General features: G+C 47.5%; 4 protein-coding genes and 2 non-coding genes across 14 annotated transcripts; 1 reads left to right on the top strand and 5 right to left on the bottom strand.

The window, feature by feature from the left end:
* Positions 1-1,092: 1,092 nt before the first annotated feature.
* On the bottom strand, positions 1,093-23,723 carry CCNB1IP1 (cyclin B1 interacting protein 1). Of its 8 annotated transcripts, none has more exons than XM_062205545.1 (8): positions 23,703-23,723; positions 18,584-18,756; positions 15,135-15,212; positions 13,457-13,563; positions 11,728-11,948; positions 8,165-8,486; positions 5,198-5,531; positions 1,093-1,864 (listed from the first exon to the last, which is right to left on the bottom strand). In XM_062205545.1, exons 6-8 carry the CDS (start codon positions 8,459-8,461, stop codon positions 1,662-1,664), a joined length of 834 nt encoding a protein of 277 aa, XP_062061529.1. In that variant the 5' UTR covers positions 8,462-8,486; positions 11,728-11,948; positions 13,457-13,563; positions 15,135-15,212; positions 18,584-18,756; positions 23,703-23,723; the 3' UTR covers positions 1,093-1,661. The 8 variants fall into 8 exon arrangements, with proteins under 8 accessions (XP_062061529.1, XP_062061528.1, XP_062061526.1 ...); XM_062205544.1 differs by lacking the exon at positions 23,703-23,723 and adding an exon at positions 23,597-23,696 and having other exon boundaries at positions 13,457-13,583; XM_062205542.1 differs by lacking the exon at positions 23,703-23,723 and adding an exon at positions 23,597-23,696.
* On the bottom strand, positions 12,222-12,368 carry LOC133770840 (small nucleolar RNA SNORA79). The gene has a single exon (XR_009867521.1). It is a non-coding gene; the product is annotated as a small nucleolar RNA SNORA79 (small nucleolar RNA).
* On the bottom strand, positions 14,911-14,987 carry LOC133770845 (small nucleolar RNA SNORD126). Its single transcript, XR_009867526.1, has one exon. It is a non-coding gene; the product is annotated as a small nucleolar RNA SNORD126 (small nucleolar RNA).
* A 1,654-nt stretch (positions 23,724-25,377) lies between the features above and the next one.
* Positions 25,378-37,135, top strand: PARP2 (poly(ADP-ribose) polymerase 2). Of its 2 annotated transcripts, none has more exons than XM_062205541.1 (16): positions 25,378-25,463; positions 26,523-26,684; positions 27,620-27,690; positions 28,299-28,349; positions 30,676-30,772; positions 31,192-31,267; positions 31,915-32,017; positions 32,691-32,850; positions 33,107-33,245; positions 34,675-34,738; positions 34,820-34,954; positions 35,197-35,324; positions 35,478-35,577; positions 36,263-36,361; positions 36,610-36,734; positions 36,850-37,135. In XM_062205541.1, the coding sequence occupies exons 1-16, from the start codon at positions 25,418-25,420 to the stop codon at positions 37,007-37,009; spliced, it is 1,716 nt and encodes a 571-aa protein (XP_062061525.1). In that variant the 5' UTR covers positions 25,378-25,417; the 3' UTR covers positions 37,010-37,135. The 2 variants fall into 2 exon arrangements, with proteins under 2 accessions (XP_062061525.1, XP_062061524.1); XM_062205540.1 differs by having other exon boundaries at positions 26,523-26,687.
* Positions 37,136-39,639: 2,504 nt separating this feature from the next.
* Positions 39,640-86,574, bottom strand: TEP1 (telomerase associated protein 1). The gene is made up of 55 exons (XM_062205539.1): positions 86,446-86,574; positions 81,231-81,731; positions 79,999-80,184; positions 79,597-79,731; positions 78,151-78,312; positions 77,564-77,725; positions 77,201-77,278; positions 74,915-75,039; positions 74,552-74,709; positions 72,544-72,653; positions 71,230-71,320; positions 70,823-71,015; positions 67,199-67,367; positions 66,590-66,748; positions 66,374-66,451; positions 65,125-65,255; positions 64,763-64,822; positions 62,089-62,247; positions 61,147-61,323; positions 60,801-60,921; positions 59,806-59,930; positions 59,448-59,561; positions 59,239-59,356; positions 58,920-59,114; positions 58,629-58,804; positions 58,377-58,533; positions 58,074-58,253; positions 57,564-57,656; positions 56,458-56,590; positions 56,151-56,301; positions 55,916-56,049; positions 55,664-55,752; positions 55,303-55,417; positions 54,672-54,912; positions 54,268-54,391; positions 51,494-51,618; positions 51,264-51,363; positions 50,930-51,085; positions 50,602-50,814; positions 50,194-50,347; positions 49,888-50,100; positions 49,326-49,486; positions 48,991-49,104; positions 47,759-47,866; positions 47,291-47,423; positions 47,128-47,204; positions 46,881-47,013; positions 46,637-46,773; positions 46,355-46,479; positions 44,525-44,668; positions 44,284-44,380; positions 42,394-42,499; positions 42,075-42,298; positions 41,845-41,949; positions 39,640-41,585 (listed from the first exon to the last, which is right to left on the bottom strand). Exons 2-55 carry the CDS (start codon positions 81,705-81,707, stop codon positions 41,463-41,465), a joined length of 7,824 nt encoding a protein of 2,607 aa, XP_062061523.1. The 5' UTR covers positions 81,708-81,731; positions 86,446-86,574; the 3' UTR covers positions 39,640-41,462.
* A 10,220-nt stretch (positions 86,575-96,794) lies between these two features.
* Positions 96,795-104,551, bottom strand: KLHL33 (kelch like family member 33). The gene is made up of 4 exons (XM_062204682.1): positions 103,792-104,551; positions 97,771-98,695; positions 97,449-97,616; positions 96,795-97,347 (listed from the first exon to the last, which is right to left on the bottom strand). The coding sequence occupies exons 1-4, from the start codon at positions 104,549-104,551 to the stop codon at positions 96,795-96,797; spliced, it is 2,406 nt and encodes an 801-aa protein (XP_062060666.1).
* Between the last annotated feature and the right edge of the window lie 10,756 nt (positions 104,552-115,307).

The following is a 115,307-nucleotide window of genomic DNA, read 5'->3' as shown; positions in this document are numbered from 1 at the left end:
CTTACAAAAAGGAAGTAAAATGTTCAAGGCAGAAATCACGAATAAAAATCATAAAATCATTTCTTGAAATCATTCTGAAAAGGGAAGAGAAATACTTGGTACTGAAATCTAGAAAATCTGCCTAATTAGCTACGACATTTTGAGATTTTTATACTCTATACATCTAATCTGTCAAGCACATTTACTTGCCTTTCTATGACTAAATATAAAATATCCTTAGATCATTTCAGTGTGACTTTTATTATTAAAAAGGAGGGGCCGGCACTGTGGCGTAGCGGATAAAGCTGCCGCCTAGAATGCCAGCATCCCATATGGGGGCCAGTTTGAGTCCTGGCTGCTCCACTTCTGATCTAGCTCTGTTATGGCCTGAGAAAGCAGAAGTTGGCCCAAGTCCTTAGGTCCCTGCACCTGGGAGACCCGGAAGAAGCTCCTGGCTCCCGGCCTTGGATTGGCACAGCTCCGTTGTGGCCATCTGGGGAGTGAACCAGCAAACAGAAAACCTCTCTCTCTGCCTCTCCTCTCTCTCTGTACCTCTTTCAAATAAATAAATCTTTATTTTAAAAAAAAGCAAAGGGATTTGGTATGTAGGGTAATTTCATTGTAATTCATCCCAAATAAGAATCAATCATAAAATCTAAGATTAAATTAAGGATGACTTAATTTGTGTGCTTACTTCGTAGATACAGAAACTAAGGCCCAAAGTTGAAACTCGACTCACACAATCATACATACGAAAAAACCATCATTAGAACCCACACACTATGCCTCTTCAACCAGTATGCTTTCAAGTATTACCTTTAACAATATAGTTACCAAGAGTGCCCTTCATGTTTCTTTCTTGGCTCAATGTCTTAAATAATTAAAGATAGCAATTAAATATAATTTCTGTACTAGTAGTCAAAAATGCTATTTAATAAAAGGAAACAAGGGATCTCTTTTAAATTAATACAATCTTGAAATCAAAAACATTGGTAAATTTTCTGTAGCAGAAGTGCGTGTCTAAATAAGTAAATCCAAGACAAGAGTTTACATAAAAGAAATAGCTTTATTTTAAAATAAATGTCAAAAAAAAATCAACTTTACAGAATAACATTATCAATGGGAGTTATTTTTAAATGCAAATAGGGACTGAACATAAATGCATCAAATTGCACTCATTCATTGACATGAATACAAACAAGTTAATATGAGGTGAAATATATAAATAACAAGCTGCAGATAACCCACTATTTTCTGAGACCAAAATTTTTACATAAATATATTGGTAAATTCAGGAAATTAGTGTAAATGAACACTATACATATTCACAGTTGTAAATGCACAAATACCAGAATCCAGAGTGACACAGACATAACGAAAGTGCTTATATTCAAAAACACACAGTACTGTAACAGTTGTCTACAAAACACAATAATGTCACGTCTTTTCACTAACAATGAAAATTCAACAGTTCACATAGAAACTGAGATTAATAAAATGCTCAAACTTCAAATAGTAGAAACAAAGCCACTCTAAAGCCACTTCCCACAGTTACTGAGTTTCTTATAAACTGAAAATGGAAAGACAACTTCAAAGACTTAATTAATAGCACAGGAAGATCAGTGACTCCTTGTCTAGAATAAAGATAATTTGCATAACAAAATCACTGAAAGTGAAGAGATCTAAATCCTTTTTACTTTGAAGGCCCTGCTAGAGATTTGCTGTTGCTCTAACTCATGGCTTGGAGAGGCAAAATTGAAAAAGGTGTTGCTGGGTTCAGGTGCTGTGGGAGAACCCACAAAGAATGGTCTAAACTGAAAATCTCCATCTCCACCACCCTGATTTCGAAGTGGTGTATTGTTCGTAGGAAATTTGGAGCTGTTTCCTAAGGAGAAAAAAAAAAAAAAGGAAAGAATTTTAGCATCTACTTCCTCACAAATCTTCAAGATAAAGAAGTCATTCAATATATATTTTAGCAGAACTCAATTCCTATGAGACAGATAAACTATAGACCATTAGGATACTGGATAAAGCAAAAATTCATGATTATCCCCCATGCCTCCACCTGACCACATATATTGTACCTTCTTTTGAGGTTTCCAATGATAGTCATGACCTCATCACCAAAATACGTTCACACAACGAAATACATATTTAGTAGAACCAAAAAAATATATATATAAGACCAGCGTTGTGGTATAGCAGGTTAACCTGCCACCTGTGACACTAGCATCCCGTAAGGGAACCAGAATGAATCCCAGCTGCTCCACTTCTGATCCAGCTTCCTGCTAATATGCCGATAGAAGATCTGTCTCCATCTCTCTCTAATTCTGACTACTTTCAAATAAATAAATAAATTTTTAAAAAATTAAATAATTCTATTCATTTATAATCTACTCCAGAGGAATTATCTGTTTTATATATACACAGGCACACAAGAATACTTCAATATTCATGGAGGGACCAGCATTGTGCAGTTAAGCTGCTACCTGAAATGCCAGTATTCCATATTGGAGCTCCAGTCCTGGCTGCTGGGCTTCAGGTCCAGCCTCCTGGTGAGAGGCCTAGAAAGGCAGCAGACAGCTCAAGTGTCTGGGCCACTATCAGCCATGTAGATACCAGGATGGAGTTCCTGCTCCTGGTTTTAGCTTGGCCCAGACCTGGCTATTGCAACCATTTGGGGAGTAAATCAGCAGATAGAAGATCTGTGTGTGTGTGTGTGTGTGGCTCCCTCTCTGATGCTTTCAATTCCCTTAATTCATGGAAATGGATTGAAACATTAAACTTAATTTGGTGTCCAATAATTTCAAAATCTAGCATGTTCTCAAACTTTTGAAGACTTCTTAAATGCATGGATTTTAAAACTTTTTGCACTAAAATAAACTTGCTTTTTAATTCCACAAAACACTGTTTTTTATTGTTATTATTTCTTTTCATTTATTTGAAAGGCAGAGACAGAGATAGATATGGAGACAGAGAAAGAGTTTCTATCTGGTGGTTCACTCCCCAGTGTCCCAGTAGCCAAACCAGATCCAGTTAAAAAGCCAGGAGCTTGGAATTCAGCTATGGTCTTCCACATGGGTGTCAGGGGCCCAAGTACTTGAGTCATCGTCTGCTGCCTCCCAGGATACACATTAGCAGGAAGCTGGATCAGAACCACAAGACTGGGACTTGAACTCAGGCATGCTGATATGAGATGTGACTGAACCATACACCTGTACCTCTCTAAAGGGCCGGCGCTGTGGCGCAGTGGGTAAAGCTGATGTCTGCAGTGCCAGCATCCCATATGAGCACCGGTTCTAGTCCTGGCTACTCCTCTTCCGATCCAGCTCTCTGCTATGGCCTGGGATAGCAGTGGAAGATGGCCCAAGTCCTTGGGCCCCTGCACCCGTGTGGGAGACCTGGAAGAAGCTCCTGGCTCCTGGCTTCATATCGGCACAGCTCCGGTCACTGCAGCCAATGGAGACTGAACCAGCAAATGAATAGACCTCTCTGTCTCTCCTTGTTTCTGTGTAACTCTTTCAAATAAATAAATCTCAATCGTATCTGGATAATCTTTAAATCTAAATTGCTTGAGATCATGCCTAACAGCCTGGCACATAAAATATTTTTAATAATAATCTGATAGACAAATGAATAAACAAAAGAACAAACCAACCAACCAACTAACATTTCTGAAGTTATCAGAACTGTGAATCAGTATTGGAGTATGAAAGAAAACAAAATATGGCTTTCTTGAATAGTAAATGGTTAAAAAGGTAAGCTCTGGGGCCGGCACTATGGGGCAGAGGGTTAAAGCCCTGGCCTGAAGCACCAGAATCCCATATGGGCGCTGGTTCTAGTCCCGGATGCTCCACTTCCGATCCAGCTCTCTGCTATGGCCTGGGAAAGCAGTGGAAGATGGCCCAAGTCCTTGGGCCCCTGCACCCATGTGTGAGACCCGGAAGAAGTTCCTGGCTCCTGGTTCAGTTCGGCACAGCTCCGGCCGTTGCAGCCATCTGGGGAGTGAACCAGCAGATGGAAGACCTCTCTCTCTGTCTCTATCTCTCTCTGTAACTCTGTCTTTCAAATAAATAAAATAAAATGGTGAGTTCTGAAAATAGGTCTGTGATCTTGACCCAAGTCTTAACTTTCTGTGCCTCAGATTTTTCATCTGTCAAATACCTACCTCAGTTTTGTTAAATTACATTAATACACGTAAAACACTTATAGTAGTAACTAACTCTTAGTAAGCAGTCAATAAATGGCAACTATCATTACTATTACTATAGCTTAGTAGCTTTTAATTTGATGAAGTATCATCCACAACTCTATTTTGCAGAGATTACCTCTGCAAAAATTTAAATATTTAATTGAAATGTACGCAAATACAACAGATAAAAGCAATAATGTACAGTTGAGAAATAGATGAATTATTTATGGCCTACCACAACCCTAGGCCCTTGGAACTCCCAGTGACGACTTGAAACAAAGCACAATGAAATATCACTGCTTTAAAGGGTAGATAGTGACGTGAGCATTGGGTACAGCAGTTAGGACATTGCTTGAGGTGCACACATCCCATATTGAAGTACCTGGCTATTCCACTTCCAATCCAGCTTCTTGCCCATGCACACCCTGGGAAGCAGATGATGGCTCAATTACTTGGGTCCCTGACACCCACATGGGAAAGCCAGGTGGAGTTCCAGGTTTCTGGCTTTGTCCTGAGCCAGCCCTGCTGCAGGCCGTTTGGAAGTGAACCAACAATCTCTTTCGCTGACTGGCTGGTTGGCTAGCTGGTTCATTCTTTCTGTCTCTCTTGGTACCGGTTCAAGTACCAGCTGCTCCAGTTCCTAACAAGCTCCCTGCTAATGTGCTTGGGAAAGCAGCAAAAGACAGTCCAAGTCTTGGTACCCTGTACCCATGTGGGAGACCAAGAAGAAGCTCTTGGCTTCTGGCTTCAGATCCGCCCAGCTCTGGCTATAGCAGCCATTTGGGGAGTGAACCAAATCGGCTCAGCTCTGGCCATTGCAACCATGTAGGGAATGAACCGGCGGATAGAAGACCTCTCTCTCTCTGTCTCTCTCTCTGTCTCTGTCTCTCTCTCTCTCTCTCTCTGTCTGTCTCTACCTCTCTTTGTAACTTTTAAGTAAATAAAATAAATCTTTAAACAAACAGAAGAAAAACTATTTTAAAAAAAATAAGGAATAGATGTTGGAAATCGCATGCCCTTTCTTACCTAATGGGAAGCCAAAAATACCAGATTGTGTAATTAAAGATGGCTCAAGGGTGCCTTCTTGATTAGCAATGGTGATGTTTCGTAGCCTGAGGCTATCATAGAGGCCTTGGAGCTTCTGATACTGGCGATTGCGCTCCATAAGTTTCTCTGAGATATCACTGAACTTTTTCTTGTATTCTTCTAGCACTTTCTTCATGGAGGTGACCTCCCCTTTCATAGAGGTCAATTCTACATCCTTGCTCTGTATTTGCTGGGTGTAAATCTTCTCCATCTGTTTCAGATGGCCCTCGGCCTTGCTGAAATTGTATTCTTGATAGAGGCGCTCCTGATGTACCTTTCCCAAGGACAAAAGATTTTTAAGATAATGAGTAAAAATTTCTACACTGTAAAATGTCACACAAAAGGAAAAAAGATGCTTAAATAGGGATGTTATCACTTTAATCGAAGCAGATTAAGAAATAACCAGGATATACAATGAGGTGATTGTAAATTATGTCACTAAATGCATAGAAAAGAATCTGGAGGAATACTCTCAAACTGCTACCATTATAGCACTAAAATAAATTATCTGTATTACTTTAACAAGTGGCATGAATTCCAAAGGCTTTTAAGAAACATGATACCATTTTTCAAATAATCCAGAGCATGAAGAACACTCTAAAACAATCCCAAATTATGCTTGCCTCCTATTACTTATCCCACGTGTAACTCTCTCCCCTTGAGTCTGGGCATGACCTAGGACTAGAACACAGCACAAGTGATAGGCTGTTGCTTCAAGAGTATATTACCAGGGCCGGCTTGTGGCACAGGGGATTAAACCACCAAAGCCTGTAACCCATCAGAGCACCAGTTGTGGGAAGGCAGCAGGAGACGGCCCAAGTACTTAGCCCTTTCAACCACGTGGAAGACATAGATGGAGTTGCAGACTCCTGACTCCTGCCTTCTGGCTTCAGCCTGGCCCACCCCTAGCTGTTCCTTCCTTTTAGGGAGTGAATATAAACTCCACCTTTCAAAACAAACAAACAAAAAAAATCTTTAAAAAAAAGAGAAACACAAATCGATATACTCTATTGGAGGTCAATTTAAAAATCCTATAATTTTTAAAAAATCTTTCAAATGTATTTATCTACTTTCAGGAATTAAATCTTAGCAAACAGCACGGTATGTGAATGTGATAAGAATGCACATAACAGCACTGTTTCAATAACTTAGAAACAAATTATGGCATAATGCAGCCCTTAAAATTATCATTATAGAATAGTTAAGGGGCCAGCATGGTGTCATAGTAGGCTAAGCATCTGCCTGTTGCACCAGCATCCCCAATGGGTACCAGTTTGTGTACCAGCTGCTCCACTTCTGATCCAGCACTCTGCTATGGCCTGGGAAAGCAGTAGAATATGGCGCAAGTTGGGTTCCCAAACCCATGTGGGAGACCCGAAAGAAGCTCCTGGCTCCTGATCAGCACAGCTCCAGCAGTTGCAGCATTTTGGGAGTGAACCAGATCGAACCTTCTCTGTCTCTCCCTCTCTGTCTGTAGCTCTATCTCTCAAATAAATAAATAAATCTTAAAAAAAAAAAAAAGTTAACTAAAAAATACTAATAAATATTCTTAACAGGGTTGGTATGGTGGTACAGTAGATTAAGCCACTGCATCCCATGTCAGAGTACCAGTTCAAATCCTGCCTCCTCCTCTTCCAATTCAGCATCCTGATAATGTGCCTGGGAAGGCACTGGAAGATGGTCCAAGTACTTGGTCCCCTTTCACCCATGTGGGAGATCAGGATGGAGTTCCTGGGGTCCAGACTTAGCTACTTTGGCAATTGAGAGTGACTCAGAGGATGAAAGATTTCTCTCTCTGCTTCTCCCTCTCTGTTGCTCTGCTTTTAAATTAGTAAGTAAGTAATTAAAAAAAAAAAAAAAGTAATAGACTTTGTCAACTTTAACTGACTAGAAAGCACTATGTGTATCACTTCTTGGCCCTTTGACTAAGATCAAGTGAAAGTACAATGTGGGGACCAGTGCTGTGGCATAGGGGTAAAAGTCGCTGCCTGCAGTGTCGGCATCTCATATGGTCGCCGGTTCGAGTCCCGGCTGCACCACTTTCGATTCAGCTCTCTGTTGTGGCCTGGGAAAGCAGTACAAGATGGCCCAAGTCCTTGGGCCCCTGCACCCACATGGGAGACCCAGAAGAAGCTCCTGGTTCCTGGTTCAGATTGGCGCAGCTCCGACCGTTGCAGCCATCTGGGGAGTGAACCAGCAGATGGAAGACCTCTCTCTCTGCCTCCCCTTCTCTTTCTGTGTAACTCTTGACTTTCAAATAAATAAAGAAATCTTAAAAAATAAAAAAAAAAGCACTATGTGTGGCATTACCCTATTTTAGTATAGGGAAAAAATTATATCTGCATAAAAATATTAACAATTATTTCTGTGTGACCCAGTTGTAGGGTTCCTTATTTTTTTCCTTTTGCAACAAATACAAAAGTAATAAACATTATTTTAAAAAATGAAAATAATTTATTTAAAAAAGGTTTTCATTCATTCACAAAAAATAATGAAGAGAAAACATCATGCGCTCCCACATACGTTTCAAACAATACTATCAAGAGAAACTAGGCAGGGTTGGCGCCATGACGCAGCAAGTTAACCCTCCACCTGCAGTGCCAGTATCCAACATGGGTGCTGGTTCTAGTCCCTGCTGCTCCTCTTCCAATCCAGCTCTCTGCTATGGTCTGGGATAGCAGTGGATTACACTGGTCTCCCGCACGGGAGACCAGGAGGAAGCACCTGGCTCCTGGCTTCGGATCAGTGCAGCTCCGGCCGTTGTGACCATCTGGGGAGTGAACCAACAGAAGGAAGACCTCTCTCTCTGTCTCTCCCTCTCACTGTGTAAACTCTACCTCTCAAATAAATAAATAAAATCTTTAAAAGAAAAAAAAGAGAGAGAGAGAAACTAGGTCAAGCACTAACCTGATATGTCCAGAAGGCCAGTGCTCGGGAACTAATGTCCAACACAATCTCTGGTCGCAGTCCTGCCAACACCATAGCTTTATACTCCTCTGATGGACTGAGCTCTGTGCGGACAATATCTAGCTTTCCAGAGAGGGTACTGTTACAGGCAGGGCAGATCGCTGGTGAACGGCTGAATTCACCGCTGCCATGCTGGTCACAGAAGATATGAGAGCAGGCAGTGACCCACGCGTAACCAGAGAGTTTGATGCGACACTTTCGGTAATTACAAAGCAGCATATCTTCGCACAAGGACATAATAGGATAGTGATTTCTTCAGATGCTGAAAAGAATCATAAGGGATAAATGATGAAAAGGTTAAATTCCTACGAAAACTGCATAACATGAAATGTGCACATTTTCATTTTCACAGTAAAATACATATTATGTTTTTAATATAATCAACCCATTAAACTGATTTCAATTTCTCAACATTAATTGCACACTTTCTTTGAACAAAGGCCATGAAAAAAATTTTAAATAAAAAGTTAAAGATGCAGGTGGTTCCAAATCTTATTAAGGCCAAAGATAATATGCACATGGGAAAAATGTCTGGGAACATTCACAAAGCACAAACAAGTAAAAATTAAATTAAGTGCTTTTCTCATTCTTCTTTTTTTTTTTTTTTTTTTTTTTTTTTTTTTTTTTGACAGGCAGAGTGGATAGTGAGAGAGAGAGAGAGAGAGAGAGAAAGGTCTTCCTTTTTGCCGTTGGTTCACCCTCCAATGGCCACTGCGGCCGGCGCATCGCGCTGATCCAAAGCCAGGAGCCAGGTGCTTCTCCTGGTCTCCCATGGGGTGCAGGGCCCAAGCACTTGGGCCATCCTCCACTGCCTTCCCAAGCCATAGCAGAAAGCTGGCCTGGAAGAGGGGCAACCGGGACAGAATCCGGCACCCCAACCAGGACTAGAACCCGGTGTGCTGGCGCCGCAAGGCAGAGGATTAGCCTGTTGAGCCACGGCACCGGCTGCTTTTCTCATTCTTTAATAACAAAATTCCAAATTTTATTAGCCATTCATTCTTCGCTTGAATATTTTAGTGCCACATGTCACACTTGGCAAACAAAGTCCAGGTAGTGATTTCAGTTATTTTTGCATGCAAAGTATTTTAATTTTTTTCATTTATGCTGTTTTCTAGGTTCTTAACCCATTTTGTCTTGAAACAGTAGCAACCTGCTAGCGTATTTTGGAAAGCAACCTAATTCATCCAAGTAAACCTACTACCATGAAACCTAGAAATCTGCATAAAAACTTTAATGTAGATTTATCAAACAATTTGTAAAGTAAATGTAACATAATTCTTCAAAGCTAAGGTACTATTTAAAACACTTGTAAAATAAAAACCTAAAAGTTTGTAACTTTTTCATATAGCGTCCAATTTTGCTTGAGTCGTAGTGACCAAAAATTGGGCAGCACTATTCTGAAACACAGGCACGCACCAACTACACAGCCAGGCAAAATGCTCACACTGAGTCTGTCCAGACACTGCCTCGGCCCCAGGGCTTGGCAGGGCACGCAGTCTCCACAGACAAACGGCACCTGGCAGCCGAAATTCAGAGGTCTATGTTACTGCGGCGGGTAACAGGCTTCGGAAAGCAGAAGAGCTAGTTTCGAGGCTGAAGCTCTCCTCAGGCAAAGGTATAACCAGTTCCAAACTTTACACAAGCCGGCAGAGTCGATTTAGCTGCCCCGTTGGCAAGTTTTAGAAACAGACTCACAGAAATCCAACTCTAGAATTTTTGGCCTGTCTTCCATTCTGGACAGAGAAAAGGGTGATAACAAAAACACAAATAAAATACTTAATCTGAATACTTAACCTGAGAAGCAAAAAAGCGCGGGAAAACGCTGTTGCCTGCGCCACTCCAGTGAGGGTTCGGCACGTCGCGCCGCTTCCTCACAGCGCATGCGCGGAGTCGCCCAGTGGCCTGATGGGTAGCAGGGGCGGGACTCGGCTGCTGAGGCTCTTGGGAAAGCAAGCCCGTGGCCCTGGCGAGAGAGCTGGTTTCTTGGAGCTCTGTTAACTCCCTTTAAATGGCACAAGAATTACACCCCTCTATGGATGTATCTTTTAAGGCGAGGGCGGAACCGCGTGGCTGACAAGGAAGCAGGGCCGCCCCTGGGTGCAGGAAGGTGCCTGTCCTAGGGAGTTGTGCCCCGCTCCGCCCGCTCAGCACACACTTTCTCACTATCAGGGAAGACGCTCAGGAATTGTGAGGCCTGGAATTGGACAACAGTCACCACCATGCTGAAGTACACCCTGTCCTGTCCTTTTTATTCATCGTCCCACCCTTTGCGCATCCTCAACATACATTTAAAGAAATTCCAACTTTCCCTGAGCTAGCATTACAAACATTCCTAAGGGCACTTGAAATTAAGTGATAGGATTGGATGTCACTGAAGTATCTCCCTGGATACTGGAATTGCTGATACTGTTGAAATGTTTGTACCTGTTTTACTGTGTTACCTATAGTATAGCAACTCCGCATTAATCCATAAAGGCCTGTTAGAAACTAGCTTAAAAATGAAGCTGATGGGCTGGGTCAGCATAAAACTGCTTGGGACACCCACATCCCATTTCAGAGCGCCTGGCTTCAGGTCCTGGCTCCATTGCAAATCCAGCGGCCTGCTAATGTGCACCTGGGAGGCAGCAGGAGACGACTCTAGAGCTTGCCAGCCATGAGGGAGACCTGGGCTGAGTTGCCCACTCTGGCCTTGCCCAGTCCCAGCCATTGTGAGAATATCAGTACACTTTTTTAAAAGATCTATTCACTTATCTATCTCAAAGATAGAAACAGAGAAAGAAATCTTCCATCCACTGGTTCATTCCCCAAATGGCCACAACAGCCAAGTCTAGGCCAGGCCAAAGCCAAGAGCCAACAATTCTATCCTGATCTCTAAAGTGAGTAGCAGGAGTCATCTGCTGCTGCCTTCTCAAGCACATCAGCAGGAAGCTGGATCAGAAGCAGAGCAGCTGAGATGCCAGTGTCACAGAGGCTCAACTAGCTGCACAATGCCAGCCCTACCAGTAACCTTTTATGTATCTATTCCTCACATATTTAGATTGTTTTGGGCAGTTATTCTTCATTGTCTCTTAAAGGGTCAGGCATCATAATCAGGTAATAGAAATTTTATGTAAACACGTGGGTAGTCAGTGGGGGCCAGCGCTGTGGAGTAGAGGGTAAAGCCACTGCCAGCAGTGTCAGCATCCCACATGGGCGCCGGTTTGAGTCTCCACTGCTCCACTTCCAATCCAGCTCTCTGTTATGGCCTGGGAAAGCAGTTCAAGATGGCCCAAATCCTTGGGGCCCCTGTACCTGCGTGGGAGACCCAGAAGAGGCTCCTGGCTTCTGATCAGCACAGCTCTAGCCATTGCAGCCAACTGAGGAGTGAACCAGCAGATGAAGATCGATCTCTCTCTCTCTCTCTCTCTCTGCCTCTCCTTCTCTCTCTGTGTAACTCTTTCAAATAAATAAATAAATCTTTAAAAATGAATAATTAAATCAATGAAGATTTCAATTCAATTTACCTCAAATATTTTGAGTATCTACTCTGGGCTAGACATCAGAAAAAGTGCCTTCATGTGCCTTCATGGAGCTTACAATCCAGCAAAAGATTCAGGAACGGTAGAAGAAAATATTTTACACTTTTTTCAGTCACTTCTTATATGTTTCCAAGGTCATTCTATAAATCCATTTCTTGTGAGAAGTCAGCTTCAATCTTTAATTTGAAGTATCATCTACCTTCATGCTGCAAAGAAACAGGTATTTTTTAAATTGCCCTGAAATGTGTGTAAGCCACTCTAGAAAACTGAGTAAACCATTTAAAATTTAAAAATGAATTATTTCAGTGTATAATGTTTTTTGCAACTTCCAGAATCACCTACAGCTCTTTATCATAGCCCTAGATAAGCACTACCCAAATACTATCACAAAGAGTACCTATAAACCATATCCCCATGTTTTGAAATTATCTTTTTTTAAATAAGTACATTTCTTAATCTAGAATCACTACTTGCTTTGTAATTGTTTGACTCCGCAAAAATCAGACGGCACTAATGGACAGCCAACCCATCCCATGGTGCCCTGAGTGAAGACAAGCCAGCTTTGCTATATGATGGACCAAAACCCCACTGCTCAAGGCTTGAAGCAGTGAGAGGAACAGCCATCAAAGTTTTTACTCCAGCCACATTATTTTAAGAAACATAAAAAATTAAGAAATCAAGAGCATCATTATATCTAAGTAAGAACGAGAAGAGACCATTAAGGATCAACTGACCCAGCTAAATAAAATAATTACAAATAAATTAGTGCCAAAACCAAGATCAATCAACAAATTGGACCAATTATGAGGATACACATGATAACCCTGTTACCATATTATGTCTAATTCTAGAACTAAATTAGACTCAGGGATGCTAAAGTACTGAGGGATAGGTCAATCAGAAAAAGACACATAAGCAATGAGAATGAAGAATTTCTGACAATTATGCAGACATCAGAAACTGACAGTACAAAGTCTAAGATATGTATACATATGGACTCAGATAATAAAACAGCTAATATCTATTAAGCATTTACCATTTGATTTACATCTTGCTATGCCCCACACATTTATCTAATTAAATCTCAAAGTAGCCAAACTTTGAGTCAGGTACTGTTTATCACTAAAACATAAAGAAACTAAGACACTGAGATGTTAGGAAACTTGCCAAGGTTATAGAACTGTTAAGTAGCACATACATTGAACCAAATTTAATTCCAGACCCTGTGTGTAATTACTATTCTCTGCTATCTCTCAACATCTTTAATCGACTTTTTAAAAAACCAAATTGCTAGGCCGGCGCCGTGGCTTAACAGGCTAATCCTCCACCTTGCGGCGCTGGCACACCGGGTTCTAGTCCCGGTTGGGGCGCCGGATTCTATCCCAGTTGCCCCCCTTCTAGGCCAGCTCTCTGCTATGGCCCGGGAGTGCAGTGGAGGATGGCCCAAGTCCTTGGGCCCTGCACCCGCATGGGAGACCAGGAGAAGCACCTGGCTCCTGCCATCGGATCAGCGCAGTGCGCTGGCCACAGCGGCCATTGGAGGGTGAACCAACGGCAAAAAGGAAGACCTTTCTCTCTGTCTTTCTCTCTCACTATCCACTCTGCCTGTCAAAAAAAAACCAAATTGCTAGCAGCTTAGTCATCATGTCACAAAGCTAAAATTTCAAAGATTCATATGTATGTCACAGCTTCTCAATCTCAACATAAGCCTTACCATGAAAGCGAAGTGCAGTCATCACCTATTATACATCCGGGCACTGAAGAAGTCCAGCTTGGTAAAGTAAGATGCATATCTGGTTTTGATGTCTTGAAATTTCACTTCTACAAGAGACAACCAAACACTAAAAAATTATTTCAAGTGCTGATATTACTTTGAATTATTTTTGCTTCCTGTATTTTTACCCTCACAACTTCATTCTCTGCTGAAAATGCAGGCCCAGGTGAGGAATACAAGGCTGTCCTAAGGTGCTTAAAATAACTTTTTAATTATGTAACACATGAATGTAATAAAATTAGAAAATACAAAAATAACAAGATCACACATAGAACCCAATTCTAAAAATAACCCCTAATATTTGAGCAAATGTATGTGTATATGTATGTATGTATGTATGTATGTGTGTGTGTTTCTTAAGCGAACATAAACATAAAAATGTTTAGGCAGGAAGGCACAACAGGTTAAGCCACCACCGAGGATACCTGCATCCCATATTAGGTTGTCATTTCAAGTCCCCAGCTACTCCACTTCCAATCCTTCCAGCTAACATGCCAGGAAAGACAGTGGACAATGGCCTAAGTACTCAGGTCCCTGCCACCCACTTGAGACCCAAATAGAATTCCAGGATCCTGGTTTCAGCCTAACCTACACTGGCTGCGGTAGGCATGTTAGGAGTGAAGGACTGAAGATCTGTCTCTCTCTTAAAAAAAAAAGTTTAGGGGCCCGTGCTGTGGCAGCATCCCATATGGGTTCCGGTTTGAGACTCAGCTGTTCCTCTTCCAATCCAGCTCTCTGCTATGGCCTGGGAAAGCAGTACAAGATGGCCCCAAGTCCTTGGGCCTCTGCACCCACGTGGGAGACCTGAAAGAAGCTCCTGGCTCCTGGCTTCAGTTCGCTGCAGCTCCAGCCACTACGGCCATCTGGGGAGTGAACCAGCAGATGGAAGATCTCTCTCTCTCTCTGCCTCTCCTCTCTCTGTGTAACTACGACTTTCAAGTAAAATAAAGTAAATCTTTAAAAAAAAGGTTAGGCAGAAAAAATTATAACCTGTTTTTAACTTAATGTGCCATGACCACTCTTCCATTTCAAGAAACACAAACCTGTATCATAACTTTTAAGTGAGGATATAATGTTACACTATATGTCTTCATAAAACTGATTTAACCAACTCTGGAATTCTCCTAATGTTATATAGATTAATAAAGTGGTAATTACTTTAAAACTGCCAAGCTAAGCACCCAATACAATTAGACCAGTTACCAGTGTTTTTTCTGTAGTGTCTGAATTTTTAGATTCTTGACCCTAGTTCTATCTCAAAGAGATGTCACCAAAGTTTGAAGCATAACAAAATGTTGGCAGTAGCATAAGATTCATAATTTAAAGATATCAGAATTACCTAAGATTAAGGGGCTAAATCCCAGGAAGAACCCCAAGTGTTTGCCCCTAGCTTTAGTCTGCTCAGAGCATGCGTTTAATCAGGGTCATCAGCTGAAACACGGACTTAACATGCATTTCATCATGGCAAACTGTAGGTGACTGGTGAAGGGCAAACCATCGCTGGCTCCTCATCCCTACGCCTGGAAAACTCTCTGCAGGCTAGAACTAAGACCTTTACAGCTACCAGATTTCAGCCACTGAAATCTTGCAAAGTAAAAGATTTTTCTCTTATACTTACCTCTGGTTTCAGATAAATCCAGCTTCTATTTAGGAATCAAGGCAAACTACAAGACTGATCAACTACCTAGTAACATCTCTGGAAAATAAAATAATAAATAAACACACAACGGTCAGGATTATACTCCAACTCACACCAGCATTCTTCATATAAAGTTACAAGAAAAAATTAGAGTATTGTTCATTCATTATTTGAATCTCCATTCAGAAATAAATTATTCAGTAATAAATTATCTGGAGACTATAATCAAATGCCCAAGCTAAATTATCACATTAGGGCAGGACTTCTATGCAAGGTCAACTTTGTACAAATTTAAAGTTTGGCTAAGTTGCACACTAATCTAACCAACTTCCGAAGGACTGTAAAAGTCTATAGTCTCATAATAAGACATAATATGCAAAGGAAAGAGTCAAAAATCCATAAGATTCAGATAATAAAAGCTAATATAAAACAATAAGTTTTTTCAAAGCATATTTTCAGTTCATTTGAGTCAACGCCAGATGGATTTAACCATTACTCTTGGTCTTCTTCAGTCTCTTTGGTCACAATATATTGATAAAGGACAATTAAGATAGCAGCACTTGGCACAGTGGTGTAGCAGGTTAAAGCCCTGGCCTGCAGCACCGGCATCCCATACGGGCACCGGTTCTAGTCTCGGCTGCTCCTCTTCCAATCCAGCTCTCTGCTATGACCTGGGATAGCAGTAGAAGATGGCCTACATGGCAGACCCTGAAGAAGCTCCTGGCTCCTGGGTTGGCACAGCTCCGGCCGTTGTGGCCATCTGGGGAGTGAACCAGCAGATGGGAGACCTCTCTCTCCTCTATATAACTGTCTTTTAAATAAATAAGATAAATCTTAAAAAAAAAAAAAAAAAAAGGCATCACTTGGAACCCAAATCTACCACAAGATGGCAATGTAAGAGCTTTTAACTTCCTCTTCAGAACCTGGGGATGACCTAAAATTTCAGATTAAGTAGACTGAACATGCAGTCACTACCACAGGAAATCATCAAACTATTCTCTATTCTTGGCACCTTAAAGTTGCATCCCAATAAGTAATCCCTCACCATAAATGGCTGGCCACCTAATTAAAAGAGCAGAATTCTCAGGGACAGCGCTATGGCATAGTAGGTTAAGCCACTGCCTGCAGCAAGGAGAGACAGAGAAGAGGTCTTCCATCCACTGGTTCATTCCCCAGGAGCCAGAAGCTTCTTTCTGGTCTCTCTCACATTTGTGCAGGGGCCCAAGCACTTGTGCCATCTTCCACTGTTTTCCCAGGTGCATTAGCACAGAGCTGGATCGGAAGTGAAGCAACTGAACTTGAACCAGTCCTTGGGCCCTCCATCTATGTGGGGGACCCAGATGGACTTCCAGGCGAGCTCCTGACTTGACTTGGCCCAGTCCTGACTGTTGTGGCCATCTGGGGAGTCAACCAGTAAATGAAAGATAAAGATCTTTCTGTCTCTCCTTCTCTCTGTAACTCTGCCTCTCAAATAAATAAGTAAACTTTTGCCGCAGCTCTACCTGCCATGCCATAGCACCAGCCTCAAAGTTTTCCTCAGGTAGTTTTAAGCTCACCAGGCCAGTTGTTAATGAGTGTTAATGAGTGACTTCCTTGAAGGTTTATTCATCTTTGTAGAGTATTTGAACCAAGATCAAGGACTTGTTAACTGTCGAAGTAGGGCTGCTTGATAGAAAAACTATTTTAAATAATGGAATTGAATTCTATGAAAATTCTCTGTGGGGTCAACTCATCTACAAGGCATGGACAAAAAAAAATTCTTAAATATACATTCCTGTAGGTAACTGGGACCATGTCAAAATTCACCCTTGCTGTCACCATGAGAGGGACAAAGAAAGCAGAACTGTACACATCACCTTTCTCACACTCCTGTTATCTATCTGAAAAGTTTCAAGGCAGGGGCTGTGGCGCAGTGGGTTGACGCCCTGACCCGAGGCAACGGCATCCCAGATGTTCTAGTCCCGGCTGCTCCTCTTCCCATCCAGCTCTCTGCTGTGGCCTGGGAAAGCAGTGGAGGATGGCCCAAGTCCTTAGGTCCCTGCACCCGCGCGGGAGACCCAGAGGAGGCTCCTGGCTCCTGGCTTTGGATCAGCGCAGCTCTGGCCATTGTGGCCAATTGGGGAGTGAACCAGCGGATGGAAGACCTCTCTCACTCTCTCTCTCTCTCTCTCTCTCTCTCTCCCTCTCCCTCTCCCTCTCTCTCTCTCTCTCCCCCTTCTCTGTAACTGTCTTTCAAATAAATAAAAAATAAATCTTATAGAAAATTTTAAAAATACAAAAAAGAAAAGTTTCACCAGTTCTTTCAAGCACCAGACCTTATATTCATCAACATCTTGAACTTCACTGAACTGAGTCGCACCACAGGCAAAAAGGGGCGAAACTGAAGTGTTTTAAGTAACTCAAAGTGTTATTATTGTACTCCTTCCTTGTCCTATACTGGAATAACACTTTAACTTACAAAATGTTTTCAGATCCGCGACATGCAAAATTTACTCAAGGAACACAGACAAGTGGCAAGACATGGTGTCAGGTTCCTGCAGTTTTCACAATGTCTAGCTCAAGGGGTATCTTCTCAATTTATCTCACCTCACTAACAAAACCCAGAATGCAAAGGGCCTGGTCTTTGTGTCCACATAGCACATAGCACAAAGCCTAGCACTGAAGTTCTAATCTTAAATATGTGAGGCCTTTCCCAGTGTGTGAAGCTCTCAGCAGGATTATAGTCACACTTCAGCAAGTATCAGTGTACACCCAAGGCCATTTCATATTCACTAAGTATTTGTGAATACCCCATAATCTATCAATGACCCATTCATTTTGTTGACTGTGAGCATAAGTACTTCAAAGCACTGATGTTCGTGGCCGAAAGGTAAACTCTGTGTGTACGAACAGCTATTTCATTAAGGTCTGATACAAAGTACAAATTTTTAATACTAAATCAGATACTTCTATTTTAAGATTGTATGACTGGGTGCTGGTGCTGTGGCGCAGTGGGTTAATGCCCTGGCCTGAAGCCCCAGCATCCCATATACATGTCAGTCCAAGACCTAGCTGCTCCACTTCTGATCTCGCTCTCTGCTATGGCCTGGGAAAGCAGTAGAAGATGGCCCAAGTCCTTGGGCCCCTGTGCCCACGTCGGAGACCCAGAAGAAGCTCCTGGCTCCTGGCTTCGGAACAGCCTAGCCATTGCGGCCATTTGGGAAGTGAACCAACAGATGGAAGACTCCGCTTTCAAATAAACAAATACATCTCTTTTTAAATATTGTATGACAACTCAATTTTCATCACTTCCATTCCAATTTACCCTGTGCCTGGCATTATGAGATACAGTGACCATTCAAAGAACATCTGACCTTTTAGACAAAAAAGACACATAGATGTAATGCAGAAACCCTAAGGAAGCATATCTTGTTCAAAAATTCACATACCTGCCTTATGGCCCATCAGCCATTAGCCTTTCCTCTTAGCAATGTCCACATCCAAGCACAGGTGCTGCATAGTGTCTGCAGATGTCATGGAGGCCTTCGCAGGGCCACTTCTGCACTGGCATACAGAACTCTGAAGACCACACTTTCCTTCCTCAGTAGACTTCATCTTGAACCTAAAACAAAAGGAAAACCATACGGAACTTTGTATATGGGAGGAAAATGCTAGGCTAATCATTTGGCCTAGTTTCTCTTTAGGAATTGTTCTACAGGGCACAGTTCTCAGAACAGACTCCAAGTTTTCTTAATTCCCACCCACTAACAGTTGTTTAAGCTAGGACTTGTTAGGAAAAAGAGTTGCAGATTAGAGCCTCCTCACACGGGGCACCAAGATGTTAGGAAAAGAGTCACAGAATAGAAAGGAGGCAGTGTACGAATTTACAGCCAGACCGAATTTATTCAGAGGAAATAAATCCGCAGAGGTGGGTGACCAACTGCCTGCGTGTACACGATGGAGTACAATGCAGAAGGCCCGGACTCCTGGGGGCTGGGCCTTTTTAAGGAAGGCTAGGGCTGGGGCGGAGGTAGGGGGCAGCAGGGAGGGGAATTCCAGGAACTGGGCAAGGCCTTGGGAACCTGGAAAAGAATGCAGGGTGGGGTATGAAGGCAATAGGGTGTGAGACCCAATTGAGCAAGGAATACATTCCAAAGTTTCTCTCTTTTGGGCAGAGGGAGAATGGCTGAGCCTTATGTCCTTGTTCCATCAGGACTATTGATTGTTTTCATCTCCAAGTACAGGAGTAACCCACTCAGAGCATATATGAACTAAAGTGGTGAGGCCAGAAGCCGGAGCTAACCATGCAGCTCATCCTAAGCTCATTCCATCACTTCACCCAAGCACACACAGGCCATGGCTGATGAAACAAAAAAAGTAAGGGACAGACGTTTGGCATCCCGTATGGGAGTGCCTGAGCTTGAGTCCAGCTCTGCTTACCAGCTGCTAATGGGCAGCTTGCGCCGCCGTGGCAATGGCTCACCCACGTTGGAGACCAGGATTGAGTTCCAAGCTCCTGGCTTCAGTCTAGCCCAGCCCTGGCTATTGCTGGCATTTGGGGAGTGAACCAACAGATAGGAGATACTGTCTGTATCTCTCTGCCTTTCAAATAAAAATTTGACAATTTAATGCTTAAAAAGTCATTTTATATCATGTAGGATCTCTGTCCTTAATGTGCTGTACATTGTGATTTAATGCTATAACTACTAGTACTCCAACAGTATGTTTCACTTGGTGTTGCTATGTGAGGGCAAACTGTTGAAATCTTTACTTAATATATACTAAACTGATTTTCTGTATATAAAGAGAATTGAAAATGAATCTTGATGTGAATGGAAGGGGAGAGGGAGTGGGAATGGGGAGGGTTGCGGGTGGGAGGGAAGTTATGGGGGGGGGGGAGCCATTGTAATCCATAAGCTGTACTTTGGAAATTTATATTCATTAAATAAAAGTTTTTTAAAAAAGTCATTTAAAAAAAAAACATAGTACCTGAGAAATTTGGGTCAAGATAAGGAGTAACTTGAAATCAGGATACAACAGGCAGTAAAAGCTTCCCTAGTCTGCTATCTTGCATTTTACCTATTTGATAATATTTTGCCTATGTTAAGATTTGCAAAGAAGCACTTTGCATACATTATACATTACTTCATTTTGCAAGTACAATATCATCTCCATTTTAAAGCCACGAATGCAATGTTTAGAGATTAAAGGGTGGATAGCTTAGTTCAGTAGCAAGGAAGATGTAATTTTTATATTTTATTTTTTCCTAACTTGAAGACATAATTAACAAAATCATCTACATATATATAAATGGAATGTTTTGATGTATGCATACCTATTACCTCGTTTATTCTTGTTTATGTGGTGAGAACACTTAAGACCTATTCAGCAATTTTCAACCATACAAAACACACTATTATTAAAATAGTCAACATGCAATACAATAAATCTCAAACTTATTCCTCCCTCCCAACTGAAACATGATAGCCTTTGACCAGTATCTTCCCATTCCCTCCCCTCCCTACTCCCAGGCCCTGACAACCACCATTCTTCTCTACGCTTCCATGATGCAGTATCTGTCCTGTGTTTGGCTTCTTTCACTTAGCAAAATGTCCTCCAGCTTAGCTTCCTCCATGTGTCACAAATGACAGAGTTTTCTTCTAAGAGCTAATATTGGGGCTGGCGCTGTGGCACAGCAGGTAAATCCGCTGCCTGCATTGCCGACATCCAATATGGGCGCAGGTTCAAGTCCCGGCTGCTCCGCTCCTGATCCAGCTCTCTGCTGTGGCCTGGGATAGCTGTGGAGGATGGCACAAGTCCTTGGGCCCCTGCACTCACGTGGGAAACCCAGAAGATGCTCCAGCCTCCTGGCTTCAGATGGGTGAAGCTCCAGCTGTTGCAGCCAACTGGGGAGTGATCCAGCAGATGGATGACCTCTCTGTCTCTGCCTTTGAAATAAATAAATCTTAAAAATTTGGCATACTGATATTCAATCTTTAGGTAAGTAGGATTGCCGGCTGTTACAGCAGTTCTGTTTTTAGTTATACAGCTTCTCTAGGTCTCAGTTTTCCTCTCTATAAAATGAGGACAAGTTACCACCTACCTCTTGGAACTTCTATGAAGATTAAATGAGGTAATATTTTGCACTGTGGCTGTCATGGAGACAAATGTTGTTTTTATTAGTTGCAAAAGTTCGACCAGCTAATGGGTAGGAATGCAGATACCTAAAAATCTTACATTTTTTCCAATGACCTTGAAGCCAAACATCACTCATAAGAGCCCTTCCAACTCCAAAATACTGGGTCTTTTTTTCTTAACATTTACTTATTTATCTACTTTATTTGAAAGGCAAAGCAACAGAGAAAGAGAGAGAGAGAGAGATCTTCCATCCACTGCTTCTCTCCTCAAATGGCACTAACAGCCAGAGCCAGGCTGAAGCCAGGAGCCAGGAACTTCATCTCCCACATGGGTGGCAGGGACTTGGGCCATCTTTCACTGCTTTTCCCCGGCCAATAGCAAGGAGCTGGATTAGAAGTGGAACATTATATAGGGTGCTGGCACTGCAGGCAGCAGCCTTACCCACCATGCCACAATGCCAGCTCCTAAAGTTACTTCTTAACAACAAAAAGCATGCTTCCACTGGAAAGAACCTTTTTTTCCCCAATTAGCAAAACATCCTAAATGAAAAATTAAATGTTCCATGAACTATGCTGTTTAAGACAAATAGCTCTGGAGATATTACAAAAGGCTTTCTGTTTTACATGTTTACATCCTAAAACAATTTGAGCTTTCCCCAAGTTAATGGTACAATATGAGTGCACTCATCCGACAACCATAATTTCAGGAAGAGTGAAAGCTCACATTTTCTAAGTAAACACTCAAAGCCTGTCCCTTCTGCCCTTGAGAATACAAGGACCACATGGTTATTCTGGGTCCTCTGGGCTATTCTTTCCCAACATTAAATTTGTGTTCATAACGAGATAAACCTTCCTCTACTCAAACCAAAGTATGCAGAGATATATTCACATAATGGTCACCAGCATAGTTTTGCTTTTGGTAGAAAATTCTTTACTGCCCAATCAAAATATTTAGGGTGCTGAATGTTTTCTAATCATCACTAAGTGCACACACACAAAAAAATACAAACAGGAAGCACTATAAAATACCTAGAGTCTTTTACAATGAGAATACATCAAAACCCAACTAAAATGGCACATGTTTCAACTGACATATATGTTACCCATTTTCAAGAAACATCAACATTGTAAACTACTTAAATATCTACCATTAGAGCTAAATAAATCCTAGCATGTACATACATTAAAGTACTATGGAATCATAAGAAAAGGATGTGTACTCTATTTACTCGTAAGAAACTGCTAACTGGGAAAAGTCAGGTATACAGCAGAGTACCATAGAAAGAAGACAATATTTGTTTACATGTGTATTACATACCTCTGAAGAATATACAAGAAATTTAACATTGTTATTAGGGAGAGGAATTAGGTAACTTGGGAACAAGGACAAGAGACTTTTTTCCATGTTTACATTTTGAGCCCCTTTAAATGTTGAACCATGTGCTATTACCTATTCAAAAAGTAAAATATAAGCATAATGCTTGAGAGTTAAAAGCATTATGGGAGGCCTACAAATGCCTGCTACTACATTCAATTAACTGTGTTATTATGTCTTTTTTACACTTCCTACCAGTAAGGATAGCCATCACATACATTATATTCAAATGAATAAGAGAATAGGAATTTCAATGAAATTATACTCAAGGTCACTAGGCAAATCTTTTAAGAGAAAACAGGCATCCACAATATTTACTGTAAATAAACGTAATGCACTTTTAGAAGGTACCTAACATTCATCATACACTGGTTATATTTTATATTTTCCTTGATCTTCACAAGCTGAGTCTCAGAGCTCACTGCCTCTCCCAAGGTCACCAGAGCAGTAAACTGTGGCGCTGGAATTTGAACAAAGTATATCTTAAGCTTTTTAGGACACCCTCACCACAGCGGCAGCATTAAAATTAGAAGTTCCTTTTAAGGCGCACTAAAATCTTGCGACTTCAGCCTTTGCTGCCTAGTCTCATCAAGACAGCCAGAATGCTCTGTGCAAAATCAGGGCAAAGACGATGTCCACGGCAGTTTCCACAGACCCTGTAAGGATCTGGGCCCTTAAGACGTTTGCAGGTGAATGAAAATGTAGTGGGCTGAATTCAGTTTCCAAGGTCCACCCTAGCTCAGGGAGGATACAAATCAAAACAGCACCGGGCTAATAACAATCCTCTTTCCCACCAAACAACGGAGCCGATGCACTCTGTACCTAAGGCAGAGTGACCAGGTCTCAGCGGAAAACCCACTCCTGCAGAGGCCCACGTGGAAACAAGCCAGGCTCAGCATTTCACTACCTGCCCCCAACCTCCATACGGCCGAGACAGCCTTGCTACTTACATACATTCCAACGCTGGTTTGAAATAAAGGCCTGAAACCTGGGGAGATGGTTCACATGGAAGAGAAACTCGGAACAATTAGAGAGCAGAATTAAGTGCACACTCACCAGCCCACCACAACGGAGGAAAGAAAGTAGAGAGACAGGAAGGGGGCCTTGGGAAGTGGCCTCAGAAGCTGATTGGCTATTGAGTTCCAAGAGGCTACCCTCCTCCTTTACCTTAAAAGGTGCTGAAATGACGCAGCGGCCTCCTTTACCCTCCTGTCTCCCTAAGGACCAATGATGCTTCCAGAACTGTTTTTAGATTGACCTTCAAAAACCAAGTTTCTTTCTGGGTTAATATACTTAGCACAAGCAAACACAGGCTAATGTAAGCGATCTGTACAGGCTCTTGCTTAGATAGGCCTACTACATTCTATTCCAAAGAGTTTTAATCCCTTTATGATAACGCCCTGTGTTTTGTAATCGGAACATGGTGAGTTATGTTAGATAACGGCTTCCATTATAAAGATTCTAGATCCATTCAAGTTAGAACTAGGCTTCAGAGCAATCTTCAGGCTAAGAGGCTCAGTGCATAAAAGATGGATAATTAACCGTTTAGCCTTTAAAGTAAAATTTAGCTGATTTTGAATCTGAGCCTTGTGATTTCCTGACAAACATCTGTTTCCTCAACTATAAAAAGAGGCATCGTCCTCCTGTGCTTGTTGTGAAGATTAAGTAAAATAATTTATATAATGTGCCCAGTTTAATGCCTGCCACACAGTACTCAACATGTCACCTATTTTTATTGTTTTTACATAATTTCAGATTTCACTCCCGAAGTAAACTATAAATTACTGAAGGGCAAAGTGTATCTTACACATCGCTGGATCCAAAACAGTGACGTTTAGTGCTCAGGACATGATTAATGGATCATTTTGACTCCTCACACCCCCTTTGGTTAAATTACATGAGGGAGCTTCACGAAGTTTATGGGCAAAGCTTGGGATCTAAAGAGAATGTGAATTTTCCGTGAATTTTTGAAGCTTCCTCGTATGTTAGGATTGCTTTTTAAGTCATAACTCGAGAACTCACTGGCACAATATTCATTATGATTTTTAAAAACACAATTAAAACATAAAACACAGAATGCATATACAAATACATATAAAGTACTCGAGGTATTTTTCTTCATATAGAAGGAAAAATTGTAGGAATTTACAGTTCTCACTTTTTTAGTAATATCTTCCAATTACAATCCACTTCACTTATTGAATATCCCAATTACAGAAAAGGGAAAAGCAGGGCGGGGGAGAGTAGTCTGAATTGGGTTATGAGGCCCCCTCCAGCGGGGCACCTCACCTCAGCCATTGAACTCACTTCGCTGGCCGTGAGTCTGTTCCAAGCTCCGGCTAAGGAGGCATCCGCCGGGACCCGGGGGCCCGCGGCATCTCCTGCCCAGTCTGCCCTCGCGCGGAGCCCCGTTCTCTGGGAACTCACCTCCCCGGGACTCAGGGAGAGCCCTGTTAGGGCCGCAATTGGCCCTAGTCTCAGACCTTCCCAAGGGACATGGGGTAGAGTGACGTGACGCACTCAGCTCGTGGCCCCACTGATGAGCTTCCTCCGCCCTATGGGGAGTGGTGGATCCAAGCAGACTTTATAAAGCTCCGAAGGTCCAAGGCATCTTTCCCTTACGGTGGCTTCCCACAAGACATAGCGATATGCAAATTTATCAATACGTGCTTCAGACGCGCTTCTCGCCGCAGCGCAAGCGCGCTGTTTGCTGACGCGGGGGACGGGCCAGTGCGCGATTCCCGGGAGCGGGTTGATGACGTTAGATCTCCATGGCGGCGCGGCGGCGGCGGGCGGCTTCTAGCCGCGGCGCTCGAGGTTCGGAGAGCATGCTGGCGGGCGGGAAGTCGGAAGAGGAGCGTGCTCGCTGCTCCGGTCCCTCTCCCCTAGATCTGCACGTGCTCCTGAACTTCTAAGGCTTGATTTTTAGAGTTCAGAAAGGCTTGTGGACCTGTGACAGCTGATGTAGTGACAGCGCTACGAATTAATACCTAACAATCTAATTTTAAAAACCAGTTGTAGCATGCATCATTTGATTTTATGTTCCACTAAAGAAAGGATAAGCGCTTCCAATTAAATCCTGATTCAGTATATGTCATTCGTCGTCAGACACCTCCCAATTTTAGAGTCAAATACGAGTCTTAGGACTGTTGAAATATAGTACTCTATTATGGGTTTTTAAAAGTCTATTTACTTATTTGAAAGGCAGAGTGACGGAAGTAGAGACAGAGAGCTCTTCCATCCCCACCTCCCCAGATGCCTGCAGTAGCCCTGGCGGAAGCCAGGAGCCGGGAACTCCATCTGGTTTACCCAGTGAGAGACAGGAACCCAAGTACTTAGGCCATGGGCTGCTGCCTCCCAGGCCTCAAAGCAGGCACTCGGCTACGGGATGGGTAGACCCCAAGCGGAGTTTAACTCACCTCTGTATCAAGAGCTTAAATGCATAAGTCTACCCTGTTGTCATCTTCTGGATCTTATGGTTGGGCCAACGGAGGTCAAAGTAGGTCGTGTACCTTCTCTAAGGTTTCCAGCTAGAAGAAGCAGAACTGGGATCCTAGCTAGGCAGAGTGCCTAGAGCAGTCTGCTGTTGCCTCAGGTAGTTTGGGTAGGTGTTTGTGGGCGCTGAGGCTGGAGCAAAAGTCAGTAGGCTGAGACTCATGCCTTAGGCTGTGGACTTACAGGTGCCTTGGGGCTTCCTTTTGTTAGGCTGAAATAGCAGTTTATGAAAGACTACTCAGCCTGTTATGGAGAAGCGTAGCGTGGCAGTTGTATCTGTTTCTTACAAACTTTGTAAACTGACAATGCCTTCTTCAAATCATTTCTTTAAAAGTTTTTTTTGTTCACACAGGATCTTTATTTGTTCACTCTTGTTCTTAGCTTCTGTAGCAGTAAGTGAAACCAAAAAAGTTAATAATGGCAATTCAGACACCGAAGACTCTCCCCCTGCCAAGAAAACTCGAAGATGCCAGAAACTAGGGATTAAAAAGGAGCCTTCGGCTGGAAGAAAGGTTGATAAGGAGGGGACAGAAGACAAGCAAGGTGGTAAGGCAGACAAGGGCTAGCAAGAATTTCTCTGGGGGAAGTGGGAAGGGTTGTGCGATAATTTGTTCTTTCAACTATTATTTCTTCCTTTCTTGAGAATATAATTAATTTCCCTAGCCTCAGCACACACTATAGCACTTTCCTTAGCTTAGTATAGAAATAAAAAGCCAGGAAACAATTTGTAAAGAAGCAGAAATTTTTATTAGACAGAAAAGAAGCTTTTATTTGTTTGGCAAGCAGCAGAGAGTGTCTGGTCCGAGAGGGGAGCAGGCAGAGTGCCCAAGCGGGACACTGGCTTTAAGGAAGTGTCCCGGGTTTTTAAGGCATTGCTGTCTGTTCATTGGGACATTCTGTGGGGTGCCCATTGGACGGGGTTTCACAAATGTATGTTGATTGGTTTAGTGGGGGTCTCCTGGAGACTGTCCATCGTCTCCTTAGGGGCTCAGCCCCTTCCCCTGCCAGCTCTGGGTGAAAGATTGCCCCCACCCTGAAGATGTGATTCAAAGCTGCAAGGTCACACATGCCCCACAAGAAGCTGTTAGTGGAGGAGATGCCAGTTGGTCTGGAGACAGGCTTTCCAGCCACAGCTGACAGCTTGCTTGTAAAGGACATTCCACCTACGTCTGAGGGGCCCACAGACCCCAGCCCCACTGCCCGGCCTCAGGACTCATCTATGTTTTAGCTTAATTTTTTGAGATAATATCTTTAATTTACAGTGTAGTCAAAGGCTTAATGCTCTACTAAATAAAGAATTCAGCAAATAAAAAGTAAAAATCTGCTGTCTTGAGTCTTCATTTTCATGTATTTGAAATGGATTGGAACCTAGGCAGAAGACTAGAAGTGGCTGGGAAGGGCAAAGTTAATGCTGACCGATTTCTGCCCAACAGTGACAGCTACTTTTGATTCCCATACACATACATGTCTTTCCTCAGAATCTGTGAAGGCCTTGCTGATAAAGGGCAAAGCTCCTGTGGACCTGGAGTGCACAGCCAAAGTGGGAAAGGTAACTGGAACCAATCCCCAGTCAATGGAGCTCTTAGAAAGTAGTGTTCCTTTGTTAGAATTCCTGCCTGGGATGTATTCGTTTTAGGAATCCCAGATTTCACTAGTGATAACTTTCTCCAGGGCTGAAAGATAGAAGTGGTAGGGTTTGGGATTAATAACATGAGAGTTTTAACACGGTTACCTTTTGGAGTAGCCATTCGCCTTTCATACCTCATCATCTTCTACCAGAAAATGGTATCGTTATTAAGAGAGAACCATCTTCGTGTTCAAATGAGAAACTGTCCTGTAATGGCATGAGTTACTGATGAATGGGGAAAGAAGTTTATTTTGATAGAAAAAGACTTTGAAATCCATTCATAATTTTTTCATAATATGCACTTTTCATGAACTTTTTGAAGACCCTTCATATACCCTTAGCTTTCAAAATAAACTTAATTTTGAATTCCATTTTCCACTAGCTTTTTGAAGTACCCTCATATATTTGCCTTTCTTTCCCTGGAAGGTAGGTTCCATGGAAAGTGACACCTGGAGGCACAAGAAAAACACTGCGCCTCACTTTGAATGTCAGGGCTGAGACGATACTGATCCCATCTTTTTCCTTTCCAGGCTCACGTGTATAGTGAAGGAAATGAGGTCTATGATGTCATGCTGAATCAGGTATGAGGGAGCCATTCTGTTGACCACCAGAGTTTCTTGATGTTTACTGCTGCTAGTATCTTAATGCCCATCATTTAATCATTTAATTAAGGCCTTTAATTAAGTCCATTATATTAGCCACTACAGGCTAAATTCCTAAGTACTCAGCCCTGGCATACATACTGTACCTGCTCTGTGAGAAGCAAACTCATGTCTTTTATTGAGCTTGTGAACTCTCTATGTTCTTCTTTTTTTTTTTTTTAATTTATTTAAGAGGTAGGGTTATAGACAGTGAGAGAGGGACAGAGAGAAAGGTCTTCCTTCTGTTGGTTCACTCCCCAAATGGCCTCAACGGCCGGCGCACTGCGCTGATCCGAAGCCAGGAGCCAGGTGCTTCCTCCTGGTCTCCTATGCAGGTGCAGGGACCCAAGCACTTGGGCCATCTTCCACTGCCTTCCCGGGCCACAGCAGAAAGCTGGACTGGAAGAGGAGCAACCGGGACTAGAACCCGGCACCCGGCGCCGCAGGCGGAGGATTAACCAAGTGAGCCACAGTGCCGGCTCCTCTATTTATATTCTTTTGTACATTTTCTAATAGGTTATTGATCTTTTTCTTACTGGCTTTGAGAAATTTCATCTAACATGGACAATAGCTTTTTGTCTATAATGTAAATTGCTTATATGTTTTCCATACTTGTCATTTGCTTTTGTATTTTCTTTGTGGTATATTTTGTGCCCATGTTGAAGGTTTATATTTATATGTAGTTAAACTTATTTTCTTTTTAGTTAACCTTTTTTAGCTTATTTTTTGTGGATTTAAATAGATAATTTGTACATTTGCTTGCTGAACATATTTCCTAGATATCATGATATGTTTAAATGTATTGACCTAATATACATATTTTTTTAACAACCAACTAGTATTCCTTTATTACTACTTTTTCCACTTAACATATCATGAATGGATAGAAAATATATTAAGGCCTCTTTTTGTTCTAATATCCAGTGACTTTATAATGTGAATGGGAGGGAGTTGGCCTTCACCAAGGCTCAGCCTTCCAGTACTAGCTGTTGTGCTTGCTTTATTTAAAGAGGGAGGGAGGAAGGAATGAGTTACAGAGGCAGAAAAAGAGAGAGAGAGGTGTGAAGCCAGGAGCGTGGAGCTTCTTCCAGGTCTCCCACATGGGTACAAAAGTCCAAAGACTTGAGCCATCCTTCACTGCTTTCCCAGGCACATTAGCAGGGAGCTGGATCAGAAGTGAAGCAGCCAGGACTTGAACAAGTGCCCTAATGGATTGCCAGATTGCAGCCAGTGACTTAACCTGTTATGGTGCATGCCAGCCCCTGCTGCCATGCTTTATTATGGACTCCTCTCTCTCATCCCTCAGAGACTTACAGATACCTCTTTAATTTAGATGCTAGTCATACTCATATTCGCTCTGAATGTCTCCAAGTTGAATCAGATTAGAGATGGGACAGATGTGGCAATGTTTTCTACAAATTCTTTGTTCTTCCCCTCCACAAATTCACATTGTCCTGCTGTCAGCTCATTGTCAAACTTCTGCAGCAGACAAATCAAAAATGTAAGTAGAGTGATCAAAGAAGAAGACATCATCTAAACAAACAAGCAAATGGTTATAGACCTAGGGAGCACCTATAGTATTTTCATTTGGGAAATAGAAATAATCACTGGGAATGAATTGAGAATTAGAAAACACAGATGGTGGGGCCGGTGCTGTGGAGTAGTGGGCAAGGCCACTGCGTGCAGTGCTCACCTCCCATATGGGTGCCAGTTAGAGTCCTCGCTGCTCCACTTCTAATCCAACTCCCCTCTAACGTGCCTGGGAAAGCAGTGGAACATGGTGCAAGTCCTTGTGCCCCTGCACCAACGTGGGAGGCCTGGAAGAAGCTCCTGGCTCCTGGCTTCCCAGACTGAGCCATTATAGCCATTTGGGGAGTGAACCAGCAGATGGAAGATAGATATCTCTCTCTCTCTCTCTCTCTCTCTCTCTCTGTGCCTCTCTGTAATTCTGCCTTTCAAATAAATAAACCTTTAAAAAAAAAAAAAAAACACAGAAGGCTTAGGGAAAAAAATCAATGGAGGGAGCTGAGGCAGAAAAAAAACAGGAGGAGATGGTTAATTGGTTGATACTGGATATTCGAGGTTAGGTAGAGGGTTTAATGAAGATTCCAGGTTCCTACTTTAATTCCTAAGAATCCCAAGCTTAATACACTATTTATTCTTTATGTCTATCTTTTCCCTTGTAAAAATTAGCAAGAAACAGTCTGGTTTGTGTGACTTCCATTTGCAAAACTGTCTCCTTTCATATTTGTTTTTCTCATTGTAGACCAATCTCCAATTCAACAACAACAAGTACTATCTGATTCAGCTATTAGAAGATGATGCCCAGAGGAACTTCAGTGTTTGGATGAGATGGGGCCGAGGTAATGATTTTATTCTAGATTTTATGAGTTGTCATTCAGAAAGCCAGAAATAACTTAGTGAATGGCCAAGAATTCCTATGGGTTTAAATTGGTTACATGCAGGCTCTGAAGTCTAGGAGGTGCTTAGAAATCAAATTGAGCTTCTTGAAATTGGGGGATGCTCCCATTAGAAAAACCGAGAGCAGCCCATTGAAGCTGAAAACTTGCAGTAGGACTGCTAGTGCTGCTCCTGGAGGACGACAGTGAGCAGGTAACAAATCAGCGTGATCCGTTCCCTTAGCCCTCTCACCCTTCCCTTCTCCCTTTCTGCCTATACGTCAGATGGTAGGAGAGAGGCCTTACAGAGCTGGCTCATTAGGATTAGGGAATTAAGGATTGGAGGACAAGGAACCATCTTAAGTGTGGCATTTCCTTTGCAGTTGGGAAAATGGGGCAACACAGCTTGGTGGCTTGTTCAGGTGACCTCAGCAAGGCCAAGGAAATCTTTCAGAAGAAGTAAGTGCTAAGAAATTGATACCAAAAAAATCTTCATTTTCATGGATGTATCTTTAAGAATTTTATTAAAAAATGTGATTTAGCTTAAATGTTAATATCTTTACATCCTGACATTCTGTAATTAGAGCACCACACTGCATCCTTAATTAGAAATTGACCCAGAACCTTGAAATTGACTAGAAATAAGAGAATGTAATATATTTGACACACAACTAACAAATTTAGGCTACTTGGGGAAAGTGGAGACTACTAAGGGGTTGAGAATATCCAACTAGGGTTTTGAAAATGTTTCCTGTGATATGGATGCAGAACTTTCTAGTCTCTAGGGAATGTTTCTTTTGGTGGAAAGGATTAGATAGATAGCTATTGTTTTGAATATCAGTTACTTTTGTGGAGTTTGAGGGCCTTTGGGAATACTTGAGATCTTTTTTCCCCATTTTTAAATTACCTTTGTCACCAAAGCTTTCTCCTTTAGGTGTCCTGATTTAGAATTCAGATTTATGGAAAGTTGGTATATAAAGGGGCTGGGGACTCTAGGGGGAACTAATAAATTTCATGGAGGTTTTCTGTCTAAGAAATTAGTTCTGAGTTAATCCCCAGTAGTAGACCTTTATTTGTAAGGTTCCTTACTTCCTTGGGCTCTACAGATTCTTTGACAAAACCAAAAATAATTGGGAGGACCGCGAGAAGTTTGAGAAGGTACCTGGAAAATATGATATGCTACAGATGGACTATGCCGCCAGTACTCAGGTAAACTCTCAGCATACGTCTGGGGCGAAAGCTGTTAATCTTCACCTCTTAATCAGGGTGAAGCCTAACATGATGGCCCTAATCAGTCCTAGACCAAATAGGCCAGAGTACCTTGGGTTATCACTCTTTCCCACCTCATGGGTGAACTCTCACCTTTACAGTCTGGAAGGGGTAGAAAATGAAGATAGAATGTACGTTTCTTGTCTCTGTTTTGTTATGTCCTAAAGTTCTTTAAAATCTTGGGCCCTGCTTGCAGAAGTTTAGTGTTGTGGAATAATAAACTGATAAAAAAAATCCAAAGTTGTCTTCACTTTTTTTAACCATAACAAAAAGATGAATTTTGACAAACTGGAACACCAGCATGCTGAACTGTCCAGAAAAGCTGCTGCTTATCTGAAAAATGGAGAAATCCTAAGATGAGAAGATTTGAGACCTAACAGCTATCTTTACATACTTAACATCATTGGGGAGGGCCTTTTACATTTATTCTGAGCGTTTGACTATGGGAGGCAGAACTATATTGGAAGGTGGAAGTTACATTGGGTGCTCTGATGCGGTTCATAAGGAGCTGTGCCTGATGGACGGCCATTATGCAGACCCTGTCTACAGGGCTTTAAAACAGATCCTTTCAGACTTTACAGGTTGATTGGCTGGTTGGTTGGTTTCACTGCAGGGTGAAGATGAAACAAAAAAAGAGGAAGCTCTTAAATCTTTGAAACCAGAGTCACGGCTGGATATTCGGGTACAGGAGCTGATCCAGCTGATCTGTAACGTCCAGGCCATGGAAGAGACAATGATAGAAATGAAGTATGATACCAAGAAAGCCCCCCTTGGTAGGACTTCAGATTCTTTCCTACATCCTCTTTTCATACTTCCTGGCTCCTTTAGTGGGATATTTCATCATTATCATGAGTTAAAGCTTGCTGAGAATATTGAATGAAAACAGGATTTGAGATTAGAGGTTGGGTGGTGAGGAGCAGAGCTATTTTGAAAGTTGAAAGGTGAGAGTCTTTACTGGGATGCAGGGGTGTACATATAGTTTCCAGGATGGGACACTGGTTTGGATCTGATCTCTCTCTGGGTTTGCAGGGAAACTGACAGTGGCACAAATCAAGGCAGGTTACCAGTCTCTTAAGAAGATTGAGGATTGTATTCGGGCTGGCCAGCATGGGCGAGTTCTCTTGGAAGCTTGCAATGAATTCTATACCAGGATCCCACATGACTTTGGGTAAAACATGTGCTATTACTTCACTTTGTTCTTTTCATCCATATCCTAAATCTGTCACCAGCAGTTATAATCTTTTAAATCTTTTATTCCCAAGGAAATTAGCATCCTAAATAGATTCAGAGCCAAAATATTTTATAGATAGCCTATTTATGCAGCTTACATATATGGGGTACAGTCTCCTGGCCTGATTTCAACCATGTTTGCTGGTTGAAAAGAAATTACCAACTCTAGAGAATGGGTACAGCTATCTGGCCATTAAGTAAAATTACTTCAGGAATATCACTCCCTTTATTTATTTATTTAAATTTATTGATTTACTTGAGAGGCAGAATTACAGAGAGGTTTTCCATCTGCTGGTTCACTTCCCAAATGTCCACAAATGACAGGAGCTGGGCTGATCCGAAACCAAGAGCCTGGAGCTTCTTCCAGGTCTCCCACCTAGGTGGGGAGGCCAAGTGCTTGGGCCATTCTCTACTGCCTTCTTAGGCCATCAGCAGTGAGCTGGATCAGAAGTGGTGAAGCCAGGACTTGAACCAGCACCCACACGGAATGCTGATGCCATAGGCAGATGCACCAGCCCCCTTTTTTTATTCTTTAAAGAGGCTATTCACACACCATCACTGTTCTGTAAATTGAAATTATTAAATATATGAAAAATATCTTATCCTTGTTGATTCTGTGTCCTGGATTTATTCTATTCCTATGCCTTCTATTCCTTTTTTTAAAAAAAAGATTTATTTATTTATTTGAAAGAGTTACACAGAGAGGACAGGCAGAGAGAGAGAGGTCTTCCATCCAATGGTTCACTCCCCAATTGGCTGCAATGGCCAGCGCTGCGCTGATCCGAAGCCAGGAGCCAGGAGCTTCCTCCGGGTCTCCCATGCATGTGCAGGGGCCCAAGGACTTGGACCATCTTCTGCTGCTTTCCCAGGCCATAGCAGAGAGCTGGATAGGAAGGAAGTGGAGCAGCAGGTCTCGAATTAGTGCCCATAGGGGCTGCCGGTGCTTCAGGCCAGGGCGTTAACCCTCTGCACCACAGTGCCGCCCCCCGCCCTTTTTTTTCCCCCCTTCTATTCCTTTAGAGAGCCTAGAAATAACCCTGAGGAGTCAGCAAGTCTTCCTCAGCTTCTAGATGGGACTATATCCAAACTAGTCTTTATTGCTGTTATACAGGTTATTTTTAAGTTTCCCTCCAAAGAGAATTTCAACTCTAGTCCCAACCCAAATGTCAAAATCTACATAGTTTGTTTTCTCTTACTCAGAATATACATTTAACATCCCTTTATAAATTCAGAAGTTAGTCTCTTTACAGATGTCCATCTTTCAAATGGAAGATCCATTTATTATACCCATTTTCTGAAAGACCTATCTGAAGTGTGTTGTTCTTAGCCACACATTAGCTCATTATAGATTATTTTTCTGTCCTTAGACTCCGTACCCCTCCATTAATCCGGACAGAGAAAGAATTATCAGATAAAGTACAGCTACTAGAGGTAAGATATGTATGAATTGGGAAGTATTAAGTTTCTTATCCCAGGTTCCTCCCAAATCAATTCTGTGTCTCATCTTCTTAGACTTTGGGAGACATTGAAATTGCCATTAAACTGGTGAAGACAGAGCTACAAAGCCCAGAACACCCATTGGACCAACACTATAGAAACCTACACTGTTCCTTGCACCCTCTAGACCATGAAAGTTATGAGTTCAAGGTGAGTTTTTGTTTTTGAACTCTTATACCCTCCTCTCATTATTCTCTGACTACTTCCAGTTAAGAGTGTGCTGTCAAGCAGGGAAGACTTTCTATTTATTAGGAAGTTGGGGAGGTAGAGGTCTTTCAGACTTCCTCATTTGGGAACAGAAAAGTATACCAAGTTAGACCAGAACCTTGAGGTTTCAGTTCAACCAATACCTTGTACAGTCTACTTTGGCCATTTCTTCTGTTTTTCCACAGGTGATTTCTCAGTACCTACAGTCTACCCATGCTCCTACACACAATGACTATACCATGACCTTGCTGGATGTTTTTGAAGTAGAGAAGGAGGGTGAGAAAGAAGCCTTCAGAGAGGACCTTCATAACAGGTACGCATCTAGCTTTAGGCTTCCGAAGAAATTCCCTTGCCGAAACTATAGTTATAGAATTTAAAAGAGTGGCAGGGACAGTGTTTGATTTTATGTGCATGTCCTATGCTTACAGAATTGCAACAGAATATAATAATAATAGCTTTTCCTTAGGATGCTGCTGTGGCATGGATCCAGGCTGAGTAACTGGGTAGGAATCCTGAGCCATGGGCTTCGAATTGCCCCTCCTGAAGCTCCCATCACAGGTTACATGGTGAGTAGAAACTGTCTTGTAGGGCAGCACAAAAGGAAAATGAGACAATAACCTTCTCATTCCATTTTTCCTAGATTAGATTAGATGGTACCCCCCCCCCCCTTTAAACCATTTTACTGATAACCCTGTAATTTCTTACTATGTCCTTTCTTTCTTTAAATGCCTAAAGATACCTCTCCATTCCCCCCAGAAAACAGTGATTCACAGATACTTCTGCCCTCTCTGGAACAGAATTTGTAGGGAGGGACCATTGTTATGGCAGTGGGTTAAGCTACCACTGGCAATGCCAGCATCCTGTATCGAAGTGCTGCTTTAAGCCCCGACTGCTCCACTTCCAATTCAGCTTCCTGCTAATGTGCCTGGCTGGAAAGAAGCAGATGATGACCCAAGTACTTGGCCCCTGCCACCCACATGGGAGACCAGAATGGAGTTCTTGGCTCTTGGCTTCAGCCTGGCCCATCCCTGGTTGTTGCAGCCATTTGGGGAGTGAACTAGCAAATGGAAGATCTCTTTGTCTCTCCCTTTCAAAAAATACATTTTAAACACACACACACACACACAGAATTGTGAAGAGAAATGGAAAATGATGTATGTTATTTTGTAGAAAATGGAAAAACTGGGTCATCAATATAAGCCTTCTGTATAATACAATGAATTAAGCAGGTGACCTTTGTGTTTATTTCAGTTTGGAAAAGGAATCTACTTTGCTGACATGTCTTCCAAAAGTGCCAATTACTGCTTTGCCTCTCGCCTAAAGGATATAGGACTGCTGCTCTTATCAGAGGTAAGGCAGGAACACATCTATGATCTCTAGTTTTTTTATGCCCATTTTTCCCAATGAGAAAAGCTTGCTCCCAGAACCATGAAGTTCATATGGGATAACTTGAAATGGGAGCCAAGTGCAGTTTATATCACATGGAGTTCCACTGTTTTGGTATAAGGTAATAAAGTACTGATAGAGTTTTCTGTTTGGCTCTGGAGCCATCTAATTCTCAGTAGGATGAGGGCATTCAACGATATTTTGCTTTGCAGGTAGCTCTCGGGCACTGTAATGAATTACTAGAGGCCAATCCTAAAGCAGAAGGATTACTTCAGGGCAAACACAGCACCAAGGGACTAGGCAAGATGGCTCCCAGTCCCACCTCCTCCATCACCCTGTAAGTCCTCAAAACTGGGAGGACAAGAAGATTCCTTTGGGCCAATAAAATTATTTTCTGCATTCCAACTTCTGAATCAAGGGCTGTTGTTGACATACTTTCTTCCACTCCACAGGAATGGGAGTACAGTGCCATTAGGACCAGCAAGTGACACAGGAATTCTGAATCCAGAGGGTTATACTCTCAACTACAATGAGTTTATTGTCTATAATCCCAACCAGGTCCGTATGCGATACCTTCTAAAGGTTCAGTTTAATTTCCTACAGCTCTGGTGAATGTTGATATTTTTTAAAAAACAGGGAAAACAAGATGTACTTTTCAAACAAAAAAATAAGTAGTGTTGTGCTTCTGATTTCTTTATGTACAAATATATTTTGTGTAATAAAAATGATACAAATCCACCACTGGCTTCTTTGGGCTTTCCTTTTCTAAATCCTTATTTCTTGTGATGTATGTCTTCATTTCCAACACAGACATTACCCTATTGGTCTGTAATTCTCACATCTAGCTGTAGATTTCTCTGGATTCTTTTTCTTCACAGCAGAATAACCTCTGTGTACTGGAGGACACTAATGGGGCTAATGCTTCTCCCCGTCGAATTCAGTCTTCCTGTGAACTAGAGTTTTCCAGGCATTATTATAGGAAAGGTTACAGCAGCAAAGGCTGAATTGTCCCCTTTTTTCTCATCAAATCTTCTCATTTAGCTTTTTCTATTAATCGTGGACCAGGTCTCCCCACCTTTTTGGGAAGTCATTGGAAGGAGTGTCACTAATCCTAAATACATCTCGGGGAAGAGAGAAGTACAATGAGTTTTTACATACCCTGTTTCATCAGAGAAATATGGAAGTCCAGGTCAAATCCAAAGACTTTAACATATACAGCCACTTTCTTAAATAATAATGAAACTTGCTTAAATGCAAACAGTAGTCTGTAACTTTTTAAAAACCAAATTACCAATATCTATCAAAATTTAAGATACAAATCTTTTGTCCAAAAACTTAAAGTAATACGTTTATGTAGATAATGTCACTGCAGCATTGAAGTACACAAAAAGATCCCTAAGTAAGGAACTAGTCAAATGATACAGATCTACTCATTAAAGTATTACATCACGTTAAAACTGAAGTAGATTTCACCTACTATTCCAAGAAAGAGGAATACTTTGTAAATCATTCTATAAAGTAATTTAAGACAAAAAAAGGTAAGTATATTAAAAAAAAGAATATCAATACCCTTTAAGAATATAACAGCAATAATAACATAATACCAAGTCTTATCCAGCAATATATGCTTCTATACAAGTGTGCTTTGCCACAGGAATGCAACAGCCAGACCAGATGTCCACTCAAATTCCTTTTAGCATTGTGCTAGAAGTTCTAGCCATGGTAATTAGGTAGCAAAAAGGGTGGGGAGGGAGAGCATGCAGATTGAAAAAGAGGTAGAATTGTACATACTTCCAAATTATATGGTCTTATATGTAGATACCACTAAAGAATCCACATGCCAAAAAAATCCTAGAGCCAAGAAGTACAGCAAAATTGCAGGATACAAGATCAGTATGCAAAAATTAATTGTGTTACTTATACATAGTGATGAATGGAAAAGGAAATTAAGATAATTCCATTTACAATAGCATTAGAGTAAAATAGATTAGGAATAGATTTAATCAACAAAGCGTAAAACTTACACACTGAAAACTACAAAGCATTGAGAAAAAAATCTTAAGGCCTAAATAAATGAAAAGGGATCCTGTGTTTATCAATTGGAAAATTGAATATTAAAATGTCAATGTTGCCTAAAGCAATCTATAGATTAAATATAATTCCTACTAAAATTCTAGCCTTTTTTTGGTAGAAATAGACAAGACAAACCTAAAAGTCATACAGATCCCATATAGCCAAAGCAATCTTGAAAAAAAGTTACAGGACTCACACTTCCTGATTTCCAAACTTAACTACAAAACTAGAATAATCAAAACAATGTGATACTGGTATAGGGTAGATATATATAAATGGGTAGGCAGATCAATGAGATAGATTTGAGTCCAGAAATAAATCCATGCATATTTGGCCAGTTAGTTTTCAGCAAGGATGCCAAGACTGTTCAGTGGGAGAAAGAAAAGTTTTTTGAATAAATAGTACTGGGACAACTTGGATATCTACATACAAAGTAATAAATTAGGAATACTACTTCACAGTAACTCAAAATGTATCAAAGACCTAAATGTAAGAGCTAAAACTATTAGAAAACATAAAGACAAATTATTGTGTCCAAAGTATGATACTACCACAAACAGGCAAAGAAAAAATAGATATCAAAATTTAAAGCTTGTCCATTAAAGTACACTGCCAAGAAAGTGAGGGAAACCCACAGAATGGGAAGAAATGTTTGCAATATCAAAATCTGATAATGATCTTACAGTTCAACAATATGAAGGCAATCTAAAAACAAACAATGGATTTGAATAGACATTTCCCTAAAGAGGAAATACAAATGGCCAATAAACACGTGATATATCATTAATCAGGGAAGTACAAAACCACAGTAAGATACCAATTCATATCCACTACCATGGCTATACTAAAAAAATAAAATAAAAAATAACAAGTTTTGACAAAAGATGTGACCAAATTAGAACCTTTGTAAATTGTTGGTGAGAATGTGAAGTGGACCAACTGGCAGTTCACAGTCCCTAGCAATTCATTCCAAGAGAATGGAAAAGAAATGCTCAACAAAAATAAAAACATGAATGTTGACAATAGCACTACTTACAATAGCTAACAAGTGGAAACAACCCAAATATCATCAATTGAAAACTAAGAAATAAAATGTATATCCATATAATTGAATATTATCCAGCCATAAAATGGAATGAAATACTGATACATGTTATAACATGGATGAGCCTTAAAAACATTACATTGGGTGGAAGAAACCACCAAAAAGCTATGTTATGATTCTATTTACTTGAAATGTCCAAAATAGGCAATATATAGACAAATATTAGACAAAGGAGTGATTTATGTCTCAGGCAAGATGCAGCACAAGCTTATACCATACTACCCAGAAGAGCATGAAATGGAAAACTTACTGGGGTTTTCGTTTTGTTTCGACTTTTCCACTTAATTTTTTTGGATCACAGTTTACTTTGATGAACTGAAACCACAGAACGTAAAACCATGGTTAAAGAGGAAGTACTGTATTTACTTTTACCCAGAAACTATTTCTGTCTTCACTTACAGCAAATATATCATGACCTCACTATAGTTTACTATTATCTCATTGTGTATCTCCAAGATTAGTCAGAAAAGAACCTTCAAGTGGATCTGGCCAACAGGCCAGTCTAAGTCTATTGAACAAGTTAGCCTTTGTTTAGTTTTGCCTATCCCCATGCCTCCAGCCTTACTGGATTTTTTTTTTTAAATAGAGCTTTCAGAGCATGGAAGATACACATCTAGAACATCCTCCTGCCCTTTTGTCTTGCTTTTACAGGAGCAAAAGGCAAAAGATTGGAATTAGTCACCTTTAGGATAATGCCGTGCTATGGTTCTCTGCAGGATTTCTGGGTAAGACTATGAATCCTAAATTTCAAATTACCTTAGCTAGGACTTCTAGTCACAAGGTACATGTGGAAGTGGTAGTCCAGAAGGTATATTTAGCACCCTTGCAAGAAGTACATGAGAAGAGACAGACACGTAATATCTCAAGACCTCTCAGCTAAAGTCCTGCTCTGATTGGGAAAGACTGTGGGACTTTGGGCAGAAATAAGATAAAGTCCTCTGGTAATTTCTCCATGTAAAACCTGGAGTCAGCACAAAGTGAAATCAAACATAGCACCCCTCAACTCCCTGAATCCTCAGAATTCATTTCTATACCAACCGCAGTGGCGTTTCTCTGCACTGCAGAGAACCCTACCAACCCAGGACAAAATGCCTGTCATTGCCCTGACTTGTCTCATACAAATCCTTGAATTCTTGGACACAGAAGACATTTCCTTTTTCCCCAACCCTTAGAAATAAAAGGCCTGAGGGAACTTCCTCTCCCATAGGGTAGAACTGTAAGAAAATAAGAAGATTCTAGAATTTATACTTAAGAGAATCAGGATCCATGGGTATGAAGGCTTCCCCTTTCAGCTCAGTTTACTCTTGGTGAACTCTGATGTGAGACAGACGCACTTCTGTGATGTCTAAACATTCCGCCCTGGCACAAGTCTTGAAAGCTAGAAGATTCGTTCTGTATGCAGCCTCTTGGCTTCTCAGCTCTCATATGGACTGTTCATTCTAAGGAGAGGGCTGTTTCCATGGGAGGAACCTAGTCTTATCCTCTTTCTAAATGCTGATACACTATTGACCTACCCTACCTTCTCCCCTTCTATCCTAACTAAGTGAGAAGTCTTCAGTTCTCTATTCAAACTAAATGCTGATCAACATCACTCTCATTCCTCCATATAGCCCAGGGTCCTGAGGCCAACAAGGGCACAAGAATTCTAAAGCTTAGTTTCAAAGCATACCTGCTGAAGAGCTAATTCATTTTCTCACAGTTCCAGTAAGGAATGATGATAAACCAGAAAAGAAACACAGAGCAAACACCCACATTATTCCCTCTTGGTCCAAATCCACATGGAAACACAGACATGTCCGCAATTGAGATTCTCTGACACTTTATTTTAATCATCTTCTCAAGAAAGTAACCGTTGGGGTCTTCATCTTTCTCCCTGAGGAAGCATCTTCACTCCCAGGACAGAAAGTATACATTGCCCTGTGTGTCTCCCACAGCGAGCTTCAGGGTGGAGTTAGGACCTAGCCAGGGCTCCAAGCAGCACACCGCCCCTTCGCACCGGAACAGTCCCAACTAAAACAGAAACAAAGTGGGGGAATGAGGGCTACAAGCCTGAGGCCTCCTCACTTATTTTTCTCTCACGCGAATGCCTGTTATTTAGAAAGAAGTTAGTCACATAATATTGCAACGGGGGTCCAAAAAAGCAGAATTTTGATCCTTTGCCATTTCTGACCCCTTTATCCTTTTGTAGATTCCTTTCAGACCTCCTCCCCTCCAACACACATGCACAGGCCATACGTGCATACACACACACACACACACACACACTCACCAGTTGCATGCTGGCTCTCTCCCACAGCTTAACATCTCTGTCCTTTGAAGCTGTCACCAGCAACTCCGGCAGCACGTGGAGGGCTGTGACAGAGCCCGAGTGGATCTCAGGGAGGAAGGCAAAGCAGTATGTGAGTTCTCAGAAGGCTTCCTTAACCAAGAAAGCATCAAACCGCTGTGTCAGATCCATGGCCACCCGCTCTCGGTATGGGACCCTTCTCTCAAACTCACCTTTCTGCGCAGCCGTGTCTTTAGCTGTGTGAATCCTGGCCAGCTCTCCACGTTGTTTTCTGCTTCAGAGTCAGACAGCATAGCCGGGGCTGCCCCTGGAGTCTGGATTTCAGGAAGTTTTGCTTTCTTCTGCCAAATGTTATCTGTGGTCCATTCTCCTTCAGGGGTGCTTTTGGCCAGGTTCCACAGCATCCCATCGGAGCTCGCACACAAAAAGGAGGACTCTGCCATGGTAAGGACGGAGTTAGGGTCTGATCTCAGCCATCCTCAACCAAGGCATCTCGGGGTCCCTTGGGTCCTCCCATTACTACTTACTCACCAGTCTCAGGTTTGGCCTGCGTTATTGATATTGGGGTGTCACCAGGATTCTCAAGGTCCAGTTTAAAGTCCAGACTCCCTGCAAACTCTCCAGATTCATTTTGCTTCTGTGAAATCACATGTAATTTTGTTGAGCCCACTCATACACCTCAACTACTCAACTCTGACAGAGCAATCCCTTTCTGCTCTGGGCTACTCAGGACCTTTTTTAAAACTATAATTTAGATACATAAAACGTACAAATCTTAAATACACATCATTGGGGGCTGGCACTGTGGTGCAGCTGGTTAAAGCCCTGGCCTGAAGGGTCAGCATCCCATATGGGTGCTGGTTCTAATCCCAGCTGCTCCTCTTCTGATCCAGCTCTCTGCTATGGCCTAGGATAGCAGTGGAAGATAGCCCAAGTCCTTGGACCCCTGCACTCGCTTAGGAGACCCGGAAGAAGCTCCTGGCTTCAGATCAGCACAGCTCTGGCCATTGTGGCCATCTGGGGAGTGAACCCACAGATGGAAGACCTTTCTCTCTGTCTCTACCTCTTTCTGTAACTCTGTATTTCAAATAAATAAAATAAATCTTAAAAAACACACACACAGGCCAGCGCCGTGGCTCAACAGGCTAATCCTCCGCCTAGCGGCACCGGCACACCAGGTTCTAGTCCCGGTCAGGGCGCCGGATTCTGTCCTGGTTGTCCCTCTTCCAGGCCAGCTCTATGCTATGGCCCGGGAGTGCAGTGGAGGATGGCCCAAGTGCTTGGGCCCTGCACCCCATGGGAGACCAGGAGAAGCACCTGGCTCCTGGCTTCAGATCAGCGTGATGTGCCAGCCGCAGCGCGCCGGCCGCGGCGGCCGTTGGAGGGTGAACCAATGGCAAAGGAAGACCTTTCTCTCTGTCTCTCTCTCTCTCTCACTGTCCACTCTGCCTGTCAAAAATAAAAAAACCACACACACACACACACACATCATGATGAATTTTTACATATGCATACACCCATACAATCACCCCCAGAAGCAAGATGCAGAACATTTTTATCACCCAGAAATTTGCCTTCAAGCTCCTTCCCAGTCATTATCAAACCACCAACCACGAAGCTAATAATATTCTGACTTCTGCTGCGACCGTTTGGCTTGTTCTTAAACTTCATTTCAGTGAAAGCCTGTGCTATGTACTCATTTGTGTCTGGCCTCTTCTGCCCAGCATAATATGCATGACACATGTCTGCGTTGTTCCATGCATTAGCATTTAGTATGATAGTTTTTTCAAACCACATAGCATTCCATTGTAAACTGTATCACAAATTATTTATCCTTTTCCTATTGATAGACATTTGGGTGCCTTGGCCATTATGAAAAACCGATGCTATGGACATTCACGTACCAGTCTTTAGAGAACATATACAGTCATTTCTCTTGGGTATAAATTTAAGAGTGAAATCAGGAGTCATTGATAAGCTTTAGTAGGTAACTTTAGTAAGCAGCAAGCCAGAATTGAATAACATTTACAGGTACAAGGTTGCTTCCGGAAGCTGCTAGCTCTGGCACACCCATACCAATAAGGATTGAATGTCTATTAGCTAATTGCTAATTACCTAATAGGAGATAGGCAAGATGAAGTCCTTGCTCCCAAAATGCTATTAAGGACAGTGGAAAGACAACACAGATGTGAAGAAATGCAATTAACTCCTAGATTTTGTGGTTTGTCATGATTCTTTAAGCAGGAAATTTTTACAAGGACATGCAATAGACAATGCTCTAAAGTAGAGCTGCTCCAGTTGAAGAAGAATAAGGTGATTTGGAATCCACAACCTTTGCCTCCCTTCCCCTGTCCCTCCATAACAGGCCCCAAAGCTTTAAACACAAATATTGGTTTTAACACACTCTCAGACAAGACTTACAAATAAAAAGAGAAATGAAGAGTCCATTGATGGCAGAACAAACACACCATACTCTTTGTGGGTGGACATCACCACAGGATGGTCTGTAAAGCTGCTCCTGGTTCGTAAGAAAGAGAGAGGCTGAGCCTAAGAACACCTCCATCATCCCGTGTTTTGTCCTATGCCAGACTCAGCTTCAGGGTAGCCACTAACCCACTTTTCCTTTCTCCGGCTCAGGAAAAAACAGCATTTTGGATCTTACCAGATTACAGAGGGAGCATCCCCTGGCTTCATGTGCAGTAATTCCAGATCCACTTTGGCCAAGATGAGGGACTGACCATCAGGGGCCAGGCTCAGACCTGTCAGGATCCCTAAGTCCTCCTGCAGAGCTCGCTTCAGCTGAAGACTATAGTTCAAAAAAGGTACACGGACAGAAAAAGATCCTGCTTTAGTTAACATCCTTCCCCCGGAGTCTCTCAGGCTGGAGTCTTTTTAAAAGGGGAAGCACTACGCTCCCCACATTCTCTTCCTTTTTCTTTCTTTCTTTTGCTTACATCAGTAATAATCATCCCCATCTCCTTCCTTGCATGTTTGAACATTCTTGTCTCACTACCTCCTAGTGATCAATAAGTCCCATGGATTCTACCTGCAACATGTGCCACCTGATCTGTATCTTTCCACTGCCCAGAGCCATGCCCATATTCCATCTTCCCCAGGCAATAGCAACATTGTTGCAGTGGTCTCCCTGCCCTTAGTACCTCCCCTATCCATCCTCCATATTGCCACCAAACTCTCCTTCTAAAATTCAAATCATTATTGTACTCAAAATTCTTAGGACCATGTCCTCTACAATTTCCTTTTTCTTTTTTTATTTTTTTATTTTTATTTTTTGACAGGCAGAGTGGATAGTGAGAGAGAGAGAGACAGAGAGAAAGGTCTTCCTTTTTGCCGTTGGTTCACCCTCCAGTGGCCGCTGCGGCCGGCTCATCGTGCTGATCCGAAGCCAGGAGCCAGGTGCTTCTCCTGGTCTCCCTTGCGGGTGCAGGGCCCAAGTACTTGGGCCATCCCCCACTGCCTTCCCGGGCCATAGCAGAGGGCTGGCCTGGAAGAGGGGCAACCGGGATAGAATCCGGCGCCCCAACTGGGACTAGAACCCGGTGTGCCGGCACCGCAAGGCGGAGGATTAGCCTGTTAAGCCACGGCGCCAGCACAATTTCCTTTTTCAATCCAACTCCCACACCACCGCCACTCCAACCAAGAACCCAAGGATTTGGAAACGTCATGCATCTTTGTGCCTCCATGCATTTGGTTAATGATATTTCCTCTTCCTAAAATCATTCCCTCCCCTTACTGATCCAGCAAAATCCTATTCATTTTCTTTAAGCTCAACCTCAAATGTCAATGCTTTCCTACAATTTCTCAAATTCTGCTGCCCTGGGAACAGACACGTGTGAATGTGTGTATCCTCATGGTAGCACTAATCACTATGAATACTATTGGTAGTTAAACTACATGTGAGCTTCTTTAATCAAGAAATTCAATTCATTGGCTCAACAGGCTAATCCTCCTCCTAGCGGCGCCGGCACACCGGGTTCTAGTTCCGGTCGGGGCACCGGATTCTGTCCCGGTTGCCCCTCTTCCAGGCCAACTCTATGCTATGGCCCGGGAGTGCAGTGGAGGATGGCCCAAATGCTAGGGCCCTGCACCCTTGGGAGACCAGGAGAAGCACCTGGCTCCTGCCATCGGATCAGCATGGTGCGCCGGCCGCAGCGCGCCAGCTGTGGCGGCCATTGGAGAGTGAACCAACGGCAAAAGGAAGACCTTTCTCTCTGTCTCTCTCTCACTGTCCACTCTGCCTGTCAAAAAAAAAAAAAAAAAAAGAAAGAAAGAAATACAATTCATGTGTATCTGGTTCAAACTGCCTAGCCCAGAGCTTGGCATAATTGGGCACTTGAGAATGATTGATTTAAATTGAATTAGACAGGATATCCTATTGAGCTAGCTCAGAAGCAGAAATGGAGTGCTTTGAGTAAAACCCCAGGCCTGAGGAGACGACGACTCCTGTCACTTTAACCCAGCTGCCTCATCTCACCTGAAACATCCCGGTGTCGAGTCTTTCTGCAGTTCCACCTGCCACTCACTGAGTTTTTCGTCGTCACTGAGAACAAAGAAGGTGTGCGCCGAGAACCAGACCAGAGCACTGATGCGGCCTGGAGTCTGGTGGACACAACAAGTTCAGTTCAGTATTTCTGAGGAGCCAGGATTACCAACCCCTTCCCTCTCCGGGATACAGGCAACCTCTAACCATGGCACATACCATTAAATACCTCGTTGGGACAGAATTCACACTAAGAACTGAGTTGGCTCAACTCACCTGTGCTGTGGCCACTGCCTTAGTTTCCTGCCACAAGATTAGCTCCCCAACTGCATTTCCAGACACTGCCATGGAGCCATCTGGGGCCCAGGCCACGGCAGTAATGGGTGCAGAACTCCTGGATATACTTGTGTCATCTAGAGAAGAAAGGCAGGGACTCATTAGGAGCTGAGCTACTGCTGCAGTAGAAAATGAGGCAGCGGGCTACCCTTGACCTTCTTTATCCCGGTAACAGAATCCTCACCTGCTTCCTTGGGTACCTGCCACAGTCGTATGGAACCATCTTCTGCTGTGGTCAACAGGAGGCCTGAGGTCTCTGACACAGCAGCTGCACTGATGGAGCCACTGTGTCCCAGGAGGGTGTGTGTCTGGCAGACCTAAGAAGGGTGCAGACAGGCTGGTAGGGAGCTGACACAACAGAAGTTTGTCCCACATATGGTCTCCACTCCCCCCAGCCACCACCACCACCAAAGTTCCTGCAGGCAGCTCACCAAGAGTGGATGCCACAACCGTGTGGCACCATCCAGTCCAGCCGTCACCACAAGAAGCTCTGACCCAGGCTGTCCAGCTGATAGGATGACACTGAGTCAGCCAAAGGGAAGGCAGGGGAGAGGGAGGAGGCAGCAGGGAAGGGGGGGTGATGGATTTCGCTACCTGCACGGGGCTGCAGGGCAGCTGCACAGTGGCTGATGGGTTCTGAGTGAGCAGGGATGCTGGTCAGCTCCACACCCTGAGGGTTCCACACTTTCAAGGTCCCATCCCGGCCCACAGACACCACGTGCTCCTCCTGCCACAAGAGCACAGGATCAGAGCGGGGTCATGCTGAGCAGGATACAGGAAGCAGGGCTCCCTCCCCAGAGGACTGACAGAGCCTTGGAGGCTTGCAGGAGGTCAGAGTGAGGATAGCTCAGGATCCAAGGGGTGGGATAGCTCAGGACTGCAATCCGGACTCTGAGATGCTCCCCCCTCTTCCTCACACCAATCATCAGCATCAACACCATCAGCCAGTACCAAGCTTCTGTCTATGTTCCCTCTGACTTTGGGATCAGATACCCAGCACACCCTGTCTCCCAAAGCCCCCTTAGAGATGCCTGGTGAGTGAATTCTCCATCGCCTTCTTACCACGACCGCCACAGAGCTCACAGCACTCTGATGGCCCAGGAACCGACCGAGCTGCTGTCCTGACTGTGGGTCCCAGAGACCCAGAGAGCCATCACTGGAGCAGGAGATCTGCAGAGTCAGAGGTCAGAGGAGTGAGACTATGAGCACCCACCAGCATTCCTGTCTTTTCCCGATACGCAGTGGAAGGCAACAAGCCCTGTGATCCTAAGGGCATGGACAAGCATTGAGCTATCATCTGGGGGAAGTTTATCCATTGGAGCCTTGGGTCCCTCAACCATTCGATGAGGACAATGATGGTGCCCTTGTCTGATCCTGTTGCTAGGAGCTGAGTGCACCTACACAAAGGAATTGGCACACTGCCTGGTAAACAGTGAGCATATGAGAAACAGCAGCTGTCCTCCCTGTTGTTAACGTCAGTCAACAAAGATAAGGCTGAAACCCTGCAGCACTAAGGAGAGGTCTGACTACCTAGGAAATAAGGGCAGGATAAATTATGGCAGGTCTTTGCAGCTCACATTCATTCCTTTCTCACCTCTTGTTGAGAACAGCAGGAAGACTCTGCATGGGAAAACTAAGCTCCACCAGTCCTGAGTGCATAATCTGAGATGCATTTTATGCCTGAGGGTCAAATAATTCATAGTGCTACATTTTACCTGCAGGGCTGGGGCATCCTAAACCCTAGGGAGACAGCACTGTGTTCTTGTTGGGAGCATGGGCTTTTCAGTGGAGGATGGCCCCAGTGCTTGGGCCCCTGCACCCACGTGGGAGACCCAGACCAAGCTCCAGGCTCCTGGCTTCAGACTGGCCCAGCTCCAGCCATCGCAGCCATTTGAGGAGTGAACCAGCGGGTGGAAAGACCTCTCCTCTCTCTGCCCCTCTGTAACTCTGCCTCTCAATAAAGAAATCTTAAAGAAAAAGAGCATGGGCTTTCTTATCGGAAAGTTTACTGGCTCAGCTTTATCAGGGACATGATCTTGGACATGTTCTCCATTCTAACTGAGTTCAATATCCTCGTTTGCAAAATAGAGATTAAAGAGCCTACATTATAAGGTATTGTAAAGACTAGGTGGGACAATATACATAAAGAGTTTAGTTCAATGCCTATATACATACAAAGTGCTCAATAAATGCTGGCTTTACTATTCTTTATGGGTGCTAGGAAAAGGACATAGGGGAGTGTTGTTTTCTCCCGAGAGCCCTTTGGCTCCATGCCACCCTTGTGCCTTACTCACCAATAGGTTGTCTTTGGTCCAAGCACAGCCAGTGATCCAGTCACGATGACAGGCAGGGAAGGTGCAAATCAGAACAGGCGCTTGGGGTGTCCTCACGTCCCAGCAGAGGAGAGTCTGGTTAGGCCCCAAGGGGAAGAAGCAGTCAGGACAAGAAAAGGCAGGTGGGACGACCAGACCTTTTCAGGCAAGAGGTTTCAAGGAAAAGGAGTGCAAGGAATGCAGCTCCACAGAAGATTTGGGGGAGCAAGAGCAGGAGGAAGCCATTGCAGTGAGCCCTGAAGGAATCCAGGAGCCAGGGGGCTGCGGGGCCCAGGGTGCACCCTTCCAGAGCTCACCTGATCCCTGCCCCCAGTGGCCAGGCTGCCTCCATCAGCGCTGAAGCCGCAGCAGGTCACAGGGCCCTGGTGTCCCCGGAGCTCGGTGCCCTGGGGAAAGTCTTCTGACTTGTGCGGCAGAGTCAGCGGCTGCCTCTGCCACAGCCGCACTGTGAAATCCTCTGCATTGGAAACAGAGAAGAAGGCTTCCTGGAGGAGGAGGCGAGGCAGGCCTGGGAGTCCAAGGACAAAGGCAATCACGGGGGCTGAGGGTTATGTCTGCGGGCACAGCTCCAAGGGAGGGCCGCAGTGAGTCACAGGCGGTGCGGGGGCCATGGACAAGGGTCAGTCGGCAGATAAGAACTCAGTCCAGGCTCCCGTTGGGTGGCTAGAGACGCCGGGTTCTTGCCACCCACAAGGGAGACCTGGCTTGAATTCCTTGCTCCCAGTCCCGGCTGTTGCAGGCCTCTGGGGGGAGTGAACCAGCAAACGAGAGCTCTCTGTCTCTTTCTCTGTCTCTCAAATAAACAATGTTCTTTCAACATTAAATGATTCAGTGGCTCTGCCCACCGCCCAGCAGTACCTGAGGCGGCAGCCAGGAGCTCCTGGGAGGTGGCGAGTCCCAGCACAGGTTTCTGGTGTCTGGACAGGAGCCAGAGGGACTGCAGAGTGCTCTCCCTGAGCAGCCAGCCCTGCAGGGAGCCGTCTTCCGCCCCACTCACCAGCACCTCGGGGCTTAGCCAGGCCAGTGCAGACACTGCCACGTTGAGAGCTTGACACTGAGCCCCCTGGGAACCTGCACAGCAGAGCAGGGGGCTCAGCAAGGGGTAGGGATTGGGGGTGCCATCCTCCAGAAGGCTCAAAAGCCCACCCACCTCCCCTCCAGTACCTGAAGGGATTTTGTAGATCCTGATGCCATCTGCTCGGTACCCAACAGCCACCCGATCACCACCTGGGCTGAGAGCCACGGAGAGGGCGGGAGACAGGGGAAGGGAACCTAGGCACCCACGGGGTTGACCGAGAGACCCTGACCACACCTGGACCTGTGGAGAGAGAAGGGCTTAATGACACCCAGCTCCACCATCTGGTCATTCTCCCCAGAGCCACAGCCACTGCTGTCCTCATCTCCTTCCAGAGACCTGCCCACGCACATACTGCACCTGTCTCCTGCTGTTGCCACCTCCCAAGCCTCTCTACCTACAGTCCCTTCAACAAAGCCCCACCCTCACCCACATGGGATCATCCTCTGCCTTTGCTAGGCCCTCCTGGTAACCCCTGCGGGCCTCTGTGACCCAACCTTGCCATCCTCTCCAGCCGTCAGCAACTGGCGCCCAGCACACAGGAAAAGCACAGCAGCAACAGAGCCGTCGTGGGCAGGGAAGGCAGCCAGCTGGGTCCCCTCCTGCCAGGCCCACAGCTCTACCGTCCTGTCCAGCCGGCCCACAGCCACAACCTTCCCAGGCACATTGAAGGCCAAGGTGCGGACAGAGGCTCCTGGGGCTCCCAGTTCCTGCACAGGGAGGTAGACACGGATATGCCAGGGCAATGACGGCCGTCATTTCCCCTGGTCCACTCTGCCCCCCGGCCCCAGGCTCCCTCCCCAGAGCTACACACGACCTTCTTACCTTGGTGACTCTGAGCCCATCCACTTGGAAGAAGCTGAAGCTCCCAGCCCAGCTGCCTGCAGCTATTACCTGGCCCTCGGGGTGGAAGGCAACGCAGTTCAGGGACTTGGGACAAGTGTGCTGGGAGGCCAGCTGCCCACGGACCGTGTCCCACAGCTGCAGAGAGAGCAGAGGACTCAGGGTGCTGAGCTTCTCAGCTGCAGAGCTCCAGGGGCCACCTCCGTCCAGACCCTCCCTCAGCAGGGAAGGCCTCCCGAGGCCAAGCAGTCAGCAGCCTCCGCCAGCCTGGGCGCACAGCCTCACGGGGCTGGCCACCACGGCCCCTCATCATCACCTTGAGGCCTCCTCCCAGGCAGACTGTGGCCAGCAGCCGGCGGTCTGGGCTCAGGCAGCAGCTAGTGATTTGGTACTGGTGAGCCTTGGTCTGGAGCACCCTATCCCAGGAACACAAAGTCAGGCCGTTGGGGCCTCCTTGGCCATAGGCACCACCCCCCTTCATTCCCTTTCCCTCGGGGCTTCCGACGGGGGAGGTCTGACTCTGATGCACGGGGAAGGACCCCTTACCTGCAACCATGCTGCAGGTCCCAGAGCTCCAGGAGCCCATCGAAGGCAGTAAGAAAGAGAGCGTTGTCCGAGAGGAACAAACAGGAGGAGACTCCATCACAGCCACTCACCACAGACTTCTCCTCCTGTGACAGCGAGTGTGGAAGTCAGTTCGAGCCATCCTCTGGGACCCCTGCGTGCCACCGTGCCAGGCCCCAACCATAAACCAGGCCAAGGCAAGAAGCACTTGAGCTCTTGGCTCTCAGCTTCCCCAGCCCAAGCTCAGGGTCAAGTGGAACCTCATGATCCAAGCAGGGTCACATCTCTCTCCATTTCCAAAAGCAACACCTGTTCCTCAAGTCACAGATCTTGATGGAGACGAGGGAATGGGGTTGCATGCACACTAACATGTTGGGGTGGTGGATGAGAAGGGTGGGGAGAGGAGGGAGAGAGGCTTGGCTGCAGGACTTACTTCTCCAGCCTGCCCCACTGCTACCCTCCCATAAGCAGCCCCTGCTGCAATCATTTCCAGCAATGAAAGGCAAACATTCTCCCCTGAGTCTCTGCTCAGGCTCTCACTCAACCTGGCAATGCCTGCCCTCCTCCATCCTCTGTCCTTCTGTATCTGTACAACTCATTTGCCTCTTAATTATGCCATGCAGCTTCATTTGGATCCCTTTTAAACCCTGTATGTTATGTCTCCCAACAAGATTGCCTGGTGGGCAGGGACAACATTCTAAGCCCTGCGTTCCTTGCAATGTTCAATACAATGCCTTGAATGGAAGGTGCTCAGAAAATATTGATTGACTTTTTTAATTTAAAATACATTTTAAAGATGGAAAAGCTATGTTTCTCAATGGAAGTGATTATCTCTGGTTGGTGAGATTGTGGGTGCTTTCTATCTTTTTCTTTGTCTTTAGTGCTACTTTCCAAATTTTCTAACATAAGTATATATTATTGCCATAAGAAAAAAAAATAGAGTACAAGGATAACTCAAAAAGTTCATGGAAAATGGAATTAAAAAATAAATTTGGGACTGGTGTTTTGGCACAGTATGTTAAGTGATGCTGGCATATCTGAGAGCAAGTTCAAGTCCTGGCTACTCTGCTTCCGATTTAGCTTCCTCTTCCTGTGTCGGGAAGGCAAAGGAAGATGGTCGCCACCCACATGCAGACCTCGCTGGAGTTCCTGGCTCCTGGCCCAGGCCCAGCCCAGGCCTGGCTGCTGCAGCCATTTGGGTTATGAACCAGAAGAGGCTCTCTCTCTCCTTCTCTCTCTTTCTCTGTCCCTCTTTCTCTATCACTCTTTCAAATAAATAAATCTTTTTCAAAAAATAAAGTTAAGAAAAATAGTCTTAATTTTTAAAAAAGATAAACTTATTTTATTGCAAAAAAAACCCTGAAATTTATCCATAGTTTTCTTCATAATCTCCACTACCTTTCTGAAGACCCGTCACATGCATAGATTTCAAAATATTTGCACCAGGCAGTCTGATGTGGGATATGAGCATCCTAACCAGTGTCTTAATCCATTGCACCAAATGCCCACCCCTAAACTTATCTTTTAGTTCCATTTTTTCCCACAAATATTTGAAGAACCCTCATCTTTTGAGATATATACTGCAATATAACAGTAAAGAAGGAATAGGAGGCCAGCGCCGTGGCTTAACAGGCTAATCCTCCGCCTTGTGGCGCCGGCACACCAGGTTCTAGTCCCAGTTGGGGCGCCAGATTCTATCCTGGTTGCCCCTCTTCCAGGCCAGCTCTCTGCTGTGGCCCGGGAGTGCAGTGGAAGATGGCCCAAGTCCTTGGGCCCTGAACCCACATGAGAGACCAGGAGAAGCACCTGGCTCCTGGCTTCGGATCAGCACAATGCGCCAGCCACAGGGGCCATTGGAGGGTGAACCAACGGCAAAAAGGAAGACCTTTCTGTCTGTCTCTCTCTCTCACTATCCACTCTACCTGTAAAAAAAAAAAAAAAAGAAGAAGAAGAAGAAGGAATGGGGCCAGTGTGTGGTGTAGCAGGTAAAGCCATCATCTGTGATGCCAGCATCCCATTTGGGCACTGGTTCGTGTCCTGGCTGCTCTACTTCCAATCCAGCTCCCTGCTAACGCGCCCTGGAAAGCAGTGGAATATGGTCTAAGTGTTTGAGCTCCTGCACCCACATGGGAGACCTGGAATAAGCTCCTGGCTCCTGCCTTGGCCTGGTGCCACCCTGGCCATTACGGCCATTTGGGGAGTGAACCAATGGATGGAAGTTAGTGCATTCTCTCTCTCTCTCTCTCCCTCTCCCTTTCTCCCTCTGTAATCCTTTCAAATAAATAAATTTAAAAAAAAAAGAAAAACAGTGAGTAATGAATAGAAAAGTGCTATGGAGAGCAGCATGGTCGTCCACAGATGGCTAGGATGACGCAGGGAGTGTGGCCCAGTTTTCCACTGTGGTGCTTGGGAGAATGGGGCAATCAGCACAGAAAGAAACTAGGAGGAGGAGCTAATTTGGGGGCAGGAGATGATGTCAAATTGGAATTCAGGTATGTTAGTGGGGGGAAGTCCTATATAGAGCCAGACTCTCCCCTCCCCCCAGGCTGAGAGGCTGAGAACAGAGGAGCCTCTAGGGCAGGAGGGAGCAGACCAGGGCTGTGATGCTTCTCTGACCAAGTCCTTCGATCTGATGTGACTGGAGCAGAGACGTTACATCAGTCAGGTGACTACAAGCCGGTATTACTTGTCTAGGGCTCCAGGGAAGTCTCTGAGGGTTCCTCACGGTAACGGCTGCACCACCTTGGGCATCATACCTGCCAGGTTCTCAGGTCCAGCAGGTACACCGTCCCATTGGCAGTGCCCACAGCTGCTCTCTGCCCGCTGGGGGAGATGGCCACAGCCGTCGGGGAGGAGGGAACTGCCAGAGACAGGCTGAAGCTGGAGAAAGGGCAGGAAGAAAAGGGGCATTAGCAGGAGAAAGCAAACGGGAATCTATTTCTGCACTTGAAGCCCTCTCTCCTTAGTGATTCCCATCCGTCCTCTACTCTCCAGCTTCGGAAAGGGCTGCAGCTGGGGCTGGCATTGCGGTTCAGTGAGCTAAGCTGCCACCTACAATGCCAGCATCCCGTACCAGAGCACCAGTTACAAAAAGGAGAAGAAAAGGCAGCAGCTTGCTCTCTGGGGAGCCTGTGGAGTCTGGGGTCAAGGGTCCTCCTACCTTTGTTGATCCCTCATGGTCTGGGGTTTATTAAGCCACCGCAGCGTGTGCTGGAGGCGCCATCGCTGGGACAGCAGGGAGGCCTGGTGGCAAAGAGGTGAGTCTTGAGGCTGGTTGGCCGCCTGCTGGGCCAGAAGCAGGGGGTACTGGCTGAGGATGGGAGCCTGCTGCCTCAGGAAGGTGCGAAACACGGCAACAGCAGCCCCGGGGTCCTCATGTTCCTCTTCAGGGACTGAAGAAGCTACAAAAGACAGGCAGAGTGTCAGCTGGGGGCCAGCCTGGACCCTGGTGTAAAGTGATAAAGCTCAAAGCAAGACCTCTGTTCCCCAGCAGAAATGTTTGCCAAAAAAATTTTTAAAAAACTTGGGGCCCCACTCCAAACCAGCAGAACCAGAATCTGAGGACCCAAAGATCTGTAACTTGAACAGATTTCCCAGAGAACTTAATGCCATTGAGAAGCTCTGGTCTAAGGGATCTAAGCCAAAGGTGTCCTTACTCTCTCAGCATTCGCAGCTTGCAATGGAAGCATGACTGTTTTTCCACTGCACTTCCCCGTGCATGAGCTGGGCCCCCAGAACACTCCCAGGGGGCCTCCATCCCAGGGAAGAAACTCTCCAGGGATTTATCTCACCGTAGAGGGCATGCGCCTCCAAGAGCCGAGAAATCAGACCCAATTCCAGGTGTGCAGCCACCACGTGGAGACTGGTGAGGAACTTCACAAGAAGGCCCTGGTTCCCACTCTGGAGCTAAGGAAATCAGATGGGGCTCATCAGTGAGCGAAGAGGTTGGTGAAGAGGAAGATTCTGCTCTGAGACCCTGTCTGTCAGCCAGGTCCTAGACCCAGTAGCTGGGACAAAGGCCTCAAGAAAGAGAGGGGATTGGGTGGGAGGGAGTAATGGCTGCTCTGATGGTGACAGAGGTAAGAGATGGGTAGGGTCTCAGAAGGCAAAGCAGCTGCCTGGACAGAAATGTCCATGGGGCTTGAGACAAACCAAGTGGTGAGGCAGGTCTCCCAGAGCCTCCGGGGGACAATTTTGGAAGGAGCCTGAGCCATCAGGATCACACGTCTTCCAGAGCTGGGCTGTGAGAACAGACGTGGAGAAGGGCTCAGGCACTCAGCTCTTGAAGGTGGACATCAAAGTCATCCTCCCCCCGGGGTGGCAGGTCAGGGGGCCCGGCAGGTGGGGCTCACTCTGGGCCCAGACCCCACACCCTGTGCCCAGGCTGACTTGGGTTGCACCCACCTGCAACAAGGATGTGCGCCATGCTCTCCAGGCCTGGCTTCTTCCCATAGCGACGTTTAGCTGCTGTCCTCAGAGACCCATCAGATAGGCAGAGGCGGGCACCAGGGCGCTCCAGAGGGCCCTCTCCTAGCAAACTGTCCCCACAGGAGGAAGGGAGAGAGATCACATGGGGCCAAGGCTCAAAGCTGGGTAGGCAGAGTGACATCAGTGTGAGCTCAGCGGGGGGCACCTGTACCTGCGCAGACTCTGGACGAGGTAGGCAAAGGACCCCATGGGGTAGGGGTCTCCGCGGTTGCCAGCAGCCACTGCTTCTTCCCAGCTCTTAGTCCCCCTGGGCAGGATCCTCCAGGAACTCAGCACTCCGTGCAGCTGATCCACACTCAGACCTGAAGACCAAGCTCTCTGAGACCCTCCCCAAAGCACAACACACACCCATTCCCATGACACCTGGTCCTCCTCGCACAGCTTGCTAAGACCCCATCTGAACCAAGGTCATCGAACCCTTTAAGTCCTCAGCTTCTCAACCCACCCAGACCACTGACCGCTACGTGTGACCTCCAGGGCAGCCAACGCTTGGGAAAGAAGGTCAGGGCCGTGCTCCTGCTCCAGGGTGCACAGGATGTGCTGCAGCAGCAGGGGGACAGTGGCAGGCAGGGTGCGGAGTGTCTCAGACACCTGCGGGGGGAGCCTGGCCGTCAGTTGGGGGCAAATGGGGAGAAGCAGCTTCATTTGTACAGGAGGGGAGTTGGCATCAGGACGAACAACGGGCAAGGATGAAAAAAGTAAAGAGAAATAGGCTGGGGCCAGTGCTGTGGCGTAGCGGGTAAACCACCGCCTGCAGTGTCAGCATCCTATACGGGCATCAGTTTGAGTCCCAGCTGCTCCACTTCTGATCCAGCTCTCTGCTAATGTGCTTGGGAAAGCAGCAGAAGATGGCCCAAGTGCTAGGTCCCTGCACCCACATGGGAGACCTGGAGGAAGTTTTGGCTTCTGGCTTTGGTCTGGTCTAGCCCTGGCCATTGTGGCCAATTGGGGAGTGAACCAGCAGATGGAGATTTCTCTCTCTCTCTCTCTGCCTCTGCCTCTCTGTAACTCTGCCTTTCAGATAAATAAATAAATCTTAAAAGACAGAGAGGCTGGCGCCGTGGCTCACTTGGTTAATCCTCTGCCTGAGGCACCAGCATCCCATATGGGCGGCGGGTTCTAGTCCCAGTTGCTCCTCTTTCAGTCCAGCTCTCTGCTGTGGCCCAGGAGGGCAGTGGAGGATGGCCCAAGTGCTTGGGCCCCTGCACCCGCATGGGAGACCAGGAGGAAGTTCCTGGCTCCTGGCTTCGGATGGGCACAGCGCTGGCTGTAGTGGCCATTTGGGGAGTGAACCAATGGAAGGAAGACCTTTCTCTGTCTTTCTCTATCCCTCTCTCTCTCTCTCCTTCTCTGTAACTCTGTCAAATAAATAAATTTTTAAAAAAGAAAGAAAGAGAGAGAGAGGGAAATAGGTAGACAAGAACAGGGGACAGGAGTGAGGTGATGATAGGGAACGGGCGATCACAAGGTGGCTAGGGAGGAGGAGTAGGGATGAGGGAAGGAGACAAAGGCGGAATGGAGGAGGGGCAGTAAGGGAAGACTCAGATGATGAGGCCCAACCCACCTGCTCATACAGCGTGAAGAGCCGCAGGTGATCGGTGACCAAGCGCAGGTAGAGGGGCAGGCCTGACCCCCGCTTCACCAGCAGCAGTTGCATCTGACGAGACTCAGAGGGCTCAGTGTGGGCAGCCAGGAGCCAGTGCACAGCCAGCCCTCTGCCCCCAGCACCAAGCCCACCGCGAGGCACGGCCGTCCCCAGCAGGGGACGGGTCCACGGCATCACCTCAGGACACAAGCATCCCTCCCCACACTTCCCAGCCAGCCCCTGTGACTCAGCCTACCCGACCCACAGCCAGAGAGTGACTCCTCCCTTCACCCCCACAGGCCCTGGAGATGCCATTCGCCAGGCACAAAGGCTGGGCAGTGCTACAGGAAATCACAGCCATCCTAACAGCTTCCTCGGCACAGAGGTGCCGGAAGGCCGGAAGGAGCAAGTCCGCTGGGCAGCTGACAGCCTCGGCTCCCCAGGCCTGAGCTCCCACACACACACCCACCAGCCCTGTCCTGAGCCAACCTGGTTATTAAAAGGCAACTCCTCCAGCCGCTTCCCGTACAGAGCCAGCTCCTCTCTCACCAGCTGGGCCCGGGCAGTTGGCTCCAGAGCCCCTAGGGCCACCACATGGGCACCCTGGCTCTGCTCAAGCGTCTCCCCCAGGCCTGCATCACTCGCCACACTCAGCACCAGGTGTACCCACTGTGATATTGAGGAAAGGAGCAGGGGCATAGAAAGGAGAGAACACCATGAAAGAAGTCCCTCTCCCCGCCACCACCCCCCTCCATCTCCCCCAGCTGGCCTCTGCCACCTTCTCACACTCACCCGGGGCAGGGTCTTTGGGATCCAGTCTGAGATCGGCTGCCCCTTCGGATCCACCAGCCTGTCAGCCCCGTCGATGATCAGGACCAGGGTCTGGCCAGGTTTCAGGGACTCAGCCGACTTGGGCAGCAGCCTCTGCTGCAGCTCCCACACCAGGCCTCTGTAGGGTGAGGGGCAGTCAGGGGCAGTGGGAGAGCAATGCAGGGGTGGTGCCAGGAGGCATCAGCGAGGCTGGGCTCACTGGGAGCTACGCACCGGTAGGTGTTGGGCAGGGCGCCCAGCTCTCGCAGCTGGCTGTGCAGATAGGTACAGAGGCGTCTGAGCAGGGTGAGGGCGAGACCCTGGTCGGGACGGGCCCCTGCAAAGTGGAAGAAGACCGTGGGCGCAGCCTTGGCCACATCAGGAGCCCGCAGGGCTGACACAAGGGATGCCTACACGGGAGGGGAGCAGAAAACAGCCGCATTTTACATACGCAAGCTCTCTGTGCCCCATCTCCTGAGCCCACCCAGCCTTCTTCCCTCTTGCCAGACCCCTGCAATGCTGTACCAGAAAGGCAGTCTTGCCCTGCCCCGACTGCCCGGTCACCAGGGTCAGCCTCTCACGGCGCAGCGTCACTTGCTGCACCATGTCCTGAAGAAGGTGCGGGCGGGCAGGACTCAGTGGGTTCTGCAGCTGCTGAAAGGTGGCCTGGACCAGGTCATCATCTGGGATGGACGCCGGCTGCTCCAGCTGGGCCCCGGGCTGAGGGCACACAGAGCAGTGACCGTGTGTGAGTCCATGCTCTGCAGAGCCTGCCCCCAGAGTGATTTCCCACCTAGGACCACCCAGACCACCCGCCCCCCCGCTCCACCCCACTCCTGCTGACCTGCAGGTAAAGCTTCTGGATCATATTCCACACATCCTGCAGCACCAACTGCCCAAACTCCTCCAGCCCCGCAACGTAGGGCCGGCCAGCTGCTACGCCCCCCCACTCACAGGGGTATCTGTAGGCAAAGCAAGCACAGCCAGAGTCAGCGCAGGCCTGGCTCCCTCACCACAAGTCTGTCCAGGTGCATTCCACCGCCCCCAGCTCACCTGCGGCAGGTAACTCCTTCCTGTCTACTCAGGTAGCTCTTCAGTTCTGAGATTCGCCGTGCCGCGTCTTCAGACTCAGAAACAAAGTCCGATTTCCAGGCATCTGGCACAGAGCTGATCGCCAAAGTTACATTCAGGGCCAGGCTCCCTCCACCAACCATCACACACAGCTGTGAATCCCTGAACGCCTTAAGTCTGCTGATTTCAGCTCCAAGGTTGACTTGGGGCCGCAAAGATATTCTCCCTGTTTCTCTCTTCTGGCTCCCTCCTCCTACACTATGAATCTGGGGGAGAGATGACTGAGGCTGCCTGGCCCTCCGAGGAGGGGCGTGTGGGCCCTGGAAGCCACAGAAGGTACCTGAGGAAGCTGGAATCCCGGAAGTAGATGAGAGCTTGGGCAGAGGGTTGCCGGTGTCGGTCCCGGTTCAGGAACTGCATCACCTCCATCTCTGTCACAGAGCGCCCTGAGGGGTACTGCTTGGCCTGCAGGGAGAGGGCAGACACAGGCGGGTTCAGCTCTAGGTCACTTAGACCCCTCAGTGACCTGCCAAGATCCCTCTCCCTCCAGATACAGCTAATTGCGAACATTTATGGAACGCCTGTCCCGGGTGGAGCATTTCTGCATTAGATTTTTAATTCTCATAGCAACCCTGCAATGTGGGTGCTGCTGCTTCTCTTTAATATGTGTGGAAATCAGGCAGAGGTTCGATGAAGCTGCTTCCCACAAAGACACACATCCTAGCCGGCGCCGCAGCTCAATAGGCTAATCCTCCACCTTGCAGCGCCGGCACACCGGGTTCTAGTCCTGGTCGGGGCACCAGATTCTGTCCCGGTTGCCCCTCTTCCAGGCCAGCTCTCTGCTGTGGCCCCGGAGTGCAGTGGAGGATGGCCCAAGTGCTTGGGCCCTGCACCCATGGGAGACCAGGTCCTGCCCGCCGGCCGCAGCGCGCTGGCCGCGGCAGCCACCGGAGGGTGAACCAACGGCGAAAGGAAGACCTTTCTCTCTGTCTCTCTCTCTCACTATCCACTCTGCCGTCAAAAACAAAAAACAAAAACAAAAAAAAAACAACACAGCCTATAAACAACACACGGAGATCAGAACCCAGATACGTCTGATGACACAGACCTCCCCTCCTCCCTCTCACATCCCTTGGCCAACTCCAGAGAGCCTTAGCCAAGGAGCGTCCCCATCCAGGACTTAGCCACTTGCAGAATTCCTTGCCTGTGTTTCACTCCAAGCCTCCAGGACCTGCCTGTGCATGGTCCCAGGATTCCTGACAAACTGTGGCTTCCCTGACCTCTGCCTGACCTTGGTTTCCTCCCCACCCCCTCCTCCAACCTTGTGTCACTCACCCAGTGGAAGTGAGGATGGTCGGGCAGGCTATAGCTGGGGGGGACGTAGCCATAGCGGGAACCCAGGATCCCTATAAACAGCTGGGAATTCTCTACCTCCCCGAGGCACACCTCCAGTTGTCTGTAGGCACAGGGAGGAAGACATGTGGGAGTCGCTGGTGCAGTTATCAGCGAACACAGGCAAAATCGGGGGCAGGGCCCTGGGGTAAACTTGGGAAAGTCAGAGCAGGCTGCTCTCCTTAGCACCCGAGGGGCAACTCCTCGCCTTGCTCTCACCCATTCTTAAGGCCCAGCCCTGCCCACCTCAGTTCTCCCACCCCAGCCCCTCGTCCCTGTGGGGCCCCACCTGTTCCTGCGGGTCTCCTCCTCAGTGATGCCCCAGCGTAGGTCAATGGCATGAAGACTGATGCGGTGGGGGGCCGCTCGGGCCTGCAGGGCCGGCAGCACGGACCTCAGCAGCAAGTCCCGCTCCCCGTGCATGTCCCGGAAAGTGGATGAGATGAAAAGCCGGATGCTGCGCCAGCTGAGGACAAGCAGGGAGCCGGGCTCGGTCTAGGGATCAGCCCCACCGCCCAACCCGCAGACACGGCTGTGACCACCTCCACTAGGGATCGGCCCCATTACCCAACCCGCAGACACGGCTGCAACCACCTCCACTAGGGATCGGCCCCATTACCCAACCCGCAGACACGGCTCCGACCGCCTCCACTAGGGATCGGCCCCACTGCCCAACCCGCAGACACGGCTGCGACCACCTCCAGCACTGAGTGCGTGGCAGAGCCCACGGGGAGCAGAGCAGGCTCCGGCAGCTCTCCAGAGAATATCCCACTCTGTCTGAGCCACAGAGCCCTGGAATGTCTTGCCTTTTCTCCTGATGCGCTCCCTTTCACCTCATTGTTATTATGCACTTATCCTTTGCTCAGGATAACACAACAAGGTAAGCATTATCATCATCTCCATTTTACTGACCGGGAAACTAGAGCTTTAAGAAATTAAGCAATTAGCCCAAGTTTCAAGCTACTATTTAGCAAAGCTAGGATGAAAAAGTCAGAGCCAGTGCTTCAAGCCCTGCGCCTAAGCCCTGGCTCTGTGGCCACGGTGCCTGCTCCATAGTCCAACCTCCTCTCAGCTTCACAGGCTGCCGGTCCCCTGCGCTAGAGAAACAGTGCCCAGGGGAGAGGATGCATACCTTGGAGAACAGAACAAGCTCAACAGCCAGAATTTCAGAGTTTGTCAGATCTGATCGCAGCCCCTCCCCATTCACAGAGGCATAGAAACACAGACTGACCCGGGCTGGGAAGTAGGAGCTAAGGGGCTTGGAACATCCTCTTCCAGGGGCTGGAGACATACAGCTCCCGTCTTTCCTGGGGGTGGTGGAATCTTGAAGATTTTGTCCATTTGGCCTACGTGTTCCAGAAGGCGGGAAGCTCCACGCTCTGCAATGAACCTGAAGAAAAACCAGCAACAAAATAAACGAAAGTAGAAGTCCGGATCAGGAAAGCCTTCCAAGAGGGGCAGGGGGACAAAGGAAGGGTCAGTACAGGTCACCCAGTACACTGGAGCTCCTTCAGGTCAGGTGACTATGTATAGAGAATCCAGACTTAAGATTGGATACTGCAGAACCACAGGAATAAGGGAGAAGAAGAAACAGCTGGAGCCGCTCCCGCAGTGCGTAAGGCTAAGCTGTAGAGTTTGAGCCCTCCCCAGTCTGGGCTGGATCAGCTCTCTACCAGCCGTGAGAGCTCCACGGAGAAGGAAAAGTGTGTGTGAGGCTCTGCAATAGGAGTTGAGGGAAATGGGTGGCATCCAGAGGGGAAAAACAAGACAAGGAGAAGGTTAAGGGTAGAGAGAGACAAAGTAAAAAGATTTTTGTAATCCAGCTTAAATATTCACAGATGAGGATTTTCTCTGGGTCAAGAACTGCACAAAGGCCGTGTGATATGACTGACTCTTGAATTGTTCTCAAGAGACTGCAAACTTTGCAATCTCCCATGCCCCTTTTCCTCTTTCCTACCAGTATAATTAGCATAAACTTGGCTGGATACAAAAATGACAGACACTTAAGCAGTCATTTTGAACCATGAGTTAGAAGCTCAGTATATGAGCATGGCAGAGTAATGACAGCAAGAGTGCCCCAAACAATGACACTACTGAAATAATACACAGGAGTAGCACTTTGGGACACTGGGCTGGGCAAAGATGTTTTAGTTAAGCCCTCAGTAGCACAGGCAACAAAAGCAAAACTTGACAAGGGGAACTGCATCAAACTAAAGAGCTTCTTTCTACAGAGCAAAGGAAAAAATCAATAGAGCAAGGAGACAATCCACAGGATGGGAGGAAACATAGGCTAGTCATCTGAAAAGGGCTTAACATCCAGAGTTTATAAGGAATTCAAAGACATCAACAGCAAAAAAAAAAAAAAAAAAAAAAGCCAAACAATTCATTTAATAAACAGGCAAATGATCTGAACAGACATTTCTCTAAAAAATATACAAATGGCCATGAAATACAGTAAGAATTGATCAACATCACTAACCCCCCAAGAGAAATGTAATCAAAAGTACAATGAAATGTACCTCACCCTTGGCTAGAATGGCTATTACTAAAAAAGATTTTAATAAAAGTGCTAGAGAGAATGTGGAGAAAAAGGAACTGTCATATACTGTTGATGGGAATGTAAATTAGTACAGCCATTATGGAAAGTAGTACAGAGGTTTCTCAAAAATCTAGTAGTCTGATCCAGCTCTCTGCTGTGGCCTGGGAAAGCAGCAGAGAATGGCCCAAGTGCTTGGGCCCCTGCTTCCACGTGGGAGACCTGGAAGAAGCTCCTGGCTCCTGGTTTTGGATCAGCTCAGCTCTGGCTATTGTGGTCATTTGGGGAGTGAACCAATAGATGGAAGATCTCTCCTTCTATCTCTCCCTATCTCTCTCTGTCTCTCTCTCTCTCTCTCTTTTCTCTAACTCTGCCTTTAAAATAAATAAACAAATATTTTAAAAAAATCTAGAAGTAGAACTGTCATATAATCCAGCTATCCCACTATGAGTATATAACCAGAGGAAATGAAATTAGTATGTCCAAAAGACATCTGTAGCCCTATGTCTGTTATAGAAACCATGCCATACAGTCTCCAGTTCAAGTCTCAGTTGCTCCACTTCTGATCCAGCTCATGCAATTGTACCTGGAAAAGCAGTAGATGATGGTCCAAATGCTTGGGCCCCTGCACCCATGTGGGAGACCCAGAAGAAGCTCCTGGCTCCTGGCTTTGGATAAGCTGAGCTCTGGCCATTGCAGCCATTTGGGAAGTAAACCAGCAAATGAAAGATCTCACTCTCTCCGTGTGTGTGTGTGTGTGTGTGTTTGTAACTCAGCCTTTCAAATAAATAAATCTTAAAAAAAAAAAAAAAAAAGAAAATGTGTTCAGGGCCAGCATGTGGCATAGTGGGTAATGCTGCCACCTACAACACTAGCATCCCATAAGGACACCGGTTGGAGTCCCAGCTGCTCCACTTCTGATCCAGCTCCCTGCTTGTAATGTTCTATATCACAGCAGGATACCTATGGTTGACAATAATTAATGGCATATTTCAAAATTGCTAGCAGAGAGGATTTTGAATCTTCCCAACACAAAGAAATGATCAATATATGGGGTGAAGATATGCCAATAACCCTGTCCTGATCATTACACTGGGTATATATATTGAAATGGCACACTGTACCCCATAAATCTATACAATTATTACATTATTATATATCAATTAAAAATAAAAAACGTCTATAGTTTGAAAAGACAGCAAATGCCTGGGCTCCTGTAACACTGAATTGCTAGTAGGTCTGGACAGCGGTAAAAGAGGAACAAACTTTTATCTTGCTTTAAAAAATAAGTAAATGGAGTTATACCACAGATGTCTTGGAGATGTTCTAACAGAGCCCCCAACCCCTTCAGTGTCCACCACGTACTCACTTCAGTATCCCGTCAGTACAGCCTGAGAGAGTCACATCATTGGGGTGCGACACTGGTGGGCTGGCAAAGAACACAGCAGTCGTTAACCATCAGAAACAGTGTGTCCCTAACGCCCTAGGAAGACCTCTCCCTCTGCACTCTCACAGGGCTACGTGCCAGGCGAGCGCTGGAAGGGACCTTCACCAACAGGCATAGGCCTGGCATGAAGACTTCAGAGAAACTGGCAGCACTTGCAGTGCAGCGGAGGTGAGAAGGCAGACAGGCAGGGTCTGGCTAACGAGGACCCCAAGCTCCAGCACGGGCGGAGAGGAGGCAGGGATCACGCACGGCAGACCCTGGGCGGGGCGAGCAGGCATCCTTACAGGTAGTATAACTGTCTCAGGAGGACACCGACGAAGAGGCACTTGGGATTCACGTGCTGCCAGAAAAGCTGCTTGGCCACATTTATGCTTCTTTCATTCATCATTTTGCCAAAGAGGATGACCCTGTCCACCTGTAGGATGAAAGGGAGAGGGCTGAGACCAGGGAACAAGAGGGTAGAACAGGTGCTTTGCTGAAGAGCTCAGGATCTCAAGAAAGGAGGACTGGAGGGAGCAGGAGAACGCAGAGGAACGGCCTCTCCTGGGAGCACTCTGAATGAGGAGAGCCATACCCCGACTCGCGAGCGGTCAAAGTGGAGGCTGGGTATGGGCGGTGGTGTACTAAAGCTGGCTCATTTAGGGCTGTGAGAGCTGATTCTTAAATTTCCAGGAATTTTGTGAGTCATTTACTAAAATGGTTATTATTGGGCCAGCTCTGCAGCGTAGCTGGTAAAGCCGCCTCCTGCCGTGCCGGCATCCCCTATGGCCGCCGGTTCAAGCTCCAATTCCGATCCAGCTCTCTGCTGTGGCCTGGGAAAGCACTGGAAGATGGTCCAAGTTTTTCAGCCCCTGCACCTGCGTGGGAGACCTGGAAGAGGCTCCTGGCTCCTGGCCTTGGATCGACTCAGCTCTGGCCATTGCAGCCATCTGGGGAGTGAACCAGCAGATGGAAAACTTCTCTCTCTCTCTCTCTCTCTCTCTCTCTCCCTCTGCCTCTCTCTAGCTCTCCCTTTCAAATAAATAAATCTTTAAAAGAATTTAAAAATAAATAAGTAAATAAAATGGCCATCATTAAACACTAAGCTGTGTAAGCTCAGAAGTCAATAAATTATATTAAAAACAAACATAACAAACACTCAAAACTCATCACTTTCCTAATTATTTTTACTCCATTTTATCATTATCAACCCTTGAGCTGATGTGCATCTGCTGATTGGAATTATGGAAATATTACACCATGGTGTGCTATACGGTACCACCTCCCAACTCTGTGTGACCCTGTGTTGACAGCTTGAAATCTGCAGTGTAGGACCATTCACACCCTGGAGATTAGCAAATGCTGATTTCAAAACTTATTTTTCCAAGAGAGGTAAGTAGCTAAAAATTCACCAGCATACCAGCTGGGAGCTGACCCGGATATTGTACATGGTTTGAAAGGTCAGTATCGAGGGGATAAGGAATGAGATGTGTTGGTTGTAGAGGCAAATGTTGGTGGGGGAGAAGGGTGGTTCAGGTGCTGAGCAGTACTCACAGGGACCCTCTGTACAGCCAGAGACAGCAGGTACTTCCCCAAAGTATCCAGGGACGAGTCATCCTTTTCCTCCAACCCCTGAAGGAAAGAGACTCGGGCTGTGTGGCTGCACGGGACATGACCCATCAACGGCAAACACCACAGTCAGCCTGGGAACTCAGCACAGCCAGGCGTGGGTCCCTCGGACATTTTTGGACGGTGGGGTGGGTGTCTGACCTGCACTTGAGCCTGGAGCTCGGTGGCAGTTTTCAGGATGCCTTCTTCTGCCTTTAGCACCGCAGTCTTCAAAGTGCCTCTCCCACACAGCACGAGATCCACCTGCTCCGCCCGCGCGATCATCATTGCAATCAGCAGCAGCACGTAGTTCAGCGGCGGCTGATGGACAGGCATCAGGAGAAACAACGCTCTTATTCTGGGACCCCCTCCTTGCCCGCCGAGCGCTGGGAGCCAGGTCCCGCCAGTGATCTCAGCAAAAGGGAGAAGCTCCCGCACTAGGAGAGGGCACCCGCAGCAGGCCTCCAGAAAGCTGGGTGGAGAGCAGGCAGGATCGCTGCCCAAACACAACACCGTAACACAGAGAGGTAAACGACGTGGGACATATTTTTATGAGAGTATAAGTGAGAGCCAAACGTGAAAGACTGGTGTTATAATCCATGAACATGGCTGAATCCACATCTTAGAACCTGACCCACACACCCAGGACTCAGAAGCAAACTCACACCGTTTATTTCAGGCTGTGCGCTTGCCCTAGAGAACCAGGTCTGAGAACAGGATCCCCCTTGGGCTACCTTCCAACCCTCTGGAGGGAGCTCTTTATTTCTTTACCCCTTGTGCGTTGCTCTTGGGACACAGCTTGTCTGCATTGACATCCTTCAGATAGACCAAGAGGGTGCGGCCGGGCAGCGGGGGCAGGTTGTACTGCACCGAGAGGTTCACAGCCGTCTCCAGGGCCTGTCGGTACCGCTCCAGCAGCTCGGCGTCACATTTCCACTGTCTGCGGGCAGGAAAGGCAGAGACACGCTTAGGGGCTCGTGGCCACGCTGCTTGAGCAGGTGTGAAGATGGGGACGCAGCACTCAGTTACGAGTCCTCTGCCACCCTCCTCACGCGCTGCCACTCTGGGCCACAGCCTGGGACAGAGGGTCCCCCTGCCCCTGTTCTACAGGCCTCCTCAACCCATTCTCACAGTAGGAGCGGGGAAGCCACCGGTGGACCCAGACTCTGAAGTACCTGCCACACTCACCACATTAATCCATACTTAATTCACAAGGCAAGACGTAAGTGCTACACATTGCAATTTGGATTGTAAATAGCAAACACTAATTGCTTTGAAAACTGCAATGAAAGTTAGAGAATGAATTAAACATTCATCGTGTTTTTCCTATACGATCTCAATTTCAGGGTCACTCGATAGTGTTAGCCGATGAGAGAGGCTATTTTTAGATTTCCGGCTAATAGATACGGGGAATTTGAAGTCCTTCCTAAGAAATGAGCTGTTTTGTTATTTTTTGGCTTAGTATGTTGAAACAAACAATTTCATAGCTTCAAAAAATAAACAATAAATATGGGGAAATTATGGGAAACCCCTAATTTGCAGCTACCAGTGGAACAACTGATTCAGGCAAGATCACCAATGGATGAGCCACTAACCACAGTGCAGAGATGAGGCTAACACTACCAAAGCCACATACTTATGAGCAGGACCAAGAGACTTCTATACCTCCTGATCTTGTATTCTGTCAGAGGCACCAAATCTGGTGGTCCTCTCCAAAGAGTGTACATAGAATCACCAGAAAGAGCTGGCATTGTGGCAACACTGCTATCCCATATGGGCACTGTTTCAAGTCCCAGCTGCTACGCTTCAGACCCAGCTCCCTGCTAACGTGCCTGGGAAAGCAGCAGAAGGTGACTCATCTGGGGCATGAACAAGTGGATGGAAGATGCCTCTCTCTTCTCCCCTCTGTCTCAGTCTCTCTTTGAAAACAAGTATTTTTTTTTTTAAATCACCTGGAAATATTTTCGCAAAAAAGAGAGAGGAGAGTATGTTTATATTCAAGCCTTTAGAGTTAATGCCTAGAGAACATGGAATAAAAAGTCAGATTATATCACAAGGAGGTAAACCCAGAACGTACTACAATATGTAGGGCCCCCTACACCTGCACAGTAAATCATGACATGAAAACAACTGAAAGATTAAGAGTCAAGAGACTTAACCAAATGTAATGTGTAGACATTGTTTTGATACTGATTTGAATAAAATACTGAAATGATGTGTTTTAGGCAACTAGAAAGTTTGAATATGGACCAGATAATAGATAATATTGAGGAATTGTTTTCAGCTTTGTTCAAGTTCCAGCTGCTCTACTTCTGATCCAGTTCCCTGCGAATGTGCCTAGGAAAGCAGAGGAGGATGACCCAAGTGCTTGGGCCCCTGCACCTATGTGGCAGACCCAGAAGAAACTCCTGGCTCCTGGTTTTGGCCTGGCCCAGCCCTGGCCATTGTGGCCATTTGGGGATTGAACCAGAGGATGGAAGATCTCGATCTCTCTCTCTCTCTCTCTCTCTCTCTCTCTCTCTCTATATATATATATATATATATATATAACTCTGCCTTTTGAATCTTTTGAATAAAATAAATAAATCTTTAATATATAAAGAAAAAAGAAAAAAGGATCAGTAAAAGGAAACATGACAAAATCTAGATAATCAGGGCCAGCATTGTGACACGGCCGGTAAAGTTGCCACCTGCAACCCCAGCATCCCATATGGGCTCCAGTTCAAGTCCCGCTGCTCCACTTCTGATCCAGTTCCTTACTGATGGCCTGGGAAAAGCAGCAGAAGATGGCCCAATTACTTGGGCCGCTGCCACCCACATGGGAGACCCAGATGAAGCTCCTGGGTCCTGGCTGTTGCAGCCATCTGGGGAGTAAACCAGAAGATGAAAGATCTATCTCTCTCTCTGTCTCTCCCTCTCTTTCTGTAACTCTTTCAAATAAATAAATATCTTTTAAGAAATCTAGATAATCTAGCAAACATTTTTGCAAATCTGTTATCCTATTCTTATTATTTGTATACATATATAATTTGTTTCACTTAATAACAATACTTTAAACTAGAGAATTTAGTAGTTTTACCAGTCCTATTCAATAGAATTAAATTATAATTAATTAAATTGTGTTAGATTTAAATTATACACATTATTTAAAAATTTCTGGTAGCCCCATAGAGTTACCAGGTGATGGCTCAAATACTTGAGTCCCTACTACTCATGTGGGAGACTTGGATTGAGTTCTAGGTTCCTAGCTTTGGCCTGCCTGGCTCAGGCCCAGCTATTGCAGACATTGCGGAGCGAACAGTAGATAAAAAATTTCTGTTTTTTATCTGGCAGGAGCCAGGTGCTTCTCCTGGTCTCCCATGGAGAGGACCCAAGCACTTGGGCCATCCTCCACTGCACTCCCTGGCCACAGCAGAGAGCTGGCCTGGAAGAGGGGCAACCGGGACAGGATCGGTGCCCCGACCGGGACTAGAACCCGGTGTGCCGGCGCCACAAGGTGGAGGATTAGCCTGTTAAGCCACGGCACCGGCCAAGAATTATCTTTAAAAATGAGTAGATGAATTTAATATATTAGATGTAATCTAATATATACAAATATTTTCATGTCAGCATGTAATTAATACAAGATTTACTAGTGAGATATTTTACATTCTTTTTTCAGGCTGTCTTCAAAATCCAACATGTCTTAACTCCCACTAGCCACATTTCCAGTGCTAAGCTAGCCAACATGTGGCTAGTGGCTGTCAGCTGGTCATTCCAGGCATACCATTTGGACTGGCATCTTGGACTTGATTCTTTAATGGCCTTGTGTTCAGCCACTGGTTAGGAGATTCCTGGACACTGAGGCCTACTTGAAGGTCAGATGAGTCCTGGATTTAAAGTGAAAATGAACGTACACTAGCAGAGTATGTAAAGGGCAGAGAGCTGAAACTGCACCAAGACCACACAAGAGGCTGTGTGTTTGCCTTTGCACCTGCTTGATCATAGCTATCTTTATATGACAAACATATTTGAAAAGAAGGTGAGTGGGTCAAAAAAATAAAACAGAAAAAAAACCAAGAAGATATCATGGAGAAGAGAAAGAAAGAAAACATGAAACAGAACAGAGGCACAAAGGGCACAGGAAGATGCTACACAGACTCAGAATCCTCAGGTACCACTAAAACAACCACAGGTAACAGAGTGGAGGCCCAGGCATGGATTTTGTTTCATGATCTCTGTACAGGACAACGTTATGATGAGTTCTGCAGTGCAACAGATGAGATCGCAACCAGGCCAGGTCCAAGCCATTAGGATGACTGACAAGCAGTATCTTTAGAGATAAACTGCTGAGGTTCTCAGGTGACCCCAAGCATTGCCTGTTGCCCGCTCCGGGCTCCTGGAAGCTGCACACACCTGGCTTTCTGTATTTTCAGCTTCTCCCGCTTGAGCTGCTCGTACATCACAGGTATCATCATGACCATCCGAAGCAGTCGAGGTTGACAACTATGGAGGCCAAGGAGAATCTGACGGGACAACCTCTTGACATTCCTTGCATTTCTAATCAGTATCCGCTTCATCAGTGTTGTATTGGAAGGAAAAGGCAACGCTGCGTGGTGACAGAAAAATATCTGAGACAGGTGTCTCCTCATCGCTCATCTTGTCCTGCCAATACTAGGTCCTGAGCCTCAACCCTTGGGGCTTCCTTCTGCCCACCCCACACTCTGAGAATGCAAGGCAAGAGGCTCAAGATATCAATGCTGCTGTCACCTGCACGCTCAGACATGGGAGGCAAACAGCAGTTGGAAGAAGGGGGCTGATACCTCTGTTTCTGAGTTGCGTCTCCAGGTTATTGATGGAATCGTGGGCATTGAGGAATCTGAATGGAAACTGCCGACTGTGGATCACCGACTTCTGGAAAGGAAAGGAAAGGATGCATCATGAGCAGATAATAGGGGCTTCCGGGCTGCAGGGACCAGGAGGACGAGGTATCAACTCTTACAGTTTGTGGGAAGGTCAGGAAGGACAAAACGAACTTAGAGAAGAGATACAGAGGGAGGAGAGGGAAAAGAAAGTGGTCTTTTTTTTTTTTTTTTTTTTGACAGGCAGAGTGGATAGTGAGGGAGAGAGACAGAGAGAAAGGTCTTCCTTTTTGCCATTGGTTCACCCTCCAATGGCCGCTGCGGCCGGCACATCGTGCTGATCCGAAGCCAGGAGCCAGGTGCTTCTCCTGGTCTCCCATGCAGGTGCAGGACCCAAGGACTTGGGCCATCCTCCACTGCCTTCCCGGGCCATAGCAGAGAGCTGGCCTGGAAGAGGGGCAACCGGGATAGAATCCGGCACCCCAACCGGGACTAGAACCCGGTGTGCCGGCACCACAAGGCGGAGGATTAACCTGTTAAGCCACGGCGCCGGCTGAAAGTGGTCATTTTAAAAGACAAGAAGAGAGATAAAGGTGAGAAAATGACAGGAGCCCTGTTGCTTTTATACCTGACTTCCTATCTAATAAGCTAAATTATAGAAGTGCCTCTTCCTGGTAAGTTACTGAGCTCAGAAAATTAAAAATGCTCTTGTGGAGCGGGTGTGGTGGTGTATCAGGTTAAGCTGCCCCCTCCAATGCCAGCATCCCATATGGACCCTGGTTCAAGTCCCAGTGGCTCCACTTCTGATCCAGCTCCCTGCTAATGTGCCTGGGCAAGCAGCAGAAGATGGCCCGAGTCCTTGGACTCCTGCCGCTCATGTGGGAGACCCAGAAGAAGCTCTTGGCTCCTGGTTTGGGCCCTGCCTAGCCCAGCCCTGGCTGTTCTAGCCTTTTAGGGAGTGAGCCAGTGGATGAAAGATCTCTCTCTATCTTTCCCTCTCTCTCTAACTCTATCTTTCAAATAAATAAAATAAATCTTAAAAAAAAAAAAAAAACGCTACTGTAGTTTCTCAAAGGATGGACTGAACCCCCAGATCTGTTTCCCCATGCAATTTCCAAACCAATTGGCAGCCCACTTGGAAATACTGCGATGGCCTGGACCTTCTTCAGCCACCTGGAAAAGCCTGGTCGCTCCAGCAGCAGCAGCAGCATGTCCACACCTGTGTCTGGTCACAGGGCCACACCTTTAACATACCACCCCCCCCCCAACATGTACCGTATGCTGGAGGCGCTGGAGAACGAGCTCATGGTGGCGGGCACTGATTCCCACTCGCAGCAGGTTGCACAGGTTCCGGAGCATGGCCATGAATGGAAGCTTCCCATTGTCTGCAGAAGATGGGGCACAGGGTAAGGAAAACAAATGAGAGGCCGGTGCTGTGGCATTGCACAGGGTAAAGCCGCCATCTGCAGTGGCAGCATCCCATATGGGCACTACGCCACCTCCGATCCAGCTCTCTGCTGTGGCCTGGGAAAGCAGCAGAAAATGGCCCAAATCCTTGGGCCCCTGCACCCATGTGGGAGACCGGGAAGAAGCTCCTGGCTCCTGGCTTCGGATCAGCACAGCTTTGGCCGTTGCGGCCAATTGGGGAGTGAACCAATGGATGGAAGACCTCTCTCTCTCTCTCTGCCTCTCCTCTCTGTGTAACTCTGACTTTCAAATAAATAAATAAATCTTTTAAAAAAAGAAAAACAAGCAAATGAGCGATGACGGGAAATCTACAATGGGAGGTGCACGGAGAAATGAGGTAAAAGGCAATCTGAGCTCTGAAGCTCCAATATATGAAGTCTACGAAACTCAGGCAAAAGCTCTAAAGTCAGATGTTTTTTAATAGCATAATCTGACTTTTTTCAAAGACAAAAGAGGAAACAAAATGGAAAATAGGTACACGTATGTGAAAATAGAAAGAAAAAGCTTTCTGCAGTTAAAAATTAACAAAAGAACAGAGGAAAGGGAAGACTGAAAGTAACTTGGTTCTCTCCAATCTTTTTTTTCAATCAGCATAGGCAAATCACCTGAAACTTCCATGTCTTAAGTCTGAATGTCTACAGAGATTCCAGTGTGTCCTAAACCAGTCCTGTCTTATCTGAAATGAATTATGCACACATGGATACAAGTGAAACCAGAGAAGAGGTCATATGTCAAGACTTCATCCTTGGCTGGCGCCACGGCTCAACAGGCTAATCCTCCGCCTTGTGGCGCCGGCACACCGGGTTCTAGTCCCGGTCGGGGCACCGGATTCTGTCCTGGTTGCCCCTCTTCCAGGCCAGCTCTCTGCTATGGCCCAGGAGTGCAGTGGAGGATGGCCCAAGTGCTTGGGCCCTGAACCCACATGGGAGACCAGGAGAAGCACCTGGCTCCTGCCTTTGGATCAGCGCGGTGCGCCAGCCGCGGTTGCCCTTGGAGGGTGAACCAACGGCAAAGGAAGACCTTTCTCTCTGTCTCTCTCTCACTGTCCACTCTGCCTGTCAAAAAATAAATAAAAAAAAAAAATTAAAAAATGAGGATGATTCATTTAAAAAAAAAAAAAAAAAAGACTGCATCCTTGGGGCCGGCACTGTGGCACAGCAGGTTAAAGCCCTGGCCTGAAGCACAAGAATCCCATATGGGCGTCGGTTGCGGCCATCTGGGGAGTGAACCAGCGGATGAAAGACCTCTCTCTCTGTCTCTACCTCTCTCTGTAACTCTTTCAAATAAATAAAATAAATATTAAAAAAATTTTAAACAAAGACTCTGTGTGTGTGTGTGTGTGTGTGTTTCTCTGTCACTCAGCCTTTCAAATAAATAAATCTTCAAGGCGGGGGGCAGCATGTGGCACGCTTAACTCACCATGTGTGATGCTGGCGTACCGTACCAGAGTGCCAGTTCCAGGCCTACCTGCTCTACTTCCAGTCCACACTCCTGGGAAGGCAGTGGAAGACGGCCCAAGAACTTGAGTCCCTGCTACCCACGTGTGAGACCCAGATGGAATTCCTAGCCCAAACCTGGCTGCAAAGCACTTAACCACATCTGGAATAATGATCCATCTATAACACCAACACTCCTCAAAGCAGGCTCCCCTGTCTACTTCAGTGTGGTAAATGGAGACCTTCTAAATCTAATCATCTTCAGCGCTATAACTAGCAGGCGAGAGAATAATTGCATCACATCATGGAAATCTACTCCATGTCTAAAACGTATGAATGGGAAAGAGAAGACGAGAGTGTGATGGTCAAGGTCACCATACCGATGAGTTCCTCCCAGACGGAAGCTTTGTTGCCCCGCAGGCTCAGCTCCCTCTCCCAGGTCTCTGGCCTAGACAGCTTCATCCGCTTCCCAGCTCTGCTAGAATCCCACGGTCCGGGAAGGCGACTTCGAGAAAAGAGCTGTAGATTGGAGGGGTACCTGGAACAGAGAAAGAGTCTATCATTTCAAAGCTAGCAGCAGAAAAAAAAGGAGAGATGAGTTACCCAAATGCAGCTAGTCATTCACAGCCCACGTCTACCCAAACACACGTCCCTAGGGTTGATAGCTACTAGGAGTGGGGCCATGATGTGGAAAAGCCACGGGGCTACCTACGTGGAGTACACAGGCAGGGCTGGCTTCTCACCTGTAGCCCAGCAGGGCCTGGACAAGCTCAGCAGGCTCCTTGATACGCAATCGCTGTACCAGCTTCTTCAGGGTGAACCTCGGCGGAATCTTCTTTGTTTTCACTGCACTGTAGGCTGCCTCAAACTGTGGAAATACCCCAGTCCCACGGGGGTCATTTCACCCATGATCTTGGACACTTGCTTCAGAAAGCAGAGCCTAAGATCATGCTGTACCTATGGGGGAATTTCTTTCTCCCAAATGGTTTGGGCACAGAGTAGAAAGAGAGGGCCAAAGCGTCCAGCAACAAGAGCACCCATGATGAGCACAGGGCAGCAGGTCTTCGGGGTCACTGTGCCTCACTCCCACAGGCTGAACTGTCAGGGGTTAACATAGGGTGGTTGGCAGCGGAAACAACATGGGGATGGAACTAACAGGACATCCTTGTTGGGGGGCTGGGGAGCAGTGCCTACCTGAACAGAACAGATTAATGGAAGCAATAGCACAATGTAGGCTGTGAGGAATTAAAAAGCTGCGAAGAAGTTGGCTTTCAGAATCTTCTACAGTGAAAGAGCTAAGTGCAGGATACATTAATAGGATGAAAGCACCAGCTGACCAACTGAGAATGCGTTTTTTTCTTCTAATATTAATTTATATTTTCCTAATAATGTTTTAATCATGATGATGATGGTGGTGAGAGCTAACACCGAGGTAGTATCTGACGTTATTAGCAATATTTAAAAACAGTAACTGATGTAATCCTCAAAACAATCCAACAGTGTAGGTTCTACTATTAAGCCCATTGGATATATGAGGAAATTGAGAGGTTAGGTCCTTTGACTATGGTCTCCCAGCCAGCAAAGGGCAGAGGTGGGATGCAATTCCAGGTGATCTAAGGTCAGACTATATGCTCTTAACTGCTAAGCCTTATTTGCCATAAAAGTAAAAAGGTTTTGTTTGTTTTTAAAATTTCCTATGGGGCCAGTGCTGTGGGGTTGCAGGTAAAGCCGCTGCCTGCAGTGCTGGCATCCCATATGGTAGCCAGCTTGAGTCCTGGCTGCTCCACTTCTGATCCAGCTCTCTGCTATGGCCTGGGAAAGCAGTGGAAGATGGCCCAAGTCCTTTGGCTCCTGCACAACTTGGGCACCTGCACCCACATAAGAAACCCATAAGAAGCTCCTGGCTCCTGGCTTCGGATTGGCACAGCTCCGGCCGTTGCAGCCAATGGGGAATGACTCAGCAGATGGAAGACCTCTCTTTCCTTCTCTCTCTCTCTCCGCCTCTCTGTCTCTGTGTAACTCTTTCAAATAAGTACATCTTTTAAAAATAAAATTTAAAAAAAACTTCCTATGGAAGGCAGATATATCATAACTTTTTTTTCTATCTTTCTTGCATTTTGCTTGAAAAGCAGAGGAGAGGAAAGGACAGAGTGGAGGGGAGAGAGAGAGAGAGAGAGAAAGAGAGAGAGAGAAGAGGAAAGAGAAATCCTTCATCTACTGGTTCATTCCCTGAATGCCCACAACAGCCCAGGCTGGTCCAGGCTAAAGCCAGGAACCCCATCTGGATCTCCCACATGGGTGGCAGAGACTCAACTACTTGAGCCATCACCTACTGCCTTCCTGGGGTGCACATTAGCAGGAAATGGATCAGAAGTGGAGCTGGATCTCAGACCAGGCACTCCAATGAGTTGCAACCATCTCAATCGCTGCCTTAAATGCCTACCCCTCATTATTTTTTTAAGGATTTATTTATTTATTTATTTATTTGACGGGTAGAGTTACAGACAGTGAGAGGGAGAGACACAGACAAAGGTCTTCCACTCCCTAAATGGCCAAACAGCCAGAGCTACACAGAGCCAAAGCCAGGAGCCAGGAGCTTCCTCCAGGTCTCCCATGCAGGTACAGGAGCCCAAGCCTGGGCCATCTTCTACTGCTTTCCCAGGCCACAGCAGAGAGCTGGATCAGAAGAGGAGCAGCTGGGACTAGAACCAGCGCTCATATGGGATGCCAGTGCCGCAGGCAGACACTTAACCCACTGCGCCACTGCGCCACCCCTCATTATATTTTTAACTCACTTATCCAACTAGACATTTGACCTGTCAGTAAAATATATTACCAAGGAGAGTGAAATGGCAAACAAAAGGAAAAAGAGCTTCCCCCAGTACTCTTAAAACCTGATTTCCAATCATGTCTGAGAACCCCCAGGCAGGAATGGGCTTGCACCTACTGTACCCACCATGAGTACTTCTAAATGTCAGTCCAGAAAAGATGTTACATGCACACATGCACCCCCGGGACGAGGGATTCACCTTCCTCTGTTCTGGTTTCAGAAATGAAAGGCAAAATGGCAAGTTCCTCTTTGTCTCAGAAAACACAGGCTCCGTCTTCTGTAGGGACAAGATAAGCAGTTCAAAATGAAAAGGAGGTAGTCCCTGGAGAACCCCATTCCAACAGCCCTGGGGCTCTACTTCCACCAAGAGGAAGCCGGCCGGCAAGGAGGCCAGCCCTGCACTTCTACCCCCAGCCCCACCCAGCTCCTCCAGATTTCTGTGACTCCTTTGTCCAGGACCTCAGCAGATCTCAGTGTAGAACCCCCCGCCCCACTCCCCCGGGGTCAGCCTGTTCCTGTTCTTCCCCAAAGGAAGGGACCTGACTGTGAAGCGGACACTGACCGGAGGGCGGGGCGGCCGGCGGGGGCGGCTCTTAGCCCGGTGCTTGCGAGGGTTGTACTTGGCCAGCTGATACTCATCAAACTGGGCAAATTTGTCTGTCATGGCAGCACGGAGGCAGGCAGGCAAGGGTACCAGCTTGTTCTCAGCTTCTTCAGCCAGGCTCTGTCGCAGAGAGAGGAGACCATCAGAAGCAAGACCCAACAAACCCTCCGAAACGGAACAAGGCTGCTTCCTGGGTTTCTAGGACAGCACACAGGAGGGAGCAGATTTCCAGCCCGAGCTCTAAAAAAATCACAGTTTCCGAGGCACTGGGTAAGTCAGCAGGCTTCTCTGATTCGCGTTTTCTTCAATAAGAACGTGAGCTCCAGAAGAAGATGGAGTTCTTCTCAGACTTTGGTCCAGACCCTCTCGTTCGTATTCTACCTGCTGGGTGACTGCACCTGCTACAGGCAAGAAGCTGTCCCATCTGAGCCATGAGGCTGAGCAGAGGTAAAGGGAAGCCAAGCTGTCTGTGTGTTCTCCAGGGATTCATGAGCAAAGGAAAGGGAACCCAGTGAGGGCCAAGGGCAGGGACCTGAGTGCCATACCTGGTAGAACTCAGCTACTTGGATCCAATCAGAAGGCAGCTGCACAGTGGCACAGAAATATCGGCGCAGGTACGGGCGGCAGGCTGGCAAGAAGGCAGCAATGGCCAAGACTTTGTTGGCCACATCCCGGATGTTCAGCTGTTGCCTGGTGTACAGAGCTGCCTGGGCACAGCGGGAAGAGGAGGGTTGGCTTTCTAGCCACTTCAAACATAGCTTCATGCCCTGACCTAACTTGCTTTATGGATCTCCATGCATAAAACCTTTCCTGAACCCTCCAGATTGTCCATAAAATATAAACCCAAGGGCTTCTGGTTTGGCATTCTAAGTCCTTCATATCCACCCAGGATATAAATCACTGATTAAACCTGCCACCTTAGGGCCAGCGTTGTGGTGCAGTGGGCCTGTGACACTGGCATCCCATATGGGCACTGGTTTGTGTCCCGTTTGTTCCACTTCTGATCCAGCTCCCTGCTAATGGCCTGGGAAAAGCAGCACAAGATGGCCCATGTACTTGAGCTCCTGCCACCCATGTGGGAGACCACAGCGAAGCTCCTGGCTTTGGTCAGAGCCAGCACTGGCTGTTGCAGCCATCTAGGGAATGAACCAGTGGATGGAAGATCTCTCTCTCTCTCTCTCTCTCTCTCTCTCTCTCTCTCTGTCTCATCTCTCTCTTCCTCTCCATAACTCTGACTTTCAAAATAAATAAATACACAAATAAACCTACTGTCTTCCGAAGCTTCACAGATAATTTCTCCTCACTTTTCTAATTCTGAAATGGTCACTGTCTACTACTCCAGGTAAATTTTTTAAAAGATTTATTATTTATTTATTTATTTATTTGAAAGGCAGAGTTTTGGAGAGAGAGGGGGAGAGAGAAAGAAAGAAAGAAAGAGAGAGAGAGAGAGAGAGAGAGAGACCTTCCACCTGTTGGTTCACTCCCCAGATGGATGCAACAGCTGGAGGCTGGGCTAGGATTAAACAAGGAGCCCAGAACTCCATCTGGGTCTCCCACATGGGTGACAGCCATCTTCATTGCTTTCCCAGGCACATCAGTAGGGAGCTGGATTGGAAGCCAGGACTCAAACTGGTGCTCATATGGGATGCCGGCATTGCAGGCAGCAGCTTGACTCTCCGTGTCACAACACTGGACCATCCAGGGGCATCCATAGGAAATTTAGGAAAGCATTTCAGATCTAAGTTTCACTACAAATATTGGTTTGACCCACAGGAAGAGCAACCTAGTGTACTCTTTCCCAATCTCTTTTTCTCTCCACTCTTGACAGAACCTCAGGACTATGCTTCAGATTCACCCAGGGATCCTATTTCCTCCCTAAATGGAGCTTCTTCCACCCCCAATACGAACCTAGGAGCCACTCCCGCATAAACTAGACCACAATCCCCATCTCCCGGCTTCCCACGCCCGTTCCCTGCTTCACACCACAATACCTTGAGGATGAACTCGGGCTCCAAAGGGGCAAGTTCCCTACACACTTGAAGGATGAAAGCCTGTGTCATTTCAGTTCCATTTTTCATATTCACATTGGAGGCCACAGTAGAGCACAGCAAGCTCATTAGAATCATCTGAGAATTTGGGAAGAGAAGGAAGGATAGAGATAATAAGGACCAACGTAAGCATCCACACAGAACAACTTAGAATCAAGGACAGAGAGCACGGGCCTAGATTGGGGAATATGCTTGTCCAACCAGGAGGTTACAAAAGGGAATTAGCACGTGAGCTGGGTAGTCCCCTCCTTCCCCTTCCATTTGGGGAGGGGCCCTGGCTCAGGTCCCCTGTCCACAATCTCCCCTCCACCACCATCAACCTCTGCCCAACTCTGGAAGTTTCACCTTCTTTTCCTGAAGCATCCGGTCAGTGGGCTCACGATGAGATGCAGCATCCTCAGACGTGAGCTTCAGAGCCAGCTCCTCCACCTCCTCCTTCTCTCCCAGGCTTAGACGGTAAACAGGCATCTGGGCCTCTGCCCCTTGCATTGCTTCTGACTTTTTATTTTCTTCCAAATAAGAGCAACGACCCTGGAGAGGGTGGCAGATTTAAATCAGAGGAAGTACCCACAGACCTTCTAGCATTCACGGGTCTGAAGGTGGCTCTCAGAAATACATAGGAAGCGCCCACTTCTCTAGCCTCACCTACGAACTCCTCTCCCTTCACAGCCCAGCACGGATCTGTCCTGTCCCTGACCAAGTGCTCTCTCACTGTTGCACACCCCACCCCAACTGTTCAACCTCGTGAACTTGTGCTCAGATGCTCTGTGGTCTTCCCCCCGATTTCATCTCCCTATTGATGTACTAGTCTGGAAGCCTAGACCCCTTCCTATACCTCTTAGGACGCTATTAAAATGTTTTTGGAGTCAGAAAAAAAAGAGCCAAATGCCCTGTCCATCCTCCAGCAATCTTGGGCTTGGTTGAACCTCAGCATTCTCCTACTTGATGGGACTGTTGGAAAAATGAAATAACAACATATCTATAACTCTTTACAAGTTCTAAAGCCCTAAATCTGTGATATGGAAGTAGTTATAATTGTGACAATGACCCTGGAAGCTAGATTTTCATTCACTACCTTTTCATGGTGAGCAAATTAAGTCCATGAAGGGGTTGAGTCTTTACAAGGTTGTGTAGTTTTTAACTGGCAGAGACGATGTGGGGCTCAGATTCACCTTTTCCCTCAATCAAAACAACCAAGTCTGTAAGAAGCAATGTGTGTTCGTCTACTGATTCTCATCGGTGTGCTACGTGTGGACACACGCTTGCACATGCATAAAGAAGCAGGCCATGGTATAACATATGTATCTCATGTCTGATCTCAAAAGCCCCTGGTTAACACTGCTGAAGCTCTCTGGTGTTCTAAGGACAGGGCCTATTGTCCAGAAAATCTAAGCTTAATATACAATGAGTAACAATGCTGATGAGGACATTCCCGGGGAGAAGGCATCTCAGGAAGAGGCTCTAAGGAAGGAAGACACCCAGGCACGGAGCAGCACATTGGGAAACTGAGGCACTGAAAGCCAGAGATGAGTACGGCAGACGTAGCTGGAGTCGAGACAAGTGCTTGGAATAATTACCAAAGCTGCCTCCCCAGCTTTCCCTGTGGTAGAGATGGTTTTCAGGGCCTCGGGACAGGTCGGAAGATCCAGTCCCTCAGAGAGACACCGAGGCTTCCAGGTGGGAGGCTCAGAGACCAGGCAATTTCTGGTGTTCAGGCTGCATAAATCAGTTTGCATCACATGCGGTATCTGGAGACACTGAAGCAAGGGGCTGCCAGACACAGTGCTCTTTACATTGGAGATGGTGGCCAGGCACCGGTTCTCCAAGGAGAGGATGTCCCGGTAGGCAGACATATGCCCGTGTGGTTTCTCCATGGTCTTCAGGTCAGGAAGTGTGGCCAGACACCTGTTCTCCAAAGTGAGGATGTCTCGGAGGGCAGACATATGCCCGTGTGGTTTCTCCATGGTCTTCAGGTCAGGAAGTGTGGCCAGACACCGGTTCTCCAAAGAGAGGATGTCTGGGTTGGCAGACATGTGCCCATGGAGTCTCTCCATGGCTGGAGTCCAGCTAGTATAAGCCTAGAAGGAAAGAAAGAGAGCTGCTGAGCACCTGGTTGCCCTGGGAATCTGTCTTCCCCATGGCCCTTCTGGGAATACCAGTCATCTGCAGGCAAAGACAACCAATACTTCTTTTTCCCAGGACTGGGCTAACCTAAGGAGTTTTCTAATGGAGGGGGGTAGGAAAAAGGTAAGGCATTTAAAGCAGGGAACTCACACACACACACACACACACACAGAGCAATGATGGCTGAAAAGGAAGGCCCTTTCTTCTACGAGGGAGTAAAGGAATCCCCCTCCCATGTGGCCTGATTTCAACTTAGTAGAGGGGTCTTGATTATAATCTGGACTCCGGACTCTTAACTCCAGAAAAACACATGTTTGTTCAAGTTGTGTGTACTCCTATCTCAACTTCCTTGCCTCCTGCTCACTCTTCAACCCTAAATGGGATTTTGTCCCCTTAGTCCACCAACACTGTCCTCTTGGGTAACCAATGACTTCTTATGATTACCATGAATAGACACATCTTGATCCTTACTTACCTCACTCCTCAAATACCGTATGACACTGCTGATCACCTGCCATTGAAATTCTCTCTTCCTTTGCCTTCCATGATCTTACTCTCCGGATTTTCCTCTTATAACTCCAACCACATTTTCTTGAGAGTTCTTTCTTTGCCATTTCTTAAATGTTCTGTACCTTACATTTCTATTTTTTTTAATATGTATTTATTTATCTATTTGAAGGGCAAAGCTTGTGGGGGGGGCCAGAAGAGACAGAAAGAGAGAAATCTTCCACCTGCTGGTTCACTCCTCAAATGGCTGCAACAACCAGGGCTGGGCCAGGCTGCAGCCAGGAGCCAGGAGATTCCTCCAGGTGGCCCATGTGAGTGCAGGAGCACAAGCACTTGAACCATGCCTCCACTGCTTTCCCAGGCATATCAGTAGGGAGCAGGATTGGAAGTGGAGCAGCAGGGATTCGAACTGGCATCCAAATGGGATGTTGGTGCTGCAGGCTGTGGCTTAACCCACTGTGCCAGAGCACAGGCCCCACAGTTCTATTCTTTTTCTATACACTCTTCTGGGGTGGTCCACCTACTTTGTAGCTCCAAATAACACTTCTGTGCTGGCAGCCACAAGTTCATTCCTTGACCCAAATTTGACCTTGGTTTCTCTTCCAAGCTTCTTAGTCTCATCTATTTGCCTGTTGAGCATTTCTACCTAGATGACACAAAGGCACCCAAAATTTGACAGATTCCAAATGTACCATTTCTCCCTGCTCTTTCACCTGCCCGAAATGCACTCCCCCTATCTTGCCCCTTATGTTTACAGGGGCTTGGAGTAAGACAGACCTGGCTGGGGCCAGCACTGTGGTACAGCAGGTAAAGCCATCGCCTGCAGTGCCAGCATCTCATATGGGTGCTGGTTTGAGGCCCAGCTGCTCCACTTCCGATCCAGCTCTCTGCTATGGCCTGGGAAAGCAGTAGAAGATGGCCCAAGTCCTTGGGCCCCTGCACCCGCATGGGAGACCCAGAAGAAGCTGCTGGCTCCTAGCTTCGGATCTGCCCAGCTCCAGCTGTTGTGGCCCTCTGGGGAGTGAACCAGCAGATGGAAGACCTCTCTCTCTCTCTCTTTCTCTCTCTCTCTCTCTGCCTCTCTGTAACTCTGCCTTTCAAATAAATATATAAATCTTAAAAAAAAAAAAAAAGAACAAATGAGGGAAGGCATATGAAGCACTTGGAGCAGCGCTTGACATTAGTAAGTGTTCAATCCATGGAATTGATTATTTGTTATTTTTATTTAGTAGTAAACTACCAAATCCTATAAATTCTACACCCTCAATGTCTTCCAAACCTTCCAACTCTCTCCATCCATCCTACTACCAACTCTGTTGCAATACTCTACTCCACATAGAGACACTGTATGTACAGCTAAGGCACGCCCTTGACCTATAACCCACTTGCAATGTACTAAATTACCCTTTTTATTATCTTTATCAAAATAAAAAAAAAGTCCCATTCTGTTGGCTTATTTCCCTAGTTTTCTTTATTTCTTCTTACATAAATAAAACTCCCTGATGGGGGCTGGCGTTGTGGTACAGCGAGTTATGCCACCACCTCCAATAACAGCATCCCTAGCTGCTCCAATTCCAACCAAGCGCCTTGTAAAGGTACCTGGGAATGCAGCAGAAGAAGGTCCAAGTACTTGGGCCCCTGGACCCATGTGAGAGACCCTTATGGGGTTTCAGGATCCCACCTACGGCCTAGCCCAGCCCTGGCCATTGCAGCCATTTGGGGAGTAAACCAGTTGAAGAAAGATCTATCTCTTCCTCAATCAATCTCTCTCTCTCTCTCTCTCTCTCTCTCTCTCTCTCTCTCTCTCCTTCTCTGTAACTCTCCTTTTCAAATAAATAAATCTTTAAAAATAAACAAATAGGGCCCGGCGCCGTGGCTCACTTGGCTAATCCTCCGCCTGTGGCGCTGGCATCCCATATGGGCACCAGGTTCTGTCCCAGTTGTTCCTCTTCCAGTCCAGCTCTCTGCTGTGGCCCAGGAAGGCAGTGGAGGATGGCCCAAGTGCTTGGGCCCTGCACCCGCATGGGAGACCAGGAAGAAGCACCTGGCTCCTGGTTTTGGATCGGCACCGCGCCGGCCATAGAGGCCACTTGGGGAATGAACCAACAGAAGGAAGACCTTTCTGTCTGTCTGTCTGTCTCTCTCTCTCTCTCTCACTGTCTATCTGTCAAATAAAAAATAAATAAATAAATAAATAAAAATAAACAAATAGGGGCCAGCACTGTGGCAAAGCAGTAAAGCCTCCAGTTGAAGAGCCAGCATCCCATATGGGTACCAGTTCAAGTCCTGGCACTCGAGTGGCTGCTCCACTTCTGATCCAGCTCCCTGCTAATGTGCCTGGGAAAGCAGCGGAGGATGGCCCAGGTCCCCGGGCTCCTCCTTTTCCAGATCAAACTGCTTTCTTCTCCTTCTCAAGGGCTTGAGTTAATAATCTATTCCTCCAAGGAGACTCTGCTGACACACAGCTCCCAGTCTGCTAAGGTGGCTCTCTGGGTATTGTCAAACATGGTACTTCCCCCAACATAGATCCTGTTTGTCTTTTGTCCCACTAGATGATAAATTCCTGAGGACAGACATCTTTTTAGTCTGTCCACTTTTGTTTCTACACTTCCTAGTCAGTGTGGTTCAGAAACCCTTTTTTTTTTTTTTTAAAGATTTACTTATTTATTTGAAAGACAGAGTTACAGAAAGGCAGAGGCAGAGAGAGAGAGAGAGAGAGAGAGAGAGTTAGTTCTTCTATTTGATGGTTCACTCCCCAGATGGCCACAACGGCCAGAGCTGAGCTGATCTGAAGCCAGGAGTCTGGAGCTTCTTCCAGGTCTCCCTTGACTTATACAAGAGTCTGGAGCTTCTTCCAGGTCTCCCTTGAGGGTGCAGAGGCCCAAGGACTTGGACCATCTTCCACTGCTTTCCCAGGCCATAGCGCAGAGAGCTGGATGGGAAGTGGAGCAGCCGAGACTCGAACTGGTGCCAATATGGGATGCCGGCACTGCAGGCAGCGGCTTTTTACCGGCTGCGCCACAGCTCCACTCCTCAGAAGCATTTGAAAACCTACTAAAAGCTATGAAGCTTTTTCACAGAAAAAAAAAAAAAAAAAAAAAACTCGAGCATATACTGTCTTGTACTCAGTTTTCAGGATTCCACAAAGCACATTCATGGGTCTCCCAGGATCTCCATACACTGCAAATTCAGAACCTTTGTGTGAAAGAATGCTTGACTTGTACAATTAGGAATGTTATTTGCCTATTTATGTGAACAAAGGCTTATCTCTCACTCCCATTTAAATATTTTGGGAGTAATACTGTAAAGTCAACCACTTCAGCCTTAGCGTGAATGAGCACACAGACAGGAATGCAGACCACTTCCAAGACTCGAAGGGACTAAGCCTCCAGGACCAGAAAGGGCAGTGATATCGCCCTGGACATCAGCGTGGACAGACACGTCAAGCATGGTGCGAGCAGTCCTGTGCTGCTTCCTCATGACTCACTGGGTGCTGTCTAAGCCCCCAAGGAAAGGCGTGGGGAATCTCAGAATCAACCCAAGACTTAAAACAAAAAGGGAGCAAAGAAACGAAACGCCCAAACAAAAATGGACAGAAAAACAAGCACAGTGAAAAATGTCTTGCACCCTGCAGTTTGCGAAAGGAGATTCGCCTGAACCGCAATGGAAAAGCTAACGTCTGGCCCATCTCGACTTGCACTTTTCAGAGACAGCCACTTTGTACTCATGGTACCCTAAGTTTCAGCCACTTTCTATGTATGTACAAATATATGTAGTGCACGCCTCCATGCCCTCCGCCTCACACACAGGGGCTCATCCTGTAGACGCTCTTCTGCACCAGGGGATCCTGGAGACCGTGCTGTTGTAACACGGTAATTCCCACCTCGCTCTTTCAGGGGTGGTCTCAGTGCAGCGGCGCACAGAAGCACTCCCGGAGCGAGGTCATTACACACCCTCCTTGCAGTGAGCGCCCAGGACAAGGAAGTACGACACGCATTCGCACTTGGTCTCTCTTCCTCCCTCCTCCGGCTGTGTCCCTCAGTGCCCCGTCCCTCCCTTTCCCTCGCCCTTCTGCTCTCGTTTTTCCCTTACACGCACCGCACCCCGACGCCGGCTGCAGCCACGAACCCGAGCCTCCGGCCCTCCTAAACCCTCGCTTACCGCCCGGCTCTCAGCCTCAGAGCCCAGCGCTCTGCATCGGGCGCCGGGCACGCTCTACCTGCGCTCGCACCCTGCCCAGAGCGACTGGGCGCTGGAGACGCTGGGTGCCCGGCGCGGGGCGTCTCGGCGCTCCGCAGCAGGAAGCAAAATCCCGGCTGCGGGCTCTGCGTGCGCGAAGGGCGGCTGCGGGAGGAGGAGCCGGGCGGGAATGGGAGGAGCCCGCGCGCCGGGCGGGGCGCTGCAGGGCAGAAGCCCGGCCCGCTGCGCCCATCTGAAGCCTTTCCCGGGCCCTCAGCTGAGTTTGCGGCTGCTGCTGCTTCATTTTTCCCTCGCTGGTCCTCTTTTCTCCTGAGAGAGAGAAGCCTTAGGGTTCTCCCTCTACCAAATGCGAGTTTCTTTCCTTTCTTTTATACCTTCAAACACCATTTCTGGAAAAAAAGTATTTGTGATGCTCCCTGCCTATCTGATTCTTTTTTCCAGATACCAGAGATGATTGGCTTCTAGATTCTTCTTAATTCGGGAATACAGACTTGAAATGGAAAGTCCAAAGCAATGGCCTGTCACCACGTGTAGACGGCAAATAATTCAAGCAGGGTGAACGGGGCTCTCGTCCCTCCCCTCCTCCAGTCTCCGGGGGATGACAGGAGAGATCTGTGGACTGCCAGTTATCTTTGTGGAGCCATCCTGAATGGCTCACACAGAGCTGTCCCTGAGAATGGAACCCGAGTTAGCAGACAAGTGACACTTAGAATGATAATGCTGGTTCCCTTCTTACCCGCACAGAACTGTGGGTGTGCTTCTTGGTGAGTCTAATCAAGAAACACACCAGAACGCATTGTCACACAAAGTCATTCATTTGCGGCAAACAAAAAGACCTCAGGGAACCATTTCCAAAGCTGAAGTTTCCAGAGCAAGGGGGAATGACTATCTCTTATTTTAGGGAGAAATGAACATACAAGAGGGGGAATTCTTATTACCACCTGTGTGGTGGAAGCTCAGAAACATGCCCCAGCAAACGTAACATATTACAGTAGTAAGACCAGCTCCCCCTGGAGTGAAGCTCTTACTGTTAACATGAGGCAGAGGGGACCTCTGGAGAGCTGCTGACCCATCTGCCCCGGGTGCTGGCTGCTGATTTCATCTCTCCCCTGAATGTGACTGAAGACCTGAAATACAGCTTTGTTAAAATCAGTGCTTCAGGTCTCCAAGGAGTAGAAATAAATCACAACTGGCCGGCGCCGTGGCTCAGTAGGCTAATCCTCCGCCTTGCGGCGCCGGCACACCGGGTTCTAGTCCCAGTCGGGGCACCGATCCTGTCCCGGTTGCCCCTCTTCCAGGCCAGCTCTCTGCTGTGGCTAGGGAGTGCAGTGGAGGATGGCCCAAGTCCTTGGGTCCTGCACCCCATGGGAGACCAGGATAAGCACCTGGCTCCTGCCATCGGAACAGCGCGGTGCGCCGGCCGCAGCGCGCTACCGCGGCGGCCATTGGAGGGTGAACCAACGGCAAAAGGAAGACCTTTCTCTCTCTCTCTCTCTCACTGTCCACTCTGCCTGTCAAAAAAAAAAAAAGAAAAAAAAAGAAAAAAAAAAAAAGAAATAAATCACAACTAAGACTTTTGGGCTGCTCAGGGCGATGGCCAGTGACACCACGTCATGAAGAGGAGAGCTGAACAGATAGTAGCAGGGACATATGAGTTGCTCATGTGACACTCACTAGCCGTCTTCTAGAAACTCACTGCTTCCCGCAGGGACGAATGTTTGAGTCTCAGGTAGCTGAGCTTCAACTCACAACTGGGGCATCCTGGCTTCTCTACTAAGTGAACCAGACCCCACCCTCCTTCCTTAGATGTCTCCATTATCACCCACCCAACGGTCCCCACACTTCCTGCAGCAGATTGCATGTTCATTCATGTTCCCAGCAAAATCTGGAGACTGAAACCCTAATCCCAACGTGATGGTATTTGTAAGTGGGGTCTCTGGGAGATAAAACCAGGGCATGACGGCAGAGCCCTCGTGAATGGGATTAGTGATTTTACAGGGAGAGGCCAGAAAGCTAACTCACTCAGCCATGTAAGAACACAATGAAAAGTCAGTCTGCAACAGGAAAGAGGGCCCTCACCAGAATCAGGTCACACTGGCACCCTGACCTTGGACTTCTAGGTTCCAGAACTCTGAGAAATAAATGTTTGTTGTTTAAACCACTGTCTGTGGTAATTTGCATGGCAACCTAAACTAAGAAACCCCTTTTTAGTAACAAATATTTTATGCTATTTATTATCCTAAAACACAATACATAAATTATGTAACTTACCTCAACACACATAATATTAAAAATTAATAAAATGTCTTAAAGAGATCTAAAGGAATAGTAGTAGAAGGATGGTGACTTATTATTAAATGCCATGTGTTTGTATATATAACTGCTTGGTCATAACATTCAAGAAGACACAACGTGGTATGCAGATGCTTGGTGCACAGATCTCTATATAGAATCAGATTGAGTATAAAAACTATGGACACAGAGTGATACAGGCATTTTATAATGGTGATTCAAAAACCTTGACAGACTTTCCAAAATGACTGAATAACTTTTGGCAGATTTTCATCCAAAACAATGTATGACTATTCCTTATGCATATGCATAAAATGCTGTGTGTTCGTATTGTTCCATGATTTTCAGGATACTTGCATTCCCAGAAAGTTCAGTGTACATTAAAACTATGCATAAAATGCTTTGCATTCATATTTTAAATGAAGTTAGAACCATGGGTTTCTTGTTTTGTTTTGTTAAGATTTACTTATTTATGCCGGCGCTGCGGCTCAATAGGCTAATCCTCCGCCTTGCAGCGCCAGCACACCGGGTTCTAGTCCCGGTCAGGGCACCGGATTCTGTCCCAGCTGCTCCTCTTCCAGTCCAGCTCTCTGCTGTGGCCCAGGAAGGCAGTGGAGGATGGCCCAAGTGCTTGGGCCCTGCACCCCATGGGAGACCAGGAGAAGCACCTGGCTCCTGGCTTCGGATCAGCGCGATGCACCGGCCGCGGCGGCCACTGGAGGATGAACCAATGGCAAAAAGGAAGACCTTTCTCTCTGTCTCTCTCTCTCTCACTATCCACTCTGTCTATATATATATATATATATATATATATATTATTTATTTGAGAGGTAGAGTTACAGACAGAAAGAGGGAGAGAGAGGTCTTCCATCCACTAGTGGCTGCAACAACCAGGGCTGAGCCAGGCCAAAGCCAAAAGTGTCACAAGGATCTTCCATGTGGGTGGCAGGGGCCTAGACAGTTGGGCCATCTTCCACTGCTTTTCTAAGGCCATTGGCAGGGAGCTGGATCTGGAGTGGAGCAGTTAGGAGATGAATGGGGACCCACGTGGGATGCGGGAGTCACAGGTGGCAGCTTTAAGCACTATGCCATAATGTCAGCCCCACAGTGGTTTCCCATGACTAAGTCATCCAACATTGGAGATGCAGGAATGCTCTCATCACGTAGGAGTGCTTTGCACAGTTGTTGAATGTCTAACAATCTTGGACCCTACTCATCAAATGCCTCAAACAGTCCAAACCATTGTGAAGGCCAAAACAAAGTTTAAAAAGCCTCCACAAATTTTCAAAACACCCCCTAGAGGGCAGTACCACCCTCATTAGAAACCACCACTGGCTGTCTAGGCTTGGTATGGGAACAGGAGTCCTAGGAAACCTGAGAAAAATGTGCAAGGTGATTGCAGGGGGAGCATATTGAGAAAGATGCAAGAAGAGGAAGGCGTTCACATAGGAACTTCTTTTGGAAGGTCAGATCCTCCTCACCTTGGAAGAGTCCTTCGATAATTGTCCCAACTTGTGGGCCTCCTGCTCTGTAGTTCGCTAAGGAACTACTTGCCCCAACAGGAAGGAACAGCATTTGCAAGCAGCTCCATCATAATGCAATAAGTATGTATTGATCAACAAGAAATGTGACATTAGGCGATTATGTCACCGTATGAACATTCATACTTACCCAAACTAAGATGGTTACATCATTAGACAACATAGCCTTAGGGAACCACCACCCTGCACGCAGACCAGCACTGACTGCAGCGTGATACAGCCCATGACTCTGACCTGAGGAGACTGGTGACACAGGAAACAGGTCAACTTGTGGTGGTTTCCCCATTGATTATGAGGATCTAGAGTTTATTTTCTCATTAGTTCCATCAGGAAAGAGCTTTAAGACCAGCAAGGCCAACACATTGGAACAACTCATAAATCTTTTAAAACTTCCAAAGCTCAGGCCATACTGCAGACCAATTAAATCATAATCACCCAGGTAGGACCCAGGAATCTAGTTTTTGAAACCCCCTAGGTTCTATAAACTGAATGTGTCCCCCAAAATTCATATGTTGAAACTTAGTGGAGGGGCTGGTGCTGTGGTGTAGCAGGTAAAGCCACAGCCTGCAGTGCCAGCATCCCATTTGGATGCCAGTTCAAGTCCCAGCTGCTCTACTTCCAATCCAGCGCTCTGCTATGGCCTGGGAAAGCAGTAGAAGATGGCCCAAGTCCTTGGGCCCTTGCACCCATGTGGGAGACCTGGAAGAAGCTCCTGGCTCTTGGCTTCAGATCAGCACAGCTCTGGCCATTGAGGCCATATGGAGAGTGAACCAGCGAATGGAAGACTTCTCTCTCTCTCTCAGCTTCTCCTTATCTCTCTATGTAACTCTGACTTTCAAATAAATAAATAAATCTTTAAAAAAAAAAAGGAAAGAAAGAAACTTAGTGGAGATGTGGCATATTAAGAGCTGGAGTCTTCAGACAGTGATTAAATCATGCGGGCTGAGTCTTTCTAAATGGAAATAAAAGTGTTGGAGGAAATAAGCAAGGCCCCCATTTTTGCCCTTCTGCCTTCCATAATGTGAAAATGCAGGGAGAAATTTCTTACCAGATGCCAAATGCCAGAGCCTTGATCTTGCACTTCTCCAGAAGTGTGAGAAATACATTTCTATTACTTACAAAGTTTGCTATCTCAGGTATTTTATTATAGCAGCACAAACTAAGACACCAAGTGATACTAATGTGTCCTAGCTGCTCCTCTTCCAATTCAGCTCTCTGCTATGGCCTGGGAAAGCAGTAGAAGATGGCCCAAGTCCTTGGGCCCCTGCACCCACATGGGAGACCCAGAAGAATCTCCTGGCTCCTGGCTTCGGATCAGCACAGCTCCAGTCATTGCAGCCATCTGGGGAGTGAACCAGCAGATGGAAGACACCTCTCTCTCTCTCTCTCTCTCTCTCTCTCTCTTTCTCTGCCTCTCCTACTCTCTCTGTGTAACTCTTTCAAGTAAATAAATAAATCTTTAAAAAAAGAAAAAAGAAGGCCGGCGCCCTGGCTTAACAGGCTAATCCTCCGCCTTGCGGCGCCGGCACACCGGGTTCTAGTCCTGGTCAGGGCACCGATCCTGTCCCGGTTGCCCCTCTTCCAGGCCAGCTCTCTGCTGTGGCCCGGGAGTGCAGTGGAGGATGGCCCAAGTTTCTTGGGCCCTGCACCCCATGGGAGACCAGGAGAAGCATCTGGCTCCTGCCATCGGAACAGCGCAGTGCGCCGGCCGCAGCGCGCCTACCGCGGCGGCCATTGGAGGGTGAACCAGCGGCAAAAGGAAGACCTTTCTCTCTGTCTCTCTCTCACTGTCCACTCTGCCTGTCAAAAAAATAAAAGAAAAGAAAGAAAGAAGAAAGAAATCACAGACCAAATGCATGTTTTTTTGAGTCTGAGAAGGGAGAAGACCTTGAGGTTCCTGTAATCTGGTGATTGGCTTCTGCTGCTTTCAGAAGCCCAGAAGGGCTCCTCTGAGGCGCCAGTACCAAGGAGTAAGAACTCTTTCGTATAACATAACCCATGTGGTGCTTTAAATTTGGCGGTGATTCTAGTAAACAGAAACATACTGTGAATCTAAAGGTAATTATTCTCAAAATCAGGTAAAAACCAACAGCCTTTCTATTTCCCACCAGCTCACTCCCCTCCCAGCTTCTTATCAGAGGCCTGCCCTTCCCACTTCAAAGTCCATCTCCTCCAGGAAGTGGCCTCAGATCCCTCCCTCCACCCACATCACTGGCACTTCGCTCCTTAGTCTAATACAGCACTTCTCATGATTTGCCTAGTATTTTTGTGATTTCTGCATGTCTTTCTCCACGATGGCGAAAGAAATATTATATACACTGGAGAGGAAGAAGCCTTATATACACTTTACACAGGTACTAGCACTATCCTATTATTAAGTACTTGTGTCCCTGAAACCTCAATGGGAGACCCAGATTGAGTTTCTAACTCAATCTAGCCCCAGCTGTTAGAAGCATTTGGAGGGTGAACTAACAACAGATAGGAGCTTGTTCTCTTTCTATCTCTGTGCGTGCATTTGTCTGCCTTTCAAATAAATAAATAAATAAAATCAAAAAATTTTAATTCCATACTCACCAATAAAGAAGGTTGATAGAGGATTGTGCTTTCTCTCCCAATTCCACTTTCTTTCTGGGGTTGAAATACTGTGCTGAATCTCACTCCACTTGGGTAGGGCTCCAATCTGCTCCCTTCCAAAACCATCCTTTCTCACTGAAGAACGAACCATTGATTGGGAACCCTGCTTCAAATCAGACATACTCTTCTCTCCTAACCCCACTATTCCACTCTGAATTTTAAAACAAAATAATGCAAGCTGGATTCTTCTGCAACTAACTACCCTCATCCACATATATTTGGTCCCTTGGCTATCAGCTCCATTTAGGACAGGGCCCCCACTCCCACCCAGGACACTATAAATTGCCAGCCCCTAGGAATAGAGAAATAAAAGGCTGTCAATCCAGAAAAATGTCCTCTCTCTGGAGCCAAGGGAAGAAACATTTTTAGGGTTAAGAGACAGATTTCAAATCAGTCAGTTTCTGCAGAAAGACGGAATAGAATGAGGTGGTCATCAGTCAGTAGAGTTAATAAGAAGGCTGTGATGACAAAGGAGGGAGGGTGACCTCAGCAGGCAGCAGAGACAGAAGTCAAAGGCCAGGGAATTTTACCTTGAATGTTTTTTATGGTACAGAAACTCAGACATGAAGGATTTCATCTCTGTGGAAGCTTTATTTGAACCTGTCTTTAGGTACAAATCACAAAGAAAACACCTAGAGAGTTGCATTCAATCCTTATAGTTTCTCATCTCTTCCAAATTCCTCCATCCCTTTCTTCTTCAATCTTCCCTGTCGTATCTTATCTTACTGAGCCTCATCATTTTTAATTATATGCTTAGTCTACCTTAAACAGAAATATAAAAACCTTAGTAAAATGATGGATGCAATTAGAGACCATTATGTTTAGTGAAATAAGCCAGTCCCCCCAAAAAATTATATGTTTTCTCTGATTTGTGATTACTAAGATATAGAGTACAAAAGAATGAAACTGACATCTGGAGATTTGATTATTGTTTACCTTGTCTATACTCCTGAGGAACAGTGGTCTTACTACTTGCTGAAGACTTTATTTAGTGGAAGATTAAGCTTGTGATTATAAAGTAAATTGAAAGCATTTCATCACAAAAAAGAAAAATAAAAAGAAGAAAGGAAGAAGGAGGGTGGAAGCAAGGGAGAGTGGGAAGTATCATTACATTCTTAAAACTGTATATATAAAATTCATGAAATCTGTTCCCTTTAAATAAATAAAAAAGGAAAAACTGAAATCTCAAAAGAATGAATAAACACAAATCAAGAACTTCAGCAGCCAGAATGAAGAAAGGGTCAAGGGAGCCTCCATCACCCCCTTAGGAGCATGGAAATGTTAGTAAACATCAGGAATAAAAAATTGACCTATACGAAGCACTGACACTTCTTTGCCCCTGAGCTTGCCAGGGAGCAGCAATGGAAACGCCGACAGGCGAGACGTAGGGAGTGGTGGGGTGGGAGTATCCCGTCTTCAGAAGGGCCCTGGAGAAGAGGGCAGGCCGGCAACAGCAGCAGAGTTGTGTGAAGCCCTTTGCGATGCTGCCTTCCGTTTTGCCACGGAAAAACAAAGCACAGCATACCCCCATGTACTTCTTTCTTTCTGTCTGGAATGCATTCCTCCTTCTCTGACTGCTGAATTTCTGAGCAGCCTTCAAAATCCAGTTCAACAGCCCTTGTCTTGACTGTCGAGGATCAGGTTTTTGTTTTTGTTTTTGTTTTTTTCCTTAATGGAGAATGGGACTAGGAATGGGAGAGGGAAGAGAAGGTGGGGTAGGAGGGCCGGTATTGCCGGCGCAGTGGCTCAACAGGCTAATCCTCCGCCTTGCGGCGCCGGCACACCGGGTTCTAGTCCCGGTCGGGGCACCGATCCTGTCCCGGTTGCCCCTCTTCCAGGCCAGCTCTCTGCTGTGGCCAGGGAGTGCAGTGGAGGATGGCCCAAGTGTTTGGGCTCTGCACCCCATGGGAGACCAGGAGAAGCACCTGGCTCCTGCCATCAGATCCGCCTGTCAAAAAAAAAAAAAAGCCAGGAGGAGGGCCGGTATGGTGGGAAGAATCACTATATTTCTAAAGTTGTACTTATGAAATTTGTACTCATTAAATACATGGTTTCTTAAAAAAAAAAAATCCAGTTCAAACTACACCCAATTGATGGTGCCTTCCCTAACAGAAGCCCTCCCTGGGCAGAGTTCACAACTCTCCTCTGGGCTCTCATAGAACTTGTCCATACCTCTAAATCGACCACAAAACTTGTATTGGGGATTGGGGCAGGCATTTGGTGTTGTGATTAATACATTGTTTGGGGGACTGGCGCCGTGGTGTAGCGGGTAAAGCCAAAGACGCCGCCTGCAGTGCCGGCATCCTGGTTCAAGTCCCAGCTGCTCCTCATCTGATCCAGCTCTCTGCTATGGCCTGGGAAAGCAGTGGAAGATGCCCCAAGTCCCTGGGCCCCTACACCCACATGGGAGACCTGGAAAAAACTCCTGGCTTCGGATCAGCCCAGCTCCAGCAGCTGCAGCCATTTAGGGAATGAACCAGTAGATGGATGACCTCTCTCTCTCTCTCTCTCTCTCTCTCTGCTTCTGCCTCTCTGTAACTCTGCCTTTCAAATAAATAAATCTTTTTTTAAAAAATCTAGAAGAAGGCCGGCACCATGGCTTAACAGGCTAATCCTCCGCCTTGCGGCACTGGCACACCAGGTTCTAGTCCTGGTTGGGGCGCCGGATTCTATCCCGGTTGCCCCTCTTCCAGGCCAGCTCTCTGCTATGGCCCGGGAGTGCAGTGGAGGATGGCCCAAGTCCTTGGGCCCTGCACCCGCATGGGAGACCAGGAGAAGCACCTGGCTCCTGGCTTCGGATCAGCGAGATGTGCTGGCTGCAGCGGCCATTGGAGGGTGAACCAACGGCAAAAAGGAAGACCTTTCTCTCTGTCTCTCTCTCTCACTATCCACTCTGCCTGTCCAAAAAAAAAAAAAAAATCTAGAAGAAAAGAGTTAAAAATAACTCTGGGGGAGAGGAACTAGAAGGGGAAATGATTTCTGGGTCTTCTGTGCCTCTCGCTCTTCTCTCCACTACTTCCTCTTACAACTTGGGACTCACACCGTAACTCTTCTCTTTCCACTCCTGATACCCGAGTTCTCCTGAAAGCAGGGAAGGAAAGAAGCCACCCCATGCCTTGAAACCTAACGTCACCCCTCTCCACGTGGGCACCTCCTCAGTCTGCCTCCCTGCACAACACCCCCACCTCATTGCCCTGGAGGGCCCATGAGGCATCTCAGGCTCCCTGTGCTGTCCAGCTCCTGATGGGAACTTCTGCCTCAGACAGAAACCAAGCGGTGCCCCAGGGCAGCCTGTGGTCACTGGGCTGCAGAAACCCTAGAGCAGGCCCACAAAATTACCTGATAAGGAATACTGTCCAGAGGGAGGAGCATAGGTAGGAGCAGGTGCTGGGAATAAGAAGGGCTGAAAATCGAAGTCCTCCCTCCCACACTCCTCAAACTCACCCATGGATGGCCCTTCCGCCATTTCCTCCTTGACTCATGGGTCCAACTCATTTCTCCAACTGTCTTCTCGTGGCCCCTACTCCTTGGCTCCTGGAGCTTCCTGTCTCTCTCCCCTACCAGGTGCGCTCTCCCCACCAAGAGTCCCTAGCCCCTGCGTAGTCACTCCTGGGCCTCCTCTCTTCACCCAGGTACGCAGCTGTCTCGCCTTCCTCAGGAGTTCTACAACCACCTTGTCCTCAGTGGAGATCAAATGTACAAAAGCAATTTAAGAGCTGCGAAGTCCTATGTGAGAATAAAATACCAAGGAGAACAAAGTCCTCTCTTTCCCCTCTCATAATCTCTGCCCTTCTCCTATGATTCCTTTCTCCTTCCTCCCACCATCACACTGCTGCTCACCCTTCACCCAGCAGGTTTGGTTTGGTGCAGGGTGGGAGTCAAAGTCAGGTGCTGCACTGTGGGCAGAGTCAGGATGCAGGCAGGCATCTCGGCCCGAGGCCTCGGCAGAGTTCCCAGGCAGAGCCACCGGCCCAGACCAGGGCAATAGGCATGGATAAGGTGAGAGAGGGCATAAGTACGGTGGCTGTAGCCCCCCAGCACCAGTAGCTCCCCTTGCAGCACAGCACCTGCAGCCCCGACGTGGGGAGAGGGCAGAGGTGTCAGGTGACTCCAGCTATCAGTCCTTGGCTCATAGACCTCAAAGCTCAGCAGGTCCCCAGCCTCTCCTAGTCCTCCTGCTACATACAAACGCCCACCCAGCGCAGCCATGACATGGGCAGCTCGGGGCACCCCCATAGGGCTCAGAAATGTTCCTGGATTCTCAAGTTTGGGGTCATAGTGCAGCAATGAGGCGAGGAACTGGCCATTGCCACTAGAGCCACCACTCAGATACAAGCGGCCCTCCAAAATGGCAGCTGCATGGGCAAAGCATGGTGCTGGAAGCGCAGGTGCTGGCCTAAGGAAGAACAGGACACAAGATCAGGCCACAGGTACCTTCAACTCTCCTCCCATTCCGAGTTCCCCCAGTCTCCCCGGAAGGCCCTCCTGCCCACTCACCTCCAGACATTGAGCTCAGGGTTATAGGTCTCCACGGAATTGAGGGCAGCACCATTGCATCGTCCTCCCAGGGCATAAAGTTGTCCATCCAGAGCCACCAGGGGGAAAAAGCATCGGGCCTGGCACAAAGGTGCCATCTCCTCCCAGTCCTCTAGACTGGGGTCCCACCTAGACACAATGGGACAAGAGATGGAGAGAGTGACTCGAGGTGCAGGCAGGGGGCATGGGAGGGGGGGGTGTCTGTGGTTGGCTGAATCATCAGTTTCTCTGGCCTACTCACCGGGGGCCCTGCCACACCCTACCCACTCTTAGGGACCCATACCTGAGAGTTGAAGTCAGAGTGTTGGAGTGGCTGTAGAAATCCTGTCCTCCACACACATAGAGTTCACTTCCTTCTAGGCTTGCAGCTCCGTGCCTGAAGCGCCCTGGGGCAGGCAGGGCAGGCAGCTGCCCCCACTCCACAGTTCGTACCAGTCCCATGCCACAGCGGAAGGCCCGGGCCCACCACACTTTTTGCGATGGCTGTCTTCGGGCCATGTCTGGTCTGAGCCCGTCCCCGCCAATCACCACCAGTGCCCGATCAGGTTGCCTCCACCTCTGTTGACCTGGAACCTCAGCCTCCACCATGACCTGGTGCAGCAGGTCTGGGGGCAGAGGTGAGGGTAGCCCCGCTGCCCGCACCTTCCGAAGCTCCCTAGTCGACATGCGGCCAAAACGGACACATTGCAGCAGGGTCTTGGCGTCGGATTCTTCGGTCTCAGGGTTGGCAGCTAGCCAACACCGTGCAGCCACAAAGGCCTCAAACTCTTCCTGCACGTGGAGCTCATCGCTATCCAGGAGCTCAGCCAGGCAGGCAGCTGGCAAAGAAGGGAAAGTGGGGCACAATGCCACGGCAGGCAGGTGGGTGAGGAGGTATTGATGAGCTTTTCTCCAGAGCTGCTCCAGTCCAGGGGCTTCAGCCATGGGGTACAGGGCCAGGCAACGCGCAGGGCTGAGGCCTCGAGCCAAGGCTTTCTGACAGACGTCCAGGCAGGAAGAGCTCTGGTACTGCAGGGCAGCCTGTGCCGCTCTCAGCAGTCCTGGCCACCTTGCCCGCACAGCCCCAGAATAGGCAAAGGAGACGAGGAGTCGCAGGTCCTGAGAGGACATGGTGCGCAGAGAGACCTCCGTGCCCTGGGATTCTCTCATCCCACTCAGGAGCATGGCCCCGAAGAACTCACTGCCACAGGCCAGGGCTGCTCGGTGCACTGCAGGAGGGGGAAGAAGCAGAGGAGGACCCAGAGCACTTAGAGACTTCCAGGCACTACTCCAACCTGCCAACCCCAATTTTGGGCCACCCACCCAAGGCTACAGGCCAAACTGTGGTACACATCAGAATACTGGGGGCACTTGTGACAATGCAGGTTGCAGGGACCCACCACTAGAGATTCTGATTCAATAGGCCTGGATGAAGATCCCAGGAGTTTTTATTTCAATACTTTCAAGCACCCTGTCTGATTCTCGCATTAGTGGCCTGAAGTTGGAGTTTGGAGACTAGGTCAATTAGAAAGTCTTGGAAATCAAACAGAAAGGATGATACAGACAGCAACTTATATAGGTCTCTCTCTATTGTGCATGGAATAAAGTTCTTTCCTTACAGCTACAAGAGCTGCTTCCACTGGCCATTCTCAGATTCTGCCAAGAAACGGGACAACTCAGCAACGGCGGTAACCCAACCTCATTTCCTGCCTTGAGTTCAGCCCTTCAGATCGCCCATGTGCTCTGTTGTCCTCTACACAGCATTTCCCCACCTTGGTACGTAGTTCATGGGACTACGAGAATTGAAACCTGAAAACCTGGGGCCAGTGCTGTGGCATAGTAGGTTAAGCCTCCACCTGAGGTGCCAGTATCCTATATGGGAGCAAGTCCAGTCTGCTCCACTTCTAATCCAGCTCCCTGTTAATGCCCTGGGAAAGCAGTAGAAGATGGCCCAAGTCTTTGGGCCCCTGCACCTGTGTTGGAGACCAGCCCCTGGCTTCAGAATGACCCAGCTTCAGCCTTTGCGGCCATTTAGGGAGTGAACTAGAGGATGGAAGACTCCTCTCTGTCTCTCCCTCTCTCTGTAACTCTGCCTCTCAAATCAATCAATCAATCTTGAAAAGAAAAAGAAAGGAAGGAAGGAGGGAAGGGAGGGAGGGAGGGCGGGAGGAAGGAAAGAAGGAAGGAAGGAACCTGGAAAGTTTAAAATCATCTAACTCAACTACTAATTGTAAAGACTCTGAGTTCTAGAGTAAGGATGTGAGTTATTTTCCTTCTCCAAGCAGTGGCTTTCTGGGAAGATCATTCCCCACTCTGTCACTGATGTCAGGCTTCGTGCACTGATGAGCGTGCTTGTGCACCAACACTGGCATGGCCCTCATAACAATGAAACTGTCCTTTTAACAACACTGTCAAACAATCATACCTCAGATGCCTCCTAAACCAACTCAACTGAGATACTCAACTTACCTATGGAATATTCTTTTTTAAAAAAGATTATATTTATTTATTTGAAAGAGTTACACAGAGGAGAGGTGGAGGCGGGGGGTGTCTTCCATCCGATGGTTCATTCCCCAATTGGCCGCAATGGCTGGAGCTGTGCCAATCCGAAGCCAGGAGCCAGGAGCTTCCTCCGGGTCTCCCAGGTGGCTGCAGGGGCCCAAGGACTTGAGCCATCCACCACCACCTTCCCATGCCATAGCAGAGAGCTAGATCGCAAGTGGAGCAGCTGGGACTCGAACCGGTACCCATATGATATGCCGGCGCTTCCAGCCAGGGTGTTAACCCACTGCACCATAGCACCAGCCCCCTCATCTATGGAATATTCTAACCTAAATGTAATCAAATCTTTTAGATCTGAAGTCAAGTTGATGGAAATTGAAAGGGTAAAGGAAGAGGATTAAGTCATAATGGGAAAAAATCTAGGAAATGGAGCATTCTACAGGATAACCAACCGGGTTTGTTTCGTAAGTCATGTTATAAAATCTAGGAGAGAGTACTGTATTGGGATTAGAAGTAGTTAAGAGACACATAATTGAGTACAGTAATAGTCCTTGATTAGAAGCTGGATCAAACAAATTAGTTGTGAAAAAATTTTTGGACAAGTGGGAAAATATAAATGTAGGTTAGATGATATTAAGGAATTACTAATTTTGGGGCTGGCATTGTGGCACTGCAGGTAAAGCTGCTGCCTGTGATGCCCGCATCCCATATAAGCACCGGTTCATGTCCCAGCTGCTCCACTTCTGATCCAGTGCTCTGCTAATGGCTTGGAAAAGCAGCAGAAAATGGCCCAAGTGCTTGGACCCCTGCTACCCACATGGGAGACCTGGAGAAAGCTCTTGGCTCCTGGCTTTGTCCTGGCCCAGCCCTGGCCATTGCAGTCATCTGGGGAGTGAACAGAACATGGAAAATCGATCTCTTTCTCTCTCTCTCCCCCTCTCTGTAATTCTTTAAAAAGGAATTATTAACTTTTGGGGCATGATAAAGATATTAAGAAAATGTATTTTTTTAAAGAGATACACACACAAGTTTGCGAGTACTTCATAAAGTCTGCAGGGGAGGGCAAGTATTGCAGGGCAGCTGGTTAATCCACTGCCAGGGATGCCCACATTCCACATCAGAGCGCCTGGGATCGAGTTGCACCTCTGCTTCCGATCCAGCTTCCTGCTGGGAGGTAGCAGATGATGGCTCAAGTACTTGGGCTCCTGACGCCCAGGTGGGAGACCTGGATTGAGTTCCCTGTTCCTGGCTTCAGCCTGACCCAGCCCTTGCTGTTGCAGTTATCTGGGGAGTAAGCCAGCTTATGGAAGATGGAGCATGCGCTCTTTCTCTCTCTCCCTCTGTCTCTCTCTCGCTCTGCCTTTCAAATATATAAAAATAAATAAACTTTAAAAGTATATGGACCAGTGTCTTAAAAAATAGTTTGTGAAAAAATGGAGCTTAAAATGAGCTTATTTTGGTGCAAAAAACTGAAATAAATGCATAATTTTTATAGTAAGCATGTTTCACATACTATGAAAAAGCAATTTGCACCAAAATGAACTCATACTTTTAATTCCATTTTTCATAAACGTTTTGAAGCATGGTCATATTTAAATAAAATATCATTCATTTATTTTACAACTATCAAAAAATAGAGGTGAAACAAATATAGTAAAATATGTAGAAATAAATATGCAAGTCCAGCTGTTGGTTGTTTGAGGGTTCATCTTTTTTTTTTTTTTAAGATTTATTTATTTAGGGGCCTGTGCTGTGGTGTGGCGGGTAAAAACTGCTGCCTATGTGCCGGTATCCCATATGGGCACCATTTTGAGTCCTGGCTACTCCACTTCTGATCCAGCTCTCTGCTAAGGCCTGGGAAAGCAGTGGAAGATGGCCCAAGCCCTTGGGCCCCAGCACTTGCTCCTGGCTTCGGATTGGTGCAGCTCCAGCCATTGCAGCCAACTGGGGAGTGAACCAGCGGATGGAAGACCTCTCTCTCTCTCTCTCTCTCTCTCTCTCTCTCTCTCTGCTTCTCCCGCTCTCTCTACATAACTCTGACTTTAAAATAAACAGATAAATCTTTAAAAAAAAAAAAAAAAAGCTGGGGCCAGCGCTGTGATACAGCAGGTTAAAGCCCTCGCCTGAAGTGCCAGCATCCCATAAGGGTGCCAGTTCTAGTCCCGGATGCTCCACTTCCAATCCAGCTCTCTGCTATGGCCTGGGAAAGCAGTAGAAGATGGCCCAAGTCCTTGGGCCCCTGCATGTGCATGGGAGACCCAGAAGAAGCTCCTGGCTCCTGGCTTCGGATCAGCACAGCTCCGGCCATTGCAGCCATCTGGGGAGTGAACCAGCAGATGGAAGACTTCTCTCTCTCTCTCTCTCTGTGTGTGTGTGTAACTCTGACTTTCAAATAAATAAATAAGTAAATAAATCTTTAGAAATAAATAAATAATTAATTATATTTTTAAAATTTTCAGGCCGGCACCGCGGCCCAATAGGCTAATCCTCCACCTTGCGGCACCGGCACACCAGGTTCTAGTCCCGGTTGGGGCGCCGGATTCTGTCCTGGTTGCCCCTCTTCCAGGCCAGCTCTCTGCTATGGCCAGGGAGTGCAGTGGAGGATGGCCCAAGTGCTTGGGCCCTGCACCCCATGGGAGACCAGGAGAAGCACCTGGCTCCTGCCATCGGATCAGCACGGCGCCGGCCGCAGCGCGCCAGCTGCGGCAGCCATTGGAGGGTGAACCAACGGCAAAGGAAGACCTTTCTCTCTGTCTCTCTCTCACTGTCCACTCTGCCTGTCAAAAATAAATAAATAAATAAATAATTTTCAATCCAAGCGAGAATTTTATAATCACAAAATTGAAATCTTCCTTCTCTCTAGTGCTATCAGAAATGATAATAAACAATTTTGGGATTATTTTCCTTCTAAGAAGTCCCAGAAATGGTTCCCAGTCACTCCTCTAATGAGCGGTAGCTATGTGACTTTGACATACCTTGGAATCTGGTTTCCTGCGCAGTGAAGGGTTAACAGCTGAACTACATAATCTCCCCACTAATCCCTTGTAAATGCAAACTTTCGCGTGTCCACCTTCTGACTCCATTCTCGGGGCCCTGTGGGTCCTGATGGAGCTGCCCGGGAGCAGGGAGGCAGGCCATGCCCTCTGGGAAGCAGACCCCACTGGCGGGCGAGGGCCTGTGTCCTGGTTCTCACCAGCCAGCATCTTCGAGTCTAACGAGTGGTTATCTACCTCACTAGCTATCGGTGATCATGGGTAAAAATCCCAGGCATCCCAGTACCTCACTAGCTGTAGTGAAGTCTGGATAATACTCATTAAAGCCCTCCTTGGCTTTTCGGCGATAAACAGAGCTAATTTCAAAGTGTGTGCCCTGGTAGCTTTAACACCAGACCTTGCTCATTGGCTGCAGGACCTGTATGTCTTCCCGGGGTCAAGCACACTTAGGGAACCGATACACCGGGGGTTTTCCACCAAGGTTCCCTCGGCCTACCCCGTGTCCTGCACAAAGGGTGCCAAGCAGGGCCTATGGTTAATCCCTGTTTGAGTCAATCACTTTCTGCTTGTTCTGCTGCCATGTACCCTCCGCTGCAGCCAGCTGGCGGGAAATCCCTCATTACTGGGCACTGGAAAAGCCCGAGCATAAATCTGTCAGCGCGCCTAGGAAAACAACTCAACGGCGCATGCCCACCTCCCGGCGGGTCACAGGAGGCCCCAGAGGCCAGCTGAGGGAAATTCTGGGTGCCCAGGGATCACATCACCTGCTGCCTGCACACACATCCCGGTGGCCCATGCACCTGCAGAATGCAACGGCCCCAAGCCCTCACCCTGCAGCCGGCAGCCGCCGGCCTCCAGCTCCAGGTCACAGCCGATGCCCTCTCGGTAGAGGAGCTCGATGCTGCGCAGGTTCTCCCGCAGCTCCTCTGCCTGACTGGGTTTCTCGTCGTCCTCCCCGGCGTCTCCAGGTCCCTGGCGTCTCGGCTGCGCCGCGGCCTTCACCCGGGGCGCTCCCAGGGCCTCGGCCACCGCCACGACCTCGCCGCGCGGGGCGGGGCCCAGCACCCCCTCGTAGGCAAAGGTCAGCAAGGCCTCCCAGCCCCCGGGGGCCACCGCGAGGCTGCAGGGGGGCCGAGGCTCTCCACTGCCCGCCCGCAGCCTCTCTCGGAAGAAGCTGCTCACCGCGGCCAGGATCACCCGGTGCGCCCCGTACACTCGCCCGCCCACCGACACCTCCTCATCTAGCAACAGCCTCTGCTCCCGCAGCCTCCGCGCCTCGGCGAAAAACTGGCTCGGATGCTCCTCGCTGCGAAGGCCCTCGGGCTCCGCCGCGCATTCATCGTCCTCATCCATTTCCTCCTGCTCTTCTTCCTCCAGGGACAGGGCTGGAGAGGGGAGATCTCCTGGCCCCAGGGGCCGGTGGCCCGGCTCCTCCAGAGGGAAGCGAGGCAAAGCAGGGTCCTCATCCGGAGACGGGGGCCAGGAGGGGGAACTGCGGGCGGGCATGGGGAGCCCGAGGCCGTTCTTCTGGACTGGAGGGGAGGCGCACTCCAAGTCAGAGGGAGGATGTGCCGAGCCCCCGACGCTCATGGCCCGGAGTTGCTGGGTGGCTGCAGGTGAGCAGATGCAAGAGAGAAGGGCGCCAGAGCTGGCCCCGGGGAAACCAGGTCTCCAGCCCTTCCAAATGTCATTCCTCCCGCCACCAACGCCCCACTGCCACCCCAAGGTAACATGCCAAGGCTAGAGTAGCTGGGCTACTCAGTGCACTAGAGGGGCTCACACCACGTAGCCAAGTGTGTGGACTCTCCAGTACCCATGCCCACACCCCTGCCTCCCTGACCCCATCCTTTTAGTCACCTTCAGGAGACACCAGCCTTTTGCTCGCTGTCTCACTTGCATGCCCTCTATGCTCGGGAACTCACTCCCACCCCGCAGTGCCCGGCCTGCTAATTATAGTCAGCACTGGCAGGATATAGGCGCTGGGCACCCAGTGCCCTAGCTCTGACACCCAATCTCCTGGGCTTCATCCCAGAAATGACTGCCCCCAACCCCCTTCCACCTGTAGGTCAGACATGGGTGCTGAGTGAGGCAAATTTGGAAAGTGAGAAGGAAGTGGAGATGGAGTGGCGTGAGCCAGTCAGAAGTGTTCAACAGGGTGAGCTGGACAGGACTGGTGGACTCTGCATCTTGCAGACCAGTGGGATGCTGGGCAATATCAGAGGAGCCTACGCTTTGGTCAGTCCTGGGCTTTGGCTGTGAAATTCCACACAAGATCGACCTGGGACCCTGGAACAAGCAATACCGATGTGAAGTGCAAAAATAGCCAGGCCCTGTCCACTGAGGGTGGACAAGGAAGGCAAGTGAAGGGGCAGGGGCCAGGGTGAAGGATCTAGGTGACTCACGCTCACAAGCGGCTTCTTTTCTGTCCAGAGGGGGGGATTCTGGAGCCCAACCCTGTGTCCTCAGAGGAGTCTGGGGAGTTTAACCCTCCCCTTGGCCACTAGGATGAGGACCAACAGTGGACATGTGGTTGAACTCCACTGCTTTGAGACCAGAGTCCTGGACAAGAGGGGCTGAGGTACACAGGTATTCTCACTGAGCGGCCAAAACCACAGCCACTCCCTTTGCCTGGGATACTTTGTTCTTCATCTTGTCACTGGGGCTTGGCTGAAGCCCCTAAAATCCTGCAAACACTCTGCGGGTCAGTTGTGGGCCTCTTGGGGGAAGGATCTGAGGGGAGGGCAGCAAGTGAGGGCCTCCCCTCCCCTCTTTGGGGGAGACAAATCAGGCCAGGTACGCCAAGGGGAGATTCAGCAGACAACTAAGGCATAATTAGCCCTTATGATTTGCATCAGGGGGCACCCATAGACAGGGGTGGGAAGGCGGGTTAATCCACATGGTACTCTCTCTGGCTTCTGGAGCAGTCTCCATCCCCCATTGGTGGCCTGGGTACCCCAACCAAGCCAGAGTAGTATTCCCAAGGCACACCTAGCTTCCTCAAACAGCTGTCCTGACTGATGGAAGGGGAGAGAGTGACCAGCCTCTGCACCTCTTCCCTCGCTCCGGCATGTCAGACTCCTCTCCTGACCTCCCTCTGCAGCTGCACGATGCGGCTGGTGACTTGAGCCTCCAGCAGATGGTGGGGAAACTGCAATCTGGCAGAGACATACCCTGGCCAGCCTTTGCCCACCACCTGCCTACAAGGGCAGTGACGCTGAATCCACGAAGTTTTTTTTTTTTTTTTTCTGAAGATTTATTTACTTGAAAGGCAGAGTTTTCAGAATATATATATATATGTGTGTGTGTGTGTGTGTGTGTGTATATATATATATATATATATATATATATATATATATCTGCCATCTACTGGTTCGCTCCCCAAATGGCCGCAAGTGCCAGAGCTGGTCAGGTCCAAAACCAGGAGCTTCTTCCGGGTCTCCCACATGGGTACAGGGGCCCAAGCACGTGGACCATCTTCCGCTGCTTTCCCAGGCCATTAGCAGGGAGCTGGATCAGAAGCGGAGCAGCTGGGACTCTATGGGATGCCAGCATCACAGAGACGTTACTATGTCACAACAGTGCCTTCCCCCACCCCACCCCCCGTGAGTTCTATGCCCATCTTATGGTCCTGCGCCAGCATCGCCCAACTCTGGAGGTTCTGCGGGGCTTCACCATGAGACACACGCCTGTCAGTGAATTCTTGGAGGGAGGGTGTAACCTGCTGTCCTCTGTTGAAGCCCTGGGACCACCCTCCCTCCCCACAAAGGGCCTCCAGACACATTAGTCGTTCTCCTGATCATATACACACTGGCTGCAGAACACTCATGACATCTCAGCCAGGGAACAGCACGATTTCCAGTTTCAGAGAGGAACCCCATAACCAGCTACGCTTCTGAGATGATGGAGTGGAGAATCCAGGGCTGGGCCCACCAAGGGCCCATGTGCTTCTGCCAGGTCTTGGGAGTCATAGAAATGGATCAGAGCCAAGGGCTCTCAAAGACTAGGGATTACCGTTGGCAGTATCTCAACTGCACCACTTCCCTTGTGTTCACAGGGTGCTTTGTCTGATACTGTTTTCTATATATATATATAGAGAGAAAAAAAAAAGATTGGAAATCTAGGTGGCTGAACATGAACTTCATTCTAGACTTCTTGGAGGGTATCTCTGAGAAAGGGAGCAAAGGCTGGGGTGGCTCTTCCATCATCACTTTGCTGTAGTCAACATCTGGGGCGTCCTCTCTGAGGCTAGCATGAAGCATGGCACAGGTGGACATGGTTATGGGCTCAGGTGGGCATGGTTATGGGCTCAGCGCTCTCCTGGGAAGTAGGAAGGAAAACAGAGGATCCGGCCTGAATGATTCAGTCCCCATCCCCACCCAGGTTCCTGGCTCTTTACTCTGAGCCTCAGGCTATAATCATTGGCTTACATCTCAGCCATCTGCACCAATGGTGAAGGCTGGTGGGTCTACTGTGACTCCATGATCTCTTGGATACCCTGGTCCTTCAGGAACTGCCAAGACCATAGACCAGTTCTTCGCTTCTCTGCTCCCAGCTGGCACGTACTTCCTCATCTCACACAGCCCAGGGTCTAGAGCTTGACAATTCCATCAGGATCATCTTTGCCTTTGGCCAATGTAGTAGCCATGGCTACAGGCTTGGTAGGCTTTGCAGAGAGCCTCTCAGACCCGCTCTGGGTAATGCCTATTCTTCCTTCTTTTTGTTCCTCTCAAGTCTGCTAACCCTGGGAGGTCTAACCTTGTAGTGACTCCAGTTTGAACAAGTCACTTAAAAAATGACATGTAGGCATCTCACCAGCCAATATTCTGTGAACTCTGTGTTCTGCCCTTCCAGAAGCAGGAGTGCAGCTGCCAAACCTGGACCCTGAAAGTGAGCTGCGGGTGGTGGATGTAGTCATTGTGACCATTCTTCTGGGTGTGGCAATGGCTGCCATGAAGTAGGAGTGCAAGGCTGGCCCCTAGAGAATCCAAGTGAAGCTAAGGAGGATGAGAGGGCTGTGGTGAGAACTGGAAGGAGTTGGGAGGGGCCCATATGTTGAGGGAAGATGTAATTGCGTGTGTGTGTGTGTGTGTGTGGCAGGAGGGACACGTGCTGCCTGAGAAGGCCAGGCTGAATACGTGGAAGAAGCGGCTGGGGTAGACTCCAGAGACAGAGACCTAAAATGTGATTGCTTTGCTGGGAGAGATTCCCTAACCCGATCTTCAAGGGGCATGGAAAGAAGACTTACTCTGAGGATTTGATGAGATGAGCACCAGACAAGACTAGCGGGGGACGACGCCACATGAAAGCTGCCATCTTGACTGCTTCCAGCTGTTCAGCCAACTTTGAGATCTACCCCCCGGGCCTGGGGACAGTCATTCTGGTGTTTGAGACAAGAAGGAAAAGGATATCCATTCAATCGGGACCTGCTTACGGGAAGACTGGTGGGAAAGGGAACTCGAGGTCTGGGAGAAGCATGAACATGGGCAGAGAGTGAGGAGGTATAGAAAAACTGCACTCATCAACTCTTCTATCTTTCTTTTGTCCTTTATGGTATCGCAGGCCTAACCAGCCTTCCTTTTCCTGATTTTTATTAACTACATGCTGGAGCCACTCCTGCCCACAAACCCCAGTTGACAAGCCACTGGCTCCTCTGGATATCAAGGTGAGACAGTGGGAAACTAAGAAACATACTAAAGGGAATGAATGCCTAAGCATATAAACTCCCCTTGGAGCAAGACTTCAACAGGAACCAACCTTCTCAGAAAAGAGGCCCTGACTTTTCCTTCTCTGTGTCATTTGCACGCTGACCTTCATCAAACCACTCACAATCCAGTGAGGCCAGGGCTGGCAAGGTTACAAAATTCCCTTATTCTTCCCAGCCTAAGTCACTGACACCACGTTCTGAAGGGATAACAATGACTGGCTGAGCGAAGGGAAGACAGAAAGTGCCCTTCCTTTCCTGTTCATTCACATAGGAAGCATTTTCTTCGAAAATATGGTCTCCCAGTGGTGTGGTCCAGAGACCAGTTGTGTGTCTGTGTGTGTGTGTGTGTGTTTTCCATATTTTTTTAATGATTTATTTATTGGGGCTGGTGCTGTGGTGCTGCGGGCAAAACCACCACTGCAGTGCCAGCATCCCATACGGGTGCTGGTTCCAGTCCCAGCTGCTCTACTTCTGAGCCAGCTCTCTGCTATGGCCTGAGAAAGCAGAAAAAGATGGCCCAGGTCATTGAGCCCCTGCACCCATGTGGGAAACGCGGAAGAAGCTCCTGGCTCCTGGCTTCAGTTGACCCAGCTCCAGCTATTATGGCTATTTGGGGAGTGAACTAGTGGATGGAAGACCTCTCTCTCTGTCTCTCTGCCTTTCAAATAAATAAATAATTTTTTAAAATAAATCTTTAAAAAAGAAAATAATTCTTTAAAAAAGATTTATTTATTTGAAAGGTATTTACAGAGGCAGAGAAAAGGACAGAGAGAAAGAGATCGTCCATCTGCTGTTCACTCCCCAAATGGCTACAATGGCCAGAGCTGGGCTGGTCCAAAGCCAAGGAGCCTGCAGCTTCTTCTAGGTCTCCTAGATGGGTGCTGGGGCCCAAATACTTGGTCCATCCATTGCTGCCTTCCCAGGTGTGTTAGCAGGGAGCTGAAACAGAAGTGGAGCGGCCCTGGCACCAGTGCCCATGTGGGATGCCAGGATCCCAAGCAGCGGCTTTACCTGCTACGCCACAGCACAGGCCCCATGTTTTCCACATTCTTCCTCCAGCTACTGGGTCTTGGCTGGGACCGGTCTCTCTGGGGACTGCAAGGTGAGAAGGCTGTTATACCTGGAGCACATTCTCAGTCGTTTCTCTCCTTTCTCTCTCCACTAATGGTCCAACAAATGTTTTTCAGGCTACAGTGTGGCAAAAAGAATACCCCTTGACATCCTGTGGACCACACATCCCTACTTGCATCATCTGTGCCACCACTGGTAAGACCTGCCACTCATGCCCTCTGTGCAGAAACTACCTGCAGCCCTGGGTTCTGCCTCTCCACGGGACTGAAGTATTGGGGGGGGGGGGGTCTCCCAAAAGTTCAGTGTTACTAAAGAACTATGTATGTATGGTGCAAAATGTTCTGCACCAGGGGTACAGCAGGTTAAACTACTGCTTGGTGCACTGGCATTCAATAACAGCCAGCCAGTTCAAGTCCTGGCTACTTTGCACTTCTGATCCAGCTCCCTACCAATGTGCCTGGGAGGCAGCAAATGATAGCTGAAGTTCCTTGAGTTCCTGGCACTCATGTGGGAGACTTGGATGGACTCCTGGCTCCTGGTTCCTGGATTGGGCCTGGTTCAGCCCTGGCTACTGGCGGCATTTGGGGAGTGAGCCAGCAGATGGAAGATCACTCTTTCAAATAAATAAATCTTTTTAAGTTTTGCACCATAATAAACTGATTTTTTAACTCCATTTTCTACAAACTTTCTTGAAGTACACTGATAAGTGATGTTCTGAGCAAGGCTCACTAGGCTAATCCTCCGCCTGTGGCGCCGGCACACCGGGTTCTAGTCCCGGTCGGGGCGCCAGATTCTGTCCCGGTTGCCCCTCTTCCAGGCCAGCTCTTTGCTGTGGCCCGGGAGTGCAGTGGAGGATGGCCCAAGTACTTGGGCCCTGCACCCCATGGGAGACTAGGAGAAGCACCTGGCTCCTGCCTTTGGATCAGCGCGGTACACAGGCTGCAGCGGCCATTGGAGGGTAAACCAATGGCCAAGGAAGACCTTTCTCTCTGTCCACTCTGTCAAAAAAAAAAAAAAAAAAAAAAAAAAGTGGTCTACTGGCAGGTGCTCCCCACTGCCTCCACTTCTCCCATCCCTCATACTTGTTAATTACTTGCATGTTCTTTATCCAATTTGGCCACCTCCTCCCTCCAGCCATGCACACACACACTTCCAGTTCCCCTTTTGGCACTGGCGGTATCTAAACAGTCTTGCTGCCTTGGGGTGGGGTATTTTCCCTCCAAAAAAGGAATGTGTATCCTGTCTCTTTTCCAGGATTTTGTATGATCCGAAGTGCCTGAGGGGACAGGACTGACAGGGTGTGCAGAATGGGAGCTGCCTGGCACCAGGGTGCCAGTGTGGTCAGAACTACAGCAGCTGCCCTGCCTCTGTGGGTTCTCTAAGCACTGCCGTGTGACTGACCAGGGGAGAGACTAGGGAGAAGCCTTATTAGCCCATTGCCTAGCATAAGCTACATCCTCAAAAACCAGTGATGTCGTGAGTGGATGTGTGCAGATGAGGTAAAACCTTCCGAGATGCAGATAAAGTGTAATAGACCAGGGTGGGCACTGGAGCAGCGGTTTGAGTGCCACTTGGGATGCCTGCATTTCTTACTGGAGTGCCTGACTCAAGTCCTGGCACTACTTCCCATCCAGAGTCCTACCCCCCAGAGGCAGCAGAAGATAGCTCAAGTACTTGAGCCCCTGCCACCCATACGGGAAACCCAGATGGAATTACTCGCTCCTAGCTTTGTCCTGGACTGGTCCAGCCCCAGCTGTTTCGGCTGTTTGGGGAATTAACATTTGGGGAGATTTCTCTCTTTCCCTTTCAAATAAATTGAAAATAAATACATTTTTTAATTCACTAATACCTGTAACTTCTGAAAAAGCTAGGTGGAAATATGGGTGGAATGCACTGATTTCTGTCTCTGCCCTTTCCCAAAGTGTCTGCCCTCACCCACCTGAATGCTGGAGTCCTTTGTGCTGTCTTGTTTTCTGCCATTCTTGCTTTGTTTCAGCCACTGAAATCTTCCAGGTTATTTGCCAAGATGTTTTCTTAGCAAGAGGCATTAGGTGGAAAGGGGTGTGGAGAAAGGAGAAACTGTAGGCAGGACCATCCCAAGAGTACAGTTTTTTTGTTTTGTTTTAATGTTTATTTATTTGAAAGACAGACTTACAGAGACAGACAGCAAGATCTTCTATCCACTGGTTCATTCCTCAAAGGCAGCAATGGCCAGGGCTGGGCCAGGCTGAAGTCAGGAGCCAGGAATCCATCCAGGTCTCCCATGTGGATGGCAGGGGCCCAAGCACTTGGGCCATATCTTCTGCTTAGCAGGAAATTCGATGGAAGTAGAGCAGCTGGGACTTGAACCAGCATTCATATGGGATGCCAGCATTGCAGACAAAGGCTTAACCCACTGTTCCATATCACTGGCCCCCCAACAGTCTAATTTTTTGAGGAAGAGGGACAAAACAGGGCTCAGCTGTCTGCAACCAGAAGTCAGGTGATGATTTAGGGAGATGGAGAGGACTGTGGCTGGCTGGTCTGTAAGAAATGATCCAGCCGGCGCCGTGGCTCAGCGGCGCCAGCACACCGGGTTCTAGTCCTGGTCGGGGCACCGGATTCTGTCCCGGTTGCCCCTCTTCCAGGCCAGCTCTCTGCTATGGCCCGGGAGTGCAGTGGAGGATGGCCCGAGTGCTTGGGCCCTGCACCCCATGGAAGACCAGGAGAAGCACCTGGCTCCTGCCTTCGGATCAGCGCGGTGCGCCGGCCGCAGCGCACCAGCCGCGGCGGCCATTAGAGGGTGAACCAACGGCAAAAGGAAGACCTTTCTGTCTCTCTCTCACTGTCCACTCTGCCTGTCAAAAAAAAAAAAAAAAAAAAAAGGGCCGGTGCCGCGGCTCACTAGGCTAATCCTCCGCCTTGCGGCGCCGGCACACCGGGTTCTAGCCCCGGTTGGGGCGCTGGATTCTGTCCCGGTTGCTCCTCTTCCAGGCCAGCTCTCTGCTATGGCCCGGGAGGGCAGTGGAGGATGGCCCAAGTGTTTGGGCCTTGCACCCGCATGGGAGACCAGGAGAAGCACCTGGCTCCTGGCTTTGGATCAGCGCGGTGCACCCGCCGCAGCTGCCATTGCGGGGTGAACCAACGGAAGAAAGGAAGACCTTTCTCTCTGTCTCTCTCTCTCACTGTCCACTCTGCCTGTCAAAAGCAAAAACAAAAACAAAAAAGATCCAAGCTCACACAGCAAAACGCAAAGTCGTCAAGGCAAAGTAAGGGTAGCACATCACTCTTCTGCCGGCCCAGATTTTCTCATCCCACAGTCCCATGGATTTTACCACACCTTACGCTTTTTTGCTGTTAGGATCCCTGAGTTCCTTCAGTGCTTCCCTCTGAACTCCTGTCTTCTATCTCATTCTCTTTCCTTGGGACCCTCTTCTGCTGATCTCTACGAATTCTTACAGTGGCTGTGCCTGGGCAAACTGTCCCGTCACTGGCTTTCTGGGAAAGGCTATGAGAAGATCTAGGGGCCTCTGCAGGACTGCTGTTCACCTTCCTTGTAGGTTTCACCCTTGGTGAGTACTACCTGCTCCAGTCTCCACACCAAGCTCTTGATCACCTCCCCGTGCCCATTGCTCTCTTCTAGGACCTGACCTTAAAGCTTCTTTCCTATCCCTCGAGTCCTGAAAGGGGAAGAAAATGTCTCCAAACTCGGTTTGGGTACGGTGAGGGTGGGGGTGTTGTGAGGGAACAGGGATAATGGGGTAAGGGAAGCCAGGAGATGTCTCCCCAGATCTGGATCCTATGACACAGTCTGGAAACTTACCCCCAATGGCTGAATGTTTCTACGCCTCACCATCTTCAGCCATCTCATACCTCCCTTACTTGGTTGCCTGGTTAGTGTGAATATGTGCTAGCGTCAGACTCAGGGATAAAAGGATCTGGGAAATTAGGAGCATACTTGGGTACAAGCGTGGGCGGCACCCTGGCAGGCTGGGTACAATCTCTGGCTCTCCCACCTGGGATCCGTACTCCACTTTACTCATGTTCCTCCTCACTTGATGGGCACCATTCACCACTGTGTTCTTATCCTTCTGCTGTTGTTCTATACGTTCTACAAGAAACCTGAGGACCAGGTAGGCAAGTGGGTAAGGAGTGAGGAAGTAAGATACAGCAGGAGGGTGACTCATACAAGAAACCCAGGATTACCAACAGTCAATCTCTATTCCTTCTTCTACTTGACAAGTAAAGCCTTACTTCTAGTCATTCCGTACCACCTGTTCCTCTGCACAGATGTGCCCTGGGGCTCCTTGGTCCAGGAAGGCACCTATCACATGACATTCTCCTACCCAATTAACCTGACCAATGTGCAGCACCATGTTAAGAATTTCAGATACAGGCCAGCGCCGCGGCTCAATAGGCTAATCCTCTGCCTGCGGAGCCGGCACACTGGGTTCTAGTCCCAGTCGGGGCGCCGGATTCTGTCCCGGTCACTCCTCTTCCAGTCCAGCTCTCTGCTGTAGCCCGGGAGTGCAGTGGAGGATGGCCCAAGTCCTTGGGTCCTGCACCCGCATGGGAGACCAGGAGAAGCATCTGGCTCCTGGCTTCGGATCAGAGCAGTGCACCGGCTGCAGTGAGCCTGCCGTAGCGGCCATTAAGGGGTGAACCAACAGAAAAGGAAGACCTTTCTCTCTCTCTCTCTCTCACTGTCCACTCTGCCTGTCAAAAAAAAAGAATTTCAGATACAGAGGCTGGCGCTGTAGTACAGTGGGTAAAGCCACTGCCTGATGTGCTGGCATCCAACAAAGGTGCTGGCTCAAGTCCTGGCTGCTCCACTTCTGATCCAGCTCCCTGCTAATGAGCCTGGAAAAGAAGTGGAAGATGGCCCAAGTGCTTGGGCCCCTGCACCCACATGGGAGACCTGGAAGAAGCTCCTGGGTCCTGGCTTCAGATCAGCCCAGCTCTGACTATTATGGCTGTTTGGGGAGTGAAGCAGTGGACAGAAGATCTCACTTTCTCTGTCTCTAACTCTGCCTTTCAAATAAATAAATCTGAAAAAATAAATTCAGGTACAAAAAGAAAAATCTAAAACAAAAAGAAAAAAAGAATTTCAGGTAAGGGAGTCTAGAGGTTGAAAACTAGTGGATTCTGGATTGGATCTTGCTTGCAAATTAGTGCTATACAGATTCAACACTATATACAACTTTTTAAAGATTCATTTATTTATTTGGAAGTCAGTTACAAGAGAGAAGAAGAAATGCAGAGAGAGAGAGAGAGAGAGAGAGAGAGAGAGAGAGAGAGGCCTTCCATCTGATGGTTCACTCCCCAATTGGCCGCAACAGCCAGAGCTGCACTGATCTGAAGCCAGGAGCTAGGAGCTTCTTCTGGGTCTCCCATGTAGGTGCAGGGGCCCAAGGACTTGGGCCACCTTCTACTGCTTTCCCAGGCCATAGCAGAGAGCTGGACCGGAAGAGGAACAGCCAGGACTAAAACCACCAGCACTGCTGGCGGTGGCTTTACCCACTATGCCACAGTGTCGGCCCTGTAGCTCTTCCTTCTAATGTGCCTGGGAAAGAAGCAGAAGATGGCCTAAGT

Source organism: Lepus europaeus, chromosome 11 (genome assembly GCF_033115175.1).
Source record: "Lepus europaeus isolate LE1 chromosome 11, mLepTim1.pri, whole genome shotgun sequence".
In the NCBI taxonomy this organism is placed as follows: domain Eukaryota; kingdom Metazoa; phylum Chordata; class Mammalia; order Lagomorpha; family Leporidae; genus Lepus; species Lepus europaeus.
The sequence above is the reverse complement of the archived record's forward strand: the minus strand, read 5'-3'. Positions and strand labels throughout refer to the sequence as shown.

Coding starts and splice junctions, on each gene's coding strand:
- KLHL33 (XM_062204682.1), bottom strand. CDS start 104,551: ATGAGCGTCGGGGGCTCGGCACATCCTCCCTCTGACTTGGAGTGCGCC. Junction 98,696..103,791: donor CGGCGGCTGCCGGCTGCAGG/GTGAGGGCTTGG, acceptor CCCCTCCTGCAG/TGCACCGAGCAGCCCTGGCC. Junction 97,617..97,770: donor ACTCTGACTTCAACTCTCAG/GTATGGGTCCCT, acceptor CATTGTGTCTAG/GTGGGACCCCAGTCTAGAGG.
- CCNB1IP1 (XM_062205545.1), bottom strand. CDS start 8,461: ATGTCCTTGTGCGAAGATATGCTGCTTTGTAATTACCGAAAGTGTCGC. Junction 5,532..8,164: donor TGGCCTTCTGGACATATCAG/GTTAGTGCTTGA, acceptor TCCTTGGGAAAG/GTACATCAGGAGCGCCTCTA. Junction 1,865..5,197: donor TATTTTTGGCTTCCCATTAG/GTAAGAAAGGGC, acceptor TTTTCTCCTTAG/GAAACAGCTCCAAATTTCCT.
- PARP2 (XM_062205540.1), top strand. CDS start 25,418: ATGGCGGCGCGGCGGCGGCGGGCGGCTTCTAGCCGCGGCGCTCGAG. Junction 27,691..28,298: donor GCACAGCCAAAGTGGGAAAG/GTAACTGGAACC, acceptor TTTCCTTTCCAG/GCTCACGTGTATAGTGAAGG. Junction 34,955..35,196: donor ATGAAAGTTATGAGTTCAAG/GTGAGTTTTTGT, acceptor GTTTTTCCACAG/GTGATTTCTCAGTACCTACA.
- TEP1 (XM_062205539.1), bottom strand. CDS start 81,707: ATGGAGAGACTCCATGGGCACATGTCTGCCAACCCAGACATCCTCTCT. Junction 55,753..55,915: donor GGCGCACATCCTTGTTGCAG/GTGGGTGCAACC, acceptor CTGTTCTCACAG/CCCAGCTCTGGAAGACGTGT. Junction 50,815..50,929: donor ATGGGCTCAGAGTCACCAAG/GTAAGAAGGTCG, acceptor CTCCCTGTGCAG/GAACTGGGAGCCCCAGGAGC.